The sequence below is a fragment of the Seriola dumerili genome, unplaced genomic scaffold, assembly GCF_002260705.1.
Source record: "Seriola dumerili isolate Sdu_G_001 unplaced genomic scaffold, Sdu_1.0 BDQW01000337.1, whole genome shotgun sequence".
NCBI classification, from domain to species: domain Eukaryota; kingdom Metazoa; phylum Chordata; class Actinopteri; order Carangiformes; family Carangidae; genus Seriola; species Seriola dumerili.
In genome coordinates, this window is record NW_019174592.1 from 189682 (window position 1) to 292815 (window position 103134).

Consider the following 103134-nt stretch of genomic DNA (forward strand, 5'->3'; position numbering starts at 1 on the left):
AACATGACTCCTGACTTCAATGGAGACACACCACACCACGCAGGTCTGACTTCAGTTCAGTCACACAAACGGCAGATCAGATTAAAAGATAAAACTGTTTTTGTCTTACTCGAAGCAGTCCTGCATCTGTGTGTGGTTGCCACGGAAACAGGCCTATAGGGAACGGCTCCTCGAGTGTGTAATTAACCAGTGTGGCTCAATATGCCATTCGTTAGACAGGTGTGTTTTAACAGCCAGCCAGAAAAAGCCACATCTTGCTCCATCTGCTTTAAAAGGACGGACTGAAACGTGGGACTCGCACTGGCCCACGTTGGTCCGGCGAGCTTTATCTCCGGCCCCACTGTGAACTATGACTGTGCTCATTAGTAGCGATACGAGCCAATCTGGCAGGAGGGAGCGAGGCTTCCCACTGACATAATGAAGCTTCGCATACGGCCGCTAACAAAGCCGTGACCACATACTTTCAAGCCTGGGTAAGACTTGCTACGCCTGGCCCGATGTCACATGTGTGAGCATGTCCACACACCCCCAGCATTCCACATTAGTCAGACTCTTTTAGGAGGATCAGCTCATGCAGTGGGTGTCATTATATTTCAAAGGGAGACATCACATGTGTTAGGTACTTCTGAGGAGAGAGAGTGTGTGGGGCTTTTGGAACAATTACAAATGCAATGTAATACAAGTTTGTATTAATATATAATATATATGTATGGAATAGCATAATTAAGCTTATTTACCTTAACGCTGAGAGTTAAAAGCTAATCTTTTTAAAGTGTTTGGTTGAATAAACAAGATACAGTGTATTAATTGGTTAATTAGTGAGCTTTAAAAGGTGCTGGTAGGTGGATTTTCTTAGCTTCGGACAGAACTAGTGAACCAGTTTTGTATTAACCTAACCTAACAAGTTGCCAGCTGTAGTCTTGTATTTATCAGACTAATACAGAGTGGTTTCCAAAGGATAAGGATATTTTCCAAAATGTCAAACTATTGCTTTAATTTGTTCCCATAAAAAACAACAATTCTTACTTTCGATTATACATTAATGGAAACATAATTAGGAGTATTATACTCCATTTCTGCCAATAGATCCCCCAAAGTCTTAGACACTGGTCCTTTAAAACAACTTTTGTCTTTTGTCTTTTACTGAAACCTGCATTAATTGACTTGGGGGAAGTGAAACAAGATGTAAATGTTGAAACGGTAAAGAGGTTAGCAAACAGTTGCTTATTGACACAACCAGCAGAAACGGAGCCACACTAGCATTCATTTAGAGTCAAATAAGTGCAATATTTACTCCTTTTAGCTCTGTTTTGACTTAACTTATTGTAGCTTTAAAGCTGCATTCATCATTTTTGGCCAAGTGGGGGCAAACCTCCAAAACAGGACAAAAGTTATGTTTGACATATAGCCCTATAAAGCTGATATGGCTAACATGTTAGCAAGAAAATGCCTGTTTACACACCCAGTAGATACGGTGCAAGATTATTGTTCATTTGCAGTTGGGTTTCCGACCATCTGACAAATTTTACTCCAATAAAAACTTTACTTTTAGCTCCATTTTGGCTTCCAATAAACCCTGAGGAAAGCAGCTTTAATAATTTGGACAAAGGTCTTCTTATATATAGCTTGTGTAACCTTGATTATTTATTAAAAAATAACTGAGGGGAACAAAACTCTATATTGCATCACATGACTGAGCTGATGGAGCCAATTGGTTTAAATCTACAGCAACAGACTTTACTTCCACTGAACCTCCTCCAGTTCAAATTACAATCAGAATATGGATGAAATGAGCCACTTGTCCTTCTGCAGCCTCGTTTACATTAACTATACGATTGATTTTTGTTTTCAATATATTCAGTATTTTTGAGACTCTTCACTTGTAGCGGTGATCCCTCCTGACCAGAAACACAGATGTAAATTAGCCTTTGCCTTACGTTTCTATAGTAACAATCATTAGTAGAAGGTTGACTCATGACTGCCGTTTGTGTACAGGAAATCAAGGCTATCCACGCTCCGAAAGAAGCGCACTGAATTTGTGGACAGGCAAACATTCAAGCCTATTTGCTTTTTCTTTTGTTGGTGTTGACAGGTATGTGTGTGTGTGTGTGTGTGTGTGTGTGTGTGTGTGTGTGTGTGTGTGTGTGTGTGTGTGTGTGTGTGTGTCTGCATAAGGGACTGTTTACAAAAAGAACATGACATAATCGCTGTGTTACGTGCTCAAGAGGAAAAGCTGAACACCTCTCGTTTTGACCCAGAATCTCATTAATTCTGTCAAAGTTAAATGTCTCAGTAGTGACAAACACAATGTAATGAGAAGCTCTCTGAGATTGAGCACTGATGGTCTCTGACATGAAGCTCAAAGGGTCAAGGCCGTTATGAGAACTCTGAACACTGTATCTTTGAGTTCTTTCACTTTGCGAAGAGGCCATGCTCAACATCCCAATCAGGTGAGAAGGGAAGATAAGTCAAAAGTGCAAAACCATTTTTGACTATGAAGAAAAAGCAGCAATAGATTAGATTTCCAAAAATAGCACAATAAGACAATTGAAGTGATTTAAGACCTTAAAATATGAATTTAAGCCATATTATCCTTCATTTAGCTGTACTCAAACATAATTACAGCATCATTAAGCTATCGGTAATCTTGAGTCTGTCAGGCAGGCTGACTGTGGTCTCAACAAATGAAGTTATTTCTTACATAGATTTTCAGATTGTTCCCTAATAATAGCTGTCAGAGGCTGAGTGACACAGGCCTGCTGCATCACTGTAATTGATGTGGCTTTGTTTTATAATTTGCTCAATCACCATGACCCAGAAAAAGGTCTGGTAATTTATCCAAGCCAGTGCAGCCTATCATATCAGCTTAACATAAACCGTCTTTCTTCAGGCGATTCAGACAACCAGCTTCACACTGGTAAAGGTTGGTGGAGAACGCTTAGTGACATGTATGGGTTTTTTCTCGGTTGATTTGGATACCAGAAGCCGCAGGTATTTAAAGCAATATTCCAACATTTCATAAAACAAATATTTTAAAATAAATATTTTGCCTTAAGGACATTAATTACTCTAAGATTCCTTCACCACCAAAGAGATTTAAGAGGGAAGACACAAAAGATTTAAAAATGGACTGGCTTTAAAGCTGCATTAATACATTTGTTTGCCACTAGGGGGCAGCAAAACAAGCTGTAAACACAACACTGGACATATTATCACCTTTTATAAATTGTTGAGGTGAATGTGTAAACAATATTTACACATCCAACAGACAAAGCACCATTAGCATTCATTTTTAGATGCGTACTAGCCACATGATGATTTTTAGTCTTTTTTGGTCTCAACCAAGTCGTGCTAACTGTTCCACTTTCCTCACTTACAAGTTGAGCAATGAACTTAAATATGCTAAAAGGCCAGAGTCAGGTCTTCATTTTCTGTGAGTTTAATATAGAGTCATTTGATCTGTTAGTGCAGTTTTAAAGCTGCATTATTTCTTTTTGGCCACCTGGGGGCAGAACTCAACAACCAGCTGAAAATCACATTCATGTGAATGTAATGGCTTCATAAAGTTGACACACAGAAACATTAGCATTATTCAGAGTTGTGTCTTTGGTGACCAGACGAATTTAAGTGTCACTCCCTCTTTAGCTCTGTTTTGGTCTCCACTAACTCCTGAGAAAGAAATATCTGGGTCATAAGTATGCTAGGTGCCAACAGTGACTCTCTGCTTGGTTCTGGGCAGGTATATAGCTATATAGCTAAGACCGAACCAAAGCAATGAGCTAAAGCAGCCTCTGTAGAACTGAGGAGAGCTACGGAGTAGGATAATGACTTCCTGTGTGTTCATCACTATCTGCGACTCCTTTTACACTTCCCTCAAAAAATTCATCAATGGCAACGTGAAAAGGTTTTTCTTCAAATATCTGATGGAAAAAGATTCCCATTCACAACCAGTGCAGTGTATATAGATCAATTAGATACACTCACGTTACCATCACCACCTCCCTTTCTGATTAAATCTTTTCTTAATGAAAAGAAGTTTAATGAGGAGACAGCACTGAGGAAGAAAGGAGAGGTTAAGAATGGAAGCAGGGAGAGAGATGGTGGGTTTGGAAATGACTCATTTCCAGACTCATTAATGGTGTGCATCCGTGTGAGTGTGTGTGAGGCCTGAGGCTGGACACAGGCCCCACTATTGACTCCCACAGGAGGACACTAATGACAAACATCCTGCTTCACGGTGCAGTAGACGCTCCATGCATCACATCTGCTTCTTATTCTCACCCTGCTTACTCGCTCTTTCTCCTGAGAAAAACTCACTTCACTTTCTGTCCCACCATCTCACACATGCACAAACACAAACACACACACACACATACACATCTGCTACACCAAAGACCGAGGACAAGGCAGCTTTGCACATATTTCCCCTGTTCGTTGCTGGAGACACAGCGGTGCATGCCCCTCAACTTCCTGGTTGATAATAAATGAATGGTTCACTGCTCGGTTCTGTGTGTGTTTGTTGTACATAAATTATGCAGTGGGGTGTTTATGTCGTGTAGGAAATAAGAATTACAATGCTTCAGCAAGTCTGTATGTGTGTCAAGATATCCAGACGACAGGGAGACAGAGATACAGAGTTACAGAAATCCGTCTAACTCTTTTCACAGCAATTTCCACTTATATGATTCCTCTGTGGACACAGTGATACTGCAAAAACAGACTACAGATTCTTTAATGTTGGTTTCCTGTACAGCTGCACAATTAATTGAAATCTAATCAAAATCGCAATATGGCTAAGTGCAATATCCAAATTGCAGAAACTGCAGGAGCTGCAATTTTTTTGATAAAGGTAAAATGTGTCACAATATTGTTTGTTTGGTACAAGACCTTACAAAAATCACGTCATCATCATTTTAAAATTTATTTCAGTGAAAATTAAATGCCAAAATGACCATCCCGACTGAAATCACAATCACATATCGCAATATCTGTGAAAAAATATCGCATTATGATTTTTTTGCATATCATGCAGCCAAAGATTTCTTTTGTTATTAAGGAACTTAGGCATTTTCAACTGCTCCTCTTACAGAAGCTATAAGTGCATTCACACATAAAAGGGGATTTAATGTGCCTTTTTTTACTAATCAACAGAAAAAGATCCTTTAAAAAGGACTTTTTATGCTTTTCTGAGTTTTCCTTGTCCTATAGCGTGTTATATAGACTTTTGTACATGTAAATGGTCAGCAGGGGTTGAAGCCAAATCAGCTTTCTGTCCACTGACCACGGTCTGGACCACAAGGCACATATGGATTTGCTGGTTCATATTTATAAACAGGTAAATAAAACTGCAATATATAATGCAACAATAAGAATATCTGCAGAGGCTAATCGATAATAGAGCATATTTAATAGACAAAGCATTATGATCTCTAACATTTATTCAGCTAACACTTCCAGAGAAGGGAGATGCTAGCTTGGACCCTTTAAAGACCACTCCACCTCTATATCTATATTATTATTGTGGATTTCTGGTGTTTAAACTGGGTCGCCTGCAACCTGATCTTTGAGTTAGAGTTAGAGTTAGAGGACTTTATAGTCCCCAAAGGGAAATTTGTCTTGGGCACAATGTTACAATCCATTGCTTCACATGAAATAGGATAATCAATACGATAATCGATACGTTTCGCCTTCGAGTCAGACTAGTGCGGACTAGAGAGACCAATACATGATGAACTGATGAAGCCGCTTGGATAAGAGGCGAAACGTCTTCCACAGACAAATACAAGTCCAGTTGCCTTCGATTCAATTTGAGATTTTGAGAGATAACTATAACCTGGACGAATGAGAACATTCACAGACAGATTGTGGGTATATTATGTATACACCTAAAATGTAACCATTCAGTTCATTTTTCAGTAACTATGAGCACAGAAGTTCGATTAATTGGACTTACCAGCATCCTAAACCAGCAAGATGGCGACTCCAATTTCCGGTTGTGAAACCAGACTGTCTGTTCCTCTTTTATATTCCTTTAGTCCATAAGTGTCCACAGATAAAAATTTTAAAAAATCAAAACTTTTTTTTTAACAAAAGTATTCCAAGCTATAGATATTGTCATGTGAAGTCCATTGCTGACTGTCTAGTGATTATATTCGCTGTACTCTCCACAATTCTGCCATTTCCCTCCTTCCGGATGCTAGCAGTGCGTGTGCTAGTTTTCCTGCTCCAGTCCAGCTTGCGAAGGTGGTCTTCTTGTTCAAAATTGGACACCTGGCTCAAGTTGATAAGGTAAAACCGACACCATTCTTCCTCTTTTTATTCTTATTCTTTGAAGTTTATTTGCGGCAAACGACGAATTAACCGACGCCATCGTAGCAGCTACAACCGTTTGTCCAGAGTTTCACGAGAAAGCACGAGGTGGGCGGATTTGTTGTTGGCGGCAAGCTGACCAATCAGAGCACACTTGACGGACAAATTCGTGGGGGGGGGGGGCTTAAAGAGCCCACAGCTCTAATAAAGCATCTCAGTGGGTGAATACAGTACAGTAAGATGTACAGTATAGTAATTTTAGAATTTATGAATTGAATTACAAATGAAATGGAGGTCATAGACTTTTAGTGAGTCGGTATTTTGGCAGAATCTCAACTATAAAACAAAGTTATACTCCAAGTGTATGAATGATGAAAGTTAGAAAATTAACTTTTTCTAATTAGTAAATAAACCCTACGTTGATGGGTACGTTGCAGGTATTTAAGACAAAGTTCTGGACATGTTAAAATGTCAATCTGTTGATTGCCAATAAACAATATGTTGAGGTGTTTCACTAAAAACAACAAAACATCGACCTCATCATGAGAGGAAAAGACGTCATCAGGATTCATCTTCAGAGAATTGTGAATATTTGGAGCAACTTTTGTAGATGTTTAGACATTTCAAATGCTAAGTGAAAAGTTTTACCTGCTGGGGGTGCTAATGAGAAGTCATGGGATTACCAAAGCTTCAAAGGTTCATCATCTGTCCACCACAGGTATCTGTATCTTTCACTGAAATCCATAGCTGTAGAGACATTGCATTGAAAACCAAAAATGTAGACCTCATGGTGGTGCTCTTTCATTGTAACCCAGCTTGTATTGTAGATGTTGAAATATTTCAGACTAAATCAGTGGTGGACCCACTGACTGACTGACTGACTGACTGCTTGACAGGCAGACATTGCCATCAATAGGGTTAAGGTTAGGGTTAGGATTAGTAGGATTAGTAGTAGCAAGGTCACTCCTAGTATGGAGTGACCTTGCAAGAAGACTACCAAGGTAGCTGACAACTCTGGAGGAGTCCTTAGCTTCAGGGGCCTGAGGATGCGAAAACTCTGATGGTATTTCACCAGTCGCAACTTTATGGCAAAGACAATTCCACTTTAAAAAAAAGAACAACAAATGACATCTCATGAGACTCAGAATCAGACTCCAAAAAAACTGCACAGGAATGGCTTCAAATCAACAATGTTTATGTCCTGGAGAGGCAGAGTCAGTGGCTGGACTGTTCTCTCACAATCCCTATGCAACCTGACACAGCCTGAAAACTGCAGACTACGTAGACAAATAATAATAATGATTTTTAAAAAATGTTCTCTTTGATATTTTAAGGTCTATTTATGTTGATCTACGTCAAAAAAGCCACATTAAATCTACTTTATTAAATCACTGTTTTAAGACGATATAACACAGGAACCTACAGGTGGGGTGAAACCTTATATTAAGCTTCAACAGGAGCTAAATGTCACTTAAATTCACCTTTAAAATGTGAAATTCCGAGTATATCCAGTAGAAAGTGAGTTCAGACTAAGTTAAATAAGTAAAAGGTGCTTGTGAAGTAAAAAGTATAGTGTTTAGTGTTTAGTGACCTTGAAGCTGATTTCCTGCTAGCTGTTAAGTCCTTTCAATCCACAAAGATCTGCTTTCAAAGGTGCTCAACTGAAAATGCCCCGAGTGAAAGAGGAAAAACAATGAAATCCATTCACACACACAAGAAACGCAGACCCTTGCAGACACCTCTGAGCCTATCAGAGCCGTCACCCTGTCGATACATGTACGTCATAAAATCTATGTGTGTATTCCCTCCGGCTGTTGCTTATGCTGGTGTGGTGAGCTGTCACTGCAGTGACTCGTGGAGATGAGAGCCTGCAGGCTGCTGATGCTTGTGCCTGTGTTTGTGTGTGAATGTGAATGTGAATGTGAGTGTGTGAGTGTGTGTGTGTGTGTGTGTGTGTGTGTGTTTGAGATAGAGGCAGGGTTAAGTGACACAGCAGAGAGAGAACACATAAGAGCTTTGTCTAAGAGGAACAAAAAAAACCTGAAACTGCCACCTGGTGTCTCTCCCTTTGTCTTTTTGTTTGTAATCTACAGACTAGAGAAGCGAAAAGCTTCAGTGATAATCCAGTCTCATATGAGCCGTAAATGAAAAAATAACCTGCTTCAGGCTTTTTAATCGCCGCCACAAGTTAAGCCATTGTCAGTTTTAAACATAGGGACATAATTGGGTTAATTGGGACATAGCCTGCTGTGTCTATGTTTGAGAAATGCAGGGTTAGAGACAGGTTTAGCTGAGGATATGTATAAAAAATTGGAGTTATGGTGCATTGGAGGTACTGATGTAGTTATTATCTGCCCTATTCTGCATTATTATGATGATCTAATGTAGGCTAAACATAACATGATAATAATAGACTTGCCCTTTCCCACATTTCATCTCTATAATCTTCCTTATTAGCAGCAACCACCCAGTAACCACTACAACACTGCCCCCCACTGGTGGTTCATTGTAGTGCAACATAAAAAAAGGAGGAAATCAAATCTTTTCTCAGTTGAAAAGCATTCATTTTTTATACAAAGATTCCATCTTAAATTAAGCCTTACAGGGTGACAAATACAAACCGTATGTACAGTGCATTGCTTTCTTCAAGTAAACCTACTACATCATCATCGACTGTGTATGAACAACGTGTCCATTATTATAAAGCTACAACAAATACATTTTCAGTCTCTTTCAAGTGGGTTCCAGGTACATTTCAATATTCAAGGCCGTTTTTGGCAAGAGCAAGTCAAGTTCAGTCCAAACAGCCAAACAGCCAGTCCCTCAGTCAGTCAGTCCCCTGCAGGGTGAGTCATCAACCCAAACCAGAGAGGTGGTCCTCAGTGTGGCGTCAGGAGAAGGGGGGGGGGGGCTCCAGCAGGGAGGGGTCACCACCAAAATGAGCCAAAGTCATAGTTGTACAATAAAATAATAATAATATATTTCATTCTACTGGATATAACCATTCATTTTAATATATATATATGTTTTTATCATTCTGTATAGCTGTGTCATTTTAGTTAATTATATTCATTCATATATAGTTTTAAGCATAGAGCCTTTGATTATTTTAACTTTGTGATTAACTGTGTTGATGTGTGTGTTGACCTGGCTGGTGAGCTGCAGCACACACGTGTCCCTGCAGGGATAAATAAAGTAGTACTGAATTGAACTGAACTATTACATTCACTATGTATTGATTGATGTATAAGTTATAAGTTAGCCCGACATATAACATAAAAAAGACCAGTGTAGTCAGAAATTTCAATCTCACCACTGTTATCTTATCATTTAAAATGAAGACTTTAAAGTCACCAAAAAGGTTCCATAATGGCCAAATGTGGCCAAGACTAAGATCTAAAGATATTTCACCTTGGCCACAAAGTCCTGTTTGAGTTTTTCCAGGAGATCATGTCATGATATTGTTAACTTATTTGGGGGTGGGGGGTGGGGGGGGGGGGGTTATGGCAAACAGAGGATGTATATTTGGGGCTGATTGGCCTGGTCTTCTCTCCAGGTGATGTTCCTCCTCTCTTTTTTGAGTTGACACATCGGAGTTCAGCCTGAATCGTCTCCGCTGTTCTCGGATCCCGCCTTAATGGCCTCCTCCGGTTCCTCCGCCGTGCCGCTGTCCGATTCCTCCTCTATGGCGAAGCGCGTGTCCGCGGAAGAGCACAGGGAACTGATGCTGCTCTGCTCCGTGCACAGCGCGCACGCCAGCGGAGAGGGCAGCGCGCCCTCGTAGCGCAGGTGTCCGAAGTGGTTGCCGTGGTTACCGCAGAATGGCAGGGACACCTCCACCGAGCGCAGTCCGGTGGCGGCGACCGGAAAGGTGACGCTGTGCTTCTTTGGCAGCGCGCCCCACTCCCGCTGCTCCTCCTCGTGCACAAGGCGCGTGAAGATGTTGATCCTCCTCTTCTCCCTCCTCTTGGAGCGGAAGTAGCCGAGCATTATGCCACAGAGGAAGATTCCGTAGAAAGACATGACTATGAGGATGTACAGGTATGCGTTCCCGTCGCTTTTGTCCGCCTGGGGGTTTACGCTGCTCGGTGTGTCCACGAAGATGCGTTTGGGTGAAGCTGTGGAGTTTTCCAGGTGCTCCATTTTTTCTTAAAGGTGCGCTGAAAAGGAAACAGAAGTACATCCATAAATATGAGTTGTTTCTTTTTCACTTTTACGCACGCTTTACGCACAGGGATAGGTTGTACGAGTTATTATAAAGTGATGAAATATCATGAAAACACGTGTATACAGCCACAGCTATGAAAAAAAGACAAATGTTTTCACCCTCTTCATGTGTAACTGATGATGACATTTAATCACAGGCGTCATTTGGAAAAGCAAAACATATAAAGCACGATGCATGATGACAATGATGATGCAAAATAGTATTAATCAGTGCTACCAGAATATTCTGCAAATGACATTTAATGCATTCAGTTAGTGGTTTGTTGCACGTTTTAAAATGCAACTTTAAATGAAATTAAATTTCCATACGTTTACGTAAATAAACAACTTTCTGTTCTTTTACATATATAAGAACACGTTTATTTTATTTTGAAGTTTTATTTTATCTCTTAATTTGGTAGTTCTGTACTTTTTGTTTTAAAGAAAACTCTTCCCTGTTGTTTAGAAAAAGTGACTAAAATGAACTAGTTTAGATAAACCGGTGGTAACAGTAAACAATAGTGACAGTGTGGTGATTTCTTAACTTACCAAACTGCGGGGCTGAGTCTCATGTGAATCTTTCCAGCTTGAGTCTTCTTGCAGCTCTTGTGGAGTTTGGCCGCACCGCTTCATGGATGAAGTTATTTATACAGAGACCCCTGGATGCTCATCATGAGTCACGTGACGGGGACTGATTGTAAGATGAATCCTGTGGCTATGGAAGCCCTAAAGGGACGTTATGTTAAAAAAAAGAAAAACTAATAAAGAAACAAAAACTACTAGTATTTTGAAACCTGTTGGGGGTCGTTATAAAAGCATCAAATACCCATGAGTATATTAGACTTACTGACTTTGTGAAGAATTATTACATCATCTCAAGAGTCCAGCAGATAATCCTGAGGGGATGTGATGGAAAAATACATTTTAGAAGAAACTAGTGATGAAGAGAGAGTCACTCAGTAATACTGTCAAAATGTGCTAGGATGCATGTGCATATCGACATCTACTCCTTATTTTCCATCAAGCCTCTGCACTGTCCTTGTGCACAAACAATAAATATATCTGCTCTCCTCATCTCATCGCATAGGATTTTTCAATTCCTTTGCAAATGAACCTGAAGTTCATGAATAAAATCATGCAAAAATATTCATGAAAGGTGTGGTGGCAATGACAGACTGCAGTCAAAAACAAATGATTTCTTTCAGTGAACTCACCACTGCACATACCACCAGAGTATGAATGATGCAGAGAGACACACCATGATTCCATGAGGGAAACTTCATCTTCATCTAAGGGTTTTCCAGAAAAGTATTCTGTTTTTTATAGTTTGCTGTTGAGTTTTCACCCCATGGGAAGGTCGAGTGAAGCTGGCGAGCGGACCTATTCAAAAGCCCCAAAATTTCCCCCATGCCAAAGCTCTGGCCTTGAGCCACTGTATTTTCATGGTTTTAGGACAGTAACCCTTTAATTTCTGAAGCAAACGTGATAGAAAATTAGGCTAAAATTAGAATTAGAAGAGAAAAATTACAAAATTTGAAGTAGAAGAGAAAAAAATGATTAAATGAAAGTGATTTAAAATAACATTTAAAATACTGATATGTTTGCCCACCTAATCGCTGAGTGCGTCTGTCTCTTGTTTGGTGTGTTGGTGGTGAGTTCTCAGTTACTTTCCCACCACAGCAGAAGTCTGTGTTAAAGCTAGGATTTCTGAAACAACACAGGTTTAGTATCAAGAACAAGCCTCGTAAAGAAATCCTGCAGCTAATTACAAATACAACACAAACTGTGTGATGCCTGTTTCCTTAGTACTGCAAAAAACAAAGCTATTAATGAAGCAAAAGCTTGGTTTACGTTAGTTTACGTTAGCATTTGATTCATGTTCGTGTTTGTGTTTGTGCAGTGACATGGTCGGCACGTTCTCTTCCTTATAAAAATTATGATTTTCCAAATGACTGATTTAATTCAATAGTCTGAGCGAACTGCACCCTGCTCACCAGACGCAGCCGAGGAGAGGTCTGACAGCACTGAGAATTCACACCTCCACACTAATGACTGGTGAGCATCAGTGGTTTAATTGGATTAGGTTCCAATCAGTCATTACCATTATTGAATCAGTGCAGGCTGATTTCACTCTTTAACTGGTGAGCAGACGTAAATAAATGTCATCATCCATCAGTTAATTAATATGAGGCAGAAATATTAAACAATAAAGTACTGCTGCACGTAGACCAAACACAATCTTTATTTACTTCATTTGAGTATTTTCCAAAGGCAAAATTACAAATAAATAATTGGACGCACTTATGTTACAAGGCAGGCTCTCGATGCAGAGAGGGAGTGGAGCTCCTAAGCTGGACTACGATGATAAAGTTTGAGTTAAACGTCAAGAAGCTAGACATGAGCTTCCTCTGCTGATCACAGCTCCACGTGCAGAGTGTATGTACACCTCGGGAGGAAATAAAAATCAGAATTACGCCGACGCAGTATCACAAGAGAAGGCAAGAGGTGCTGCGCTGCGAGGGGAGGCTGGGCCGTGCTTGTGCCGTGAATGGACATAATGAGTCACACACTCTGTCACACTCTTGCAGACAACAAAGAAAAATTTAACATGGCTTTAAACTGCTAACTGCTAACTGCAAAAATAAATGTTAGCCACACACACACACATACACAGACACACACAAACACACACACACACACACACACACACAGAAGTTGCACTTATAAAAAAAATTGCTATTTTTTCCAACTGGTGCACCCACGCACACAGAGAGGGTTTTATTTTACTCCTGTCTGTAATCAACCGCCTTACTTGGACTGAAATGATACATTTTCATATTGCACTATGATTCATCAAACATGACAATGATTACAACAGTAATTTCATCTGTAATACAAGCGAGTAAATGTGCATTCTTGTGCGCACTGCGGTCTGTACAGCACGTAGAAAAGTATACTCTATCTTTGTAGGAAAATTCAATAGACTAAACAACAGTGCATCTTTGTTTCTTTTCTTTTCACATACGCCTATTAGGAGCAACAGCTTTATTGTTTATAATGAAAAAATAAAAAATTATTAGACCAGATATGGCCTTAGTATTTTTTTTTTAACCAACCTGCTCTCATTTGCCCTCAAATGACTTTGTGCTTTTGGTATCAAGATGTGCTGATGGGGGCGACGTCCCGCGAGCGTGGGCGTCAAAGTCTGACTGTGGGTGGCAGAAAAAATAAACCGTTGACAGAACTCAAAACATATTAAGAAAAAAAAAGAAAAAAAGAAACAAAAGAGTTAACCGTCTCCTGACCTGCAGGAGTGTTTAGTGTTGGGACTAGGAGGAGGAACGTGAAAGAGTGAAACCCAAAGAATGAAAATAAACTACAGGAAAGATTTTTGAGACCAACACAACCACTCGAGTGTCTCGTGGCTGAGCACAAAGAAACAAGGCAACAAACCCGTCCGACCGACCTGAGCTTCTGCTGTGGCGCTCGAGAGTTCAACAGACGACAGCAGCTAGCACACACATCTGTTTCATAACTCACATCTGGAACAATAAGATCTCCACAGAGAGGTCACACACCTGGGCGAAAAAGAAAAAGGGGGAAATGCAGCAGTGGACAGGGATATGTATGATGTATGATTTTTTTCCAGCTTGACTTAAGTTACAAATTCAAGCAAAAGCAAAAAGGCTTCCACAGTGGAATAGGTTCAAATGTGCACAGTAAAGGGGAAAATTGCAGCATCTTTCTTACAAACATTAATATTTCACCACAGATTTATGTCACTGTGGCTTTTTATTTTTTTACTGACGGAGTAGAAAACTGACGGGAGGGGTGAGAGGGGCACTGGGAGTGTTTCTGAGTCAAGTGTTGGTCTGTGCTTTGAGAATGAACAAAGACGCGCTGGTCCTCGCCGTTATTTTCCACCGTACATTCTCTCAATGTCATCCTGGTAATGTGTTTTCAGCTCCTTGCGCTTGAGCTTGAATGCATCAGTCACTAATCCTGTCTCAGGGGTCCAGGGGTCTGGGCTCAGACGGATCTTGCGAGGAATCTCAAAGCGCTCTAGCTGAGCTGCAACAGACGGGAAATGAGAGAGGGTTGTGAAAAACCTCAAGGTGTTTCTTTCCAACACGTCACTGACCGGTTTCTTTGAGCCCTTCTTACCTGCCAGTGCAGCCTCAGTGATCACCTTGAGGGCCAGCTCCTCAATGGCCTTGCTGTTGCACAGCTCCTCCCATGAGCCTCGGATGCTGTACTGGTCCGCCAGAGTCAGCAGCTGCTTCTGATTGGGCACCACAAAGCCAATCACGTATGTCTCATCGCTGCAGAGCGGGAAGGGGAGAGGAGGCGGGAGGTCAGAGTGAAAGAAAAAGTAGCTATAAAGGCACACTGCTCTCTAGCAAGTGAAAGTTCGGCCCAATAAGGGGATGGAGCACAAACACGAGCAACCGTCAATACTTCGCCAAGGGAGATATTTACCCTTAAAAGGAAATGTAGATTGCCTGAACAGAGTGTGAACAGATCGCAACCTCCAACAGTATGTGTTGCACTGTGACACAGAACCATATATATTAAGTTAAGTAAGGTTTCTGGCACAACTTCACCCACAGAAGGACTTTATTTAATGGAGGTGTTGCTGGAGTTTCAACCTCTTTCCTTATATATATATATCGAGTTGCCACATAAATGGTTTCAGTTTTATTTTACTGTTTCCAACATGGAGCCTCTGTACCTCATAAGACGTCTGTCAACTGTAGCAGCCTGCTGACAACAGAAAACATCTCAAGGCTGCTTCACTGCGTCTGCAGTATATTCTCTTTAGCTGACACTTCACTAGAAGCACTGCAGCTATGTCATAGTTATTGTCAAGCAGCAGCTCTGACACTAAGCTTTTCCCTGAGACTGTCACTGTAAATGGCCACAGGCTATTGATAGATCCAGGTCAGTTGATGAGAGCGACAAGACTGAACAATGAGGTAAATTTGCAAAACAAAACAATTTGCTAAAAGAGGCTAAACAGCTACATCTACTTCAGTGGGTTTTTGTTCTTTCAGCCAAGCGAAGACATGAACCAGCCTGAGCGGCATATTAGTTAAAATGTCCAACAGTTAATTCCAGCTGGATTTCATCATGTGGACAGTGACATATGCGCTGGTTCAGTGAAATACACACACCTGTTGGCGTAGGCGCAGATGTTGTCGACCAGTGAGCAGTTCTTTAACATGGCCTCCACCTTTCCCAGGGAAACGTACTCTCCCGCCTGCAGCTTCACCAAGTCTTTTTTACGATCTGGAAACACAACAGAGACAGCTGCTTGTAACAACATGCGTGCGTCCATCTATGAGTGTAGATATGTGTGTGTGTGTGTGTATATATATCTTTTTTAAAAAAAAAAAGGGGAGGAAGTTGGGGGAAGGACCCATTTGTCACTGAACTGCGTATATCTGACCAGTGCCATCTAGATAATACAGAAAAGTTCTGGCTGACTGAAGTAAACAGGACTGCGTAGTTGTTTCCAGAAATGAGGTAAAATCTGATTTGTGAGACGGTTTCCTGCCAAAGTGATGGATGGAAGCGGAGCAGAGAAGTCGGCTGGATGGAATCCAGGAATGTGGGGCACACTGACGATAATTTGTACTTGTTTGATGTTGATGATGATTACCTGCACCCACCAAAATCATGTATTTATAGTCTAATACACACCCACTTATTTTATTTCTCCATCCAACTTTCCTCACCAATTATCTTTAGGCACCCATCTTCATGAAACTCTCCGATGTCTCCCGTGCAGAACCACCTCTGGCCGTTCTCATCCACAAAGAAGTCTTCTTGGTTTTTAGCCTCGATCTTGTAGTATCCCATGGTTACGTTCGGTCCACCAACCAGAATCTCTCCTCGAGGGTGTGGCTTGTCTGTGCTACGGTAACCGCCTGAAAGCAGGGTTTTAACATCAGCGGATGCAAATGAAAAAGTGCAATTAAACAAACATTCAATTCTCCTGATTCTGCAGCATATTTTTTTTGCAGATAAAAACCTGACAGCATGTTTACTCTAACTTCTATTTCTGCTCTGCGAGTCAAGCAGGCAATAAAATCAACTTGATAAGTATCGAGATTTAACAGAGTGTAATAAAAATGAGTTATAATGCCTTACGTAAAAAAAAAATAGAAGTTGTACAGGAGTGGAGAGAGAAAAGTGGTGTGCTTTCCTTACAAGGTTATGAACCAGCTACAGTGATCTCTGACAGTCTGTCTGGCCTGGAGAATGTGAAAACGAGTAAACTCAGGAAAGTGTTTATGTGCGTGCATGAGACATGGCTGCACTTATACAGCGCTTTACAATACGTGCGAAATTCATATATCAAACCCATATACATTCATAATTATGTGGGGTTCAGTGTTTTCCCCCAGGACACTTCGACTGGAAGAGCCGGGAATCGAACCACCGATCTTCTGATTAGCTGACGCTCTACTTCCTGAGTCGCAGACGCCCCAGAGTGAGATGACTCACAAGAGAGAAAAGCAACAAGGACTGATGCATGTCCCTGTGAATCCATTTGACATTGTGTATTTCATCATGAAGTGTGTGTTTGTGTGTGTGTGTGTGTGTGTGTGTGTCTGTGTGCGTCTCACTCACCCTCCACCCAGTCTTTGAGCTTTATCTCACTGCAAACCAGCGGCCCTCCCACTCTCCCAGTGCTGTAATCCCACACTGGAACAGACAACACACACACACACACACACACACACACACACACGATCAGGAAGCACACCAGCATCAAGGCATGACATTTATTACCATAGCAACGTGACCTCACTTGTTCCCTCGCCATGGAAACCCCATCCCAAAGGAATATCCACAAAACAGCATTTTCCTGGCTGAAATGACCGCAGCGGAGAGCCGGGCAGTGGGCCACTCTGTTGGTTTCTGTCTGCCTGGGAAAGGCTTCCATTATTTGACAAATGTTTTGGCAACGAAAAGCCGACAGATCAGCTGCACAGTTCAAAACAGATGACTGGGACGGAGATATGTACATCACTCCTTTATGCGCATTTTTTGAAGAGATGCAGAAATGATTTCCCTGTTTATGAGAAGCTGTACTGTCTGCATTTGTGTTTATTTTACATATCGACACCAGCGCAAAAATTTCAAATCCCTTAATGTGGAAGTTTCACAACAGGCTAAAAACTCGATGCTAACTGGGTACTCAGAGTACAATGACTTGTTGCTTGCTGTGTTGATTTTTCCACACCACTGCATCCTCTTTTTCAAAACAGATAACCGACTCCCTTCTCTGTTTACTACAACCCACGCACAATATTTCTCCTCATTATTTCCCTCCCATCCATTTTCCCATCCCTGCTATAAAACACCCCCCCTCTCTTCATGTCCTCCCACTGGTTTTATCTCTACTCACAGGTTGTGGAAACTCCGTCGCTTTCTTACAGGTTCTAGAAACTTCCCACAGCTACTCAATATTATGCAACTTTTCCAGTTTATTTGGATAAATGTACTATTTTAATTTAACATTGAGTCATTGCCAATAAACATGGCTAAGTGGCAGCTATGTGGCATTGGCAAAGCAGTGCTAAAACTAAATGCTAATATCAGCCTGCTAACGTATTCATGTTTAGCAGATATAATGTTTATTATGGTCATTCCATCTTTGGTTAGCGTGTTAGCATGCTAACACTTTCTAATTTGCACTAAACACAAACAGCAGCTGAAGCTGATGGGAGAGTCAAAGTCCAAAGCTGTTACAGTTTATCCTGAGGGGGACATGGATGCTTGTAACAAATTTCACAAGCATCTGTCCAATAGTTGTAGAGACATTTTACTAAAAGTCACAAAAGTGAACCTCATGGTTGAGCTCAAGGAAAACTCAGAGAATCCCCTGGTTTGGATTCATCCTCTGGGAACCATGAATGTCTGTTTGTACAACATTTTAGTGGTTGCTGAGATGTTTCAATCTGGAGCAAAGTGGTGGACCGACTGACCAACATTGAACCATGTTAACCTCCTAGTTTTATTGCCTTTAACCAGAGAAAATCAAGTCATTATGTTCTCTAAAAAATAAATGTGCAAAATCAGTGACATCACCTTGTAGTCCAGTAAGTTTCAACATCCTGTTGCAAGACCTGTTGCAGTTACGCTTACGTACATTTAATCTGCTGATAATGTACTGATAATATGCAGTCACTTTAGCTGCAGTGTCAGATTTGAGGGTCATTATTTTGTTGGGTGTTTCTACATGTTTATGTGTGCTACTGTCCGACTGTGATTCCTGCTTACGCTCGCTGATGGTTCCCGCTCCGCACGTCTCCGTCAGGCCATATCCCTGACCCACCGGGCAGCAGAAACACACATTCATGAAGCGCTGTGTGGCTGCGGAGAGCGGCGCTCCTCCCGACAACAAGACTCGCGTCCGACCTCCCAGCAGAGAGCGAACTTTCCTGAACACCAGCCTGTATGGATGGATGGATAGATGGATGGATGGAGGGAGGATATTGTTTTTTTTTTTTTTAGGAAATTCTATAACTTTCAAAAACTCTCTCTTATAAAAGTGCACCTGACTCAACTGTCTACATACTTGTCACATAGAGGTGTGCTGTATCCTTTGGTGAACTGCTCCAGCTTGTAGTTGTAAGCCAGAGTGAAGAGTGCTCGCTGGACGCAGTTCATCTCCTCGACTTTGGTCATCACGTTTTTATAGATGCGATCCATGATCTCCTGGAGTCGGGGGGGGGGGCAGAGAGAGAGAGAGAGAGACAGGTGATGAGGTATGTACTGAGACTAGAGGAATAAATAAGAGAAAACTGTAAAAACAGCAGAGAGAATAGTTGTACACTGATGCAGAGGAAGCCAAAATGTAGGAGATAAGATAAAGAAATGCAGAGAAAGTGATAATCAGACACTGGCTGGTCTGTAAGTCATGGTTTGTATCTGCCAAGTGAAAAGTTTGAGAGATATGAAGCCTTGCCATTACAGCTCCTAATATGAGACCCAGTCAGAGCTCTGCTCTCTCAGTCTGAACCAAAGATATTTGGTTCTTTTATATTTAGGGCTTGTTTGTTGTTACAATATTTTTTATGGGGATGGTAAAAAATTTGAAAGGGAAACTACAGGAAACTAAAATTAAGTCTGTAGTCCCAGCTCTGGAGGTATTTACTACGCTCCCATCTCCCTCCACATAACGATTTTTTAATTCAATGTCATATATGCCTGTTATATATATATACGTATGTAATACGAGTAACTCTTTTTTACAAAATGTCAAATATAAGTGGGCCACAGCTCATAAAAAACAGAACATTAACAGGACAGCTGTCTCTTGATTCAACAAGTCCAACAAGACCATACAACCAGTCCAGTACAATGTGGAACACATATGTGTTCCTAAATTTGGTTGCATAACAGCATGTCTCCCCCAATGGATTACTCTCAATGAGTGACCTACAAAACCAGAGGGAAACAAATGGAATCCGCAAGAGTTAAAACAACAACTGAAAAACAGAGCTGAAGTCAACTTCCTCAACCTGTAGGAGTAAATACAACAGTGTTGGGAAAAGGACAATCGACGGCAAAACATAATACAAGAGTAAGCAAGTGGCAAAATGCTGCCAACAGTAACATTAGCATTCGTTAAAGGTCAACATACACTCTTGTTTAAGCTCTGTTGTTCACATTAAAAGAAAGATCTGACTCTTTTGCAGCTGGACGCTTGAACTTTTTACTTTTCTTTTTTTTTTTTTTGCTGGAAATTGCTGGTGAATGTGAGAAACAGTGACCTCAAAGAGGCCAAAAGGTTCTGTAAAGTTCTGTCATTATATATACATTAGTTATGTAGGTTTATTTATCTGTTTATTTGGCTCATTTTTCTTTGTCAGGGACAAACCGAGGTCCCTGAAATGGGGTGGCTTGGTCCTGGGAGCAGGAACATATTCCTGGTATAATTGGTATTATTTGGTTCCCTGGCTACATCCCAGTTGGACTTCACTTGGTTCCTTGAGTTTCCTTCTGTCAAAGGGAGAGCAGTGAAGACGAAGGACCCCACATATTGAGAACTCTTCATCATCCAAATCAGCATCAGTGTCTTCAAACGTTGGACTCATGGTTAAATAGGGAAAAGGGCACAAAGAACCGAAAAACAATAAAAACCAGCTGGTCCCTGTGGGTGTGTATATATGCGCGTGCGTGTATGCGTGTGTGTGTGTGTGTGTGTGTGTGTGTGTGTGTGAAGCTAATGCAGTGAGAGAGGAAGTGGCCACAGGATTCATGCGGCAGCCAGTTGTCATATCACAGCAAACAATTTGTATGCGTGTTAGTGTGCATGTGTGCGTGTGTGTGTGCGTGTCGTGGGGATAACCACATGGGGCTTTCTCACGTTCTGTTTACAGCTGTGAATGGTTCCAGACACTGGGGCCCTCTGACCTTTACACTATGACCACTGGGAGACAGGGGGGTGGGGGGGGCTCTGCTCATTGTGTGAGAGAAAGAGAGAATACAGCAGCAAAGGCGTATTGTCTCGAACTAGCCCACGTACAGCTAACATGAGTAATGGTGTTATAATGTCTTACTGTCAAGGGTTTAGTCATTTCAAAGTTTTCTGTGACATCTATCTGAATCAAAGGTAGCGGCAGCATCATCACAGCAGAATCAGGATTTCACGGTTTTTACGAGCCGAAACTTTGAGCTAATAAAGGAAAAGACTGTAACTTTACCCAAACTTAAACTGACGTGACATAAAGTGTAGAAAACATTGTGAATGATCGTAGCCAGCTAGCTAAATGGGGCTAACTGGCTAGCTACAGTAAATCACAATAAAAGTATAACCAGAACCTTAAAGTTGATATGGTTAACTGTTGTTTTTTAAAGTTATAAGATGTAACTTTTCCGCATTAAAATGTCTAAATGTCTTTAATCCAGTTTTAAGACACATTCAAAGATACATTCTGGTCGTTTTCAAGTATGTATTTCAACCAGATGAAGGATTTTAGTCATCGGATGTCTAGATCTCGAGTTATCAGAGAAAAAAAGCCAGGCAAATGTTAGACAGCTCACCTCCCTATCCCTCCCTGAAGTCCTGTGTCTGCTGAACAATGTCGGTGACTCACTGATTTTTAACGTGTAACTGCTTGATTACTAATCCCCTGCTCCGTCAGTGATGGACAAAGGGACAACTCTGAGGATAATTCGGCTGTAGTTAAAAACCTCATGAACGTCTGGATCATAAGATATCAAAGAAACATTTGACACAAAGGTTAGCGGCAGTCTCAGCTCCCGTGTCTGCCGCAAAGTGTCTGATTTTTTAACGTGAAACTGCTTTATTCAGTGTTTTTACCAGTTATAATCACCTGTTTGTTTTTGGAGAGGAGGAGACCTCTGTGGATAATTCATCTCCCTGTAAAAACCTCCTGAACGACCGACCAAGCTGACGGCAACGGTGCTGAAGACAACTAACTAGTTGCTAACTTTGCTTGTCTGCTGTTTGGTTTTGGGCAGGTAGTGTACAGCGGCTTTTTACAGCTTTGTTTCCCCCCACTGAAAGCAGTTGCTTGCTGCTGGAAATGATCAGAGTATTAAGACTGTAAATCTAAAAACAATGAGCTGTAAGTTGCTAAAATGCAAGTTGTCACTACAAGAAGTCTTTCACACAAACATAGTCATTTTACGGATTATTCATATGAAAATACTAATTATAGTCATTTGAATCCTCATATTTTTGAGTGCAACGATCAAAAGTTCACTCTTCAGCTCACACTGCGTGCCCTACTTTCCGTTTCCTCAAACTGTAAACTCCCTCTAACACTAATAAAGCATTTAAGCAGGGTGGAACTCCCGCTCAGCTCTTTCATTGACAAAATAAATACTGCCATGCTAGGTTTAAGCCCATTCTAGCGTCATCGCTGCTGAGATGGATTAATCCGTAAAATACACCTCAAAGGCGAGCAGGAGCAGCAAACCTCAAATATGCCATTTTAATTCCAGGGTGTCAAATAAAGAGCACCATTGGACAGAGACAGTCGATCCATCGGAGACACATCCAGCAGATCCAGGCCTGCTGGACTCTGCCAGGGCTCCTCCACAGTTGGACTATGGACAAAGACAGTGTGAACTCTGTCCCGCTTCCAAACGGCATTGTTTGAACACAAGACTTAAGAAAGAGTGACTCAATGGGAGACGCTGTAAATGTTAAAACTTCTCGGACATCAGATAGTCATGTGCTGAGTGTACTATTGTGACATACCGGAACAGCTGCCATCAGGGTGGGCTGCAGGACGCTGGTGTCTCCCTTGCTTCCTTTCTTGATCTTGGTTGACTGTTGGTGGGAAAAAAAAAGAAGCGAGATCACAAGAACGATTACACACGTCACATTTTTTAGCTTCTTGAAAAACTTGAAATCTGCTTCCCACTGGTTCTTGCTCAACATCACATCACATTCAATAAAAGCAATGCATTCATTTATGATTTAATACAGTGATTTAATTTGCTGGTGTTCACCACTAAAGACAGACAGAAGTTTCATAGTGTGGCGGATCTGGCACGGTACAGTGCAACAGTGCCTGATGTTAAGATTAGGTTTACAATTCACCAAACAGTATTAAACATTAATGGAGGCAGCATATTAAATGCTCTCTATGTATCACGTTACCCACAGTATTTTACTATGCAACCAGCGCTCACGCTTTGTAGTTCCTCTACAGGACTCCTTATTCATTCATAAAACACAACACGCCTCTCATACGCATCAGCATTAAAGGAATAGTTTGACATTTTTTGGAAATACGCTTGTTTGCTTTCTTGCCGAGAGTTACACGATGAGATGTAGCGAGAGCGAGCAGCTGATGGAGGCAGGGGTAACACTTGTCATTGCAATCAACAAATACTGATGGACTCTTTGTGCTTCATATCTTATTTATGATGTGCATTGGTTGTGTTGACTACCGTGGACAAGACTTTCTAATCTAATCTAATCTAAAGAAATTTAGCCTGACTCCTGCCTGATCTCTACAACTCAGAATTTAACCTGTTGTTTCACAGGGATTTATGTGATATATGGCAACCACTACTGGCCAAGAAATAGTCCAACACATAGAGCCCCGTAAAAAAAGGCAATGAGACGCTATTTACTAACTTTAGAGGTACTGGTAGGCGGATTTTGTAACTTTTCGGCAGAGCCAGGCTAGATGTTTCCCCTTGTTTTCAGGCTTTTAAGCTAAGATAAGATAATCTAAGATAACTGGTAGCTAGCTTTAGCTACATATTTAGTGTCCAGACATGAGCGGGAATAAGTCTACTTTTAAGTGCAATGTGTGACATGACATGAGCAGTGCCATTTTAGTGTTACTTTACCTGGTCAGCAAGAGTCTGAGGTGAAGAGTAGCCGATCCTACAGCCGTGGGAAATACATACGAGCTCTGCACTGAGCTCCAGCACATGAGCGAGAGGCAGGTAGCCGATGTAGGTGTCCTCCTCACTGCAAACACAAAGACGCTCTTAAAAACAGCTGTGAAAGGAACCTAGTTAATCAACTAGTTAAGTTGATCAAGCTGAATAAATACAAATCATATATATATATATATATATACACACACAATCTGCTGTATAATCAGTTTTAATGCAAACTATCACGATCATAAATCATACGATAGAAATCCCAAGGAGATAAATGCTAATCATCAGAAAGGCTGTGCGATCATTAGAAGAGGCATACGTGATGAGGAGGTTTACACAGTTGTTAGAAGTCTGATTGTGTTGGTAACATCCACGACACCTCTGACCTCCATCCTCGTCACCCTGCCTCCCTTCCTTGAAGTTTTTTTTTTTTTTTTTTCTTCTCTCTGCTCAGCTAACTCCCTCTCTTCTGCATTTCCTCTCACCCCTGTCTCATCCCCCAGGGTGAGGGCCCTGTTTTTGTTTCAATGTGAATACTTCAGTTGTATGATGGCGCTAGCTGGCTGACTAATACTTCTGCACGTGCTCAGCTGACCGACCCACCCCCACGACAAAAGCAAAAAAAAAAAAACCTTTGGCATTTTTTTTTTTTTTACAGTCCTGTCACACAATCTTAAAGCCAACAGAATTAAACCAGTGACGGTGGAGATTAGTGAAGGGGGAGAGTTGGAAACAGCAGATAAGAGGAAATTAATGTCCTCACTGTGCTGATATAATGCAATTTAAACAGCTTGTCTCTTCTTGAGATACACCGAGGAGACTCTCTCAGGCATAAATGGATTTAGGTGCATACGGCTCCCTGCTCTGCTTTTTTGAGAAATAAACGTCAGTGGTGTTTAATTATGAGTCCTAGAAACGTCACTACCTCCTAACCATTGGTTGGCAGGTTAGTTTAGGTGAGTAGTAATCGCTGTCTTGCCGAGAGCTGAATAAAAAGATACCTCTGTTATGTCTGTATGCTCAAGGCACAGCTGGTTAGCTTAGCTTTAGCCTTGCTTAAAGAGTGGTGAACCTGGTGGTCCGCAAGTAGGTTTATAAAAAATATGTTTTAAATTTAGTGTTTATCAAACTGTCTGAGTGACAACATATCCCAGTGGTGAGCGTTGTTTATGTGTTGTTTTCAATATCAAATCAACTCGTACGTAAACTGAAACATTATTATTTGAACTGGTTGTTTTGCGACACTGCTCACTCACGTAGCTGCGCCAGTTTACAGTTTATGTCTTTCAATGAAAAACGATCAGTGTGACATATGAAAGCAAATGTGGATGAAGCTAACAGTTAGCCTGCCCTGGGATTGTGCTAAATTTCACCAGTTATCAGCAGCCTATTAACTCTCAAACACAGACAGCTGACAATGTCATGGACCAGCAGCTTAAGACCGAGTCAATTAAAAGAAAATCAAATGAAACTTCCGACACAGTGGACAACATTCCCCAGAAGCTCACTAATCAACACGTTATATGTCATTAGTTTAATCAGGAGAAAAACCAGAGTGTAAATTGGCCAATTTATGATTTAAAAATTAAAAAAAATATGATTTAAATCAGGAACAGTCAGATCAAAGAATAAGTAAACTACATTTCAAACACGAGACATTGTTGGAAGAGAGAAAAGAGTACTCAGATGATCCTCACACACATGACACATTTCCCAGTGTGTAACATACAGTATGGTTTGGCCGTTTACACGTGAGGTTGTGGTGCCTACCACAGATTAGGTATCCGCTCAGCCATCCCTGTGATGCCGGCGATGATGTTGCTATGGGAGATCATGACGCCCTTTGGTATGCCTGTGGATCCGCTGGTGTACATGATGACTGCAATGTCTGAAGGCAGCGGCTGCTTACGCTCACGTGCGGCTGTAACATGGGAACAGAGGAAACGCGCATTAAAACGTGGACAAACACACACACATGTGAGCTGAACATCACAGAAACTGCAATTACAGTGATGGCTTTCAACATGACTGTGATTTGTGTATGTTGTATTTATATACTGGCTGACCACACATGCACACACACAAGAACCGCAGCCATGCCTGAACATGCATCCATGTTTACACACTGACCCCACGGACTCATTCTGGGAATAAAAGTAATAGCCCCCGTCACATTTGTTCCATGCGAGCAGGATGAACGTGCCCAATGCTTTGGGTGTCAGAGGCCGAGGAAATATCTTAAAGTGTCTGTAATTCAATAGAAGTTTTGTAGAAGTTCAAACACACGGATGGAAAATCAGTCAGCTGTGATATTAAACAATCAGGCCCCTTTTGGCACAATGAAGAGTTTGTGTCTGACTGTGCGAGCCAAAAACACCCACCTCCATCTTTCTCTCACTCTCTCAAATCTCTTCTTTCTTTTTCTTTATCTTTTGCTCTTCTCAGTCGTTCCTCTTTAATCTTGTTCTTTACTTTCTCTTATCAGGACTTCACCTCTATATTTGGCAGCACTGTTATCTTCTGTTAATCCAGCCCTGGCCGTAATTTCAGTGTGTGTGTGTGTGTGTTCCCAGTCACCTTGTAGGCATAAATCTTCTATAAAAACAAATGCAGCCCTCTCATTTATTTGAATGGAGACAGTGTTGACGTGTCTAAACTTTTAGCTTTTACCGATTGTTAGCATTAGGCTAGGCTGCACTGGCTAATCACATGCATGCAAGTGCACATTCCTTGTCGACTACTTTGTAGCATGAATGCAGTATAGTATTTATAGTGTTTACCACATGATCATTGTGTGAAAAGATGAAATAATTTCCGCTGTGCTAACTTTCCAGAGTTGTAAAGTCTGCGAGTAATATAAACTGTGCAGTGTGAAGTGTTGTGGTATTCTTCAAATGCATAAATATGCGAGTTTCCTGGGTTGTATTTTACTGGCACGTGCCTCACCGATGCCTCAACACGGGGCTGTTTTTCATCTGCATCCCTGCTTATTCTAAAAATGGAGCCTGAAATGAAGCGGAGATTGAGAGAGAGTGAGAGAAGTTACTCGCCTCCACTCACCTGGCATCAAAGTGGGTGTGAATGTCAGATTGTCAATGTGAGAGGGTTACAAAGGAAGCTGATTGGTGAGTCACGGCTTAACCTAGCATCCCTGTATACGACTTGCCCCCCTTTGAACAGTGAATTTCAGTTTCTTCCTTCTGGACGAAGGCTCACAGTCCCAAAGTGCAGAACAAAATGGCTTTATTCCAGCAGCCATCACTCACATGAATAAGTTGTACTACCACTGCATAGAAGCAATGTTTAATTTATTTATTTTTATTTCCCTTGTGCACATGGTGTTGTCCAAGCTGTGTGTTAAATATGTATGTGTAAGATTGACGGCTCTTTTTTCTGCAAACCAAATTTACCAACAGGTACAAATAAAGTAACCTAACCTGTTCAACTGGATTGGCTCCATTCAAATTCGTTTTTTCACACAGACCTAAAATCGGCCTTAACACGGCCTAAGGGAAAGCACTAAGATGGCTTCCTTTTTCCCATGATTCCTGTAGCTTTCGAGGCTTACAATCAAGACCTATAATCAAGACCGAGAAAGGCTGTGGCGCATGTGTCTCGAAATCAAAGAATGCATAACTAGGAGAGAGTTGAAAAGATACAAGAACAGCGAGCGCAGAATGATGAGTGCCCTGCCCTCTGATCCAGGACTCCTACAGTCTGAATAAATAAGTAACGTCCAAATCCGTTTAAAGGATGGAAACAAAACCAGTTGGTGGTTTGGTCTAGCTGCAGTGAAGTCTTCATGAGAGACTTGTCTTGTTTTTCCACTCTGTTTAGCATCATGTGGAGCAAAAGCAGAACTCAGACGTGTGAGCACAGCGGGCCCCGAAAAGCCAAACAGAGGATGAAGGCTAGCCATGATGAAGAGGAAGGGAGTCTAACCCACATTGGAGTCTCTTCTTTTTCTTTCTTTTTCCACTCACTCGGATGCGAGGCGTGTAGGAGTGTGTTCTCTGAGAGCTGATGTCATGCGAAGTTAACAGTATTATGTGTAAACATGATCCTCCCCGATATCCCAGTGCTCCGTCCTCCCATCCTAAACCTACTTCCTTCCCACTTTATCTGCACATGACACTGCCAACTTCTCTTGTTTTGGGTCATTCAGTTCAAGGGGCCACAATGAAAAGGCGAGAGGGGGTAGAGTGGATCCATCCAATGCACTAACTGAATAAGCGTCGTATCAACCTTTAATCTAACACAGATGTGAGCACTTCCTCATTCACATGACCTAATGGCACTGATACCAATCTGCCCCCACCCTACCCCTGACCCCAAGAAAAACCCTAGCACGACCATCCCATATAGAGCGGGATGATCTGTTACTAAGTTTTAAACTATGCCACTAAAACAAGGGAGATTCATCATGAACCCCATGGATGAAGCATTAGGTTTATTCAGTCGGGCTTTGGAAGGCGATAACTGATATTTTACACTGAGTTTCTGTGTGGGGCTTTCGTGCTGGCTTGGTCTGGTAGCTTTTAATGAAAAAGGTCTTTCAAAATGGTTATCAAGAAAACAAGAAAAAAGTCACAAATAACTTTATTCTTCATCTGCCCTACAGTCATTCATTGTGCAACTTGGTTTGCCACACTATTCCCTAGTGGAGATCAGAGAACAGCATCAGATGGAGCTGGTTTTGTGGTTTGGTCCTAAATATTTGGACTGAAAGTAAACATTATAAACTTCTGTGAGATGTGAAATAGTTTCTCCTATAAATAAATACCTATTTTGCTGCTCTATAATGTTTATGGAAAAAAAAAATTATTTAAAGGGTACTGAGCCAAAAAAATCAAAACATTAATCGAAAAAAATTCTCAATACACTCATTTAGCATAATCCTCTTTTTTTTTTTTAGTATGGTGACAATTCAATACAAAGCAATGTCATTTTTGATGATAAAAAGCACTTGTAAATGGTTACAGGCGAATCCACCTTCAGTGGACAACCGGCTAGAAATTATTCAGGAGATTCATGAGAAGGAAAGGTTAACTTTTTTGCTAAGATTGAGAAATTATTTATATAATACAAGATGGTCAAAATGGAACATGTGTATACTAGGAGAGGATTTGTGGCTGGTGTTTTGCGTCTGCACAGTTGCAGCTTAAAAATCCCATTCGCCTTCCTTTCATTGTTTTATTTTATTTTATTTTTCTTCAACATAAAAAGACTGATTATCCAAGTCGACTACGAGCTATGTAACATTTGTAATATGGGTACTAACAAGTTAATATGCTGGAAGTATATTGTTGCAATCACGTTGCTGCTCTGTACCACTGTTCTTTTGGGAAGAAAGATAAAGAATTTAAATATTAAAACAAAAACCCAAAACACCCTATGACCCCAGGTTCATCACAGAAGACGTGTCCAAGTAGCACCAGAAAGATGTTCTGAAACGTGTTCTCCAGCAATCTAGTATTGCAGGTACATGGGGATGAGGGATGTGTAAGATGGGGTTTAAAAAAGACTTGGTAAAAATCAGAACCAGTGGAGAGATATCCTGACTTTTAGTCCCTATAGTGGATATCTGGATTCTGCACAACACAGCACAGAAACCTCCTAAAAGTCACCAACGACCTGCTCCTCCCCTTGAAACCATCAACTTCACCATTTCTTCTCTTCGACCTTAAATCCTACCCCCCGGTACTGCCCTCTCCTGGCTGAAGTCACATCCTACGAACAGGAAACAGTCCGTCAATAACTGCACCCCCCTCCACCACTCCTCTGTCCCAAGGCGTCCCCCAGGGTTCAATGCTCGGTCCTCTCCTGTTCATTCTCATGCTGCTCTTTGGCAACACCCTCCCTCGTCACGGTCTCCTTTTCCATTAGCGATGTCCAATCTCTTCATATCCACCAAATCCACTGTAATTGGAACTCACGCCACTGCCTAAATGCAATTATATCATGGACGCGAGCGAATAACCCTGATGACATCATCAGGGTTATTTTTTCCAGACTTCAGAAAGCGCCTTCATATCCGCAGAAAACATCATAAAATTATTGAATTACTCATGATGAGTAAATTGAATTTGCGTCACCCCACTTTACAAATACATTTTGAATGGTAAAAGTAGCTTCAATATTCAGGTACCTTGGTTTTACTTTCTTTTAGTTATGATGGACAAGCTGCATCATTTAGGACACCACAAGACACTAAACGCTCTGCAATTAAAGTGTTTTATGTGGATTAGAAGCGACATGTTATTTGACACTATAATACAGTAGTAACTCCACGTCTAACGAACTGCACAACCTAAAGTAGGCAAATAAAAATCAGTAAAACACATACACAAGCTTACCATTCTCAGGCCTGGCCCCCAGTTTCTGAACAGCAGCCATGTTGTGGACACTGATGCCACGCGGATAGCCGGGCCATGAGGTCGGTGTGTCATCCACTACAATGATATGCTGCAGCCTTGGAACTTCAATTAGGATAGCCTGACACACACACACACACACACACACACGCACACACACACACACACACACGCACACACGCACGTACACACAAGAACATGGACATAAATGTAAGTGTTGTGTATACACTAACACAAGATGAAAACCAGGTTTCTTCTTTTGTCAAGTGACCATGAATCCCAGACACATCATCTTCATCAGTATTTGGTCTACGAGGGGATGTGTGAGAGTGAGCAGAGGAGCTGTGTTTATTCCACTTTGATAAAAGGAGGGATGAAATGCCAGAGCACCATTTGTCTTTGGGGATTGAATCTGTCCAAAACAGACCTTAACACATAGCACGTGCACGTCTCTTTATTTTTATATCTCTATGGTGACACACCGCTCCTCGCCTCCTCCTTAATCTGCTCTGCTCCAGTGTTTTGGATTCTCCCTGATGGATAACAGTGGCCTAAAAGCTGCTCACAGTCTGGAACCACTGACAGACTTTGGATCAGTGATGTAATGGAGATAAACCGTCTTTATCTTAGTTTACATTGCTTTTTATTTGCAGGGTAGAGTCTATCAACATTTATAGACCTGAGGTGAAGGAAACTTTTTGTTTATTGTGATCTATTTCATATTGGACTTCTTATATCAGTTTTGCACTTTTTCTATTGTTATTATTATTGACATTCAGCATCAATCAGATATTTCCATACAATATGTCTCAGATTTCAAACTGAATGTGTAAGACATACAGTATATTTGTGTTTGTCACAGATTTCAAGATACTTCTGAACAAAGCATACGAATAAAGAAAAGAAGTGAAAAAGAACAACTAAGGATAAGATACTTATCAGAATAGTGGTAAAGCCCAGAAGTGGACGGAGGTATGTTTTAAAATGTACTGCAACGGCTGTTTATGTTGTATATCTTCACTTTGTTCCAGGTACTGTCGAGTTGTATGTCTGACTTTGGCGTCTTTCTTTTGGGAGATTTGAGTTTTAAACACAAGGGAGAGAGAGAACGAGTATGTTTTTTCTCTTTCTGAAGGGGTGGTGGGTTATATATCATGTAATATGTTGCATAATAAGGCTGTTAAATGAAAACTGAATAAAGACATTATTCAAAGAAAAAGAAACATGAATGGTTGGGGTTTGATCTTTTCTCTATAACAAAATTATTGATTTGTGAAAATAAAATCAGGCCTGTATGGTGTTTAATGCTTAATAAGTTTTTCCCCCAGTATAAAACTACAGTATTTATTAACAAATAACCTTTTCTCTCAAACATCAAGGTCAAGTTAAAAAAACTTTTTGGCTCCATGGAGGGAGGGGTCCCTTAAAACTGTCCACACCAAGGGTTCTTTTTAGGTCAGAAACTATTTCTGCTGTTGACCTGTACAGCCCACTCAGATATGTGATGTTGGGCTACGCAGATATAGTAAATACCATCCATCACTTCCTGATACTGTTTACCTTATTTGCCTGCTACCACAGAACAACTGAACTAACCATGCACAGTTGCACATGGTGAATCTGAGGGAGGATAATACCAATAACAGTTTAACCAGATGACCCAGTGCAGCTGCTCTCTCTCTGTGGAGGCCAATGACTCTCAATAACAGTAATAAATTCCATATTTCCAATTATTAACAAGGTTATGGAGAATATTATTACATCTTCGGTATATGTTTGCGTAGGTTCTCACCTTGAGTCTGGTCTCCAGGAGCTCTCTGCTGGTGAAGATGTGGGTGACCTGAGTCTCATTCAGCCCATGAGCGATGGCTGGACCTCCCAGTGTGGAGTAAAGGGTGGCCACTGCAACACACACATCAAAACACTATCATCAAAAATGACTGAATATATAAATATTTAATCAGGTGACAAACATTTATTAAACATGGGGGTACATATCTATAAGGTAACCCAAAGAACAAATGACCACATTGAACTCACTTAATGAGAGGAAGAAGAAGAAGAAGAAGAAGAAGAAGAAGAAGAAGAAGAAGAAGAAGAAGAAGAAGAAGAAGAAGAATTAAAGGTTTTCTCTCTTAATGAGCTCAAACTTGTCAATGAAGGATCTTGTACCTGAGGTAAAAGCTGTATTGTCTTTATCCGTCAGTATCTGTCAAAATTTAAAGAAGCTTTTTTTATCAAACTTTGAATCTTGTTTGATAGTATTGTAATTCTGCTACAATACTCCAACTTTACAATTTTGAAATGGCAAACACGGCACTTACAGCAAATCAAACTTGACTAATGGACCCTAACCTTTTCCCGAAAACACTCATCAGTGGTTAGAAGTCATACTTCTTGGAATACACAGACTTCTTTTTTTCCTGTAGAATCTGGCTTGTTTTCGATAAAGACTTCAAATTTGCCTGCCTTGTTCCCAAAATGTCAGCCTGTGCCAAATTCAGTGGAAGTGTCACTAAACAAAGCCCTAACGGTAATATCATGGCCACAGCACAAGTGGTCAAGAAGGAAACCAACTGCTTCCAATGTAATACAGGCCCTTGACTGGAAGGCTTGGAGATGCTATCAGTAAATTGTCTGACTGAGAGTAAATGTATAAACAGTAAATAATACCTAAGTAAAAGGGCTCAGTTTTGTTGAGACTACTGCAAGAGCTGTTTGTGTGTTGAATCTATTTATGGCACATTTTGAACCTGTTGCTATTGATTGCTGACAGGTTCATAAAATGATCGGTCTATATTGCTCAGCATTTCTGGTTTGGCCCCTCCCAGAACGATGACATCACCAGGGAACCTCGAGAGGCCTCAGCCCTGCCTCGGAGCAGATGGGACGCAAGCTCTCACTGCCTGACGAGCACTCTTTTGGGGATATAAACAGTACTGGTATGTGAGGGGGCGTGTGTGTTACGACTAAGTGCATATGGCTGAATGGCCGCTGGTATGTGCACTCGCATACATGCGTCCACTTACGAGCCTCAGTCGTTAAAGCTATTATGAGTTTAATTCTTTTCTTTTTTTTAACTCAGATATTACCCTGTCAGTGTCTTCCTCATCTGACGACATGAGGACATGATACAGATATGTTACACCTCATTCCTCATTATCGATGTTTTCAATACCTGGCTTTGTGCTTAGAGGAACGTGTCATGTTGTCATGTTGAAACAGGAAAAGAGCCTTCCCAAAATTGTTTACTGTTGTCCAAAATATCACTAAATGCTGTAGTATTAAGATTTCTCAGAGCAAAAGAATACAAATCTATGCAGGGTTAGAGCAAACAGATATAGGCTTCCAATGCACAATCATAAGATAGCCGTATTTTTTAGTTTGCCAACTGATGAAATGCAGCTTATAAATCTAAGAATGAGGAGCAAGATAACAGTACAGATACTGCCCAGCGTCCCGCTGGTGATGAAAAACTAACATCAGCCTGTCTGACTGACTGAGCATTGACTTTTGCCACGTGTTGAAATTCATTAGATTTTCATTTTTCCCTGATGTTGCCTGTTTTGATTGCGCAATTACTGCAAAGCAAATGCACGATGAGATCAATCAGTGTAATCCGTTGAGCTGAATCGTGACGCATCACATATAATGATGGCCCGATCAATCGGCTCATTACTTAAAGACCCCCTGCAGACATGATTTCAAAGATTTAAAAATACCCTGCTTTGGATAATAATTTGTGTCTGATGTTTTTTTTCTCAAAAAGTTGAAAAGCTTTTATTATTTATAACTTTTCAAAAGTTTAACTGCTGGACACAAGATGTCTCCTACTTCACTGAAAAGTCTTTTCTCAATCTATGTGACACGAAAGCTTCGACTTTCCACATCACACACTTTCACACTGAGACATAATGGACGCCCAACTAGTTGTGATGTCACAAATCCTGCTTGTATATACAGCACATGTCTTGAACTCCGATTTAAGGTCGACACAGAGGAACTTTAAATGTTGAGCAGATGAATGTGCAAAAATTTGCAAATACATCATTCTGCACAACCAAGGAACAATAAGCAAAATACATTTTTGAGTTGAGAGGGAGTTTAAATACATGGTTCGCTTTGTGAATTCTGCTTGTGCGTATGTGTTCTCGTTTTACTTAGGTTTTGGCTCGGGTTGTGGTTAGGCATGTATTTGTAATGGTTAAGGGTAGGATTAGGGGCTGGGGAATGCATTATGTCACACAATGTTTGTGTGTGTGTGTGTGTGTGTGTGTGTGTGTGTGTGTGTGTGTGTGTGTGCGCGCGCGTATGTTTGCACGCGCACGTTAATGGTTGCAGTGTACAACTTGTAAATCGCAGGACCCAGCTGAGACAGAAGAAGGTCAATTTGTCCCCTCTGTCTTCTGCTGTTACATAAGTGTCCCATTTCTCCTCATTCACTCACTTTTTTTTTTCTTTCATTTTGTTGTGATGGAAGCACGCTCGTGTATACGGTACATTTTTATTTTACATATGTGCAGCGCCGCCTCTTACACATTGGTCGGCTTTCTTTTAGAATATGAGGCTTTCAGCTTGTATCACGGCGACCGTCATTTATCTGATGTTACAAACTAAGTGTAAAGGGCTGTAACCTGTCAGCCCCTAATAGTTTTTGGTTTCTTCAGGTTAACATTAACACAAGGCTTATATTAAGAATTGTGGTATTAAATTTTTTTTTATGTAAAACGTTCCCCTGGACAAAAAGACCCTGTTCATGTTTTTCATGTTTGTGATGTTAATGTTGAAGGATCTGTCGGCAGCCGCTGCCCCGAGGGAATCTATGCTGATTTACTCTTTAATATGTTCTGTTCCTGTCTCTACTGCGAGCACCCACAGCGGTACTTTTAAGTTCATTAAATCTCTTTGATTGTCCTTGAAGGACCCTTCATTTTCTCTGTGTGCTTTAGTTTATGATCCATTAAACTGTCATTGCTTTGAAAATACGTAGCAAGCACAAGCCAGTAAAGCATCTTTCTTTAGGGGGGGGGCAGAGAGGAGTTAAAAGTTGGAGAGAGTGATGGAGGAAGAGACAGAGGGGAAGAGTGAGAGGGAGAGGAGTGAGGGGTGATGGCGTCAGAGGAGGGGTGAGAGAGTCTACGTGAGCATCTGATGTTGACAGAGGCATTAGGGAGTCAGCCAAAGGCCCCCACTGAACTCGGACACTTGGTGTGTGTGTGTGTGTGTGTGTGTGTGTGTGTGTGTGTGTGTGTGTGTGTGTGTGTGTGTTTCTGTTTGCATGTGTGGACATTGTATATTCACTGTATATTGGCTCGCTGTCAAAAGGCAAATGTGCTTATCATTTGTTGTCATTGTAAGTTTTTTTTATTTTTTTATTTGCACTTGTCACCATATGTGGGTAAAATAAACGGCAGCAGTTACATCCTCTAAATAATTCTGTTGTCATATGAAAACCTCACAATTCTAGTTTCGCCTGCATTTTTATATCTTAACGTCAGTCAAAGGATGACATGTTCCGACATGGGACCGTTTCAGGATCTCATTTGTCGAACTGAAAAATGCAGAGTGACACAAGGCGGAATACCTCACAAATTCTTCTGTTGCACGTTTGTGGAAGTTTTCTGTATTAAAATGTGTGTGTCTGTGTGTGTGTGTGTCTGTGTGTGTGTGTGTGTGTAGCTGGAGCCCAATCTGTGTTTTTAGATCTCACGGCTGGAGGTGTCATGGCCCTCGTTCACACACACTCACACAGCAGCAGAACAGGAAGTATTGGAGAGCCCATGACGCAAAAAGGAGATGTCACTAAGCCCTGTCCCATAAACTCCTAGTGTCTGTATCAGTGTAGGGATGCAGGGTTATAGACTGTTACTCTGTGTTTTCTCTCTCTCTCTCTCTCTCTTTGATGTTTCCTCTGTCACATTTTCTCTCCTTCTCTTTCACTTTCATCCTTTATCTATTCCTCTGTCCATTTTTTTTCTCATATGAAAGGGAGCTGACCTGAAGCTAGTTTACTTCTGGTGCTCTGATCTTTTGACAACCACACACACACACACACACACACAACCACACCACACACAACACACACACACACACAACACACACACACACACACACACACACACACACACACACACACACACACACACACACAGTTATAAATCAGCCTTATTCAGACACACTTTGGAAGATGCTCAGTGGAAAAACTAACTGAAACTATGATTACTTCTTTGCTGTTGCCACTGATGCAAATGAACAGTGAAATCTGGATGTATTTGCCACTGTCTCATCTGTCTCCACAGGCTCCCGTTGTTTTGAAAATTAGACATTTCGTGCATTAAATCCAATTAGAAAAAATTTCGTCATCCTTCAAATATCAAAAGCCTCGCAGGTATTGCAGGAAACATTGTGTGTTTGTGTGTATGTGTGTACTTGTGTGTGCATTTAAGCAGATCCTTATCCTTATTTCACTGTTTCATCAGACTTTTGCATGCGACAAGAAAACATAACTTTCATTTAGTGTTGAAGCAATTAGTTGATTAATCATTATGTGGATCAACAGAAAATGTATCATTATCTATTCTGATGACAGATTACTTGTTTAAGACGTCTATTTATAGCTACCAGGTTATCAGCAGCTTCAGAAGACAGATTAACTAAAAGAGTTCAAATCTGTGCCGTTTCACCAACTGAAAAACTATTTGATATTTAATGGAGAAAAGTATCAACGGTCATAACAACATTTGCCAAACACACACTAACACTGGCAAAGCAAAAAGTGGTTGACACAGGGATATAACTTGTATATATAACTTGTACTTGTATGACCTCTCTTTTCCTTAATGGTTATAGGGGTGATGTAGTAACTTTTAGATTTTAATGAGGTGTTTACATTATTTGCTCACAGTTCTCTGTGTATTTCTGTGCCTCCATACTCACGCCGGACTTACATGGGAAGTTGTACATGAAGCAGGCCTGGGCAGCTATGATCCACTCGGCTCGCGTCTCGCAGAAGATGGCGATGTTGTGTTTCGGCTGCTGACCCAGCGATGCCAGACCACTGCCCAGCTGGGACGCCGCTGTGAGGACCTCGTCATAGGAGCGCCAGCAGTACTCACCCAGAACTACCTGCAGCAGGGGGAGGGTGGGAGTTTGTCAGTGATGGAGGGGGGGATAAAAAGGTACAGAAGATAAAAGAAGGTAGGAAGGACACAAGCTCCAAGTATCAATACAATTAAAAGCCCAGTATTTGTTAAATGCGGCACTATTGTGAAACAGAACTACTTCCTCTTGTGGAGAAGATAAACACAGGCTTCTGGATATACTCTCCCACACTCATACACCAATGAGTGTCATTAAAACCCACAGACACAGGACGGAGCATCAGTGAGGTTATACTGACTCCTACTGGTCCATAAGTGGTAGTGCACACACACAGTAATGATGACTGCACAGTGGTTTTCCACCTGCTGGAAACAATAGATAGGAGCTAAACGGCTAAGACGTGTTCTCTTGCAGCAATCAGTGTTTCAACAGTGGGTTTAAATGGATTAGAGGGGGATTATTGTGGGTTGGTCAGGGGTAATTTACGCTGTTGGCCAACTCCTGACTGTGCAAGCACCGTATGTACTACAAAAACACACAACCACCCTCCCTTAAAGTGTTTTACTTGGGCAAAGTTCACGCTGAATGATGAAGGAAAGAATCCAGGTGTGTGTATGAAATGATCAAAAAGCAAAACTCGACCACATCATGGGAGCAAAACATGCTAGTTAGCATCAAACTCTTACTCTTTTCTTTTTCTTTTTTTTTAATACTCCCACTCCTTTTTTGAACAAAGTCTGGACACACTTTTGAACAAATACCAAGTCCTCCTCCCTGTTTCCATCTTCCGCTCCACGTTCATACTTGGCTCTCTTCTCTCTGTGTCCTCTCTGAACATTTGTAAGGTCAATGGAATTTAAGGGCGTCTAGAAGAACTAACAAGCTGTCAGTGTATAGATTAACGATGATTGTGACCATTTCACTGAAAGGAGAGGTTTTGCAGATTAGACAGTGGGTGAAGAGAAAGTCACAGGGGAATATTTGAAGTAGGAGATAATGCATTTATAAACGTCGTCAGCTTGCTGGTTAAAATGAGGAATGCTGACAATTTGTACAATTTCATTTTTGATTTTCCACACAATGTCACAAATGTCTGGTGCAGAAAAAAAAATCTGTCCTGAATTACTTTTTCCGTCTTGATCCCGTCCGTTCAATCCACAGTTTTTTTTTTTTCCTCTATCCTCTGTGAAGTTTCTCTAAAGTCACTGACAACACTGTCCGTACATTCTTGATTTTGATTTTGGCACTAATAAAAATATATACTGTCACCAGTGTTGTCCTTCAAGGCCCATTAGAGACACATGGGAAGATTTTTATTGCTAGAAACTCAGTACTGTCTGTATGTGGGAAATACTGACGGTGAGAAAACCCCATGTTAGAATAGTCACTCTTATACTAATCTAATTCGCCCAATTGCAAGTGAATGAAAAGGTAATGAAATTAAAGTCCTTACTCTGCCGGGTATTTCTTGAACCAACTGAACTTGGAGAAACACTGCCATAATCTATCTACCAAAGTTACGTTAAATGTGATTCTACCTCTTTCCTCTTTATGCTAAGCTAATTTTTCTACTGGCTGTTGGCTGTGGCTTTTCATTTAAGGAACAGATGTGAAAGTGAGATTGCTTTTCTTCACTCTTCAATCTAAATTAACATAAATGTTGAACTATTCCTAGTACCTCTAATGTTGTGTTTAGTGCTCATTTTTTCCACTACAGTTATTTCTATTTGATTCCTTCCATTCCTGTTTGCTATAAACACACTTTCCCCATTGATTTTTACCTTCTTAAACACCTTCCCATTGCTCTGCTGCTCGTCCTCCTCACTGATCACCTCCCTCGTGCCGAGACAGTCTCTTTCCGGGAACTTCGTGGCCGCGTATTCAAACATCTTATCCAGGGTGTCCACTCCCGGGCGCAGCGACGTCACCAGCCTCTTGATGGCACTCACCGCTCTGTAGGGCCCCTCGGGACATCCCAGCACAGAGCGGGCCTTCGCCCTCTTGGCTCGCTCCTCCTCTGAGCCGCAGACGCCCCCGACCGGCACTGACGCCCAGCTGAAGAGGTGGTAAGGCAGGAAGGTGACGCAGGTGTAGATCCACACCACAAGGTGAAAGAGGAGCAGCAGCAAGGGGTTCAGGTCCTCCTTCAGCTTCATCTTGGTGAAGCTGTGACGGCGACTGAGAGCAGAGAGAAGAAGAGTCACAGGGAGGACGAGCTGTGAGAGAAAGTTCCTACTCCTGCTGTTGCAATCTGTCCACTTCTCTTTCTCCTTCTTGCTTTTATAGAGCTTGTCTCATCCTCTGTGGCAATAAAGTGTCCACTGGACCAACACTGCCCCTGGAAAATAAACGACATTAACCTGGCATTAGAGCAACAACTGACATGCAATTTCTTTTTATTATTAAACAAGTTTCAAAATTTGGTTATTCCCATACTCATTAAGATCCTGAGCTTCAATGAAGCCTTAAAGTACAAGGCTCTCAACTCATTCTGAAACTGAAACCAATCAATGAATCACATGTGCTCCAGCACTCACAAAAAGCAGAATTGAAATTTTTGTTATTGGAAAACCATAGTGTGACAAGAACACTGGCCCTGTGCTGCATGTTCCTTCCCCTCCCTGCAACTCCTGCATCCACAGTATGAAAAAACTGCCAGTGTCACTTATTGTTAGTGTCAAAGAAACAAAAAAAAAGAAAGAAAGAAGAAAGGAAGTACAAAAAAATAGACAGGATAAAAGAAAGAGAAGGAGACAGAGGAGAAACTGAAAAGATGAAATGGAAAAAAGACCGTCTCTAACAGATGTAAATGACAGTAAGTGGGAGAGGGTGTATAAGAGGTTACTGGATGAACATATGTGTATGAGTGTGTGTGTGTGTGTGTGTGTGTGTGTGTGTGTGTGTGTGTGTGTGTGTGTGTGTGTGTGTGTGTGTGTGTGACAGGCTACAAGCCAGGAGACAGAGGGATACAGCCAAAGAGAGGAACAGATAAGTACACAGAAGGAACAAGCTGCAGCTCAAGTAGTGGATCCACCAGCCACACTGTCCCCATTCAACTCATTTCATAATGTTTCATAATGTCGGTAATTCTTATAAATGTGGTTTATTTCCAGCTTTAGGAGAGTGTGTCATCCCATTAGAGGTACTGTAAATTATTACTGTTTATTATGATATTATTGTTTGGTTGAGCACAACTGCATTTCACAGCGTTATCATGACAACGCCCGCTAGATATTACATGATTTCTGGGTAGAAGTCTAAGGTCCTTAAATTGCCATTTGAGGCCACCAGTGTCAGGAAAAAGCCTAATGCATATTGACGTTTCAATTCAGTCCCATCAACTGGTTTTTGTAATTTTGCAGCTAAAAAAAAAAACAAAAAACATGGTGCGAGGACACACGCACACACACACACACACGCTCCAAACAATCTATTTTAGCAACAGTAATTCATTATTCACATGAGGGAGAGGCTCATCTTGCTCCCCGAAGCACCACATCCTTCCCCTCCCAAAACGGCCAAGCTGACACACACTGTGCCCACCTCTCTCCCAGATACATTCATCCCTCAAGTGTCCCTTTGAGACTCATAAATAAATCAAAGATTTTACCAGCAGTTCCCTCCTAGACTAGCATCTGTTCCCTGTGGGATGTGGACGGCGCTGTCGTTCTGCCCCGGTGTTTTGTTACCCAGCCAGGACGCCTTGCTTCATCACGGCTTACCAAAACTGCACCCCGGTGGAACAGGATGCTATCATCCAGTGTTTGCTTGTTGGTTTCACTGTCTCTTGTTATACATATTTATGCGCAAAAAAGTCAAGGTCGATGAAATAGAGGCCACAGAGGAGAAGTGGGTTCAACTCGGATAAACAAACTATCAGACTAGAGGAGAAGAATCCACAGAGCAGGCTGCTGGCAGACCTCAACTTCTTCCACCACTGTTTTGTCACAAGACTTTTAGGCCTGGTGCAAAATAAGAATTGGCTTGAACAGCTTTAAATACACCAACCATTAAAATTTCCACCATTTTTTGAAAACAAAAAAAAAAAAAAAAAAAAAAAAAAAAATACCTGACCTAGTTAAAAATAATTAAATAAAGACGTTTTCTTGACTAATAGCTCTAAGACAGAGATTCTCCCTCCCTTACTGGTAAACACCCACATCTTCCAAACTCCACACTTGGAATGACAAGACTATACGTTCTATACGTTTTTCTGTATGCAAGTATAATGACGATAAGTTCAACTGAATTGAACCGATACCTGAACTTATGTGTAGCTGTACTAACCCTGTAAGGACACGATTTGATTGCTGTCATTGTTGTAACGACACGGCCCCCGTTAAACCCTTTGTAACACATGAACAAATAGATGAATGCCGTATAATCTTTCTTCAATTATCTAATTTGACTGTCAATCATTAAAATAAATAATTAAATGTAGGAATAAATAACAATTCCTACACTAGTTGTCCTAACAGTAGTGCCACCCCTCAAAATTAAAGCCCTGCATACTGTACACGTTGATGTAATATGAGACATTTTGCTAACAGCTAACGTTACACTACTTAGCAGAAATCAGTTATTTTCTTCGCTGCTGTAAAACAGTAGTTACCATCGGTTGCACAGTGCAACTTCCCCAAGAAAACTGCTGTTTTATCTCGATGTGGAAATATAAAGTTTATTAATAAATTATATGGTATCAGATGGGTGTATAATACTGTATTTTCAGCAGTATCGGAGGCATTTCTGACACTAGTATCGATACCAGAACAACTCTAATTGAACGTTCTGATTATTTTTATTATCTATGTATTTTTTGTCTATAAAATGACAGAAAATAACAAATTATGCCAATCACAATATGCCATTACACAAGCTGATGTCATTAGATCGTTTGCTTTGGCCGACCAACATTCACAAAACAAAAGACATTAAATTCACATGCAACAAATTCTCACACCAGAGGACCAGGGAATTTTTGGAATAGCTGCCTCTTGAACTATTGTTAAAATTGTTGTTGATTAATTCGCTATTAAATATTGAACTGATAATAGGACATAACAGTGGGCAGGGCTATTGTGTGCAGTGCCAGGTACCACTAGTCAGATTACACAAAGGCAGAGAGATAAGGAGACCACAGAAGGGAGGAGCCTGGAACTTGTTAGAGTTGTGAGGGAATGTCTACTGAACTTTGCATAAAAGGTATTTATGCATGAATGCAGACACAAATCCACCTGAAACCAAACCGCTTTGCTATAAACATGCAGTAGAATATCTGTCATATTTCATATGCATCACTTCCTGTAATGATTAGCCATTTACCCACAAGAACAAAACAAGTCCAACCAAGACAAGCAAGCTGTGAAAACCACACACACACACACACACACACACAACATTGATTTGTTTCAGTGAAAAGGTTGAGACCTTAATTTGCACCACAGCAGCACACAAGCAAGCTCGACTCTAATCTCTTACCTTAAACACCGTGAAACAGTTAGCCACACTGCGCAAACTAGTAGTTGCTTAATGGGTGGCTTTATGCAACAAGCAGGCGCTTTGCAGGCAGCCTCCACTCACTGGATTAACTGAGTAATATTGTGGCATGGTCTACGTAGCAGTGGGGTGAGCAGGCATGTGTGTGTGTGTGTGTGTGTGTGTGTGTGTGTGTGTGTGTGTGTGTGTCTGTGTCTGTGTCTGTGTGTGTCTGTGTGTCTGTGTGTGTATGAGGGAATCATTGCTTCCTCAAGAGATTGTGTGAATGGGGTCTTTTGTGTGCCGACGTCATCGTGCCTTCACCCACTCAGCTAAGCAGGCAGGCTGAAGTCTTGCAGAAACTTCAACACGGCCATTGTGGCGAAACGACGCACCAGCACACGCTCCGGTCCCAAGGGGTCAGACTGCGTGTGCGCTTGTGTGAGAGGAGAAAGAGGAGGTGCGTGTGTGTGGTGTGTTTGTACGTGTGGGTTGGGGCGTGTGGGTGCTGAGCAATTTTGCACACATGAGCTGTATTTGCCCATTTCAAATAATGACATAATCAAAAGCTTGCAAAACAACTGAAGAGTTTTAAGTGTAAGCATGAAAGCACAAAACACAATTGGTTGGATTATGTGGATCAGACCGCTGCTTTTCTCTGTTTTTGTGTGTACATGGCAACATAAACTACTGTCACACATGCCAGTCACCAGCCTGTTCCTCTTTCTACTGTAAGCTCTCTTAATGCCTCTGATTTGAATCTAAAATTGTTGCTACAGCAGCTATAAACCCTTCATTTGCATCCGATTTAATTGCCACAGGTGGGATGAGAAAAACAAACTCCTTCCTCACACAGCAGACTGAGATATTAAAAGTATTCACTTCAGATATATTATATAACACCATGATAATTTAGACTTGCTCCAACCTCTGAGAAATATGACTTCCAGGAAGAAGGACTGTGTTTCTGTGTGTTCTCCAAGCACATTGTACTATCTATGATGGACCTGTATCATTTGATAATCATTGCCATGGGCCGGTTCACTTCAGCTGTGTAAATAGTGGTGAGCAGCTTGAGGTTGTAAAAGTTACAAAAGATTGGACACAGATTTTCTGTCCTGGCCTTTAATTAAAATGCTTGCTGTTATAAAATATGTCCTATTTGTCTGCATTTTATAATTGTTTAAATGTGTTTAGCATAAGAAATATAAAAGAAAGGTCAGCTGATAAACTAATAAGTAGTAAAAATTCACTGCCATGTAAAGAAATTTATAAATTAAAGTCCAGAAACACTGAAACACAATGAATTTTTGGCATAATAAAGCTTTACAATCAGAAAAAAGACACATAACATATTATGGACCTTAGATGTCATTATAAGTACAGTGGTCTCAGCAGTGAGCCACAGATGTTCAAAGTGCAACATCCAAGTGCGCTAACTCATCAAACAAGCCGCAATGGCAACATAACTTCCGGTTGAGAATTTCGAAATAAAACGCTTAAATTGTTTTGATCACTAAATATAATTTCATCAGTATTGACAACAAAACATTGTTTAAGACACTGGCCACGGAATGTAATTACTGAATTTCGTCCAAGTACGAGTCTGTCTACAGAAAGTAACCCTAGTAACTAACAGTCCAATTGTCACTTTAAACATAATTTCACTCGAACAGCGTTTACATTCGTACCCAGTGTTTTCAGCTGAGAGTAAAGAATATGAATTACATTGCGCTTTTCATTTTTTATGTACGTTTTCTACACTTTAATGATAAGCTGATAACATTTTAGCTAGCAGGTAACTGTTGCCGAGTTCATAACATTAAGTTAGCTAGCAAGCACTCAGCAACATGGCAGCCAAAAAAAGTCTCTTAATGTTTTAATTTTTAGAGGAATTAACGGCGTCACTTCTAGACTAGTCTCTGTGTGTGTTCGGTAGCTTGACGTCGCAGCATCCCGCACATCTGGGTATAAACGCGCATCACAAAACGGCACCTGAACGACGTGAAAACTTACCGGTGAATGTTCCCGCTCCGGAAGTGTCAGTTTATCCCGGTTACAGCAGCGGGAGAGCCGGTTTTCAACCCTTCACCGTGTTCAAGCTCCGTGTGAGGCAAGCTTTCTACATGAATTCATCCATCAGCTCTTAATTTGTCCGTCGATAACGCGCTCTCTCATCTGAGCCCGGAAGTGATTTAGGAAGGGAGGGGGGGAGGAGGGGGGGGGTTGTCATTCCCTGCGTTATGATTGGACTCGTGGAGGTGGCGCGTGCTAGGGGCCGGGCCAGATGGAAGGAGGGCTCGAGGTGACTGCATGGGTTACTGACGGTCACAAGGAGCTAGAGGCCACACGCACGCACACAACCACACGCGCACACCGCACGGGGATTGTCAGTTGTATCCGGTTAAAAAAGAGGATTTAAAAAAAAAAAAAAAAAAAGGAAACACTAATGTTAAAACAATGTCATAATGTGATGCTCCTGGTCCACATGTTACAGCTCTTTTAAAAAGTTATAACAATTTATAAATAATTACTTCAGTTATTAGTTTGTTTACAGACTCTGGTCCACATACATGCACATGCACAGTTGGGATACATAAAAAAAAATAAAAAAAACCATCACATCTGCTTTAATGCAGATGTCCATGACACCAAGGACCTTTGTAAAATGCAGGGAGTGGTCTTGGGCAATGTTAGGATGTGAAGTGGAAACTCAATGATTGCAAATTCTGGGCATACAATACTGATGCATAAAGATAATTATTTTATGGATTATGTAAACATATTATATTAGGCAATATCCATCATGCATTATGAATATAATATATGATATAATGTTGACTGCTGTGGAGCTATGAAAGTGTGAGTACCAGTGGCAGTGTGATGACTCACTCTGCAGTGTCATGCAGTGGCAGTGTGATATATTACAGAAAGACTGGCAGATGGCAGATTCACAGACAGACTAATTATTGGAAAAATGAAACGGTGAAATGAGGCTTGCTGCCCACTGTCTCCTCTGTCTCATGTGATTCATAAGAACACTGTGAACCATTCCCACCACTCCATCATCTGATTTATAGTTGGGGATTACGGTGGATTCATCATTTCGTGATTGGAATGTGTCTGTAATCAGTTTTAACCACTAAGAAGTCAGCTGATTCAAAGCACATTATTTCAAATTAAAAGACATATTTTAATTTGACTGAAAACGTTTTGATGACAACACAAATATTAGATGTCTGATTCTTCTTTAAACTATTATCTTCATGGAATAAATCTTGATTGTCCTGTTTTCTTTAATGCAGTTCCTTGTATTCAGATGTCATGTCTTACACACTGTGCTAAAATCTGTTCTCATGGAGATCTTTGCTGCTATTCATAAAGGCTTGTAATTGTGAATAACTCCCTGGATCCTGTCTGCATCATTATTTGAACCACATTGAGTCTTTCTTACCCTCTTTGTTATTTTCATACAATTCTGTGTCTATGTACATGACCATCGTCTTTTCCTCATCTAAATCCTTGAAAATGTGGTCTCTATGGTCTCTAGGCAACTTTTAGACATGCTGATAATAGCAATACATTTGATGATTTCCAATCTGGCTTTCACCAGAAACACTGAGACTGTTGTCCATAAGCTCGTAAATAATATTTAAATGCATGTTGATTTTTTTTGATGTTCAACTATTTTTTTCATCAGTTGCTGCTGTTCTTTCAGTATATTTATGTTTATCATGTCAATCATGACAGCTCAATTGAACTGAACAGTTTAAGTGATATGATGTCCTATAAATAGTTATTATAAGTATGAGACCTGTAAGTAGGTTTTAAATGTTCAAGACAAAGTGTTGCAAATTGTTTGTATCTCTTCATTACATTTTTCAAATTTTGAATTTTTAAGATTTGTTGCATCTCTGGAGCACCCTTTGTAATTTATTGTTTTTAAATGTATTGTGTTAATTAATTACGCTTTGTGTGCTCTTTGAAAGAATCAGTAGTAATTATCTTAAAAGATCTATAGTGATTATTTGAAATTGTATTAATTTATTTAGACTTTATTGTACGATGGAATTGATAGCATTAGTCACAATGGATGATATTGTAATCAGAAATGATTTATGGACAGTAACTGCTTTTCAATCAGGCACCGGCTAGACAGCTACAACCGGCTACTGAGGTCCTTTCGCGCTGGGCTGAGGAGGATAAGCTGCCAACATGCCGACTGTCGGAGTAAAAAGGGATCTTCTCTTCAAAGCTTTGGGCAGAACGTACAGTAAGACACATTTACTACATTTTCAAGCAGTGGACACAATTATCTGTCTGTTTATCAAACGTCTCTTTGGCTCTTAAAGACAGAGAAAGTCGGAGGACTGTCTGAACTCATTGCCGGATGGTTAGCATTGCAGCAGCTGCTAACCAACGGCTAATTTTACTGCATCTGTGTTGAATGAAAAAACAAAGTTAAATGACAACTTGTCCCAAATACTAATACAATATGTAATAACAACTTATTTCTGCTGGGTTTTGTGCTGAGAAAACTATAGTGACATCTTTGAACTGGATGTCAACGTGATTGCATCATTTCCCCCACGATTCATGTCATTTAAATCTGAACTGGGCTCTGTTCAAGAGCAGCAGCAGCAACAGTGGGTTCTCGATGGTGTATAAAGCTGTTTTTAAATAATGGATATTTGCTTCTTGTTTTAGCTGATGAGGAGTTTGACGAGCTGTGCTTTGAATTTGGGCTGGAGCTGGATGAAATTGTGAGTAAATGAAATTATCCCATAGTGTGTTTCCTAATAAGTGATTATAGTAAACCATTCACATGGTTTACATTTTGAATAGCAGGATAAGAATGCAGTTACACTTGTTACGCCCTGTGTTGTTGTTTGTCCTGTCCTGTTCTTCGGTATTTGTTTCTGAACTATGACATGTAGAAATCACTCTGCTCTGCATTCATGACAGACCTCAGAGAAGGAGATAATCAGCCGTGAGCAGGGTGACACCAAGGCATCAGGAGCATCTGACATCATCCTGTACAAGATCGATGTACCAGCTAACCGCTATGACCTGCTGTGTCTGGAGGGGCTGGTCCGTGGACTGCAGGTCTTCAAGAATAGGTGAGTAGATGGCGCTCTCTGTTATGTTCTCTGTTGCCTCTGGCCGTCAGTAACATCAGCAAAAACCCAGATGTCAAATGGGGAAACATTTTGGTCAACATAGGTCTTCTACACCAGCTCCGGTTCACAATAATCATCTATTTGAACCATCTTGCCTTGTCCCAATATTCCTTGTTTGGTCTGAGAGAGGCATTTCCTGTATCGGTGACCTCTTGCAATAATAATTTTTTCTAGTCTGCAACACTATCTTTGAAATTGTCCTGCCTGATAGGCATTTTTTTCAGATCAGGCACTTCCCCACTTCCCCCAGTCGCCCTCCAGACTCTAGAATTGACATCCTTTTGAATTTTGATCTCGATCAAAGACTAACTTAATTTATTTATAATTTGATATGCTCTTTAAATCCTGATGTCTCTGCAAATTGTAAAAGTTCATGGGAGGACAACTTGGGAAGGGGATTATCTGATGACAAATGGGCACACATTTTAAAAATCCTCCACCAGGCTCATTATACAAATGCTTGATTAGCCAAAATATTCCCAGACGTAAGTGACGCCTGCTGCAGATGTAAACAATCGCCTGCCAATCTTATCCACATGCTGTGGGTCTGGCCCAGGTTATTTGAAACCTATCAAAATATAATTCACATTCCAGTAGTTCCTAACACCCTGACAGCTATATTTGGAGTACCACTAAAGTACCATATTTCCATAACAATGCAGAGGGTCATTGACTTCACTACACTCTCAGCCAGACGTCTTATTCTCCTCAAATGGAAATACGCTTCTCCTCCCGGCCATAGCAGATGGATCACGGAGGTCGTGCACTGCATTAAACCTGAGAAGATAAGGTTCTCTTTAAAAGGCTCTCTAAAAAGTGTTAGCGAAAGCTGGGCACTCTTTTTAGACTACATAGACACAATGTTTTGCCTGATGACATTGCGAAGCAATAGTTTTTTGTTATGCTTTTTTATTTATTTATTCATTCATTCATTTATTTATTTATGTACTTATTTATTTCATGCCTTTTTATGTTCGTATGCTCTTTGGTTTGTTTTTTTATTTTCTTCTTGCAAGGTGTAGTTGATGCGGAGGTTTGACTGAGATTGATAATAAAAATATACAACCTGTCTATGTGTGACAGTAGCGGTATATTTCTGTTTGCACGATTATAAGAAGAATATGTAAGTGTAAGTGAACAGTGTTGTGCTTGATAGAATCGATAATACAGCCTAATATGGACAAAACTCCTGCTGTTTTTGTTACTATTTAAGAGTGTCAGCGTGATTGTAAAATGCATGCCAAGGCTAGTTGGTAATATTACGTGCTGACATAATTCAGGAGCATGACAACGTAATTCAAGGCCCTTTTCCAAATGAAGGAAGCTGGTTATGTTTAGGTATAAAATGTAGGACTGTGTTTTGGTGTCCCAGAAAACATTCTTGTGGATGAAGACATGTTTTGGCTGTGTCAGACTTCCTTGAATATGCTGTGTTTTTCCATCGTGGGTGTAGTGCCTGCAGATGTGCTTCACTGTTGCTACAGAGATTGTATTTGTGTTTCAGGCTGGAGGCGCCTCGCTACAGACGTGTCAGCCCAGTCAGCGGGGAGCCTCAGAAGCTGATCATCACTAAGGAGGTGGGTGGAATCATTCAGTGATTCAGTTTTTAATGGCAAACACATCGTTTGTGGCCTGAGGCTAACATTGCATCGGTTTGCTGATAAATAAAGGTGTGTTTTTACTGTGGTGATCAGTTAATCAGTTTGTGTTTTTCTGTGCAGACTGCAGCAGTGCGACCCTTTGCAGTGGCAGCAGTGCTGAGGAACATCACCTTCACACAGGAGCGCTACGACAGCTTCATTGAGCTGCAGGAGAAACTCCACCAAAACATCTGCAGGTCAGACCGGATGAAACACTAAGTACAACAGCATACCTGGAATACCTTCTGCCACCTGCTGCCAAGCAATGTCTTTCAAAGTAAACACAGGAAATGTGGTTACTTTCACTTCACACACAATGAAAACATTCATCACAGTGTTTTTTTGGGAAGCCCCATACGGATGCCACCATGCCCTCTTTATTTTTCAGACACACACATTAATGCTCCTGATAATCCCTCGTCTCAGACGGGTTTTACCGGCACTTTACTGAATTTCCCCCGACACAGAGGTGCCACTGAACACATGTCCTATAAAAATCCAGACTCCATGAGGCATGAAAATCTCAGCAAGCTGGATTTTTCTGAGTTGTTGCAGCCACGATATCAAGCATGTGTAGGTGTAGCTAATTAAGTGTATATGGAGATGATTTTTTTCAATTAATCCGCAGACTCAATAAATCATCGTTTGGTGGATAGAATATTGGAAAACTGAAAAATGACCATCGCATTTTCCCAGAGTCCTTGTTTGCATCATCTCATGTCTTGGTTTGTTCAAAACCCAAATATCTTCAGTTTACAGTGACGTAAACCACAGAAAATCCCCACAGTGGAGGAGCTGCAACCACGGAGTTTGTGGCTTAAAAGATTAATCAATTATCAAAACAGTTTCCATTGATGGCTGTAATGAAAATGTGTAATTATGTGAGATATTGACAGCCCTCAGTGTATCTACATAATGTGTGTAGAAGGGCTGGATATTGAACTTCAATATGGACTGACTGAATTGGTTTGACACGGTTAAGGATTGAAAAATTTAGGAGTTCATGAGTAAATCTCATCGGTGTCAGTGAGCCAATCAGCATGCAGCATGCTTGGACCGAGATCTAATAATGCTGGTGATTGGCTGTTTATTTAAACATGAATATGTTTCAGTGTGTAAAGAGAGTTTAAAAATTAAACTTAAGTAAAACTATAATTTGTACCGTAATGTAGTTTGATAAAAAATCGGTATTAGAAACACAATTATCACTATCATCCTTTTTTTAAAAGTATTAGCCGTTCTGAAAAGTCCGATATCTGTGCTTTGTGAAGGAAGAGGAGCCTGGTGGCGATCGGGACCCATGACCTGGACACCATCTCCGGCCCTTTCACATACACAGCCAAACCTCCTGGAGACATCTGCTTCAAACCCCTCAACCAGACCAAAGAGTACACCGCCACCCAGCTGATGAGCCTCTACAAGGTACACAGCTGATTTTACTGGGCGCTGGTCAGATGGGCAACTTGTCTTCTTTTTGTTTGATGCTAACCCGGTGTCGTTGTCGTGGTGCCTACAGACTGACAGCCACTTGAGGCATTACCTTCACATCATCGAAGACAAGCCTGTGTACCCGGTCATCTACGACAGCAACGGCGTTGTCCTGTCCATGCCTCCCATCATCAATGGTGAGTGTCGTCTCTGACCTCGTTTCTGGGCCAAAATAAAATAAACTAAATGTCACCAGCAAAGTAAGACTCAGAGGTCATGAATATAGAGAGAGCTGAAGTTTAGAGAAAATAAAAAGGAAATAAATAAACCTTTATCTACTTTGAAGATAATGAGATGCTTTGTGGTGCACATTCTTTTCTCCAGGGGACCATTCAAAAATCACCCTGAAGACAAAGAACGTTTTCATCGAGTGCACAGCCACAGATGTGACCAAGGTACAACTGAGGGCACAGCAAATAAATCAGTTTTATCACTGTTGTCATGGGAATCTGACTTTTAAATTGACCTCATTCTCTCCAGGCAAAGATCGTCTTGGACATGATGGTAACCATGTTCAGCGAGTATTGTTCACAGCCTTTCACGTGAGTCACACATCTGTCTCTGACCTCAGACACAAGCTCCTCTGTCTGGAGACTGACAATAACTGGGAGTCCATGTCAGTATTTTGAGGTGGAAGATGATCAAATTCTGTGATTGTTGTGGGAAAACTGGGAAAAAAAAGTGAAGCTTTTACATTTAAGGTCACATCCTACACAGTGATGTCACAGAATCTGTTCTCCATCAGCTGTCAGACACATCTCCTCAACCTCATTTAAAACCTTTTTGCTTCAGTCTGTTACATCGTCCAGATTCAAAGATTTGCTTATTTACTTTTAAACTTCCTGTTGGCTTCGTGTTGCTGAACACGACCCTGCTTTGACGTCACTGATTGAATTATCTACTAAAAACATAAACTCTAATCCAACTCTAAATAACAATAATAACTTGTCACACACTGATCTCAAGACTTTCCCTTTCTCTTATGGAGGATTTGTATCGTATGTCCCGTGTTCAAGAAACAGATTCATTCTTTAACTACTTCAAATGAAGCGATGGAAATAAACTTTCCAATTCCATCGTAAAAGTTCAATTAACAAGTGGACTCTGTCTCCTGCTCTTTCAGGGTAGAGGAGGCTGAGGTGGTGTACCCAGATGGCAAGACCTGCATATACCCAGTACTGTATTCACTTCAGCACTTCAACTTTTTTTTTTTTTTTATGTCACATTCAATTCTTCAAGTGTCTCCTAACGCGCCGCTGTTGTTTACCGGTGTGCTCTTCAGGAGCTGGCGTACAGGAAGGAGAAGCTGTCCAGCGAGTTCGTCAACCGTAAAGTCGGCATCAAGTAAGTTATTTGGATTTACTCAGTAAAATATTTAGAGCTTCTAGATACAAGTAAAAGATAAAGAAAGTGTCTGATGGGAAATGTTTGTTAAGTTGTTCTCCATTTTGCTTTTGTCACAATTTTTGCTTCATCGTGTCAAAGCAAAACGACTGACTTACTTAATGGTGTTATTAGTATTAGCGGCTCCTGCACTGTACAGTAATCCTATATTTGTAAAGCTTATGATGCTCGGTTTTAGGACAGGGTATTATTGCAGTCTAATAAAATACCATGGCTAAGTACAGCCTCAGAAATTACCTCTATTTGACCGTGTTAATAGAAAATAAGCTTCAGAGATGATAGTGTTTGTAGGTGGGCTGTAGTGTTGGATCGCATTTTTACACTGACCCTCATGCTAGAACATTTTCTTATTCTTGTTTTCTCAGGGAGTTGCTCATAGTAGTGTTGCTTATTAGGTTTATTTTTATTATACATTTCCATTTATTTTTATTTTCATGCCACAAATTCTCCTGAATCACACGTTTGTGCCACTTGAGAACAAATCTGTTCATATTGCCCATCATTCAGACATTTGTAATTTAACTTGGTGTTAATGATTAATTTTCCACCCCTCCTGTTTACCCTGTTGGGTTTTTTCATTAGGTTTATTTAGTTGGACAATTTCCAGGTAAATCAAGGCTGATAAACAGAAGTCACAGAACAGCTGACTTACTGGACAGAGTTTATGTATATAACCTGTCCGGGGAGCAGAGAGCTCTTCACTGTAATTTAATTCTGTGGTATTCACACCAGTAAATACGTCCTAAAAAAAACAGAAGATCAGCGTTTGCTCTTGCTACAGTTTTTGAGTTATTCCCTGTAATTATAAAACATCCTCACTTATCGAACACTTTAGCAAACTGTACTCTTTAAAAACACGACCTGCTCATCAGCTGCTTGGTGTCAGTGTGACCTCAGAAACACAGATCCTGTTTCCTCTCCTCCTGACAGTGAGTCAACTGAGAAAATCGCGCAGCTCCTGACCAGGATGTGCCTGCTCTCCCAGGCGACAGGTGTTGGTGATGAGATCGAGGTCGAGATCCCGCCCACGCGCTCCGACGTCATCCATGCCTGTGATATCATGGAAGACGCCGCCATCGCCTACGGCTTCAACAACATCACCCGCACCACGCCGCGCACATACACCATCGCCAACCAGGTACCTTGGGTTTTCCTCTGCATGTTTCGTGTGTGTGTGTGTGTGTGTGTGTGTCTGTGAAACCAAATGCATTTGTGCCCCATCAAATATGGTGTGTGTTCTTATGTATTTGCTTCTTATGTTCACAGTTCCCACTGAATAAACTGACAGAGCTGTTGAGGCAAGACCTGGCAGCTGCTGGGTTCACAGAGGCTCTCAACTTTGCTTTGGTAAGAAAGAGACTCAGAAATACAAACGCTGTGTTTTTATCTTTGAAAAATGCTCTAAGGGACATTTCTCTGCTCTCTGCCTGCAGTGTTCTCAAGAAGATATCGCAGACAAGCTTGGGAAGAAGATCTCCGAAACAAAGGCTGCTCACATCTCCAACCCCAAGACGGCTGAGTTCCAGGTAGAGAAGAACATTTAGAGAATTAGAGTAGAGATTCTGTAATAAGTTCAATGAAGTCGAGCAGTGTTTTTACCTCTGGAGAATTGTTTTAAACATGAGAACAGATTTTTAGAGTCATCTTCCAGCCTTAAACAGAAAGTTTACTTGGAAATTAAAATTTCATTTCCCACCCATCCACATGTTGGTTAAAAAAAAAAATACATGAAACCAAATCACATGGTCAGAAAGGTTTCTGTAAGTCTGTCTGTCTCAGTTCAGCTTCAGCGGAGTTTCACTTTACATTAGGTCAGTTAATCAATCAGTTTATTTTTTAGGAGAACAGTATGTGTAACAAGGGCTCATGTTGATCCAAAAGGTCATAATCTAAAGGCCTGTGCCTTTGCCTCGCTTTGGCTCTAAAGCGTATCTGTAGTTGTGCAGGAGAGGAGAAATAACAGGTAGAGTTCATGTTGCACACTCTTGTTTGCTCAGTGGGCTCCATCAAGTAGTTTACAGAAGTGAAACGAATCCTGTAGCCACAGTGCAAACTCATGTTTCCAGATCAGTCTGCTCTGTAAATAACATCCAAACAAATCTGAAAATCAAGAAAATTAAACTTCTTTGATACTTTAATTATTTTTTCTGTTTAACAATTACACTCAAACCAGCCAGAGACCGAATGATCAACGTTCCCAGACTTTTAAGTTGCAGTGTTATTTGTCCAGTAGAGGGCGCTCTCCTCCTCTCTAACAGACTATAGTCATTTGTCCAACTTAACCTGTGTGTTTCTCCACCAGGTGGCGCGCACCACCCTCCTGCCAGGTCTCCTGAAAACAATAGCTGCCAACAGGAAGATGCCGCTTCCCCTCAAACTGTTTGAGATATCTGATGTGGTGCTGAAGGATGACACCAAAGGTGGGCGTCTGCATGTGTGAAGTGATGGAGGAAATCATTTTACAACACATTAACACACACACACACACACACACACACACACACACACACACACACACACACACACACACACACACACACACACACACACACACACACACTGTGCCTAACACAGATTTGTAATATGATGGTTTCAGTGCAAAATAATTATTCATTTTTCTAATTGTAATTTAGACATAATTCTCTTAAACATCAATTAGATACTTAGATGCTAAAACTCTCTGATGTGTCAATCAATCTGGGCAAAATTTATTATGGACAACAAATGTGATCATTACAAATTTTTCCATAGATATAAGACGGACATTCATTCTGTCAGAAGTGAAGTGACGTTTACTAGCAGATATATTTTTAATAAAGCGTCAGCAGTCACTGGTGTAGCGCTGTTCTCAGTGTCCTTCACACTCCCTCCCCCTCAACCCGCCAACCAGATGTCGGGGCGAGGAACAGCCGGCGTTTCTGCGCCGTGTACTACAACAAGAGCCCGGGCTTCGAGGTGATCCACGGCCTGCTGGACCGAACCATGCAACTGCTGGAGGTGAAGTCTGCCTGCGGCGAGGGCTACCACATCCAGGCTGCAGACGGTAAGAGTCCTGGGGAGGGGAGGGGGGGTGTGTGAGGGGGATGGAAACCAACAATCAGGACTATAGGAATGCATTTAGCTTTGGTGGTAAATATCTTAAGACTGGATTTAATCCCAGTGGCAGATTTTAACCCCTGTGATCTGGAACATGTTTATGTACAAGCTGATGAAGGAATGAATCTGGGTCACGCGAGGTTAAAAGTCAGGTTTTTGCTGAGATTATGTAAATCCAGTCTGTGACAAGCAGCAGCTGCACTGTCGTGTTTGTTTCCAGGACGTCATGTACCCTGTTTTATTGAGGGGGCACGGTTTCCATGGCAGTGGTGTGGCACAAATTTAGCTTCCACTTAAACTTAAACCTGCAACACTCAGATTTGATCTAGAGAGAGAAAACATCGTTACACTGATGTGGGCAGTCGAGACAAATGGGTTCCGTGTTTGTGTTCTTCTAATTAGATATTGGCAGAAACTGAAATGAATGGATGGATTGATCCCATTAAAGACTCAGTATAATTGCTAATAGGTATAAATGTGTTTTGATCTTAACGTTGGTAAATGAATGTTTAATTTGAAGTCAAGAGTACGGGCTGTTTTCCCTGTTCAGCAGAGCAGCTGTCTGCTCTGTTTGAAACTAAAACGTGTCAGGATCTTCCTTTCATAAATTCATGTCGTAACTGGTTTTTATTGTCAATGAATCAAAAGTACCACCAAGACTTTTTTGCACATTATAAACAACCTGAATACACACAGGTACGACTCCCAGCGCTTCTTTAAACAGAGTAGATGAAATACGACGTGGAGCACGTGCACTCATCCTTCTCCTCCATCTGACATCTCCACCTCCTCTCTGCACCAAAATCCAGTCAAATAAGGGAAACTCACACAAGCCAACACTAACTAGTCATCACTCAATGAACAAGTAACACGACGCTTTTGTCACCTAAGCAGCAGAGCGTTATTCATAAAGGTTTAACTGATCGACAGCTTCTATCCAGTAAAGTCGTACTGAGAATTATGAATGGGTGAGGTGGAGCCTCCAGAGGTTTATTCCCAAATTAAAACAATGTTATAAATGTATGTAAATGGTTAATTATGCACTTTCCAAGATCTCGTTCGTCACTTGTCACTGATAGAAAATCTCCTGAAATTACTTTATCTCTAAGATAGGCCGGCACAATTGATCGAAATATGATCGATAACGCAATATGGCCAAGTGCAATATCTAACCTGCAGGTAAACTGTGTCCCAACATTGTTGTGCATTGTTGGCACCATAAGTGTTGATGCCCCGGCCTACAAATCATATTCTCCAGACTTGAGGGAACGTGCTTGTTTGGTTCAAGCCCCAAACAAAAATCACATCATCATCATTTTAAAACATTTATTCAGTGAAAATGAAATGCAAAAATTACTATTCCAACTGAAATCGTGGCTCTAAAGTGGCTGATTAAGGAGCGGCGGCTTCTCTTAAAAAAAAAAAAAAAAAATTAAAAAGCGCTGCGACTCTTAATGGGTTGAGAACCACTGAACTAAAGGTGAAGTGGGAGTGATGGAGTATGCTGTGCCTTAATGGGTCCAGCTGGCCGTGACAGTTGAGGAACATCAGTGAATTTAAAGAGGTTTTCTTTGTCCAGACGGTAGACGACGGAGAAATTGATGATTTCCAATGGGGAAATCAAGAAAGTAAACATTGGATCCATTTGATCGTTTTCCACCCTCTTTTTAAATGGAAAGCACATTAGAAAACTGGCTTTGACAAACAGAGGAGTAACAAGTGTTATTTTACTTTGCTAACTCTCCAAAAGGAATTTAACATCTGTGAGAAACTTGTTTTTTTATTCCTTCTGAACAGCAACTCGCTCTGTCCTTGTGTTCTGCCGCCAAACTCGGCAACTGAATCACCTCACCCTAATAAATCAGGGTAACTGTGTTCCCTCTCCTTCACACGATGAGAGAAACCTAATAGCTCCGACATAAAAATGTTCCTGTCATCATTGTGCTCAATAGAAATCAAAGGTGTCATATCAGCACCAGTGGTTCATGGTGAAGTTGTGTTCTCGGCCCACAATCTGTCTCTAATGATGAAATGCATCAGAGCGAGAGTCCAGGTTCAAAGCTTTTCTCTCTGAAGTCATCGCGACTGAGATGATGAGGTCAGTCGCGTTGCATCAGCAACTCCCGAGACTTCTGATGAGCTTTATTCTGAAAGGCTGCTGCGCTCGCTAATGGAGAAGAGCACAGGTTAATTTTATTTTTCACAGTTGGGTTACATTAACAAGTGGTGACATGTGACTGGCTCGGTAATGCCTGCAGTGAAGTTGAGTTTAAACATCAGATGGGGAGTTAGGTTTCATCTTTCTGATGATCTGTTCCTGTGAGATTAGAAATCAGGACGGTTTGATTCGAGGGCCTGAAGTTCTGCATTTTCCCAAAGAGACTCTCATACATCATCTGAGTTTTGGATTCCTTCCTCTTTCCATATTTTCTCAACTCCATCCTATCTACCTTCTTTTTTTTCCTCCCCCTCTCCCCCTCTCTGGCGTGCATGCTCCAAGGTCACACTGCAGGATGTCTGCTCCGGCCCATTCGGGCTGCAAATCAATGGGCTCAAGTATCAGTGAATGAGAGCGGAGAGAGGAGAGGGTGAAGGCAGACAGCAGAGCGGAAGAAGGGATGAGATGAGACTAGAGAGTGCAGAAAAAGAGAAGGGGATGGGAGGGTGGGGGGGTGACAGGAGAGCGACAGAGCGACGGCTGGCAAGCAAGAAGAGGGTCTGAGAGTGTGTAAAGTCTGCAGTGTGGGAGAGCGCACGGGAGTCACGTCACCCACTGCAGTGCTGAGCTAGCTGCAAGACAGAGTGGCACATACAACACCCACCCATGGGTGCTTAGATTGCCCATCTGACAGACACACACACACACACACACTTACAGGAGAGAGCTGAAATGGACATGCTCTCAAAGTGTGCTCTAATGCTCAATGCTCTAGTGCTCACACACTCAGTCTATTTCCTCCACACACTCTACGCACCATTAGCCTAATCCCCCCCCCACCACATATGTCAGCGTGTCCTTAACCCCATTACAAGGTCACGACCCAGTCTTAAGAGCTCACCTGATGACACAGACACACACACACACACACACACCGTCAGGATGTGTCCATCAGCGGGGCGAAGCGGCACTACCGCTACCCCACCACCACTCTGAGCACAGAGAGGGTGAGGGGCCGAGGGAATACATGTCAGCTGAGTTTCCTCCACTCAGCGGGGGCGGGGTCGGAGGATGAAATAACGAGTTAGGGGATCTGAAGTGGAGGAAAAAAAACCACTTAAGAGGCAGATGCCTGTGTTTCGCTTAACAACTGTGTCCAATGTGAGGTTCAGGCCTTCGTTAGGAAAGAGACCATGTGCATGTGACTCTTTTTTTTGTTGTTGTTGTTGTGTAATTGCCCTTAAGTGTTTGGCCTCTATCATTAATGAAGGTCAGTACCGGTGTTTAGGGATTGAATCTTTGATTTGCTGGTACGTTCATGTTTATTTAAACCTGCAGTAGCTGATTATTGTAGTACTGTTTTGTAGTGTTTCTGGCCACCTGTCCTGCCCTGTCCACCAGCTAGTCGTGATGTTGGTCTTCTGTCCGGTGCTGAGCAGGTAGTGTACAGTGCAGAGGTTTTTATGCTACAAAACAGCTGCCTGTTGTGACAGAAAACCACACTGAACAGAAGTTTTAGGATGGACAGATTAAAAAGAAATGAGCTGAAACTTGCTGTAAAGCTCCATGAAGTCGACAGGAGCTGCTGATTTACAGGATAATTCTCTGTATCTTCATCACTGCGACCAACATGTCGCAATATTTTAACCTTGTAATTTGATATGTTGTTATTATAAAACTTTGATTATAGCAGCTTTAAAAGGTAATTCTGGTCTTATCCTTGCAGTTTAGATCATCTTTCCTATAAAGATGTAGTAAGGATGCTGAGAAGTCAGGGAACAAAGTGATGTAACTAAAAGAAGTCTGACGGGTTTAAAACTAATTCAGAGATTATTCAACGGTAATAAAAGTTTATACACCTTGTTCAACCTTTACCTGCTGAACTTGGTGTAGTCATGTGGACAGCTTTCCCGTGCAATGAGGAATTAATACCAACGTTTCAGAAGTGCTGGCTAAACTGTTGTTGTTCAAGGATAAGTCTGGCGTGCTACTTTTTTCTTACTGTCAAGAAATGCAGTGAAAAGACCAAAACCAACAATGAAAAGATCTGACAAACAAGTGTCGTCTGTGCACTCTACGCCTGATATATCTTATTCCTCTGTGACACAGAGCTCTATTCTTGTCTAAAAACTATTAATAACACATGAAGATAAAGCTGGCCACTGTGGTGTTTGAATCAGAGGCACGTAACCCCATCCTGCTACTGTAAATACTTTTAATCCCCAACTGAAAATAGTCCCAATAAAAGCCCTATTTACTCCCAGTGCTCAGCTGTTTTAGGAAACTATTTAGTCTTTTTAGAAATGAAACTATATATTGACACGTTGGGGTTCAACGGTCTGAGACCACATTTAAAATCTGAGATTTTTCATGTAAATCTTGTTATGTCCTGTAAAATGTAGAAGAAACATTTAAGATTCTGTTTTTATCTCGGTAATCAAATTTAAGCAAATTTGGGGCATCGACCAACATAACTCCTTTATACAAGAGCTCAGTTTGTTTGAGTTAACGCGTTCAGATGACACTCAAGTCTGTGGGTGTTTTGCCTACTCTGGAGTTGGACACCTGCACTGATTTGACTGCACACTGACGGAGGAGGAGCACCGCTCCATTCTTCAGAGACGTGCTACACCCTCTGGCTTGCATCTCTGTGGAGAAGCCTTCAAACGGCAGCAGGATAATGACTCCAAACACCCCTCAAGGCTTTGCAAGAAAACCAAGGAAGACCAAGGAGTCCTGACTGTCATAGACTTTCCCTCCACAGTCTCATTGAACATTTATGGAGGCACTTGAAGACTGAGAAAAGCCGAGCGCTCTGTGACATCACAAGAGGGAGAGCATGGGTCATCAGGTTTTGCAGAAACTCCATGCAGCTCGAGTATCCTTCAGCATTACATTCGAAACAAATGGAAAAACACAAGTATCTTGACTAGTGGTCTCAGACTTGTGGAGCCGGGGCTGAGAGACGGCATAATAGATCGTTGGTTTTCATTATATTTGTTGACGTTAACAAAAATCTAGATCGTTGTCAGAGTTGTTTTTTATTTTAAAAAGTAGAATCTGCTCACTGTTCTTTTTACTCCCTCAGAGTGAGTGGATTCTACTGTTTTGTCGTTCTTTGGATGCACGTACTTCTTTCTCCTGACTTGTTCTTTATCAGTGTGTCTGAAGTCAGTGCCAGTGTCTCCTCATGTCAACTTTATTATAACCCCTGGAAATTAATACTTAAGTTTTAAACTGGTATTACCTTTTAATGAATAGTGATGATCTTTAGACACAGAAAAATAAAACATATTCTAATAATTCATTATTTTAATATCAAATATTCTCTAGAATCAGCTTCTCAAATGTGAGGATTTGCTGTTTTTCTTTGTCTCGTTTTGACGTATTAATGGTCATTATTCGTAATTTATGGCAACTTATGATTAATCAAGAAAATAATTTGAAGATAAATTGATGATGAAACAGCGCTGTCAGTCCCTGCCACTCAATATTGAAAGCCATACTAATCACCCTGTAAAGTCTCATCTTGTGTGTGTCAGCAGCCCCTTTACTCGTGGAGAGGCGTCACTTCGGCCTTGTCTTCTGGATCCAGATAGAACCTGTGTGGATTCTGTGTCTGTTTGAAATGAAATGACAACAGAACCTATAGCAAAAACAATAAGGTCAACATCAGCCGGTGATGTCGGTTATCGGATGCAAACGTCTCACTCTGCCTTCCGCTGAAAGCTCTGCTGAAAGTTGGAGGCGAGTGGGCGGAAAGTGGCCTGGCTCAAGTGTAGGATTTTCATTGACTGACTGGTTATTTAAGATGTACCAGAGCTATTTATATAGTTGCCATGGCATCGCACTCATGGTACAAGTAGATGACGCGTGAGGCGACGCAAGTAAATTCCTGCCATTTAATACACCTAACAGACACGGAACAGGCAGCTGAAACAAATGACAGAATTTCCCTGCTTTAGTTGCTCTCTCTCTGTCTCTCTCTCTCTCACACACTCTTACACACTCGTGCTTTCAAAGTACAGTCCATGTGTTTTGTAAGCCTTCATCCATAGTGATGAGCAGTGGGCTCTGGAACCCATTAGCACGGCAGCGTGGGAAGAAGCGGTGCACTATGGGAGAAAGCCACGTCTCTGCGTGTGGGGCTGTTGTCATAGAAACCCCTGTATCTCGTTAAATCTCTCACAAGTCCGTCCGTCTGTTTGTCTGCATGTCATGTGTGTTTGAGCAAAGTGAGCAAATGCCTCTCACTGTTTTTTTATTTATTTATTTTATTTTATTTTTTATTCCATCTGGATCGAAGTGACCTTTACTCCTGAGACACACACAAACACACACACACACACACACACACACACACACACACACACACACACACACACACACACACACACACACACTGGACCATCAGATTTTAATCAGAAGGAGAAATGTGTGTGAATGTGATGACCTGTGACATTTTCACATAAACATTTTGTACATTTTGCTATTTCTGTCGGTGACTGATATTAAACTGTCATCAAAACATTTCATTTCCAGCTTTCCTTGGAAAAAATATTTGGTGCACAGGAAGTGATGCCTTTTTTAGGGCTTTTTTTGGGGGGGGGGTTTGTTTGGAATACTTGTTGCAGAGCTGATCGTTGACGAGCGATGTGGGTGAACAAACTATTATTAAGAGAAAATCATGGACCAAGAAAGGAGGCACAGTAGCACCCACACTGTATGACTGACTCATGATCTCTGTGATGTGATGTGCAAGAAAGATGTCATCAATACTTTAAAGACAAATTAATGCTTCAGCAGTAGAGACCATAAAGAAATCTGCTCCGATTTGATGCTATTAAACATGATCCAAGAAACTCCCAGATCCAACAGATGGCTTGTTATAGTAACACACTGGTTCTACAATAGTTTATCAGGACACACACAAGCTAGTGGAGGTGAGAATTGTTGTTGTTGAAAGAACACTAAGGATGTGGAAGTGATACATTTTAGCAAGAGAAGAAGAAGTGAATTGTGTAGGTGCAAAACACTGAAGCATATTTAAACATAAGCCTGACATTAGTAGGTGGAAGTGATGCCAGAAGCCTTCTCTCTTAAAGTAATTGTTGTTTTTTTTTCTTGTCTTCTTTTAGATTCCACCTTTTTTCCCGGCCGCTGTGCAGAGATCTTTGTCCGCGGAAAGAGCGTCGGGCGTCTCGGAGTCCTCCACCCAGACGTCATCAACCGCTTCGAGCTGACCATGCCCTGCTCCGCCCTGGAGATGGACATCGAGCCCTTCCTGTGATTTCACCTTCCCTAAACCTAAACCCCTCACTCATAGAAAAATACAGACCAGTTTATACAGATCAAAACAGAAAGGAAAAAAAAAATATATAAGGCTTGAAATTTGTCAAACAGATAATGGGCGTTTGGTTTGTGTGCTCGTGGTGTGATGCAGATCTGTGTAGCTGGTGCATGGGAGAACTATGAGTCCAGAGTGTTTTTTTTTTTTTTATATCAGTAACAAGGCTGTTTCTACTAAAAACAGAAGAATCAAAAATTAACAAGGCTCCTTTGTGTTTGTGACGTACTCGGTGTGCATCTGTGTGTGGGCCTGTACATGCATGCCTGGTCTTAATTTAGGTTACTTGTGCCTTGGGGTTAGTGCATGGTAATTAAGCTCAGTGACTCATTACCTGTTGCTTTGTTGCCTTGGTTCTTCCAGTGGCCACACTGCTGAAACCCTCCTCACACACGACGTCCCCATGCAGGAAGTCATCCCGCACAGGTTCCCCGCGCTAAGCGACTCCTGTCAGGCCCCGGCTTCCCGCCCGACCTCTACAAAAACTGTGTTCGGTGACATGAGCACGCCAGCCGGTCTCAAAGCTCTCGATGAGTTTCTGGCGGACAAAAGCTACGTGGAGGGCTTTGCAGCATCTCAAGCTGACATGGCAGTGTTTGATGCCATCCCTTCTGCTCCGTCGCTGACCTTCTGCCACCTCCTGCGCTGGTACAAGCACATCAAGTCCTTCCAGAGGGAAAGAGCTAGCCTGGCGTCAGCCAAGAGTCAGTTTGTCCTCCCAGCCGCCCCCGCCGCCTCCACAAACAACGCCAGTGATGACGACGACGACGACGACATCGACCTATTTGGCTCGGACGACGAGGCAGAGAGCGCAGAGGCGGAGAGAATCAAGGAGCAGCGACTCGCCGAGTACGCCGCCAAGAAGTCCAAGAAGCCAGCTCTCGTCGCCAAGTCCTCCATCCTGCTCGACGTCAAGCCCTGGGACGACGAGACGGACATGGCCAAGCTGGAGGAGTGCGTCCGCAGCGTCAGCATGGACGGGCTGCTGTGGGGGCAGTCCAAGCTGGTCCCAGTGGGCTACGGCATCAAGAAGCTCCAGATAGGATGCGTAGTGGAGGACGAAAAAGTGGGTACGGATCTCCTGGAGGAAGCCATCACCACCTTTGAGGAGTATGTTCAGTCTGTGGATGTTGCTGCTTTCAACAAGATCTGAATCATAACAGACAGAGTAAATTCACTGAGTGGTTCCATCTGATGTTTTTCTGGTCTCAGCTTGAGATGTGTAGGCGATGTAGTGTGAAACACAACGCTCCATAGCTTTTCCAACGTCCATGTAACTATCCAATAACCGAAGCTCAGGTCCTTCATTTGAAAAGACTGTTGATCCTTTGATACAAGTACAAAACATTCTTGCCTTCAAACATCAAATAAAGCCATTCTAACTTTTGATTTCTGCTTTGAATCTTTTATCAGGTAACAAGCACAGATTCCCGCCTGCACGGTGTCTGTCTATTGATGCCTCACTGTCGATTCAAAGGCAGATTGCTGCAGCCAGTAGACTCCCATATGAAAGTGAGCTGTGCAAGATAACAAGCCGTCTTGCAAATGAAGTCTGACAGGTGCTCCGGCATTCCTTCAAACTGTACTGTAGCAACAAAAAAAAAAGAGAAGGTTAACACTTTCATTCCTGCTCAGTCAGTCCTGAACGTACAGTAAACCAGGCCAATACGGTGCAACAGATGGCCTGTTGTAACCCGCCGAGTCATATGCCCTGGAGGACAAAGACAAAGATAGGTGTCCTTGTAATGACGTTGCCAAGTTTCAGTGATTAAACTGATTTTGATCTGACTTTGCTGACTGGTTTGAGCTCGTCTCGTCTGACAGCGAGCTCGGTTATGGAAATTTTTTTCCGGCACGTGTTCGTCCTGAAATACACAACGCTGCAGTGAGAGAGTGATGCACCATTCAAATACTGATCCAACTGAGAATGAAGTCATAAAAAAAAAAAAAAACTTTATTGCTACGTGAGCAAAACTTTTTATTTTCTATTCGACTCAGTTACAGGTCAGTCACAAGCTCGCTCTTGTGAATCATTCCCAGTAAGAGCTCCTTGTTTCTCAAGTTGTTAACATGTAAAAAAAACAAAAAACAAAGATCATTGTACACAGTTGAAATAAATATGAGGTACATTATTGTCATTGCAAATTCAGATCATTACTCATCAGTCTTCATCAGGTCATAGCAGCCCCAGTAGAATGAAGACTCTATTGACCAATATAGAATTAACAAGTCCAACCGATGTGTATGTGGCAAACTTATATGGCACTTCAATTTCTCTCCTCCTCTGGGCAGTCGTGTCGCTTTTTGGCACTCTGTACCAGGAATATAACACCTGCAGACTCGCTGTTTTCACTATCTGTCGAGTTGCCACTAATGCTGTAACTCCCAACAGGAAGCGGCCCACGCCTGCTGCCAGCGCATTAGCCGTCAGTGTGGGTAGAGGTACAGGTAACGCGCCCTGGGGCTCAAAAGTCTGCCCGAGCTGCTCGTTCACCCAGTACCCCACTGAGCATCCGGCCCCTACCCCGAGAATGGTGGTGGTGTCTCCCCGCGTGGTGCTGTAATGGTCCAGCTCTGGGTACGTGTAGCTGAGGAAGAGCGGCAGCGCCAACGCCACGACCGGGGAGATGTGGCTGGTGAGCTGGAAGTGGTCGAAGGTCTCCCAGTAAGGATAGGTGAGGAAGAGGAGGACGGCGGAGATTAAAGCGCCACTGATCACATCCTGAAAGCAGAATAATGACAGTGTTTTACCATCAACACTTAAAGCTACAGCTCAACATTTGCATATTTGTTTTCAGATGAGAAGATTGATGCTACTCCCATGTCTGTCCGTTAAATATAAATTAAATATTAAATACATATCTGAACTATCTTAGTTTAGATAAACTGGAAACAGGGGTAACAGCTAGCTTGGCTCTGTCAGAAGACAACAAAATCTGCCTAGCAACACCTTTTAAACTCATTAATTAACACCTTATATCCTGTTTGTTTAATCTGTAAAAGAAAAATGGGTGTAAAAAAGACAGTTTGTGGTTTTGGGGGGTGTAGTAACTTCCAAAATTTGTTGTCATGCTCCTACACACCCTGTCAAACCACGCCCTTTTTGTTTTTACATTTATTTTTTCCACTGGTTTGTCATTTTTATGAATTATGCATGTTAATTCATGAGTGTTAGAGGTTCTTGTAGGAGGATTTTGTTACCTTCAAACATAATTCAGGCTAGCCGTTTCCCCCTGTTTTCAGTCTATATGCTAAGCTAAGCTAACCAGCTGCAGACTATTGCTTTAAACACATTATTTTTTTTTGTATATTTAGCAAAAATCATTACTCCTAGGCCACCCTGACAAATGTCAACTGTGTATTTAAATATAACTGATTAAAATAACTGTTACTTAATATTGCGGTGTCAAGATTTTAAAATGAAAAGAAGGCAACATTTAAAAGTCTTGGATCAAAGCCCCAGCGAGACAGTTTAACCAGACACAGATATGAATAATGAATAGTGCGACGAGCTTGAATGTTTTATGCTGTAGAACGTGTGCATGAGTAGGTGGGGTGAGGGGGGTGGTGGGGGTGTTGTAGCTCACCAAAACTGAGTGCATGCCAGTGTAGAGACGGCTCAGACACACCAAGGACGACAGCGTCACCGCGATCAGCAGACCCACCTCGAACTGGAACTGTGTGACGGAAACACGCGCACATACACACAATCATCAAAAGCCACTTCCTGATCAGATACAAGATTAAATCTGTGAAAGTAGAATGTCGTATGAAATTCTTCACATTCCTCCGAGCAGACACAAACAGTTTTCGTCCTCCACTTTAAAAAAAACAAAAAAAAACAAAACAAAAACCTTTCCTCTCAGTTTGTGATCAAGTCATCCATTTGTCAATCTCCTCAACGTTGACGTGTAACTCCTCTTTGTCCTCTCTGCCTGGTTGACGTACTGCCCGTCATCAAGTCACTTGCTCCTTTATTCCTCCACTGTCTCCATCCTCTCTCCCCTCCCTCCTTTACCTATGGCGGCAGGTTTTTGTTCCCCCCTCCATTTCAATAACAGTGAGAAGAGAGGCCTTGTGTATTCATTCACCTCCTCCACCCTCCCCTCCTGTGCACCCCTCCTCTCCTCCTCTCTCTCTCTCTCTCTCTGCCCCTTTTTTCCTGTGTCTTTTCCTGTCTTTTGCAGCTGGAAGCCTATTCACTGGTAGTTCATGAAGAGAGGTTTTTTATGAATGGCCACAAAGGATGCCAGGGACAGGAGGGGGTCACTCTGTGATTGACTGTCATGACCTCTGACCTGCTCTGGGAACAGGCCGAGCTGCCCTGAGGCCTCGTGGCTATTCAGGAGCCTCTGCAACAGCCTGATACTCATTTATAGCTATGCACGCTCTTTTCTTTCAGGGGGGAAGCCTTGAGGAATTTCAGGCCACAGTAAAGTGCTCTACTGTACATGGGTGTTTCCGAGCTGCTGTGATGATTTCTCTGACCATGAGAATGACTAGCTAGCCGCTGACGCGATCTGACCACAAATCAGTCCGACAGCTGCGGAGACTGTAAACTACTGACGGAGTTCTTCATTAAAACACAGTGCTCGGTTAAGACGGCCTACGATTGAGCCACTGAGTGTTTTATTGACTTGGCAGCAGAGTGGGAGAGGAGGAGGAGGAGGGAGGAGGAGGGAGGAGGGAGGCAGAGACTTGGACTGACAGTCATTGACTCAGTCGAGTCCATCAGAAGACCAAACAGCAGCTCGATGGGTGTGGCTGATGGTGACTGATGGTGACTGCTGGCCCCGCCCCTCCCTGCCCATTGTCCAACAGCTCAGTCAGGACTCACTGATGGACAGCGGGGCCACTCCCTTCATCCCACTCGAGCACGCCGCCATCCACAGGCTCCCAGTGCCTCAAATTTCACCTCATTCAACTCTTTGACTTGAGACCGGCTGCTCATCTGGAGCGACTAATTTAACACTTACTGGTTGGTGCCTTGTTAATCTTAAAGGAATCCATAAAACTCACAGCTAATGAGATACCTAGTGTCAGAACTACAGTTCAACACTCACTTAGCCTACGCTTCCCTGCTCTAATGAAGTGGAGGTAGATCATCTGCAGTCAGTTATGGTGGTAATATCATTTTTCACTGTGATGAGCAGTGCAGTTTCAGCAATAATATCCCAGTAACCAATCAGGAAATGGTTTTACTGTGATAGTTATCAGCACCTCTAAATATCAGACTGATGTTGCAGCTTGTTGAAGTGGTTACACGTCAGGTTTCTGTGCATTGAAACACCAGATCTTCTATTGTTATTGATGAATAAAATCATGACAAATCAGTCACAGGGAGAGCTAACGTATTTAGATTTTAACAGTAAGAGAAAATATAATAAATAATGCAACAAGGTGAGCGTGGAGGTTCATTTTTGACCTTTCATGACACATGCTAGCATCTCTGCGAAGCTATATTTAAGCACTGCACTGCTTTGAGCGAAATGCTAATATCAGCTAACACATGCTAACATGTTGATATTTAGCAGGTTAAATGTTTACCAGCATAATTTTATGTGTTAGCATTCTAATTAGCACTAAATCCATAGTAAACCAAAGTATTGGGGAAAGGAATATTTTGACCAGATTATTTTACTACATGAGAGGTCAAGGGATCATCCTGAGGGGAACATGAATGTGCAAACTCTCCGATACTTCTTTTTTTTTTTTTATTTCACTAAAAAACAATAAATATTAAAAAGTCAAGGTTGAGATTAGAATAAAAGTTGAGTCTGATTAATTCTTTGTGCTATCAGGTATCACAGCGCTCAGCGGTGCTCACCTGTATCCTCGAGGGGGCGCTTAGTAAAAAGGTGAAGGAGATGGCGGTGGCAGCCATGGCGTGAGTCGAGGGCAGCCCATATTCGGCGTCGACACGTGTCTCCAGCTTCACCACAGGGGGTGAGAGAGGGCGAGGCAGCTTCAGCACGTCCTTCATCACCTGGCCGACATACATCACCACCTCGGAGAGAAGGTAAGAGTACGTGTCTCTTAGAAGCAGGTTCCCACCAAATATCTCTTACATTTAGTTTATTTCACACATTTGCATGAATTGTTTTGAAAGGGAAACAATTTGAAATAAGCTTGTGCTTAAAAGGAGCCGTTATGGTTTCTTCCTTGTGCAGGTAAGTTTATTTAACAGTGTAATTATGATTAAATACCAGAGAAGACTCAAGTACTGCAGTGTTCTGGCAACAAAAGCAAAGAAATTAGAGCTAGAGGAAGGTGATGATAAAATAATGAGAAGAGGAAGTAAAATCCTGATTAGGCTATGCTCTAAAACTAACCACACTCTCTCATAAATAAGTAATCACACTCCCAACTCAAAGGGAAAAAGAAAAAAAAAGAAAGAAAGGAGGAGAAGAAGACAAAACTGTACAAGGGATGGAGACCCACCCTGGAATAAAGTGCAGATGCTGCAGTCGTTACGGTAACAAAATCTATTGTAAGAAACTGGGAATTGAAGAGGGCAGGGTTTGCTGACACAGTGTCTTCAGCTGGGGGAGTGAGACAGAGGGCTTTTGACACAATGACACAGTCAGTGCAAGGTGTGTGTGGTGGTGTGTAGGTAGTGGTGTGTTAGTGTGTGTGTGTGTGTGTGTGTGTGTGTCTTGCCAAATGTGCTGCCTATTCTCTTTCATGAGCTCCCCAGCGGCCCTCGGAGGGGCAGCCTGCTCCAGCTCCAGGTTTATTTAAAGCTCTGCCTTGTATATTTAATGAATGGCTGTCTTAGCGAGGAGCAGGGAGGCAGCGCACACAGAGGGAGCACGACACTAATGTGTGTGTTTAAGGGAGAGAATAGAGAGGTTGTTATTACCATCTGTACTGACACTGTAATCAGAAAACGCTTGTTACCATGGCAAATGAGATATAAAAGTACGTCTCCTGACCCGCTGTTAGTGTAGCAAACTTGTAGAGACAGAGGAAAGCAGATAGGAGGAGGAAGAGATGGAAATCAAACTCAAAACGGCCAAAGATATGCAGATGCCAGACCATTACTCTCTCTTATTCTCATTCCATATCCAGGGGAATTAATAGTTTGCTATAACCTCTAAAGGATTTCCCGAAGCAGAGATTGGACAAGAATATGGAAAGTGGCTGCACAGATCTGCTTCCACTCAGCCACAGGAGCATTAGTGAGGTCCAGCATTGATGCTGGGTGAAGAGGCCGGACTCACAGTTCATCACAAAGGTGTTTGATGGAGTTGAGGTCAGGGCTTTGCACAGTTCTTACACGCCAAAGTGGGGAAAGCCATTTCTTACAGACCTGGCTTTGTGCACAGGGGCAGTGTCGTGTTTAAAATAGGGGCCTTCACTTATCTGTTGCCATGAAGTCGTCTAAAATATTGTATGTTGTAGCATTAAGATTTCCCTTAAAGGAATTAAGCTTGCTTGTTAAGAGTGAGGTGAGAAAATACTGTCATGTCTGTGCTAGGTGTGGAGCTAGCGTTAGGATATGATTAGCTTAAGTTAGCATAAAGATGGGAGCAGGAGCAAGGGGAAGGGGCTAGCCTGGCTTCCTTAAAGTCCCTCTACATATCATAAATACATTGTTTCTTGTTGGTTTGATCTGTACACAAACAATAACATAACAAGACAGGAGTCGTCGATTCATGTTAGCAACTGTCAGCATGCTAACATGCTCACAATGACGATGCAAACATGCTGATGTTTAGAGGAAATATTTACTATCTTAGTGTTAGCATGCTAGCACATTTACCATATTATCAATTAGGACATTTTCGAGTTTTGCCGTGTTGATAGGTTGGCTAGAAATGTATGTTTTAAGGGAGAATTAAGTGCTGTAACTACTTCCTGAAAGATAGCAGGTTATCTGTCCACCTTTTTTCAACAGTGACAACCTGTACATAACCTGTTGCTATTCAGGAAGTAGTTACAGGACCCAGTTACACTACCATTATGAGCATGTTAGCATGCTGATGTTAGCATTCCGCTGAATGATTTTGGCCACTGTAGGTTGAGATATGAGCAGAAATAAGGGACGTAATGAGATAAACCCCTCTTACAATAATGTCTTGTGCTTTCCAAAAGATACAGTAAATCTTTCTTTTAATTCTCTCTGGTTACGGTTGAACGTAAATGTTATAATTCCAACATTAGCATCTACCTACAGTGTACACACACGTGCCCAACACAATAATCGGTATCATGAAATGTACAAAAAACAAAGGACTGACAATGGTAAACCCATTTAGTATGTCTGATCCCATTCATTCACCATGACTGTGTATTCATACAACAAGCCATACAGTGTACACATGATCCACTGTGACCCCCCCCCCCCTTTCCCTCTGCCTTCACACAATGAATCTGCCTACTAGCTTGAATGATACGATGCTACACCCCACCCGACCCCCCACCCGACGCCTGCACGCACCATCAACACAAACATCATATTCAGCTGCCTCCAGTAAAGCCATCACGCCACTGTTTCATTGGTGGCTTTGTACGAACCATCAAAGGACTGACCCAGGGACAGTCTGGTCACATTAAGGGAAGAGTTAAAGACAGGTCAAGACACACACACAAACGCACACACACACAGATAGTAGCACTGGGAGTGTGCGTGTTTTCTCGTGAATGAGTGTATTGATTGAGGCCAGGGAAGCTTTGGACCTTGATCTGTCAACATGTGGCTCAGAGTGAGTGAAGTGTGTGAGACTGTGTGTGTTTGTGAGTGCGTAAGGAAGAGGGGGCTCTTGCACAGGTCACTGTTTGAATGGAGAAAACACACAAGATGTTTGTTTTGTTCTACTGTGACATGATTAATAGCAGGTTTGGTTTCTAGGTCATATTTTTCTGTTGCATCCCAGCAGCCCAGTGACCACCAACACACTGCAAAATAAGGTTATGCTTTTGGAAAGCCACTCTCCAACACCGGTGATAGGAAATTGCACTCTTAGAGTAAATCCTCTGTGATTATAAAAATTATCCGTGCACGCAAAATGAGCATATTTGAGAAAAACACATTTCAGTGTAATAAAGATTTTAACTGCAAAGCCATTAGAAGTTTCAGTTTAGAACTGCAGAGGTCCTCTGCAGCGAATAATTGAGCTTTATTTGATCAATAGGCATTCTGGGAGTGATGCTGCTACACACTCTCTTAAACCGAGAAGTATTTTCTGCAGATATGTAAGACTTCCGCCGTAATATGACCGCAGTGCCAATATGCAGAATCCCCACAGCATGGTTACTGCAAATTACAGAGACAGCCTTAATGAGGCGACAGAATCTGTGGTTCTTCTGGGTCCAGTTTTAAAGTTGAGCTCAGACATCGCTGACCTGCTCACCACCTTAACAGTTCTCTGGTGTTTCTTTTACAAACTTGTATTTTACCCAGAATGCTGCTGTTTTGCACAGTTTGTTTTTTTGCTGTGGATGCCTCCATTTTTCCATTGATTCAATAATTCACCCACCTTGTGGTGTCTTGTTTAGTAACTGCAAAAACAGTTCACTATAAAGCTTATACCGTATACACTTAGTGCGGAGTATGGGATATGCATTTGCAAGTATTGTGTCATAACAACAGATATTGAACATATTAGAAATTTGACCTGATGATGGTGTTAGATAAAAAGATTAAGAGATTAAAGTTATTACAGTTCATCCTGAGGGGAACATGAATATTTCCTGGCAAACAGTTCAATAGATGTTGAGACATGTCACTCAAAAACTAAAAATATTGATTCTCTTGTGGTGCAACAGGTAGAAGTCGTGGGATCACCAAAGTCACTGGGATTCATCCTCTGGGGAACATGAATGTCTGTACTGCTGCTTCAGTCAGGACCAACTGAGCAGAGCCACCTGCTACTGGGGCTAAAAGTAAGTTACATTTTTATTGTAGTTGATTTGTTAATAATGAGATATTTTTTTGTTCTTGTTATTTTCAAACACTTTTTAAGTTGCAGCAGAAAAAAATATAGTCATTATGCTGGTAAAAACGTCAGTTGATCACAGTTTCTTTGTGATGGTGGCAGGACAGTGTTACACTCAAAGAATAGAAGTCCTTTTATTCCTACATTGCGACATTTTCTGATGTCCAGCCTTCATCACTGATGGCTGACGGAGGCCGTGCAGCTGAAAAAGTTTTGTCCTCTCAGAATAAAGTGACTTTTTGTCATTGACTGTGACCCTCCTCTGTCATCATTACTGCATACAAATGAGGACAACACACCAACGTTCCCGAGAGCGGCAGAAGCTCTACATGCCTCTTTCTAAACCTACTTTCTCTCAGTGTTTGCCCTTCGTGTCAGTATGTATAAGTACAACTTTAGATTTTTGATATTCCAAACAGCAGTAGGTGTATGATTTGCATAATACAACACTATAATAATACCATACAACACTACTATGTAATTCATGACCATATGGTTAATGACAGTCATTGTTTTCTAAGTCAACCAAAGTCACCCTGCAATAAAGAAAACAGAGAGTAGTGAAGGACACAAAGGGGCATGTGTGCGTAATGTGTGTGTGTGTGTGTGTGTGTGTGTGTGTGTGTGTGTGTCATTCATGGGCCTGTAATGTGTTTGCTCGTGCACCCAAATCTTAATTTGCATGGATGCACTTCAGTCGTTGGCGTCGGCGAGGAGTTGCCAGTTTTATGTGTGTGTTGTGTGTGTGTGAGAGAGTGACAGAGTGGAGGAGAGAGGGAGTGCACAGGCCTCTGTGAACCTTAGATAACTTCACCAGCACAATGGCAGGGTGCTGTTAGAAGTTCGAAGTGAGGGGTGATGCGCCCTGAGGGCTGACAGACCAAATGGTCGGTCCAGAGAGAGAAAGCTCAGAGCGCTGATGAGGCCAATAAAACACTCTGCTGGTAGACTAGGGGGAGGAGAACACAGAGTAAAGCTGGTAATGTCTAACTAGAGGGAGGGCAACGAGTGTGTTTATCAGGGCGAGGTGGGGAGCGCGAGCATGTGTGTGTGTTGGTGTTTATGTGTGTTTGACAGGAGTTCACACAGGGGCCTGGTGCAGCGGGGATGCCAGAAGAATGGGATTTCTTTCCCTGGGGGGCCAAACAAGGGGTTCAGACACAGGGCGCCCACCAAGCGCTCAGGGCAGGGACACAAAGGGCAGAAAAACACACTTCCCATCACACACTCTGTAGGAGTGAGGGTGTATGGCTGTCTGTGTCTGTCTGTGTCTCTACAAGTGTCAGATATTCTCCTCCATGGGATCACATCTGACATGTTTTGAGGCGTCTCTCGTCGTAATGTGCTGGATTCTGTCGGGATAAACATCTAAAGGCGAGATGCTAGTCGTCTTTTTCCACTGATGTCTCCTCACGTTTGGCCTCAAACCATTTCAGGGGCCCCGGTCAGACTGGGCCGCAGTGCCCCCCCCACCCCCACCCCAAAAGCCTGGGGATATATGGGCATGGTGGTGTCAGAGACAGGCCATAGCGGAGGGGGAGAAGGATGAAAGGGAGGTTGAAAGGCGAAGAGAGGGAGAGAGAACAGCAGAGAGAAGAGAGACGGCATTGTGAGGGAGACGTTTTAGCACACTAAGGTGGTCTGACTCACATGTACACACACACACACACACACACACACACAGATTGTCGCTCTAGCTTACAGTCCACATGTTGACGAGGCGTCGGCACAGGAACGGGTCCAGGTTCCAGTGTATGCAGGGCAGGCAGGTGATGTAGGAGATTTCGTGACCCAGGCCTGACGAGATCAGGAAGAGGAAGTGCAGCAGCCAGTTCCTCACCTCATACTGAGGCCTGCTGCGGCCCTGCAGAGAATAAACACCTGTCACTGAGCTACACATGACAGAACCAGGTGCCTAAAGATGGCTCCTGGAAGGAATGAAACCAGATTTAGATTACAGATTAGATCTCCCAGCCAAACAGCGCACTCACACCCTTTTTTTTTTTGCAGCTTCTTTACATTTAAGTTCATCAGACGGATCTTGTTTGAGAAGATGATATAAGTAATACACATAAAACGAACATAAAATGAAATATTAAAGCCTTTTATTTATTGAATTCATTTATTTATTTCATTATTTTTTTGTTTGTATATGTATATATTTACATAGGTGTGTATATGTAGGAGCATTTGTGTATGTATGGTTGTGTATAGGTAAATATTATATGGAGATGTTGCTCACCCTATTGCTTTATGTATGCGCTTTGTTCTGGATTGGGGGTGAGGAAAAGAAAAGATTAAAAAAGTTTGTGTCAAAATGTTTAAACAACAAGAACTGTATCTTTATAAAAACTTAAGTTCATGAGTTATAACAGCACCAAGTCAAAATCTGTTAGATTAAGAAAGCACACACGTTAATACGAAACACAGGCTAGTTGCTACAGTGGCCGTCGTCTTCTGATTCCACTTTAAGGAGCACTGAGACAGTTCAATGCTGCACTTCAATAAAGTTAGTCGACTCACAAGAGACAGAGACAGACTGATTTAATCTCAAATTTAATTTAGAGATTAAAGCCTCTGCAGCAGAGGCAGAGATATCCTGTCTGTTATTCTCTAATATAGGTCAAGCTCCAAAACAAAGAAACAACAGCAACAAAAAACCCACTATATTCCCCATTTAAATGCCCACTTCTTTCAAACCCTACACCTCGAAAACTGATGACTGTTTAGCTCAAGCTTAAACCATTTGTCCCTAACATGTTAAGATATATTACAGCTCCTATGTCCCATAACACCATCCCTGCTCCACATCGCCCTGTAGGTGCTCAGCTGAAACCAGAAAGTTACTTGACTTGCATTTTTTTTTAACTTTAACAGCCTAAATAAATTGTTTGCCCATGAAAAGAGAGACAGAGGAATGTCAACATCCCACACGGCTGGTCTGGACCTGACGGAGACACCCAGACAAACGAGAAAAGCCAGTCACGCTTTGGTTTGCACAGTCTCTAAATAAAACTCTAAATGTTTGTTTTAGTGAACTGTTTTATAGCAGCTCTGTTTGAGTGTGTGTGTGTGTGTGTGTGTGTGTGTGTGTGTGTTTAACTCTTTCTTCCTAGTTTCCATGTATTCAATGGCAGTGTCCTACAATAAAAGCAAAGTAGAGCTCCAGTGCTAAAACACCATCCATGTATTCCTTCTGAATTAATCTTAAATGTCGTGATGATCAAATTCAAAGTGGCGTCGTCTCTCTAGTGAACACTGAGGTTTTCTATTTTCTACTAAAATGACGTTTTCATCCTTTTTTTTTGTTTGTTTGTTTGTTTGTTTTTGGCAGTGAATGACTTACACCAGCTGCACATCCATTCTCCTTGAATTTATAGTTTGAATTCTTGTCCTGGTGGTCCCATCGTCCCCTCAGCTGCCCACGTGGTCTCTCGGTTTCTGCCGGAGCGCTGTGAGGCGCGGCTTCTACCAGGAAGAGTCCGCATCGTCTCTGGAACCGGGCCACGAGCTCCGGGTCATGGAGGTAAGCCAGAAGCTCCAGCATGTCCGACGACACAGACAGACGGTCCGGGAGCGAGGTGATGCGGGAGTTTTCTTTAGCAAGGGGAAGCAGGAGGTCACATCTGCCCAGACAGGGCGCATCCCAGGAGGGGCGGGGTGCACACAGAGCTGAGTACAGGTGCGGCAGCTGTGCGCTACAGGTGCACGTGCGGGGCGGGGCTAAAAGGGGGGGCAGACCCGGTAGTTTTGAGAAGTAGAATATAGTCTCGACCTTTATTCTGGGTTGCTTCAGGTGTTCTCACAGACTATGTATAGCAAGGGGAAGGAAGATTTATTGCATATATCTGCCAGCAGGTCTCCGTGGACCTTGTCTCTTTACATTGCTGAGAACAATAAAGTAATAAAAAAAAAAGAATAAAAATAAAAACAAAGTAAGACAATAAGGTGATATAAGTGAAAAGTAAAATTGGTAGTTCAGTACAAAACCAGGCTGATATGGGAGTTAGTTGTGCTGCTCATGACATATAAAAATAATAAAGGACAGTTTAGAGCCAAATAAGAGTTTAGAGTACAGCTTTTACATTTGGGGCACAAAGCACAAATCTCCCTTTTCATTAATCATTTGCATCTTTATCTCAGAGCCCTCTGATCCTGAGCCATACCGGCCTACACCCAGCAGATGGGCGTAGGCTCATCACTCTTTATCCTTGTTTGAAAGATGAACAACTTAAAACAGCCTGTAGCTTTTTTTTTTTTTGTCTTGAAGTTTTCTTTGAATCACTTGTCATTCTGGCTGCAGGTAAAAAGAAGAGTCAGTTAATGTATGAGTGCATTAGAATGAAATGTAATATAGACAGTTAGTTATCGGCGCTAATTCACGCCTGCACACTGATCTGTGGGGTGTTATGTGTGCCTGAGGGGACTCTCACCGGATAATGTTAATGGTAATGTTAATGTATAATAATTTCTTTCCTGCTATGAAAATGTTTCTCAATATTTGCCAAAATCGCTCTATGTTCAGGCCCGAAAAAGAAAACTTTAATGAAGGACCTTTATAAGAGAAATAACTTAAATAGAAATAACACAGGAAAAAATTAATGGAAAATATCTAGACAGCGCTCTCCTCCACCACCGTCATCAAAACCCCAACTGAGGGAATATGTTTAGGAAGAATAATGTTCATCCCTCCACTAAGACACTTTATGTTGGTTAGTCCTTTAATTTGTCACCTGTTATGTCCATAGCAGAAACAATGCCCTTAGCCAGTATCCACTTCTACAGCAGGACCACTCATTTCATATTGTAGATGATGAATCTGCAGCATCCACCTCAGCCGGACACCAGGTTTAATTCTCTTCGTGCTGCTCTTGAGATCACAGACCCAGAAATGACCAATTGCCCGGGACCTATTATAAAAGAATTAAATCAGCACTAATATGTTCATTCATGACAGTTTGGTCGCCACTGTAAAAACCCATAAAGTGATTAAAGTGAAACAGACTTAAATTATTAACTACAGAGGATTATTTTCAGCTAAAATGAGAAGTGATCATTTTCAGAACAAACTCATGACTTCAAATCTTATGACCTAAAATTAAGTTTAACCCTTATGAGTCTGATGATATAAGAATAAGATACGATGATGATGATGATGATGATGATGATGATGATGATGATGATGATGATGATGATGATGATGATGATGACCCAGCTCATGCATACTTTGGAGTGATGGGTCAATGTTTTTATACCTAAAATATCAAAGGTGCAGTAATGACTCTGTGTCTGACTTCTGTCTCTCTGACAGCGTCTTCATTATTGTAACCAGAGGTCTGGGACTCGAGTCACATGACTTGACTCAAGTCGGACTTAAATCAAAAAATTTGAGGACTTGAGAGTTCACTAACACCGATAAAAGACTGGACTTGACTTTGACTTGGTGTTCATGACTTCAGACTTGACTTAGACTTGAGACGGATGACTTGTAAGGACTTTTAAAAAAAAAAATTCAATTCAAGAAACTTTATTTGTCCCCAGAGGGCAAAATTTAGTTTTAATTTAATTTCTTCTTTTTTTATATTTGCATTTTTCTACAGTTTGTTTTTACATTAAGTTACATTTAGTTTTTGAAACACGATTGGGTGATTTCTAGTCCGCAAACTTGGCAACTTACTGCAACAGTTTAATGGTGTAAATGTTGAGAATAAAACTGTCTTTGGACTGATTGAAATGTGGAAACTGAGGATGCCCATCAGAATTTCTTATAACTTGACTTGTGACTTGCTTGAGACTGGAAGGTTAAGACTTGAGACTTGCACGTGTGACTCCTCTGTTGCAAGGATATCACAACTACTGCAGCACCTGTCACTACAGTACATGCTCATTGAACTGACTGCGTCATTTAGTGAGTTTTACTAAATTAAAACAAGATTGAAGACAACCTAAAGGCTGCAATGAGAGGATTAGTCTATGTATAAGGTAGACACCTCATTGCTCTTTGCAGTGCACACTCCAGACCCCCCCCCCCTATAGACAAGGACCTGGCTGTGCAAGCAGAACCTGGATGAAATGATGAGCTGCTCGGCAAAACTTTACAATCACCACACACACACACACACACACACACACACACACACACACACACACACACACACACAGACGTTGTTTTACATAAGTTTTGTTGGTAGCTACATCGTGTGAGTTTAGATGCTCTTTGTTACAGGAAACCGTGAATTTACGCCCCCGGCTGACCAAATTAGCGCATCCTATTGTCTCTGGCACGCTGTACGTAATTGTGAGCGAGCATGGCTGTCATAGCTGCTTCCTGCACACAAAACAACAACTCTCCCTCCCTCCCTCTCTCTCCCTAACGGGACTTTAAGGCGACACATCGCCGCCTTTCTCTCTCTCTCTCTCCTCTCTCGCTGTTTTGTGGGATGCTCTGGTTGGATGAGCCCTCGCATCGGAGTCACCACCATTACATCATCTATTCCCACACAGCCTAACGCGAAATGCGAGCTTTTTAATATTTAAACGGGATCCCGATTCAGTTTCAGACCGAGCGGCAGCAGCAGCAGCAGCAGAAGCAGCAGCAGACGGGGCCGCGCGCTCTCCCTATAAAGGACCGTCTGTGGGGATTATGAAAAACACATCAACAAAATCTGCGGGAATGATGGCGTTTCAATGAGCGGGGAGGAGAGGAGGGGGAGAGGAGGAGAGACGTGCACCGTCATCAGCATCTGTCCGCCAGCTCCCTTTGTGTTCACCGGAGAATGTGAATGGCGAAAGATGACATGGCAGAGGTAGATTTGGCATCAAGCGGAGCGGAACCCCCCGGCGAGGCCTCCTCGGCGTTTCCCTACGAGGAGTATGAATGCAAAATCTGCTACAATTACTTCGACCTTGACCGCCGGGCTCCGAAGATCCTGGAGTGCCTGCACACGTTTTGCGAGGAGTGCCTGAACACGCTTCACCTCCGGGAGGAGCGGCCATGGCGCATCAGCTGCCCCGTCTGTCGCCACCGGACTCCGGTGCCGGATTATCGGATACAAAACCTGCCCAACAACACCAAGGTGACGGAGGATTTTCCGCTCTACATCGACTCGGACCCCCTGCCTCAGGACGCTTTGCCGCCGTACCCTCCCCCGCTGCACCCAGCCCTCGTCGCCCTCCGTCGAGAGGAGGCGTCGGGGACGTCCAGCACCAGCCAGGCGACCCCGTCCACCACGGTGTCCACGGCCACGACCCTCTCCCAGGACTCGGTGCGCTACGACAGCTGTCAGAGCTGCAAGAGGGTCGCTCTGACCACCGGCTGCGTCTGCGTGATCTTCTCCTTTCTGTCCATGCTGGTGTTGCTGTTCATGGGCCTGATCTTTGTGCACAGTCACAGCATTCCTCCCTCGCCGGCGGGACCCATTTGCTTGTCGGTGGCCAGCATCCTGGCTATGTTCTCGGTGGTCGTCACATGGCTCATCTGCTGGCTCAAATACAGACCGGACCATGAGACAGGCCGCTCCTCCGCCACCAGTAACTCCCGGAGAAACGCCTGATAGGCTCAGAGACTATTGATGGAGATGTTGTGCTGTGGGGTGTGTGATCCTGTACATAATACTGACAACTGATACTCCTGCTCCCTTTACTTTTCTAGGAATAAATCCAGTCCAGAATGGCCTTTTATCAGTATAGCAAACACCCAAAGGCCTTCGAGTTGTTTGGAGCAATAGGCCGACATGATCCTTGATAATCTTTTCCTTAACTTATGCACTTGAATTTGCAGTAAGGCCCAGCTGACTGGGCATCTGGAGGAGTGAACTGAAGACTCAGACCCCCCTGGCGTTGGTCTGAGATGTGGCTGGTTTTGATGACTGAATGTGAAGTGCTCATTTCCCGGGTTTGACCCCCCCCCCCTTCCCCTCCCCACCCCTGTCCTGCCAGATGATATGCATATCTCACTATGCCACTCAGTGTATGATAACTGTCCATGATGATTCACTCTTATATCTCAACAAAGCACTATTGTATTGTACAGATATCTGGCTGGTGTTTCACTTCTTGAGTTTCCCCGGTGACAGATGGATTTTGGTTTTTTGATGGAGGCTTGTATGTTCTATGTGAAAAGCCTCTGAAGTGTCGTTCTGTTACAGCACATCCACAATCCAAACTGTAAATAGTCCACACAGAGAGAGAGAGAGAGACAGAGAGACAGAGAGAGGTGGTGGTGGTGGTGAGCGGTACTTGGATAGGTGTGATCAGCCTCTCCTGAACACCTTCCCAATCCTCCTGCTTTAACTTATCTAACAGGATGGCACTGTCTCCATACTGCACCTCTTCCAGGCAAAGGGATACAAAAGGCTGGCTTGTGATTTTAAACTTGTGTTTTGGCTACTTTTGTGCATGTTAGGCTACTGAAAGGTCAAGGCTTTTTTGTTTTTTACTTTGTTTTTTTTTAACGGAAGAGACATCGTGTCTCCTGACTCCTGTGCCTCACCTCATTGCTGAATGGAGCAAAACTTCACTGTAATCATGATCAAAATCATGCACGGGCCTCCCACCACTGACAGCACCCAGCTGGGGTGTCGGCAGGGATTTCCTCCTCCTGTCACATTATTTACACATCTGTAGTGAAAAACAGGGTTTCCAACGTGGAGCACCTTTTTATACTTATAAAAAAATGTAGTTTTTTTTTTGCACCTGGCTTTGAAGGAAGGCTAAAGACATATGTGTCTGTATAAGTGTTTAAACAGGTCCACTTTCAGCTACCGCTTCTTTCAGAGCCACATGTGAGATCAGACCTGAGGAAAAACTTGACTCTGGTTCCTCAGAGATCATCAGGAGTCATAATTACCTCTGGAAACTCAAAGAGCCCCATCGCTGCTGCGGCAGAGATTAGAAAGCGGTACCTTATACAAGTCAAATCCTTCATTAACACAATGCAATTATTGAACTGTACTAACATAATTCACTTTATATGGGAAGGTGGGTCAAAAAACGAATCCACTGAATTAACTTTTCAGTGGGATTAGCTTCAGACAAGGTAATGCAATCAAGAAAAAGCTCAATCTCAAGGGCCTGTAGTGGGTAGACTTCTTATTATGAATATTACTGTGAACCGCTGGTGAATCCTGTGTTTGTACAATCTATACAATTATTTATCAGAAGTCTTGAATATGGCAAAAAACAAAAAACAAAACGACACCTTATTTGCAACACAGTGCAAAACCCTCATATTGACAAATATGAATTGCACTTCCCCGGACCTTCCTGACAACATTTAGTAAAGAATTCGCAGATGATTCGAGCAGCAGAGAGGTTTAAGACTGACACTTGCCCTCGCACACTCATGGTATCCCTACCTCGTTGCACAGTGGGGAAAAAGACAAAAGAAAAATATAACAATTCACCGTGATTCTTAACTTCCCATCCCCAACCTCCAATCTGATCCCCATGCTTGCTTCAAACATCCTCCCCCCCCCCCCCCACCCACCCAACTTCTATATGATGCACTTTCCCCCCTTATTTGACACAAGTAACGGGGTATTACCTTTGACAAATGTAAGCATATTGTATTTATTTCAGAGGACCTAGAAAACATCGTTGGTTTTTATGAGAATCTGTGGTTGTTGTTGAAGTACCAAAATGTATTTGCACAGAGAACTGTTCTTTATGTGCTGTTTTACATACATAAACACATTTCAGTAATAAAGAAAAACATGAATACCCATCGCTTTCATTATCTCTCTAGCATCACAGCTGGTAGAAATGCCTGTTACCAAGGCTGCCTGTTTTATTTTTTCTTGTTATCATGCTCGCTCTTACATAATGACTGGTAATAAATTGAATATGGTCCAGCCTGACACATTTAGCATCCTGCTGTGCATCAAATATGCCCCCTACTGGAAGACAAAGGATGCTACATGCTATTAAAAAAAAAGAAAAGGGAAATCCCACCCCACACTGTCAGCTTGGTTGCATTTCTCATGTAGGTCTAGTTATGTAAACTTCTGGTGGCTAAAGCTTGATTAAAAGTAAATACATTTTTCAATATGGGCTGGATGCTGATGTGCTGTTAATATTACAGACTGAGATTTGTCATATGTGTTTATGTGGTCTTACAAAGCTCCCTTTTACTTTCTATCAATTAAGCCATTCAGCGACAAGGTTTTCCTCTCATAAACAAACCGATTAGACAAAACCCAGTGTTGACCATTCACCAACTAATCACTGGTTACTATTGAGGACTTACATACTTCACATCATGTATTAACCAAAGGTTCCATTCCCCATAAATGAATGTTGTCACACACACACACATATACCTCCCAACCTCTCTTTCATATTCTCAGCGCCATGTAAATAAGTCTCTGTTCGCTGATTGGTCGGTTCAGTGTGGCAGCACAACACTAAAGTCTATTGTACGGAAGCCTTGGCTGTATTTTTCAATTAGCTACAGTTACACTGATTAGTCTACTGGAAAATAGTTTGAGGCAAATATGTGTTTACAAATTAGCCATGACAACAAACAAAATCAGATGACATATTGTGAGGGTGCTAAGCCAATGAATTTAATGCCTCTCATTGAACATTTAGGTCTCTGTATAACGAGCTGTTTTTTTTTTGTTTTTTTTAAACATTGTCAGTCAGCACTGGATTCGACACTACAGTATTTCACATGAGAAAAACATATAGCCTAGCATTTAGTCTACATTACTCCTCTTATATAAGATGTTGACTTGTGTTTTTCCTTGTCTTTTTTTTTTATATATTTATATATTTATTTCGACATATCACCTTGACCTCCGACGCTTCTTCTTGTATTTTTAGTAAACTATTAAACTTATTATATGAAAAACATTTAAACTGTGTCACGTGACAGTAAATATAAATCTAACACTATTAATAGGCCACATTTAGCATTTAAAAATAGAAACCATATGAACATAAAAGAGTGTAAAGCGGGCTACATTAACCATGAGGGTTTTTAGCATTGATAAAATTATTTAAAAAAACAAACTATTAAGCACTATAAAGTTTCTACATACTCTGGTCTATTAAATCATTTAAAAAATACAATAATGTAGGCTCACTGTAAGTCATAATATGAAGTCATCTCTTCTTTTTCTCCTTTAATGACATTAGTCAAAAGGCCTGTGGGGGAAGAAGTATTGAGACATTTTACTTAAGAAGGAATAACAATAACACAGTTTAAAAGTAGGCTGCTCCAATATGGTGTAATTATATTATAAAGTATCTTTAGCAGAATATTGAAATAAGTTGATATAAAGATGAAAAGTAACTATAGCCTATAGCAGTCAAGTCCACAAATAAAAAAATGTCCTTCTATAATGTTGTAGACATATAAAGCACAGACCATATCCGCCCTTATTTTAAACCCCTATTTCTGTGGACTATTAATTATTAGCCCACCCTACGCATTGGAAACTAATTGATTTGACAAATATGTGTTTGTGAATGGCCTCCACGCAGAGCATGTGATGCAACTAATTTATTTCTCATCAAGCGAGATTTCTGACTTTGAATTTCATCCCCCGGTAATGGATTGGACACGGAGATTCAGTGTCGCTTTTAAAGAAAGGGCCGCGGTATGCATCATGCCTCTCTCTGTTTTCCATTTGCCCCCCCCCCCCCTTCCCCAATTTCTTTTTTTTTTTTTGGCTGTAATATCCAATTTCAGTAAGATCACTGACACTCCCCAATCGTCACGTTCGTCTGCATAAAGACTGATGTATTTTTTTTCCTTTTACGAAATAAGTCAGTACAAATGTGAGAAAGTCAAATAACTCAAAGCTTTTATAGTCTAATAACTCAAATTCACTCAAACTGGTTGACATATTTATTCTGTTATTTGCCTCTAAAGTCTGTATTTGATGATTTAGGGCTCCAATAATTATCCACAACAGAATATTAATTAAGCCTTTCCTGGTTTATTACAAATGTAAAATCAGTTAAAAAACAAACTCACATTTCCCCTCCCTTTGAAGCCGTGTTATGGCAACTTGCAGGGCTCATTCACCAGTGGGCATGATAATAATCTTCCTCCAGAGGATAATGACATCCTCCTTAGCAGGTGAAAGACCCCCCCGGTCCCCCTGCTTATTTTAAACCCAGCGTCCACCTATTGTCCGCGCGCGTTTTTTGCCCGCAAAGACAACATTTGAAGTGCGTTTTTCTTTTTCTCCCAAAAGCCATCAGAAGAGGTGATTGTTAATTGAAACCTACTTAAACTGTGGGATATCTCTTCCCCATGCGTAAATTAAGGTGAATGACAGTGACCCCCGTCGCGGCACCGTTATTGCTCCGTATAGCCCATAGGTGAGCAGGGGGAGAGATGAAAGGGCTGGTCAGGTGGCTGGGGGGGCTTTTCAGCTTTAGTTTTGCATGAGTCACAAGAAGGTTTCCCTGCAGGCGCAGAACAAACTCGGAGACTAAAAACACATTTTACATCCACTGAATATTTTCTGTTTAGGCCACATTTCACATCTGATGATAAATCCAGACATTTGCACCGGTTTGCTTCAGCTGCTGTCTGGATATAGATGCCATACCTTACTTTGATTGCATATGGTTACATGAGGTTAAATCCTACTTGATTGACACGAGGATGAGCTGACCCAGTTGCTCCTTCTTCTGCCATGTCTCCAAAATCATGAATGAAATTAAATTAATGACAACTAAATTTGAATCAGGAGGTCCTTCAGGAAAGCATGGCTGGAAATTTAATTCAACAAACTTTTTCAAAAATGTTCTTCTTCTCGTGCATCGGTCCGAGGATCCACTTTGATAACAACTGGTGAGGACGGAATTGTCTTTTTCTTCGGGTGATGGACAGCTTTTGTCTGATTTCAAAGCCCAGGAGCGGAACCTTTGCTTCAGTGATTGATTAGGGACTAAAGGATGCTGTGACCCACGATACGCAGTGCCTAAAAGGAGAGAAGAGTAGCTGGACTTTAAAAGAAACAACTCTCTGCACTCCTATTCTCTTTATTGGGTGGTGACAATGTTGATTATTAGACATTTTGGAGATGAAAATACACCCTCTTCTCTACAGTGGCACGGAGCTAGACTGGCTTTACGGCCGCCCTGGCGTCGTATCCTGCTGTGGCGCACGTCCCCCTTCAGACTGTTCTCGGCTGGCTGGTGCTCAGTCTGAAAAACCACAATAAATTCCTTGAGGTGCACACACTTTAGCACCATTTGTGTCATATACGAGGCCATGGGGTGGAAACAAATTAGGGGTCGTGGGCGATAGCACGCATTTCACAGTTTGGAGATAATGTTACGCACAGATTAGTGACTAAATGAATCTCAGTGATGGATGTATTTTTGTTTTATCAGGAATAAGTCACCCACTTTGGTCTCTGCCTTATGAGAAAGTAAACTATACACTACTGCACCACATAACTGAGTAAGGTCAAAGTCTAGATTTATTTATTTTTATCTTGGTTTAAATGATGGTATGCAAAGCTGAGGTAAGTCACCTCAAGAAAAAAACATGGCTGAAAGTTTTAGTGTCATTTGTCAAGTGAAGTAAAATAAAAAGCAACAAAATAATGCTAATGCAGTGCAATACAACAGCCCAGCATTAATTATAGTTTACTGTAAATGTTCAGCTTTTGTTGGAACTGAGACTCTGTTATAGGCTTTTTATTTTGGTGCTGGTTCTGTATTGGACTATAAAGTGTTTCTAATATTTTGCCCAACTTAATCACATATATATTTTTATTATCTGCTGCAGTGGATTGCATTACAAAGTTGAGTTTCTGTTGTCAATCCACACCAACAGTCTATTTAAACTACTTTCCATAATTCTTCGGTGTATTAATTAAAAAGAAATAGAAATAAAAGATGATTAATTGACAGCAATTTACGTGAAAAAGCTCACACCTGAACCACTATGTGCTTCTGTGCAAAATATTTTGGTGACCTACTATTAATTTATCACATTAACTAAATAATTACGCCTCCCGATCCATCATTTATTTAACTTTTTCCCTCAGTCCATTCGACACATGAACGGATTTTGGGACGTTTTGGTGGTTTAACAGTCACTCGCAGCGACTCCGCCGTAACTCTGGGTTCTGTGAACTGACGCCCCTGCCCCTGTCCGACCAGAACTGTGACAGCGTCCTTGATTGGAGGAAAGTTTTCCGCCTCGGCCAATCACCGCGCCCCGCTGCGTGCCGGGTGTGCGCGCTCGACCAATCACAGCCGGGAGCGCTGAAGGGGGAGAGAGAAGAGCTCCGCTACTTTTGACGGTCTCCACTCACTTTGAACCGGTGTCAACAAACAACAACAACATTATTTTCGACCTAGCTACAACCGCCCTGGCAACCACACTTCCAACAGCTCAAATTCTGGCTTATAAACCCGAGGAGACTGAGACACTAACACTTCTGAACGTCCAGAAATCTTATTTTCTTCTTTTTTTTTGTCGTCAAATTTGACTACTCGGAGGGGTTGTGGCCGTCCCGGGACGCTGGTGCTTGGCTGTAGCCCGGCTGCGGCTAACCCTATAACCGAGGCTAACAGAGGCTAACCCTCCAGGAAGCTTCTCCACAGGCGACAAGGAGGTTTTTTTTTGTTTTTGTTTTTAACGGCGTCCTCCTGCTGCAGACCCGGTGTTGGAGCAGCAGCCTCCCCCCCGTTAGGAGGAGATATCAGCAGTCACTGGGGTGGTGGAGGTATGACTGCGTTGGCGGGGTCAATACCCAGGATGATGCGACCCACGCTGGCTCAGAACTACCCCCGCAGTGGCTTCCCACTGGAAGGTAAAGCATCACATTGCCGAAGGGACCGTTTGCTACCCTGGATGTTGACAGAGGATTTTAGGCTTTTAATGCTAGTTAGTAAAAAGTCACTGATGCTTTTATACACACACATAGACCTTTCATTCAATATTATACAAAACCATCACCTTAGAAATGCAAACTTTTACAGTTGTAAACAATTACATCTCCACTTTCTGGTAGCTGAACTGACATATTCAGTAATTTACTCATTATTTTTTATCCCTGCTTTGGTGACTAATTTTACTGTTTTTTTTCCCAACAATTTTTGTATAATTTTAGCAACAATAATTTTGAACCTGTTTGCAGCCTGTATGTAATAATATATTTTGTATTTTCATAAATAATTTAAATATTTAAGTAGGCTAATTATGTGAGGTAAAGTGAGGTAGCCTATTGCTTACTGTTTTAATAAAACAAAATATTTATTGTCAGCTATTTTTGTAGCAGAAAAATTAAACTTCATATGTTTTTATTAGTATATTCAGCTCAAGCTTTACTTCTCCTCGTGGTGTTGTGTAGCCTGTATAACTCTGGTGACAGGTCCCTCTCATATTTTGATTAAATGTAGTGTCTACCCCGTTGGGTCAAGGCCGAGTGAACCAGCTCGGAGGAGTTTTCATAAACGGGAGACCTTTGCCTAACCACATCCGACATAAGATCGTGGAGATGGCCCACCATGGCATCAGGCCGTGCGTCATCTCCCGGCAGCTCCGGGTCTCCCACGGCTGCGTGTCCAAAATCTTGTGCCGGTACCAGGAGACGGGCTCCATCAGACCCGGGGCCATCGGAGGCAGCAAACCCAAGGTAGGGACCAAGAGAGCAGAGGGGTGATGAAGACTTAAACCTATAAAACCATTATAACCAATATTCTACTTGCAGATTTTAAGATTAATCTTTTCCATGTAGTGAATCAAACACAATAGTAACCTGTTGATTTTCAAGTTATAATAGGCTCTGTATGCATTGTGCCCCAGGGGCCACAACGAAGTGAATAAACACTGCAACTTTTCTGACCTTTGTAGCAGGGAACAACGCCGGACGTAGAGAAGAGAATTGAAGAATACAAGCGGGAAAACCCGGGTATGTTTAGCTGGGAGATTCGGGATAAATTACTGAAGGATGGGATATGTGACCGCAACAACGTGCCTTCAGGTAAAAAAGGGCAGAAATGAATCAAAATGTACATTATTATTATTATTATTATTATTATTATTATTATTATTATTAATAATAACTAAATTAACTTAGACCAAAACAGGTTATCATATTAAAAAATAAAGTAATAAAAACTTTCTCAACAAATCTGACAAATCTATTTCTAATTTTTAATGCTCTTTATTTTCGTCTAGTTTAGAGCCAATTAATACTTTGTGTATATCAGTTTTTATATATATTATATTTATAAATATATATATAACATATATATAAATATTTATATAATTTTTTTTTAAAAACTCATTTGTAGTTTTTGACTTTTACTTTTACAGTGAGCTCCATCAGTCGCATCATGCGGAGTAAGTTCGGGGGAAAAGGCGACGAAGAGGAGGATGAAGATGAAATCGAGAAGAAGGAGTTGGAGGACAACGACCGCAGGGCCAAACACAGCATCGAGGGCATCCTGGGAGACAGATGTGAGTAAACTATCCAAGTTTTTGTTGGTTGCTGCACAAAAGAAGTTGGCTGCATGTTAACGTTAGCTGGAGTTTATCTTTTTTTCACATCAGTGACACACACACACATTAGAGCCCAGCGGAGTCAGGCTTGATCAGGTATTTTTTTATTTAGTGTTCAGCTGCTAAACTGTCTATTTAAGCTGTATCTGCTGGAAGTATTAGTACAGTGAGAGTGGAGACTAAACAGACCATTTATCTGTTTATAATCTGCAGTCTGTGTCATTTCCAGAGAATTAAATTATGGAGGAAAAGCTTTGAAACACTAGTAGGTCTCCACACCTCCAACCTGTTGATCGCTTTTGAGCAGAGATTAAAGCAGAATGGTTTTATTCAGTCGTAGAAGTCGCCTGCACGTGAAGTTTTAGCATGCTGTAAAGTTGTTGGATGGGGGTGGGGGGTGTGGGGGTGGGGGTGTGATGGGCAGAGAGAGAGTGTGTGTGTGCGTGTGTGTGTCGTCCTTTGTGAGGAATTCTTTATCGACCATATCTCTCCTGCTAATGCTTTTCCCATGAGGCCATACCGTAAATCAAGCAGCAGGTGATGGCTCTGTGCGGGAAAGGGTAGTGTGTGTGGGGGTGTGTGTGGTTGTGTGTGGGGGTGGGTATGGGTGTGTGTGTGGGTGTGTGTGTGTGGGTGTGTGTATGGGTGTGTGTGTGTGTGTGTGTGTGTGTGTGTGTGTGTGTGTGTGTGTGTGTGTGTTCAGCAGTGGTTTAAAAGCAGTTTGGTTGAATAGCCATGTTACAGCAAGTCTGCAAAAAAAATGATGCACGTACTTTAAAAGCCATATTAAAAATACAAGTTCGTCCACACCATTAAAAATTCATCCGCCATATTTAAGTGTAATGCCTTAATAACTTAGGCAGTGAAAACATAGTTCACGTCACTCTTTGGGTGTTTGTTTATAGTTTGATCATCATTTTGTGCAACAAATCAATTTTTATTAGTGTTTCAGGCGGTGATGTCCACTGTAAAAAGTGACCACCTGTACAAGCTGTTCAGTATGAAACAAGTGAAAATTAAAAACTGCTTAGATAAGTTGTTTTCAATGCAGTTTAGTTTGTTTTTAAAACAGGGTCGAATCAAGTTTTCTAGATTTGAAATGAGTGTATTCATATATAAAATATTAAAAAATATATATTCTCTGTTATACAGATTGATATTTTACAGTGTAGGCCCAAGCCAAACTTTCTGGTGAAAGCTGTATGAATTAAGAGTCACAGGCCAGAAAATTAAAACATATTTTCTTCATTTCCCTTCAATGGACAGTTTCACAGACAGGAGCCTATAATTGGAGATTTGTGAGCGGTTTCGGGCTCATTGCTCTGCAGATACATTAAACCTAATTAGACCCATTTTGAACGTCAGTCACGCTCAACTTACTCGTTTCATTCTGCAGCTATACTTTCCAAATAACCTGAACAACAACAGTCGAGTCACCGGTGAGTTTGACGCCAGAAACCAAACTGTGCTGATAATGTGCATGTCATCTCTTTTTTTTTTTTTTTTAACTGGATGAAATTAATTTAAATGTTTTTTCTTCTCGCTGGAGAAATAGTTTATTATACTTTAAAGTGTAGTTCAGTTAAATTGAAATGGGGCAAGGCTAATTCCTGGACTCTCAGTCTAACTTTAAAGATATAACTAACATTTAGAAATGTAAATGTATTATTGCCTATTTAATCACTTAATAAGATAGTCAATTAATAAGATAGCACTATGCGTCCACCAAAGCATCAAATGAGTTTTCCAGCTCCCCCCCCTCCCTTTTTTTTTCTTTAAAAAAAATACTTTAAGCAGCTAGATGTCAACATGTGTCCCATCATGCCCCATCATGTCCCTGTAGGAACTCTCTTCGTCTCCGCATCAGTAAAATAGTGGGAGGGGAGATAAAGGACCGGTCTGAGGAGACAAAATGTCCCCCAGATGAGTTGATCAAACATTTGTTCAACGGTTTCCATCTCCTCACAAAGACACGCCTCGCGCGCACAACGGGACGCTCAAGGATGAACTTGGGAGACAAAGGCGCGAGAGTCTATTTGGGGCTCACGCTTGGGCTGCGCGCGGACAAAAGGGCCAGCTTGGAAACAGCTTTGGGCCGCCGCTGATAGAAGAAGAAGAAGAAGAAGAAGAAGAAGAAGAAGAAGAAGAAGAAGAAGAAGAAGAAGAAGAAGAAGAAGAAGAAGAAGGCAGGCCTGTTTATAATTCAGCCTGGAGAAAAGAGAAGGGGAGAGGTAGAGGCTTCTCCACAGAAAAGCCCGACAAAACACATTATGAGGCCGCAATGAAGGATGAATTATTCAGGGAGCGCTCCGGCACCGTTCACCGAGAGAAAATGGCCGTTTTCACCTACAAAATGTTTCCTTTTGGGGTCGGCCAAAGAACGCGACTGCCATTCAGAATGACAATGGAGGCCTCTGAAATCCACTCACGTATTGCCCAAGGATGCGTGCTCGCCCCCCGCGTACGTGTACGCGCAGAAAAAATGTGCATGAAACGCTCAACCTCGCTTTCAGATGCGTAAAAGTTACAAATATGCGCATGGTTCAAGAGTGCCCACACATGTTTGTGAGGAAGGGAAGGTCCCAAAAAAACATAAAAGTGACAAGTCAATAAGAAAGTTTTAAGGTTGCCAACATAAGCTATAATTTAAATAATAATATGTGATATAAAAAGAGTTATACATACTGATTTGGTTCTTCTGACGTCAGTAAACCGAGGGTCATTTTCTTTCTCTCCTTTTATTCCACTGCTTTAAAATGGAAAAAGCAACATTGTCCGATTGAGCAGCATTTGATGAAGTTTAATGGCCGTGTTTGTCATAATATTCAGACTGTAATTGGTCAACAAAACTGTAAGTGGCCTTCTCCGGCTTGAAGGATGGCGGTAATAACACAGTGCCATCTCCAGCCTGTAACTCACGCTCCATTATTGATTCTTTGATGAGTCCCGCGGCCTTGCCCCCTCGAACATTAATAATGTCTTCTAAATGATGTCGATATTGTGCTATGTCACATTTAATGACGGAGGGAGTGTATTAAAGAGTGTTTTTGGTGAATGGGGACCAATGTTCTCCCCGGAGAGCCCCGGTCTGGCCCGGAGCGCAGCTTCACAATGGGGGCCCCGGCCACCCGTCCTGCGCTGCGCACAACTCCGAAAACTCATCCCCCCCTCCCCTGCTCCTCCTCCTCCACCACTTGCTCCCCAAATCTCTTCAAGCAGATTAAATCGACTCTTTTATTTCATCTCACTTTCATCTGGAGAGCAACACCGCCCCTCTCCCTCTGTTTCCTATTCTTCCTCTCTGTTTCTCTCAGCCTGCGGCGCACAGCTCGTTTAATATCTGGGCCGCATCCTCCAGAGCGCACAAAGGAAAGTCAGTCCAATTCCGCAAAGTTTCTAATTAAGTTTATTATTAACCTTCTGCGTGTTGATTAGAAATATATTATGATACATTTCCAGCATGTCCCGCCTATTAAAAAAAAAGAGGATATATAATATTTTACACCTTTATCTTTATAGTTGTGAAGGTGTCTGCTCTGGAACAAGGCATTACTTGTTGTAACTTTTCAATACAAGATATCTCCAGTTGATAGATCCTGTCAGCAAATGAATTAACACCAAACTATCAAAACAACACCAGCACATTTGATACGTTATCAGATGAATAATACAATATTGCAAACCAAATTTTCAGCCCTGTTTTTTATTACCTGTTGCTGACTTTTCTGATTAGTCACAGCTTTTTTTGAACGGTGGCTTTAGAGCATTAAGGTTTGCAGTTATGTGGTCAACAGTGAGAGTTCATGGGATTTTTAAAAAGTCATGTGAACGAGACTGTTGTCCAGTTAATTGAATATTGAATGACTTAAGTAATAATGCAAGGCTTATTTTTTGACATGTAAATTAAACCACATTCTCTCCCAAATCCCAGCGCAATAAGTAAATATAAGTTAAAACAAAAAGAAATCCATACTCAAAAATCCCCACCCCTCTCCACTTTCTGTGAAATATTTATATATTTGGCAGTGAAGTTGGCCCTCTAGGCCCGTTGCTGGGCCGTACCAAACTCCCAGCGTCATAGTAATTAACCCTGGAGACAAAGTTAATGATTAAAACAGTCACGGTGTCCCTGCCTCCCTGCCTCCCTCCCTCCCTCCCTCTCTCCCTCCTTCCCTCCTGCCTCACATTTTCACAGTGTATCTTTTAGAGTCCATACTTCGTTAGGTGAAATTAACCAGATAATACAGAGGAGCCTTGTTGAGGGCCGATACATTTCCATTTAGGCCAGCCACGTGTGCGCGCGCAGACACACACACACACACACGCACACACACACACATTCCACTCTGCAATACAAACAGTCAAAGGGATAACTTTATTTGGTGAAAGGGGATCCTGGAAAGGGCTAATTGAATAAGCCCGGGATCTTTGAAAAACCCCTACCATGGTGAGCGCAGTCATCATGTCATAATTAGGTTTATTGAGGTGCATTCCTTCAATCTGCCTCCATTCTCCGGGGCTCATTGTATCCAGGGCCCGGGCCAATGGCCGGGGGACAAAAGGGAACCGTGAGCAGACAATACATGAAAGAGCCATAAAGATTTAGTTGGCTTTGTCACAGAAACGGAGCAGGACTTTGTTTGTGTAAATAATGCGAGTGAATGAAGAACTTGGGGCTTCTCTGCCACTCGGGGTGAAGGATGGCGTGCTGCAAATGTAATATGTGGGCACACACTGGATCGGTGCCAGGAGTGGCGGAGGAAGAGGAGGAGGAGGAGGAGGAGGAAGAGAGAGGATTGAGGGCGGAGGAGTGAGAGGAAGAAGCGAAGGGAGGCAGAGAATGGCCGGAGAGCACAGGAGGTGCAGTGTGTTTAGTGGGATGATGGTTGTTTGCAGAGGCTTTTGAGCTGAGACTGACTTTTCACATTAACTTTTGTACTTCGTCTGTTATCTGTGAAACTGTGAAAACCATTTTTTCGAAGAAAAAAATATTTGAAACTGACATTTTGCATATTTTCCAGTTGCCCATCATTATATGTTTTTGCATGCTGAAAAGAAGCTCAATTGTTTTGCCTTGCTTTCTTTACTTTATATCGCATTTAATCAATTGGTTGATCGAAGGAAAAACGGGGAATATTAGTAATGGATTAATAATCTTTAGGATCTGGTGCTTTTATACGTCTAAATCTTTCGGTTTTGCTTGTTGTAGGCCGAACAATGACGTGAATAATCACGAAAATAATCAGCAGACGGACTGATAATGAAAATAACTGTTAGCTGCAGCCCCCCAATAGCTTCTGTCTCATCAGATCTGACAAAGACAGAACCAATAAGCTCTCGATGGATCCTATAATAGCTATTGGCTATTACTGGCCTAAGCAAGAGGGCTCTGTCTGTCCGTTGAAAGAATGAATGTATCGCTCAGTGAGTCTCTGGGCACAAGGGCAAAGGGGGACACGAGGGCCAAGTGGTGAGCACCAAATCACTCTCCTCTACCCTGGGGCTCTCTCTGTCTCTCTGTCCCCTCGCTCCTCGTCCCGCACTCCTCCCTCTCTCGTGAGTTTTTTCTAATAAGCCCATGCATGATGACTATTCAAGCATGAAAACATAGTTATCTGCAAATGAATGGCTGCTCTATGCTTCATTAAAGCCTCTTTTTCCTTTCACACTCTTATTGTGACCCTCTGATATCAATTCAAAGGGCAATTAATGAATGCACACCAACTTTGAAGTCAGGGTGATTTCTGAGAGGGAGGGGGGCTTGTCTGTCTGTGTGTGTGTGTGTGTGTGTGTGTGTGTGTGTATGGTGGAGGGGGCAGGGGGTATTTGGGGTATTCCCCCTTCAAGACCCGCGGTAGCGCCCCAGCCTTCACCCGTGATGGACTAGTCACATTGAGCTGGGAGTGAGCGAGCCCCAAAGACGGTTTGAAGGGAGTGAAAGAGTGAAAAGGCCCAGCGAAGGTCAAGTAGAATGGCTCGCCTTAGAATAAGGCCCCTCTTTATCTGCTGCAAGTATGCACTATAGGCACAACAGCTGGGGGGGGGGGGGGGGGGGGGGGGGGGGGAGAGAGAGGGGGAGAGAGGTTGTTTTTTAATGTGCATGAGTGTGTTTGTGTGCGTTTCTGAGAAAGTAAGGAAGAATTATCCGTGAGTGAGAGTGAGTGTGAGTGTGTTTTCCTCTCATATATTTGTCCGAGTGTTTGGGAGCATGATAGGTTTTAACGTCTGTGTTCGTCATTGTGTGAGCACTGGGGTTAGGGTCGAGTGTCAAAGTTTGCGGAGGCCAGCCGGAGGCCAGTAAACGCAGCATCTACACTGCTGACGGGGGGGGACAGGCAGCTGTCAATCAGCTGACTGATGAAGCCTGACTTTCTTTTAGAGCTTTGTTAACTAATTAGACCAGAAGCTTTTGTGTCGCATCAGGAAAGAGGCTTAAAATGTGTGTTTACGCTGTAGTCATGTGGGAATAGCTTTTGTAATCTGCACACTCTCTAACCTGAAGGTATCACGCAGGAGCACAATCGCATGGTTTCTAGCAGATTCCCGTATTGGTCTTCAAGCGTTACAACGTGAGCTACACAATGCAGTGTGCGATGAAAATGAATTTTGTTCAGGTTTTTTTTTTCTTTCTTTTTTTGAATGAATGAATGTACGACTCTGTAAAACCTGATTACAGGTATTTCCTTGTTCAAACAGGGATTCACTGCCAAACCAGGAGTTCCTCATTCATATTTACCATCTGAAAGCTGAGGTAGAAAGTTGGAAACTCAGATCTGCCCTCACCCATGTAACATGAATGCAGCATTATACATTACATTACTGCTATTCTAAAGGTCTCAATAGAGCTTGTTATACTTGCATTTTTAATGGAAAGAAAAATCTTAAAATAAAATGCACTGGATCCGATTCCTTACTTTTCAATTACTTACTTTGTTTGAGAATAACTTCATTATTAAATATCAAACAAAGACAAAACAGAAGTTCTTATAATTGGTACAGATGCACAGAGGGAGGTAATTTTAATCAGGTTTGGAAATCTGGCTCTACAGATTAAAAAAAAAAACCTTCACTCTGAACTCACATCAGCAACATGACGGGTTTTTATCATTTAAGAGTCAGACCTTGGCTTTCCTCAGAAGATGCTAATAAACTGACTCATGCTGTTGTATTTTCACGCTCAGATTACTGTAATGCGCTCCGCACTGGTTCACCAAAAAAACAAAAACAAACAATGATCGACAGCAAAGATTCTGCAGCAAGAGTCTTAACCAAGACTAGGAAAAGAGAACAAATTACACCAGTGTTATTGCACTGGCTACCTGTAACATACCTGATAGATTTTAAAATTAAAATTCAATCGTTTTTAAAGCCAAAAACAGCTAAGCGTCTTCATATCTTTTCAGATTGCCAGAGTGTGATCCAATCCGTTCGCTTAGGTCACTTAACGCTGGCAAAAAGTTTGGATCATACTCCCACCACATATTAGACAACCAACCGCTGTTAATATGTTCAAGAAGCGGCTCAAATCTTATTTTTATGGTCCTGCTTTTAATTTATTACACCTTTATTTCAGATTTCTTTTATATTGCTTCATGATTTTTGTATCTTACAATAGCTTCTACTACGAGCACTTGTTTTTACTACCAGTATCTGCTCTTTTATCCCTCTGTGTTCTTATATATTTGAATTTTTTCAGGTTATTATTGATTTATAGTCTATTATTGCTATTTTTAATTATTTGTTTTGTTTTAATCAACTTCATTGAGCTGCATTTTATGTTATGGAAGGGAGATATATAAATAACATTAAGGAGAAAGTACTTCACAGACAGATACCGTAGTTTCTGCTTCTTAAAAGAAATTCACATCAGTTCATGTGGGAGATTAATAGCTGCGGCAGTCAGTAGCAGCAGCCTGACAGTCGGGTGAAGAAGATGAAGCTGTCAGACTTCCTCCCTGTCAGCAAAAAAAAAAAAAAACTGAGAGCGACAGTGAACCTGCTCACAGCTCACCTTGTTGGATCTCAACCAGTTCCCCCACTGACTGGAGCTGTGAGTTAAAAGACAGAGAAGAAGTGGAGGGTCACAGGGCTACGGAGGCTCACTCTCCCTCAGCGCTACACAGGAAACAGGATTAGAAACACATTTAGCTACAAATGACAGGTAATCATTTCCTGCTTCGCCCCCGACATCCCCAACAACTCTCATAGTTCTCCGTCGACTGCGCCGGACGCCTTCGTACTTTTTGTCAGGTCTTTTTTGTCTTTTGCACCGTAACAAGGCTGTGATTAACGACAGTTTGCTCTTGTGTGGCGACGTACATCATTTTTTTTGTATTTTCACAGACAGACACACACACACACACACACACACACACACACACACGTACAGCTCTGGCACACTCTTATATACAGGGCAGCTGTGAAGGTTGAAACTCCTCCTTAGCAAGTCAAGTGGGTTCACCCTCTGTCCCCTCCCTCCCTCACACACACTCACACACACTCACTCACACACTCACACACACACACACACACACACACACACACACACACACACACACACACACACAAATCCACATACACTCACACACACACACACCATCTTTTTCTTAACCCAGCAGAAAGAGTCGCAGATGGGTCCATAAGCTGTCAGTAAAGCCATTATTCGGCCCAGCATCTGCCTGCCTTGACTTCTATATACTGTTTAATGCAGTCGGCCAGTCACTTAGTCCCCCGGCTCCTGAATAGGAGCAGCATGGTCGGCCCGCCCAAATAAATGCTGCGTTTGTCTCCTCTGCCTTTTGTTTTGTGTTTTTTGAGAGGGGTAGGTGGAGAGAAAGAGGGGGGGGGGGGGGCAATGTGTCAGAGCCTCAATTTACCCTCACTATTAACCAAAGCTTCAGAAGAGTTACTGGGATGTCCGAAGAGGGGTGTAAATAGTCCACATATGGTCAGTCAATTCCCCCATGTCCCAAAATCCAAGTTTTGTCACATCCCCTTTCTCTCACTCTCTCCGGCTCTCACGCACACATGCATACATGCTCAATGCGTACTGTCTCATGTCTCAGTGGACATATTTAAGCTTTTGTGTCCCCATCCCAACACCCGACCCCCCCCACCCCCGTCAATTCCCCCATGTCCCAAAATCCAAGTTTTGTCACATCCCCTTTCTCTCACTCTCTCCGGCTCTCACGCACACATGCATACATGCTCAATGCGTACTGTCTCATGTCTCAGTGGACATATTTAAGCTTTTGTGTCCCCATCCCAACACCCCACCCCTCCTCCAAAAATCTGCAATGCTGAAGTCTTTCCAACAGCCTGTTTCAGCTGAATCCCTCGCCTCGTTTTTCTCTTTCCTGGGATGGCGTTGCACGGCGGGAGCCATTTTGGGCTTTCTTGGCTCCGGAGAGGTTGTTTTGGCTTGCAGTCCCGTGCACTGTGTGCCTCTCAGGGCTTCAGTTTGGTTAAATTAAACAGTTTTCCTTTCTCCTCTAACCCCTTCCACCCACCCCCTCCAACTGCTCGTCTCTTATTTTGCAGCTTAATGCTCCTCGGCTCCCGGGCGATCTTGCGGAGGCTGCTTTTCCAGGCCTTCTCCTGCTCAGATAATTTTACCCTTTTAAGGCTCATATTTTCTCATATTTCGATGAACTGACAAGAGCCAGGACCACGTCTGCAACCCCCCGCTCCTCTAAGCTGAGGTGGAGCAAAAGTATACAGAGAGTAGTCAAGTGTTTACAGGGGCTATAAATACAGCATTTTAAGATATAGCATATGTATACAGGCAGGGAGCGATATGAGGGTTAGAGTGGATAATTTGATTGGCTAAGGCTATTTGACGGTGCCAAATCGATGTGATCAGATCTTAGGGATAGCGAGGCGATGACGGCAAACAGGGCACTCTGAAACCACAGGTTTACAAGGCTGGAAAAAATCCGGGAAGCAAGGGGGAAAGGTTTCACCCTGATCTCTCCATCTACTCTTCCCTCTCCTCCTCTCTGTGTCAGTGAGAGAGCTAATATATCCTGATGCTGATTTGGCATCATATTTCATTATATTTCAACGTGTGTGTGTGTGTGTGTGTGTGCTTCACCACACTTAGGGGCATGTGAGCAGGTTGATAGATGTTAAACTGGAGGCGCCTCAGGGCTTTAAAATGTAGAATCGGGGAAACCCAGCGCCGTGTACATGTGTGTAGAAGGTCATGTGCTTGGAGGACTGCAGGCTTTGGGTGTGTGTGTGTGTGTGTGTGTGTGTGTGTGTTTTTATGTGTTTATTAGCTCAACAGTGAAGCTGTGAGGAGCAGTGAGCTCCAGGGGTGACTGGGTAGCTGCCACCAAAACACCCCAGACGCCAATCCCATGAATCTTCATCACCTGCCACTTTAAATTGAAAGGAATAATATTGTAGAATCTAAAGCATCCGGTTGATGCTTAATCGAATGAAAAGTTTTTTAAGTTACAGAAATCCAAGCTTTGCTGCGTCCTTAACAAACAAACACACACACACACACACACACACAAACAGCAGGGTGCTGCAGTTCCCTAATTGGTGACCTCAAAATTTAAGGATGTCAGACAAACTGTTTTCCATCAGGAGCTGCATTTACCACCTGAGCGTCACAGTGAAAGTTACTTTTAGCGGATAGCTTACATGTAGCATGTTGCTCGTCATTTCTTTTTTTGAATTTTGCCATAAACTAAACTTATACTGTATTTAGTAGCAGATCACATTTAATAGATTTTCCTCCAGATCTGACGTCTACATATATATTATCATTGAAACTGGACGCTAATCATTAATCGGCTTCCTGTAGCGAGAACGAACGAGAATTCGTTTTTTATTAGAAAGTGAGGTTTGTGTTCACTTTCGTGTGACAGTGTTCAAAGTGTTACTATTCAAACTTTTAAATCTTTTAGAGGAAGTAAGGAGAGAGGACGCACGTACGTCCTTTCACCTTAACTAGTGTCCGCGCATAAAGGGGCGCACAAACCGTGGATGTCGTACGCCTCTACCAACAACAACAACAACGAAAACCAACACAGATGCCCAGACAGACTATCCCCTCGGGTACATTTACATCCACAACAACAGCCCCTGTTGCCCCTCTGCACTGCCTTTCCCACCCCCTCAGGTGCTCTTACAGTTCCCTCTGGAGGAAGGGGGTGGTTTTTTTTTTGTAGAATGCCCCCCGGCTGTGCCCCCATCTATCCCTACCTCCCCCAAGCCCTCTGCGGAGCCTCTTTATGCCCCCCCCCTCCCCTCCCTCCCTTCTCAGCTCCCCCATGGGGCAGGTGACAGCCCTCCACTGTGAAGGGCCGAGGGAGCCATGACGGATTCCACAGATGGAGCGTGGAAATCGCCGGCAAAGACCTCAGCTCTGTGGAGCAACAAAGAGCCGAGAGTCAGAGAGAGAAATATGGGTGGAAAAGAGAGAGAGATGGGGAGAAGGGAGACAAAGAGAGGCTGCAAGAGAGAGAGAGAGAGGGTGAGGAGGAGGGAGAATGAGAGAGAGAAGAGGGAGGAGAAGGTGGTGCTTGTTTAAGGAGGGTGGTGTGCCGAAGCGCAAAAAAAAAAAAGTGTGTTTGTTGGGGCGAAGTAGGAGTTTGAAGTGAAAAATGTGCAAGTCTGACGTTTTATAAACGCTGGTAGCCATTTTTCTATCACCTCCCGCTTCACACGTCAGCTGCGCGACGAGCATTTACTTTCATGGGATCATCGTATCGCCCTGAACTGACCGAGCTTCCCCACAGACGTCGTTATCGTTACATTCCATCGTCTTATCTCCTTGTATCTTAACATAAAGCGATGTAGCAATCCGACGGAGCGGACCGAGACAAATGAGCCCGCTCGAGTTCTCCGCAAAGCATCTAAAAAAAAAAAAAAAAAAAATCAGGATTTTATCACGACCAGACTCCCGAGACTTCAGAGGTGCCACTCTGTCGCTTCCTTTGAAAAGTTCTGGAAACCCTGGTAGCAGTCATAACCGATAGGTAATTCCAAAGTGATTAAGGATTTTCCCGGCCGCCTCAGCTTTCCCAGGGCCCAAATCCCTGTGAAATGCTGAGGAACGTGCATGCTGCTAAAGTCGCAGGGGGAGCGAGAAAGCATTCCTCGCAGCCCTCCTCCATGCAGGAACTGGAGGGGGAGGCTACAAAAGGCCTCATCTCTTGTTTTTCAGCCATCCTGTCCAAAACTCCAAAGCCCCACACTCCACACCCCGAATTCCTTCCCCACCGTCTAAAACACAAAACCCCTGCAATCCCACTAGTCGTATAAAATGTTGTGTGCTGGTTATTCGGTCCGTGGCCTGCAAAGCCGCAGAGGTTTTTCGTCACTGCGGGTTTTCGTTGTCTGTGATGAAGAAACAGCTTCGAGAATCAGTTTTCCCTGATCTGTTTTTTTGGTGCGGGGATGTGTGCGTCCTTCATTCCTCTTAAAACTCTGAACTCACACACAGGTTGATTAAGAGCTAGCAATCTACCAGTGCAAAATTGCAGCAGAGGCTTAAGGCAATGTCTCCATTCCTCTCACTCCCCCTTTGAAAATATTTTACTTATTGCCTACCTCATGCTTGAATGTTTCTTTACCAATTTGCTCCTAATGCATGTTAAGTTGACTCCCACTGCTATTGGTGTTGCGAGGAGAAAATCGCCGAAGGGGGAGAGAGGATCAGTTTCACATGAGGGGCCCTGAGCTATTCGGATTCTCTTGTATTTTATTGTTGCTTGCGAGGGGGAACTAATACAGTGTTGCACACAAAACTTCCCCCAATGCTGAGGGGGAATTAATTAAGTGTAACACAAAAAGTGGGCGCTTTGGCCTTGGTGAACTTAGAAGGGAGCCAATGGGGTGTTTGAAGTGCTGAGTTAAAAAACCGAGCTGCTGGTTTATAGAACGTGGAGCACAATGGTGTTAATACTGATCTGAGAGCGAGATGAAAAGTGGAAACACAAAAGCTGTCGGGACTCATGATATCACCGAGGCTCAGCCAGGCTGAAGATCGCACAGGTCAAAAATAGATATAAGATATATATTTCTCAAAATTGAGGGTATTGATTCAGTTACTATTGAAAGATTAGCTGCTTTAATCGATCGGGAAATTAATCAGCAGCAATTTTAATAAAAGTTAATGTCACTTATAAAGAAAAAAAAACAAATATTCTGTAGTTGCAGCTTCTCAAATGTGAGGATTTGCAGTTTTTCTCAGTTTGATGTGATTAGAAATTTAATAACGTCACAGGTTTTAATGATAAAACAAAGAAATAAAGAATAATCAGTAATAAAAAATTGTTGATAATTGAAGCCCTAGACTGAATATCACTTTTTACCCTGTGGGTTGATTGTGTGTGTGATGCACGTGAGGATTTAGGCGGATAAACTGCCGTCATCTACAGCAGCTCCATCACTGGTCGGAGGTGAGATTTCATATACAAATATAAATACCGCAACTTTAGACAGACATGGAGCCAAACAAATATGTCTGAACTGCAGGGGTCGGAAAAAAAAGAGTTGATAACCATTTCTACTTCCTTTT

At 42.0% G+C, this 103134-nt stretch overlaps 6 protein-coding genes across 9 annotated transcripts in view; 3 read left to right on the forward strand and 3 right to left on the reverse strand.

Moving 5' to 3' along the window:
- Positions 1 to 8861: 8861 nt before the first annotated feature.
- Positions 8862 to 11148, reverse strand: kcne4 (potassium voltage-gated channel subfamily E regulatory subunit 4). The gene is made up of 2 exons (XM_022760521.1): positions 11065 to 11148; positions 8862 to 10469 (listed from the first exon to the last, which is right to left on the reverse strand). The coding sequence occupies exon 2, from the start codon at positions 10450 to 10452 to the stop codon at positions 9907 to 9909; it is 546 nt and encodes a 181-aa protein (XP_022616242.1). The 5' UTR covers positions 10453 to 10469; positions 11065 to 11148; the 3' UTR covers positions 8862 to 9906.
- A 2047-nt stretch (positions 11149 to 13195) lies between these two features.
- acsl3 (acyl-CoA synthetase long chain family member 3) lies at positions 13196 to 45015 on the reverse strand. Of its 3 annotated transcripts, none has more exons than XM_022760533.1 (16): positions 44877 to 45015; positions 39167 to 39563; positions 37232 to 37409; positions 32077 to 32186; positions 30267 to 30405; positions 25681 to 25831; positions 23869 to 23992; positions 22763 to 22834; positions 19106 to 19245; positions 18808 to 18980; positions 17152 to 17226; positions 16254 to 16445; positions 15690 to 15804; positions 14680 to 14837; positions 14445 to 14586; positions 13196 to 13724 (listed from the first exon to the last, which is right to left on the reverse strand). In XM_022760533.1, exons 2-16 carry the CDS (start codon positions 39539 to 39541, stop codon positions 13592 to 13594), a joined length of 2277 nt encoding a protein of 758 aa, XP_022616254.1. In that variant the 5' UTR covers positions 39542 to 39563; positions 44877 to 45015; the 3' UTR covers positions 13196 to 13591. The 3 variants fall into 3 exon arrangements, with proteins under 3 accessions (XP_022616254.1, XP_022616253.1, XP_022616255.1); XM_022760532.1 differs by having other exon boundaries at positions 39167 to 39723; XM_022760534.1 differs by having other exon boundaries at positions 13634 to 14586; positions 39167 to 39723.
- A 2032-nt stretch (positions 45016 to 47047) lies between these two features.
- Positions 47048 to 64562, forward strand: farsb (phenylalanyl-tRNA synthetase beta subunit). Its single transcript, XM_022760497.1, has 18 exons — positions 47048 to 47133; positions 47568 to 47623; positions 47826 to 47980; positions 49545 to 49617; positions 49762 to 49877; positions 50952 to 51102; positions 51197 to 51305; positions 51493 to 51563; positions 51649 to 51710; positions 52292 to 52343; positions 52451 to 52512; positions 53503 to 53710; positions 53839 to 53919; positions 54006 to 54098; positions 54875 to 54992; positions 55463 to 55615; positions 62965 to 63112; positions 63537 to 64562. The coding sequence occupies exons 1-18, from the start codon at positions 47076 to 47078 to the stop codon at positions 64324 to 64326; spliced, it is 2556 nt and encodes an 851-aa protein (XP_022616218.1). The 5' UTR covers positions 47048 to 47075; the 3' UTR covers positions 64327 to 64562.
- A 610-nt stretch (positions 64563 to 65172) lies between these two features.
- On the reverse strand, positions 65173 to 76667 carry sgpp2 (sphingosine-1-phosphate phosphatase 2). The gene is made up of 5 exons (XM_022760531.1): positions 76461 to 76667; positions 74817 to 74978; positions 69001 to 69180; positions 66761 to 66850; positions 65173 to 65895 (listed from the first exon to the last, which is right to left on the reverse strand). Exons 1-5 carry the CDS (start codon positions 76659 to 76661, stop codon positions 65350 to 65352), a joined length of 1179 nt encoding a protein of 392 aa, XP_022616252.1. The 5' UTR covers positions 76662 to 76667; the 3' UTR covers positions 65173 to 65349.
- A 2794-nt stretch (positions 76668 to 79461) lies between these two features.
- Positions 79462 to 81045, forward strand: LOC111232834 (E3 ubiquitin-protein ligase rnf152-B-like). The gene has a single exon (XM_022760496.1). The coding sequence runs from the start codon at positions 79897 to 79899 to the stop codon at positions 80665 to 80667; it is 771 nt and encodes a 256-aa protein (XP_022616217.1). The 5' UTR covers positions 79462 to 79896; the 3' UTR covers positions 80668 to 81045.
- A 6773-nt stretch (positions 81046 to 87818) lies between these two features.
- Positions 87819 to 103134, forward strand: part of pax3 (paired box 3) — a 24116-nt gene continuing 8800 nt past the window's right edge. For both annotated transcript variants that reach the window (XM_022760441.1, XM_022760442.1), the window contains exons 1-4: positions 87819 to 87903; positions 88493 to 88728; positions 88947 to 89076; positions 89412 to 89555. In XM_022760441.1, coding sequence (XP_022616162.1) covers positions 87819 to 87903; positions 88493 to 88728; positions 88947 to 89076; positions 89412 to 89555 — 595 coding nt within the window. The remainder of the gene's footprint in view (positions 87904 to 88492; positions 88729 to 88946; positions 89077 to 89411; positions 89556 to 103134) is intronic.

Excerpts from the sequence above, each read along its gene's own strand:
- kcne4 (XM_022760521.1), bottom strand. The coding sequence starts at position 10,452 with ATGGAGCACCTGGAAAACTCCACAGCTTCACCCAAACGCATCTTCGTG.
- acsl3 (XM_022760533.1), bottom strand. The coding sequence starts at position 39,541 with ATGAAGCTGAAGGAGGACCTGAACCCCTTGCTGCTGCTCCTCTTTCAC. Across the intron at positions 37,410-39,166 it reads ATGGGAAGGTGTTTAAGAAG|GTAGTTCTGGGTGAGTACTG; the intron begins GTAAAAATCAAT and ends CCCCTGCTGCAG. Across the intron at positions 25,832-30,266 it reads GGGGGCCAGGCCTGAGAATG|CCGCACGTGAGCGTAAGCAG; the intron begins GTAAGCTTGTGT and ends CCCATGTTACAG.
- farsb (XM_022760497.1), top strand. The coding sequence starts at position 47,076 with ATGCCGACTGTCGGAGTAAAAAGGGATCTTCTCTTCAAAGCTTTGGGC. Across the intron at positions 47,624-47,825 it reads GGCTGGAGCTGGATGAAATT|ACCTCAGAGAAGGAGATAAT; the intron begins GTGAGTAAATGA and ends CATTCATGACAG. Across the intron at positions 52,513-53,502 it reads AACCGTAAAGTCGGCATCAA|TGAGTCAACTGAGAAAATCG; the intron begins GTAAGTTATTTG and ends TCCTCCTGACAG.
- sgpp2 (XM_022760531.1), bottom strand. The coding sequence starts at position 76,661 with ATGCTGGAGCTTCTGGCTTACCTCCATGACCCGGAGCTCGTGGCCCGG. Across the intron at positions 74,979-76,460 it reads AGAATGGATGTGCAGCTGGT|GGCCGCAGCAGGCCTCAGTA; the intron begins GTAAGTCATTCA and ends TATTCTCTGCAG. Across the intron at positions 65,896-66,760 it reads CTGGCATGCACTCAGTTTTG|GATGTGATCAGTGGCGCTTT; the intron begins GTGAGCTACAAC and ends TTCTGCTTTCAG.
- LOC111232834 (XM_022760496.1), top strand. The coding sequence starts at position 79,897 with ATGGCGAAAGATGACATGGCAGAGGTAGATTTGGCATCAAGCGGAGCG.